The sequence below is a fragment of the Anabrus simplex genome, chromosome 4, assembly GCF_040414725.1.
Source record: "Anabrus simplex isolate iqAnaSimp1 chromosome 4, ASM4041472v1, whole genome shotgun sequence".
Lineage (NCBI taxonomy): Eukaryota > Metazoa > Arthropoda > Insecta > Orthoptera > Tettigoniidae > Anabrus > Anabrus simplex.
The window spans coordinates 267,089,583-267,233,761 of record NC_090268.1 but is presented as its reverse complement, the minus strand read 5'-3'; positions in this window follow the sequence as shown (position 1 = coordinate 267,233,761).

The window sequence follows — 144,179 nt, the reverse complement described above, 5'->3', positions numbered from 1 at the left end:
ACGCTTTAGCATCAGACGAGATTTTGTAACTTACAGGATATAATAAAGCGGAACTGAAGCAGTTGTGACGTTATCATACAAAATCATCGCGAAGAGAACAGTATTCAAGGAGCTACTTTGATTTTCCTACGTCCAGTAAAACTTTGTAGGGTATTTAAAATAATAATAAGAAGAAGAAGAATAAGAAGAAGAAGAATTGGCTCGTGCTGTAGGACACGATTGACTCTTACCAATGTTCCCAGGTTCTGTTTCCAGCCAGTCCAGAGATTTTAATGCTGTGCTGTCGAATGGAGTTCACTGAAACTCGTGGAAACATCTAAGGAACTGTGTGATACAAGGGGCAACGGATCCAGTCGCTAAAGTCAAGTACCATGCATGAGAATGTCGTCAAGTTTACCACGTAACACTCCAAATACCTATATGTAACATTTTAAAAAATTCCAGTCTGTGAAACACAGAAAAAAATCAAATAAATTACAAAACAATAAACATACCTGCAAACAATATACACTATTATACAAAGAATGACATGTTTCGTTCTAAAAGAACATCCTCAGATTGTATCAAATCACTTAAATCATGCTTATATATTTACAGTATTGTTTACGTTGCGCAAACTTGTCAATGACAGAGATTTAGGTGATAATATGAACAACAAATATTAACAATAATGATCTTATAAGCATTCAACATCACCGTATTAATATCATGAAAAGCTTTTACTAAGTCGACACTGGAAGGTATGGCTTTCTCCTTTAAAAATAGAATCCAAATATCTACAGGATATCTGGTTGGCCAACAGTCGGTTTTACAGATCAAGGTCCTTAATGGGCAGTTGCACCACAGATAGAGATTATTATTATTATTATTATTATTATTATTATTATTATTATTATTATTATTATTATTATTATTATTATTATTATTATTATTATTATTATTGTTGTACTGGAGGTACACCCGCTCCGTGTATTTAAAATAAGCGCCTTTTTGAAGGCCATTTGCAACTTCTAATTTAAACTATGTGGTAGAAGAAGTTTGAACGTTTTTCGACAGGGATCTCTGCTGTCAATCTAGGTTTTCCCTCTTATGAGAGGATGGACAGTTGAGAAATTTAGTAGTCATTAGTTGGTAAATCTGAATTGTTAGTAAATTGTTTTTGGTGTTCGAAAGTTATCAACACTTCTATCTCTTCCCGCCAATTTAATATTGTAGCCAACAGGGAATTTTGTACAGTTATTTAATTCACCAATGAGAAAATGTTGATATTTAATTGATAGTACAATGCAAATTCGGGGTATGTCAGGGCTTCGACTCAGAGAAATCTGGAAGCTTCCTCTCCGCTATAAAAGCTGAGTCATTTCGGGCTATGCTGTCTTTGGATCGCTCCAGTCAAGAGGTTTAGATTGTGTTCGTAGCGGAGGCAGGGAGAGGGCTGCCTCGTCCAACTTCGGGAGGTCCAACGGCTCAAGGTAATGGCAGACTCCATGTAATCATATAATAGTCTTTGAAAGATAGTTCGAGAGGAATGTTTCAAATTCTTTCGTAATGTAACTTCTATTTTTCAATGCAAATTCTCAAACAAGTCTAAAGAACTTCTTGTAATTTATGGAATAAAGAGTGGGAGTCCGCCTCTGTGGTGTAGTGGTTAGCGTGATTAGCTGCCACCCCCGGAGGCCCGGGTTCGATTCCCGGCTCTCCCACGAAATTTGAAAAGTGGTATGAGGGCTGGAACGGGGTCCACTCAGCCTCGGGAGGTCAACTGAGTAGAGGTGGGTTCGATTCCCACCTCAGCCATCCTTGAAGTGGTTTTCCGTGGTTTCCCAATTCTCCTCCAGGCGAATGCCGGGATGGTACCTAACTTAAGGCCACGGCCGCTTCCTTCCCTCTTCCTTGTCTATCCCTTCCAGTCTTCCCATCCATCCACAAGGCCCCTGTTCAGCATAGCAGATGAGGCCGCCTGGGCGAAGTACTGGTCATTCTCCCCAGTTGTATCCCCCGACCAAGAGTCTGAAGCTCCAGGACACTGCCCTTGAGGCGGTAGAGGTGGGATCCCTCGCTAAGTCCGAGGGAAAAACCGAACCTGGAGGGTAAACAGATGATGATGATGATGAAAGAGTGGGAACCCTCGTGTAACCCCATTGAGGTGAGTATGATTTTGTAATCTTTAAAATCTATCTCGTAACTTAAAGAAATTTCCTTTCATCTAATCACCTTCATGGTATGGACTTAGCCTCTGTAACGTCGGGCCATAAGCCCATAATGGGCCTTTCATGTGAATTTCGAGGAGTGCCAGAGTTCGCCTCCTAACATTTTGATTTTCGGCCAGTAACTTTAACCTTTTGCTTTTTTAACTAAGGGCAGGTAGAATGGGTACCTACTGCCCCTGTTAAATTTCACAATTTTGTATTCTATTTCCCTATGTAATTTCGACTGTTGAGCAAATAAGACAGTGTCTACTGTTGGTTTTTGTTAAATGTAGGTTGTGCTTTTAATATTTAATAGGCTTGGAACTTGCAAATGTTGGAGAGTAATTGTGTGGAGCAAAGACGCTCTTTTTCTACTATTGTAACTTCTGGAACGTAGTCTCCTAGAGGAGTTATTGAATGGAGCAGTGGTTGCTCTTGTTACATTTGCAAATTTGGAGCTTTAAGCTCAGTCTGTAAAATTGTTATCATTTGATTATCCTAGACTGTTATACTATTGTTGCTCAAGCTCTCGAGCTAAACTTTTGTACCTGATTTTTGGTCATTGTCTAACCATGTTCAAAATTTGAAAAGAAACAAAAATCTAAGAAAGAAATATAATCGCAAATTTTAAAGTTTTAAATTACTATTTAATCTTTTCTCTATCCACTCATTCATGTCCGCACTTTCTTACACCTCTGCGTTACACAGAATCCCCAGAATTTATTATTATTATTATTATTATTATTATTATTATTATTATTATTACGATATAGTTATCGAGGAGATTCAATACAATACTTATTTCATAATAGGAAATGTCCCTCTTTAATAGTAATACATGGTTATTATAAGCAAAAATAATACATCAGAATGTACTAGTTTATAATAATTCACTGATCCTATGAGACGCCAATAATTCAGACAGAGCAATATGAAATAGAAGCAGAAGAAATCACTTATGAAATGAAATAGTTTATTACAGCCACGCCAACGGCCGTAGCCGTGTTGAAACACCGGATCCCGTCAGATCTCCGAAGTTAAGCAACATTGGGCGTGGTCAGGAGTTGGATGGGTTGCCACGCGCTTTTGGTTGGGGGTAAGGGAATGGAGGAGCGGAAAGGAACTGGCCACCCTAACGCAAGTAAACTCCGGCTCAGGAACACCTCTGCGGAGGTTCGGACCTGCCTTTGGGCAGAATAATCCTTACCTTATTACAGCCACTGATCATTCAGTTCATACATACTTCTTGGAAAAATATATATTTTCTCGATATACAGTAGTATATATTAAATAAGCAGTAAAGTTAATTCGTGTTGTCGTTCCAGGTGGGTCAGCCCTTTCCGAGGAATGAATTGTAATTATTCAGTTCCTAGGTTTACATTTTTTTTTTTTTTTTTACGCTCTGTTTGGTGCAGTCTTCCATTCATTGTTAAAATAGGTGGCCTACTTACCTAACAGGATGTTGTCTATATTTCGTTGAAATCTGACCCACACTGCATTGATTATTTTGGTTTCAATCAATCAATCAATCAATCAATCAATCAATCAATCAATCAATCAATCAATCAATCAATCAATCAATCAATCAATCAATCAGACATCATTGATATGAATTTATGATTCTTGCCCAGGTGGTAGATTCCCTATCAGTTGTTTACCTAGTCCTTTTTATAATGATATCAAAGAAATTGGAAATTTATCGAACATTTCCCTGTTAAATCATTCCAGTTCTTATAACTTAATATTTGCCCCAGTTGTTCTTCTTGAAATCCAAATTTATCTTCATAGTATGAGCTTTCCTACCTTTGTACCAACGGCGGTAGCCGTGTTGAAACACCGGATACCGTGAGATCTCCGAAGTTAAGCAACATTGGGCGTGGTCGAGAAGTGGATGGGTTGCCACGCGCTGTTGGTGGGGGGTAAGGGAATGGAGGAGCGGAAAGGAACTGGCCACTCTACCGCACGTAAACTCCGGCTCAGGCACACCTCTGCGGAGGTTCGGACCCACTTTCGGGCAGAACACACCCTTACCTTACCTTCCTACCTTTGCGAGCTCCAGTCAAGCTTATTCCTCTACAAATGCCGTTCCACGCCAACTCTCCACTGACAGCTTCGAAAGTACAGGTAGGTCATCTCCTTACCCCCAAGCCCACTCAGCCCAATGCTTGCAAAATTTTCGTAACATTATTCCTACACAGGATATAGAAAGACTTCCCTTCTTCTGGATTCCAGAGATTTACGCTTAATGTCTCCACTATTCTAGTCGCACTACTTCTAGAATTGCAATAATTCTTAAAATATTTCAGCCTTTCTGTTACTATCTCCAGTTCCTTGATAAGTCACGTTTGATACCCGCCCCCCCCCTTCCCCGCGCACACACACATTTCCCCTTTATGTTTCAGGATAGCCTTTGCTTGCTACAAATAACTATATCCTTTCGCGCTGATATTTCATCCTTTCAATACCTGTATAGTGTATAACAACATAGAAATATTTATGCCATTTTGTATTTATAATGCTATATGAATTTACATAAACTTGTATGCTTACAATTTTTGCACGAATTCACTTCAACAAATATTTTCCATCATATTTTGTGTTGTAATGGAAAATGAAAACCTACAACCTGTTTTTTAGTCAATGACCGGGTCAGGGATGTAATGGATGATGCAGATATAGGCTATTACTACGATGGGGTCGTCACTCCTAAAGTGATTTATTAATGAGTGATACATGATATGAAATGAGAATGGAGAGTGTTGCTGGAATGAAAGATAACAGGGAAAACCGGAGTACCCGGAGAAAAACCTGTCCCGCCTCCGCTTTGTCCAGCCCAAATCTCACATGGAGTGATCGGGATTTGAACCACGTTATCCAGCGGTGAGAAGCCGACGCGCTGCCGTCTGAGCCACGGAGGCGCCCTTTGTGTTGGTAATATTTTCTTTAATTGCAGAACAACTTAAATTAGGATGCAGTTTTGTACTCAAATTAATATAATTTAAATATAATTTTATTAACTCAAATCTCAAAATTTAATATAGGTTCTTCGTTGTCAGAGGCCACCTGTTTGGATCCAGAGGTACCCTGCCGAAGAGCACGGCCACTATCCTTCAAAACTTAAAAATTCCTTTTTACGAGATAGAGAAAACCTTATTCTCTGTAAATTATATAGTTGCATTTATAACTGAAATCGTAATATCTTTACGAAGAATTTTCCAGAAAAAGTATTATAATTACTCTCTGTGTTATCTATTCCGGACCTTCATGGTCATCCTCACTGGAAGACGGACGATTTACCTTTTAATAAATCTTACTGCTAGCAAAGCTAAGCAAAGTCACCTTCGTATAGGCCATCAAGGCCTTTGGAGGAGTGGAAGGTAAAGGCTTCCACCATTGTTAACTTCGGCACGTGATGGGCTAGAGTGGTTAGCTCTACGCCCGCCCGCCTTTGTCCCCAGGAATTAACCTGGCACTCATTTTTGGTGTAGGCTGAGTGAACTCAGGACCATATGCACCTTCGGAAGTGGAAATCTCGTTTCTTAAATTTTACGATTTCCTGACAGGGATTCGAGCCCACGTCCTTCCAGGCGAACCGATTACGTCTGTACCGCCTCAGCCAGGCAGCCCCTAAATCTTACTGCTACTATACAAAATCCCATCAGTTGATATTAAAATCGCAGAACTCAATCGGGTAGGAGAAGGTGATGTGAATTATTATTTTATGAAATGCTTTAATCATTCGGTAATGCTACAGGTGACTCTGAAGAGTCTTGCTTTCTTACGTCGCTCTCTGACCGTGTAAATGTGTTGTAGTATGCAAAGATATTAGCTTGCTGTGGAACTGTTGTAAGGAAAATAGTAATAATAATAATAATAATAATAATAATAATAATAATAATAATAATAATAATAATAAAGGAAATTAACATGATTATGTTCGTGTTAAACTGGGCGAAGTCATGACCGAAGCATGGAAATGATTCTACATATAAACTGGTTGAGAGGTTATATTAACGGTACTAAGCCTCCGTGGCTCAGGAGGTAGCACGCCAGGCTCTCACAGCTGGAATCCGTGGTTCAAATCCCGGTCAATCCATGTGAAATTTGTGCTGGGCAAAGCGGAGGCGCGACAGGTTTTCTCCGGGTATTCAAGTTTTTCCTGTCGTCATTGATTCCAGCAACACTATCCAATATCATTTCATTTCATCTGTCATTCATTAATCATTGCTCCAGAGGAGTGCGACAGGCTTCGGCAGCCGGCACAATTCCTGTGCTCGCCGCTAGATGGAGGATTCATTTATTCGATTCCTGGCACGGTCGAATGATTGGAAACAGGCTGTGGATTTTCGTTTCCATTAACGATACTAGTATAGGCATCCAAGAAGAAGAAGACCACCATAATCTGTGGTCAAACACCGTCAAATTAGTCCACGTAAATATTTCTGAAACCATTCTCATTAACTGAGTTTGGCATGAAAGTTTTCTCAAATCGAAATAGACAGATGATAATAACATGCCGTTTTTCTGTACCGTTCCTGGGATTGTGCGTGTGATCTGTGTCACATATGTAAGCTTGTCCAAGTTTTACGGTTGTTCGTCAGCCAGGGCTCGAGAGTTCTTAGTGCTACTTGTACTCTCTTTCGGGAGCATGCTAGCTGAGGGTGTTGTACTGTGATAGCAGTGTCAATCGCGTAGAGGTGCGTATAGCGAGTTCCGCTATCGGCATGTCATTCGTAAATAGAATGAACAGGATTGGGCCTATTAGTGACGCCTGGGCTACGCCAGCCCTCATCGGTCGCGTGCTTGACAGTGTGTTGTGGACATCTACTTGGAACTCTCGGCCTTCCAGGTATGATTTAATTAATCTTATGTACCCTGGGTGGAATTCGAGGTCTATTAGTTTCGCTAATAGGCCTTCGTGCCAGACTTTATCGAATGCCTTCTGGATATCGAGGAATACGGTGCCTGTGTCTCTCCGCTTGTTTAGTCCGATGGTCGCTTGTTCTAGGACCCGGGTAAGCAGTTGCGGGCCGGAGTGGCTGTTCCTAAAACCGAATTGCTCGTGTCGAATGATTCCTCTTTCCTTGATATGTGCTATTAGCCTTTTCAGCAGTATTTTCTCGAATACTTTGCTGAGGGCGTCCAGGAGGCTGATGGGCCTATAATTATTAGGGTTAGACTTGTCCTTGCCTGGTTTTCCAAATACAAGGATTATCGCCTTTTTCCACTGTTCCGGATAGTACGAAATTGAAACATTGCATTGTATATTGTAGTGAGTAATGTGAGGGCTTTCGGTGTTAGCTTTTTTAGTATTATGTTCGGAAAATTCAAATGTGCGGCGTATAGGTGCACCAACCGGTACAATTATTATTATTAGTATTATTATTATTATTATTATTATTATTATTATTATTATTATTATTATTATTATTATTATTATTATTATTAATGGACTGGTTTAACTGTTGATGACGTGTTTGATTTGTTTACATCCGAAATAGTAGTGCTATCTGGCGGAGATAAGTGGCTGCAGAAGAGGTAGAACGTGGGTAGAACTCACATCAACAATCGGACAAGGGAAAGTAAAGGCTTGTGTGCCTCTCCTAGGCTGATTAGTCAGCTCACAGCCTTCCGTTCAGAGGGTCCCAGGTTCGATTTCCGGCTGAATCAATTATCTCGGGAACTGAGTGTTTGTATTTGTTGCAGAACATACCCTTTCGTTTACACACAATACACTGAACTACCAACCACCACATAAATATATAACATTGGATATACCCTTGAGATCAGGAAGGATATTCGGCTGCAAAACAGAGTCAAGTCTACATGTGCGACACAATTTCACAACCGAGACCCTGCCAGAGTGAGGAAATAAGTAGCAGGAGAAGAACAAGAAGATTAGTAGTTGCTCATTCTACTAGAAAATGAATGTATGGGAAACATTCATAAATTTTGTGATAGGAATCTTCTTTGAAAAATCGATTGCTGTGGAAATATTAGCGATAAAGTAATAAGAGTCCTTTCTAAACCCTGCTCTGTATCATTATAGTAATTGATGACGATCATTGTTGTTTAAAGGGGCCTAACATCGAGGTCATCGGCCCTCGTTACAATAAAACTAAAAGCTTTCATGCCATTCACTCAAGGAGATTTGGTGAGATACTACTATTCTTTTTTTTTTTGTAAGGAAGCAGCCGTCGCCTTAATTAAGGTACAGCCCCAGCATCTACCTGGTATGAAATTGGGAAACCACGGAAAACCATCTTCAGGGCTGCCAACAGTGGGGTTCGAATCCACTATCTCCCGAATGCCAACTCACAGCTGCGCGGTCCTAACCGCACGGGCAACTCGCTCGGTGAGATGCTTCTACAAGAAGACAACAGATAGATTAAAAAAAGGAATCCGAAATGGCCATTTTACACCTCGTGCGAGAAAGAATCAATCATAGAAAATTCGAAAAGCTGAAAAACAATTTTATATACTATTTAGAAATTATTATTTTCAGAATGAAGGTCTAGCTGCAATATTTGTGTATGAGTTTATTCAGAGGGGCGGAACTACAGATGACTTGTTCAAGTAACCTATCATAGTTTTCCTGAACAGGAATTCGAAGCAAGGCCATTTACAACAGCCTAGTCTCTAAGACTTGTTTGTGGGTAAAAGATTCAACATATGCCATCGTAAATATTCTCATTATACTGTACAAGTAGAATTCTCGGAATTGCTGGGGAAATTTCTCTCGCATTCACTTCGTTACTTCTCCCACTGTGCAGCCTCTGTCATGACCAGTAAGCATTAATTTTATAAAACCGATGCTGTTAAAAGCGTAAAGACTAATTAATGATCAAGAATTCCGAACACAGTTGCTGGAAGGTCACGTGTGCTTTCTACATCACTACAGATGTATTCATTCTCCCTATGCTAATTGGCTTCACTGATTAAAACTCTATCGTGACGTTTGTTAGTGCGAAGCCAATCAGCTGATCACATATGGCTCTCACGTATAAGGAGACCTGCTTTAATAGCAGCTGAAGGTTTCTTCTCTTTAGACTCGTTCCAATTCTAAAGAGCGCATTAGAAGAAATAAGTTGAATAGATGATCTTCCAGGCAGAACGTCTGCTGCCAGTGGGAATGAATTGAAAACACGTTGGTAGTAAACACGCGTGCAATCTTGCTTCAGTTGCCAAACACTTGAAGTTCGTCCTCATGTTCTCTACCTTAGTGTTGACCAACCTTGTCAATATTCCTAAAGCAACCCTGACCCGCATTCCAAAGGATTCGGGTTCAATTTCTTATATAGTGTATTTAAAATAATCCCGTCCTCGTCATTTACATCACATTTTCATCATCACAACCACCATCATTGTCATCATAAATATCATAACCATTACGCTTAATTACCATAGACGATGTTGTCCTTGCGAAATATCAGGGCAAATTGTTCCCTCTATTGATGAGCGGTAGGGAAGCGGCCTCTAAATCCCAAGATCGCGGCTTCAAATTCGGTAGAGGTAGTCGGATTTTCCAAAGCTGAAACAGTCGACTCGGCACTTCGAGTTGTACGATGTCAGCATGTAAAGGATCTCTGGTGACACATTCGGTGTTTAACCTATAATACTAATTAAAACATAGCTATAAATCGCCTAACAAGGCCAGTGGTTTCCCTGCCATGTGGCAGAGTAAAACGGAACGTCGAAATTGACATGTATGCAGCCTAAATGGCGTCAAATAAAATGTATGCATATGGTAGCAGAGGCCATAGGATTATTTTAATATCGGCATCAATATCTATTGCAGCTTAATTATTGTTTTTGCTTGGCCAACTTTTACTCTTTACTTCCTTCACAACATTTGATGTAGTCGCTCATCAAAGCAGACCATCAACATTATTAATCTTAGTTAAGGCAATTATATGAAGATAATCCTTTCAACCATTGCGATTTCAACAGGTTTGTCTTTCGTTTGATCAGTGTATTGAAAATATTGAAGGCTGCCGTGTGACATTGTGGTAATTTACCTTTCGATGTTAAATGCAAGTTAGGTAGTGTTGAAGCAGCTCCTGAAGTGATTTTTTAAAATTATAAACCATATGTACTCGAAACCGACTGTGTAATTTCTTAAGGCACTCACATTCAAAGCTCAAAGTTACAAGATTGATTTCCGGAAAAGTTGGCTGACATATAAGAATATCCGTATCTGATTACTGTGTTCACTGATTTCTAAGAAAACCTTTCAAGTTAAAATTCCGACACTGTCGTTTATTAAATTCTCTATCAGTTTAAGGAGTGCCAAAAATATATCAGTAAAACATTTTTAGATCCTACATGAAATAGAAAAGGGGTAAGATTCCCTATAACCCTGTGATTCCTATATTATACTGTACTAATTTAACCAGCCAAAAATAATGTTAAAATGACGAAAAATCTTCGGTATTAATAATTGTACATGAGTGCTTTGCTTCAGAAAAAGCGCGGTTTATTGATTGATTGATTGATCGATCGATCGATCGATCGATTGATTGATTGATTGATTGATTGATTGATTGATTGATTGATTGATTGATTGATTGATTGATTGATTGATTGATTGATTGATTGATTGATTGATTGATTGATTGATTGATTGATTGATTGATTGATTGATTGATTGATTGATTGATTGATTGATTGATTGATTGATTGATTGATTGATTGATTGATTGATTGATTGATTGATTGATTGATTGATTTTGTGACAAAAAAGCCAGATGTCCGTCCGTTGCACCAGGTTATTAGACCACTTATATTAAGTATATACCCATATCTGTATGAACATGTTTAAACATTTGATAACGAATATGGTATGATAAAATAACGAACCAGTAAATGATCACAGTAACATTATACTCAAACTACATAAATCAGTCAAATATTACGGATAACTTTTACGACATTCAAGTAAATATAAGCGAGCGAATTGGTTACAAAGACTGTCTGAGGCGGTCAACGTGAAACATACTGTTTAATTAATGTAACTATTCATGTTTATAATTAGGTACCTAAACTAAAAGTGTAACCAACACATACAAATTATTCAGTATACTGATTAAATGTAAATTCAACATGAGTGATTGAGTTACATTAGGAAAACTTATGTTATAAGGAAATGCTCTGCGAAAGGAACACGCAAACTAATTACAGAAGAAAACCCCACTCCCCACCCAGCGGCATTGTAAGCAATATTTCATATCATATAGCCCAAACTTTTCAGCATTTTTTTTTTTCAATTCATGATATGCGAAAACTATGGAGTTGGACAATTTAATACTTAACGCAAGGAAGATAGTATTTTGCACTCGGATATTTCTGTTTTGGTACGAGAATTAGTACGGTAATTGAAGGAAGTTTTCAGGTGGATGGGTTGTGAAGAACTCGATACATTAGATGGTTTATGACGTAAGAAGGTGTACTTTAGCAAGAAGTGGATGCACAGTGGGTGCATCTGAACCCTTAACCCACAAAAAACGTGTTGTTCTGAATTCTCCTAAAATAAGAAAGGGAAGCACAGTGTAAGACAGATTATTAAATTCCTTCCACATTCCAGATATCTAAAATTACTGGTGTTGAAAGACAGCAGTAGTCGATCAATTGACGTCGAACTGGATTTATTTATTTATTTATTTATTTATTTATTTACAATACAGTATAACGTATAAATAATCCAGTTCCTTGGTTGAATGTACAGCGTATTGGTCTTCAGTCCAGAGGACAGTGGATTCGATTACTGGTTGGGCCGATTTTTTTTTTTTTTGCTAGGGGCTTTTACGTCGCGCCGACACAGATAGGTCTTATGGCGACGATGGGATAGGAAAGGCCTAGGAGTTGGAAGGAAGCGGCCGTGGCCTTAATTAAGGTACAGCCCCAGCATTTGCCTGGTGTGAAAATGGGAAACCACGGAAAACCATTTTCAGGGCTGCCGATAGTGGGATTCGAACCTACTATCTCCCGGATGCAAGCTCACAGCCGCGCGCCTCTACGCGCACGGCCAACTCGCCCGATGGGCCGATTTTAACTACGTATGGTTAATTCTTTTGGTTCGATGACTGGATGTTTATGCTCGTTGTAATTCATTTCTCTTCATATAAACACAACACACCACACTACTGATCACGACATGAATACGCAATAGTGAATACATCCCTCCACTAGGGTTGGCGTGTGTAATGGCATCCGTCCATGAAACTGGGGGAAAAAAACATTCAAGTTCCGACCACAATAAAAAGAAGGAATAAGGCTATGAAAAGAAGACGTAAATAATGTATAATTACCATACATAAGCTTCAAGTGACATAAGTAAAACTTTAATGAGGTACAGACTTGTTTTAAATGATTATCATCTTCGGATAATGATGAATGAGAGGAGCCTTACGCATTAAGTGCATGTAACTCGACATTCCCGCACTGGTTGTGAGTCCCTTCGATTAGTGAATCTTTCGATTTTTTTCTGAAAACGATTGTGAACCGAAAGCAGATAAAAGATTGAACTTAGTGGAAACTCGATTAAGAAGAAGAATTATGAGTTGGATATAGCGGTGTGAAGGTCTTAAATGCGTCCTTGTACTATTTTATCAGCATTACAATGCGAAGTAGATCATAATTAGGAGCTTAATATGGTGCATTTAACAAAATCCGACGTGATTCCCATAACTGGAATACAATTATCGTTTACTGCCATTGTTGAGAACTCCACTTGTGATCTTACAGTACGAAGAATATGTCAGAGGAAGCAATACCAGTGACACGATTATTAATCTTTAGCAGTCATTATATGTAACAAGAAACGTCTTATTTATAAGTCGAGGACAAAAGGCTGTCCTTTGGCAATGAACTTCTGCGAAGCGGCAATTTTCTCGGATGACTTCGCGCGCTCAGTAAAACCGGTCGGTAAGTCTCCAACGTATACAGTACCATCGGCCAGCGGCCGCGACTAACCTGCTCTTATAACTACCAGTTGTGGGATATGGGGGAACGAGCACTGAAGCGTTGTTTTCCGGAATGTCTGTTCAGGTAATCCTATAGTTAGGGGAAAGAATTAATCAGATTTTCTTCAAGACACGTGTATTCCGCCAGGAGTGTCTGTTCAAAATATGATATTTCCACCTTAAGAAAGTTGTGGAAAAGCGCAAGAAACGTAAAGTTGAAAACACATGGAACATGAACCGAGCACGTCTTTACCGCTCCAGCCAGGCTGGCCCTAACAAAATGTCATACATTTACGGAATTTAGATTTGGCGTTCAAAATCCTCCGTGGCTCAGGCGGCAGCGCGCTGGCCTTTCACCGCTGGATACCGTAGTTCAAATCCCGGTCACTCCATGTGAGATTTGTGCTGCACAAATCGGAGGTGGGACATGTTTTACTCCGGGTACTCCGGTTCTCCCTGTCATCTTTCATTCCAGCAACACTCTCCACTATCATTTCATTTAATCTGTCAGTCATTAATCATTGCCCCAGAGGAGTGCGATAGGCCTCGGCAGCCGGCACAATTCCTATCTTTGCCGCAAGCTGATGGCTTCATTTATCCCATCCCTGACCAGGTCATTGACTGGAAAACAGGGTGTAGATTTTCATTTTCAGATTTGGCTTTCAGAAATATCGTTGCTTAATCCAAGATATTTCAAATCGCTTAGTGCTAACTTCCCATAACTGAACACTCCACCCAACCTCTACCTCACAATAACAATGTTGTTCTTGACGTTGTTCCTTCCGTATGGTGTAAAATGTTAGGGACATCTTGATCATAACCTCCGTTTACCTAATGCCTTTGTGTTAAATAAATTTGATGGGAAGAAACGTAAATAAGAAAAACACATGGAACGTACCCATGATCAGGTGTGTTACATATTTTTAGGAATTACATGTTTGTGGTCTGGATTGCTCTTGGCAGTCGATAATATTCAACTACTTTACTGCGTGCGGACGAAATACAGATTTATTTTTTCCAAGTAGAAATAGCGCCTTTTGAACAGACACTCCCCATTTGTATTTCAGAAACGCCCCAAGCGGTAAACTTGGTCCGGGCTGAGTGGCTCATCCCATTAAGGATGTATAAATGTAACGTTGTCTTGACAGAGTTAAGAATTATATATAATGTAATGTTACACGCCTTTTAAAACAAAATCAATGTGTTTTCATATTTTCCTTTACGGTGATAGCATCCCTAAAACCCCCGGCCCTTTTGCATTTACGAATGCAAGTTTCGTAACGATGATTTTATATTTGAGGTAATTTACCACGCATTTACTTAATAGAAAACTGAGTTAATAAGAAATACTTTTTCTTGCATATTGATAACACAACATTTGCAATTGCTTATATTCGAAAATAACTCATTTTACTATTTTCAGCTGTGAAACTGCCCGCTTACACTAGCATCTTTTCCTGCTGAGATTATGATTTCACTACTTTAAAACGGCCTTCCCCAGAAAAGAGAAAAATTGCGTCTTTCTTCTTGACTCTTACAACATATCAAAAGTTCATTTACATCGGTAACTGACACCTCGGTACATTTTCTTGTTCAAAAAAAGAAACCAGTTCGTCAATATATATTATTTTATTCAAATCAAAACAACCAATATTAAACTTTCAATCAGAACAAGGACGATATCACACAGTCTTTTCCCCATTATTGATAATTATGATGCATGGTAAACAGGCTAAGATATATACAAGTATTACCACGCCTCTGGCCTAGCGATTCAGTGAGGCACACATGACGGATGATGGATGTATCAGCCAGGATCTCACGGCTACAGGAATTCGTTAACATCTTTTTTAAAAGCACGTCGTGTACAAACTGTTCAACATTAATCTCATTGCCGTGCTCTACGTGTTATCTATTTCGATGTGATTTGATGTGGCAATACAGCATATTTCATCGCAACAAGAATATAAAATTAATAATCCCACGAGTGATTAGGTGCGCAAATCACAAACGTGTTCCTGACAAATTCTCCACGTTAAATTGTACACCACTCTACAATGTTTTTAATGTTAATAAAAACTTCCACTGAATTTCATTAACACCGAGCTAATGTATATGTTTCGTTGTTTATTAACTGCTGTATGGTGGTATTTAAGAGGATCATAGACTCGGTAAATCATTTTAGATAGAGAATTATCTATTCATGATGGACAGAGATGTATGAAGTAGCCTACATAATATGGGAAGGAGATGTACATGAATTCAATAGAACTGTGGAGAAAGTCAATAGTTATCTTATTTTTTTTTTAATTTGACAGTAACTTAATAATAATATTAATAGGGTTGGCGATCCACCATCTACCTTCACAGTACTCGGAAACACCAATGTGCCGAAATTCTGTCCCCCAGGAGTAGTTTTAAGCACCTGTAAATTTACTGACACGAGGTTGACATATTTAAGTAGCGGTACCTTCAAATACTACCGGAATTATCCAGGATGAAACCCGCCAACTTTAGGTCAAAAGGCCAGTGCTCCAACGTCCGAGTCACTTACACTGGCAAGAATAATCGTTTACTGAGATAAGTAATAGATACGCTGTAAGAAGCCAATCATGATATACAATTTCTGAAAGGGAGAAAAATCTCGGAAGATGGTGGTGGTGGTGATTGCTTTTTTAATAGAAAGTACGATTTTGCTGCCATCTTCAAATCTCGGAACATATATTCATTAATTATCACACAGTGGTGTTCTTTGTGACATGTTTGCTTCCAGAACGATTCGTCGAATACTTTCTCGGGAACTTGCATCTTTACATTCACTTCCTTACGTCCACCAATAATATGTTCAAATTAACTCCATAAGATCCCTCCACATTAATATTTTGTACATGAGAATTCGCCCAAAACAGCATATTTTATCCAACTTCTTCCCGTCCGCTGACTATACTGTAGGTCCACTAAATTCGCCCACATCAAAATCACAAATTTCCTTGTATTCCAATTCGTTAATGTATAAGAACAATATAGACAACAATATAATTGGTTATAGTGTACATGGAGAGGTGAATATTTCAGCTGAATTTCAAGTGTACGGCTAAATTGTTTAAAACAATACATAATATAAAAGCCACTCGGTGTGATAAAAAAATTAAGACTACGTATATAAGCTCTTAGCTGCGAAACGAAATTGTATTCTGCATCTGAGAAAGACGATCAGTAAAAAATATCCCTTCACTTGTCTAATAAATTCCAACAACCATCTCTTGTAAATGTAATTAATTTATCATGTCCAATTTAAAATGTATAAATGTGGCATTAAAATTAAATTTATGTATTTAAGTCACATATACACATAGGGCTGATCATACGAATTATGGGAAACGAGTTTGCTTATTCCCTGGAGGCCCAGGTTCGATCCTGACAAGGTCAGAGGTTCTTACCTGATTCTGAGGACTAGTTCGAGGTCCACTGGCCTACGCGATAACATTTGGGGAGCTATGTGACGGTGATATAGCGTTCCAGGTCTATAAACCCGAGAGGATTTGTTACGCTGCCCATGCGTCACCTCGCTGCAGGCCATGGATGTAGCGCCATTGGTCAATTTTATTTGTGAAGACGTAGATGTAATTTAGTCCTTTTCAACTCTTTAATACACACTAAGCTTTGAAATATTCAAAACTTTATGTGCAATCTGTTGTGGAAATATTGGCAAATTACACAATTAAAGGGAGGACCAAAGTCGACGAAAATTTTAAGATGGACGGAAAATAGGGGTGGACGAAATATGGGAATGAACAAAAAGAGGTGTTGGGCGAATGTGCAAGGTGGAAGAAATATGAAGTGGACTAACTGTTTGTGGACTAAAGGTCTGGGAATCATATACTTCATTTCCTTTCTAGATGTTAACGTCGCACCAGCTCACACAAGTCGACAGCCCTCAAGATGGTTCTCACACCAGGGAAGTACTGGAACTGTACTTAGGACCGCGGTCGCTCCCTTCCCAACATAGCCTCTTCTTATACCATCGTCGCTATAAGATCTCTCCGAGTTGGTGGGTCGTAAAACAAACTGCATAGTAGAGACCTAACGATTGATATGATAAAATAGTGTATTTATTTGGAGTTGAGACCTGGACACGATCAAAGTGTCTGAGAAGAAATTTGGGGCCTTCGAATTATGCATTAATCGAATATTTCTTAGAACATCATTGGTTGAGCATGAGACTAAACAAAATGGATAAGGAAAACACTATACTATACCAAACTAAGGAAGCTAGAATATATAGAACAGGAAATATTTGACGAATGAAGGAAAATATCAAGTACTGAAACAAGTCATGTAAAGGAAATTCTTGGGGAAGGGAGATCGGGGACGCCGACTCATCTCCTGGTTAAGGAATATCAGAGACTGGAGCCAGATGTCTTCAAAAGAGCTGTTGCAAAACGTCACCAAGTGGTCTGAAATCTCTATGATACAGGCTAACACGAAGGAGAAGAAGAATGAAATGCAGGGAAGTTATGAACACAAATATATTATAATTTTTCTGGGATGTAGTAGTCTATTATCTAAATCATGTCCGCTTTTCTTCATTCGAGCTTTCATTGTAATATGTATATATCTTCCTCGTAACTTTATAAAAAATATATCACAGTGCTCAAGAGCTTTAAATAATAGGATAATAAGGACACAAAATGTAAAAATAACATGAGTGAAATTTTGCCGAAATGTTGTGATAAATAATTTTACATCCATATGATTACTCACCTCTAAAATGGCCTTGTTGGGGATTCGAGATGAACAGATAAAGGCACTACTTTCCGAGAAATGAAATGGCGTATGGCTTTTAGTGCCGGGAGTGTCCGAGGACATGTTCGGCTCGCCAGGTGTAGGTCTTTCGATTTGATACCCTTAGGCGACCTGCGCATCATGATGAGGATGAATTAATGATGAAAACGACACATACACCCAGTCCCCGTGCCAGAAAAATTAAACAATGATGGTTAAAATTCCCGACCCTGCCGGGAAACAAACCCGGGACCCCTGTGACCAAAGGCCAGCACGCTAACCATTTAGCCATGGAGCCGGATTACTTTCCGGGAGTGATATATCTTTGGATATCCTCCTGTTATATATGATCTGAGCGGTAGCGATTTGTAAATAATGTAGTTAAATAAAAAAATAGTGGGCAACGTAAGGTATACGGTAACTTAGTCACAACATACCTCATGTATAATAATAATAATAATAATAATAATAATAATAATAATAATAATAATAATAAGTATAAAAGATAAAATATTGTGATAATAGTAATAATAATAATTTCGTGTGGCTATTTGTAGACGAGTGCAGCCCTTGTAAGGCAGACCCTACGTGGGCGCCATCTGCCATGTGTAAGTAACTGCGTGTTATTGTGGTGGAGGATAGTGTTATATGTGGTGTGTGAATTGCAGGGATGTTGGGGACAGCACAAACACCCAGCCCCCGGGCCATTGGAATTAACCAATGAAGGTTAAAATCCCCGACCCGGCCGGGAATCGAACCCGAGACCCTCTGAACCGAACGTCAGTACGCTGACCATTCAGCCAACGAGTCGGACAAATATTGTGATGTATGATATACAGTAATTCTAGCAGATTGTAATAGGCATATGGAAAGGAAATGTAAGCATGTGGTTACGAATCTAGGCGTTACGTATTTGTCATTCGCTGCGACTTCTGACGTTCCACTTCGGTTCATTAAAATACTATATTATACTTGTTCTTAGACTAACAGAGAACAAATAATTATCGGGTATGTATTTCAAGTTCTTTCTTTTTGAAATGGAAGTGAATGAAATACATTGATTATTGTTTCCTAAATGTTTGTAAATACACTCATACCCCTCTGAATAATTGTATAATGTTTGAGATGAGTTATTATTATTATTATTATTATTATTATTATTATTATTATTATTATTATTATTATTCACACGAGTTTAACGGCGCTGTCTAGCCGAGTTCATAACGACAGGCTTTATTCAACCCGATGGTTGTGGTTTCTTTTCCTTGCCAGAAAGTCGAAAGATCGAAATTCAAACTGTTTAGAAACAAGACTTCCACGAATGGAGAAGCAATTAGCCAAGGGGTTCACCGAGTCCAAAACAGAAATGAGTAGCCTACCTGGTCAATTTCTGGAAGTAAAGAAGCTCGGACACGGAGCAATTAATTCCATTCCCACTAACTGTCTAGATTACGGATAGCGAGTTGTTCTACCTCCCAGTCCTCTAGGGGCCGTCAAAGCCTGTATGGGTATGGTCTTACTTTTATTATATGTATTATTTATTATATCAGTTTTTAAAACAATTACCATCAAACGTCACGGTGTTTATTAATTTAACAACACCTGAAATGTTATAAAAGTAAAACAAACAAACAAACAAACAAACAAACAAACAAACAAACAAACAAACAAACACACAAACAAACAAATAAATAAATAAATAAATAAATAAATAAATAAATAAATAAACAAATCACAAACTCAAAAGTGAAGTTCATGGGTGAGATATCGGAGCCCTCCGAAGTAAAGAACAGCGTAAGACATTGCTGTTCAACTGCATCCTGTACAAGGTTATCAAATGATGGGAAAAGTACTTGCAGAATAAAGCATTAATTACCAAGTACGACTACGTTACAAGTAATAAAATTCACTATTAACTGCCTAACATCCGCTGACAATCTCATGCTGTTACCAGACGGCATCGAACCGTCTATCATGCAAGTTAACATCTTGTAAAGGAGAGCAGAGAATACAGACTTGCTGTCATCGCTTGAAAAGACGAAATTCATGACCAGCACTAAGAAAGTAAATAAAGATAGAATAAATAAAGTTGCTAAATTCACGTACCTTTGTGAGATAATACAACCCAACCGATAGAGTGAAGATGCAAATCATGAGAGAGTAAGGAAAACAGAACCTGCAATCCACCTTACGAAGTACACATATAACGAGAAAGTGATCTCAATTAAAACTAACCTAAGACACTATTATACAGTGCATTTACGCTTCAGAATTCCTAGGATTAACAACCAGAAAATACATTGAAGAAATCGAGAAGAAAGGCAGAAAAATCCTCAGAAAATTCATCGGACTCAGAAAATGCCCTGACACCGATTAAGCAGCAACACGGAACTGTGCAATACGTGAGGCAGGATATCAGACGTCAAACGAAAATGGATGGTAAAATTCTTCGGAAACATTTCAATAATGAGCGACGAAAGGCTCCCTAAAAGTATTTTCAGTTATTTTAACAAGTCCGCTAGAAAAGGCAACTGGTATGAAAAAATGATTTATGAACACCAAAAAGGATCTGCAAGAAATGAAAATCATGGAAAATAAAGATATCCATGACAGAAACAAAATCGAGGTACAGATTTTAAGGGGTTCCTAAATCCGGAAACAGCGACCACGAAGAAACAACATTCGAGGAATGATAAGAAAGAAGCTGCAAGTATGATAATGAAGATATAATGGCGCCAAAGAAAACTGAAATTATAACATTCACTATTTATTCTCTCTTGGCTGATTACTGACTGGCGTCTCAACGGCAACGCTTTTTGCACACTATATTATGAAGTTATCTTCCTTAGAATAGCATAGCTTATGGAATCATACTGAAGAAATTTTTATTATAATTACGCTATAGAACGGCATTTCTTCTTCCGATTAACCCCTCTTTTTACTCGAATTGCACTCAATTTGGCTGTTAACCTAGAGATAAAGAACCCATTTACAGAGATATGATCAGATATGTGAATCCCTCTCATCGCCTTGATCTTATAGATTACCAGTTCGGAGCAAATATATCTCGAGCGGTTGGATCAAACGGCTTATATCTCTCGGTTGCATGGCGGTTCATCTGCTAAGTAAAGGCAGTTAGAAATTATTATTTATAATAGCCCAGTCTGTCGGTGTTATAAATATCATATAATATTTCCTAGGTAATACCAAGTCTTATCTGGAGTGGAATCGCAGTGGAAGCACAGTGTTTAAATAACTCCCGGTTCATACTTAGCTAATTTCAGAGGGGGAACATGTAATTTACTGTGTGAGGTAAAGATACGATTCCAGTGAGTGAGAATATCTCGTTCATGTTAGTGATTGTGGCGCTCTTTTACTTTGAGGAACAACGATCCTCAATGACCATGTACTTTTGATTTCGAACACATTGCCCAACCACTATAGAATTTAAGAAATCATATCTCCATGTTTGTTCAGGTGCAAAGAGTGACTTGTCATTTCAACCTAAACGCTGAACGTCAGGGTGTAAGCCTTCGAATGTATCAACGAAATTGAAGTTTTGAACATTTTAAATGGAAATAATGGAAACAACTAGATGGTAGATGGAACCCATAGATGGTAACTAGGTCTCTGATTTTAGACTAAATATGTATTTTTTATGATGGTAAACTTCAGTGTGTTCACTATCTTCAAGTGTAAAAAATTAAGACGTTTTGTAGAAGTCACATGATGCCTAAAATGCATTAGTTTTCTCTTTGAGACCTATTTTAAGCTTTTAGAGCCTAACAATATTGTTAATATGTATTTTTCTTCCAGTAATGAAGTGGTAACTTTTGATCAGACTCCTTGGCTGAATGTTCTGCTGTACGTAGCCGCGCCCGGTTCATTCGTTCATTCCTCTAGATCGATGGCTGGCTGTTTGTAATTCGCATCTTCATTAACACACAACGCATCATACTGTCAACTACCACAGAAACACGGAATAGGATATATATCCTTCTACATAAGGCTGACGATAGAAAGGGTATCCGAATGTAAATCAGGGCTTAATCCACATTGACGCCGACCTTAGACCACTTTAGAAGACCGATAAGAAGACGAAAGGCAATAATGAAGTATCAAGGATGTTTTCCTAAGATCTTGTAATAGATCGATTGTAGGAAGATCTGAAACGTAAAATTTAGAGAAAAATTGTGGTTATTATGACTGAGAGGCCAAGTATAAAAATGGTATTATCTACACATATATGTGAAAAATGGATTTAAAATTCTTTTCTTGCTTAGTATGGCAGTTTTTGATCTTACTGTTGCCATATTTAAATCAAACATCACATTTACGACAAAACTATTTTTCTTCCTACGTTTATAATTTTCCCTTCAGTTACTTGGAGTTGTAAATTAATTGATGAGATAATTATAGTGTAACGTTGACAATGATATATCAACAACTACAGGCAAATATGATAAAATGCGAGAAATTACACTCCCCAAGAAAGAGATTTGGTCGCGTCTTTAGATGTACCTAACCACTTTGTGCGAATGCATAGTGGAATGGAGATTTGACAGCAATAAGATGCCCTGTTTATATAACAGAGGGTTCCACAGTCATCTGAATGTTTGAGAGGTGTCAGCGTCAATTGAATGATACGAGAGCCTCAATTCAAGGATTGTGGATATTTTGTGTTCACATTAAAATGGTTTACTCCATTTTTAAATAAAAAATATTGAAAATATCGTGAGTAGAATGTTAATCAGTTATAATAATAATAATAATAATAATAATAATAATAATAATAATAATAATAATAATAATAATAATAATAATAATAATAATAATAATAATAATAATAATAATAATAATAATTTTTACGTCTCTTCAGCTGTTGTAGGTTTCAAAAGTCAATAAAAGGAACCATTCTGATAGAGCCCTAATGGGCCTTGGTCTACCAAGCGACGGCTACTCTGACCGAATACCTGCATATTACGTGGTCCTGTCAGATAGCTCCTCAATAGTTCTCACATAGACTGGGTGTACTTCTAACCAACTTTCAGATCGAGGTAAAAATCTTTCACGTGGCCGGGAGCTGAATCTGGGGCGTTTGGATAAGAGGCAGTTTCTGTAACCCTAGAGCATGCAGCTGGCTTTCAGAGACAATAAAGAACCTAAATTTCTTCCTGAAGGTAATTCTTTTCTTTCTTTTCTAAAAATCTGTTTACCCTCAAGAGTTGGTTTTTCTCTCGGTCACGGCGAGGGATCCCACTTCTACCGCCTCAAGGGAAGTGTCCTGGAGAGTGAGATCTTCGCGTCGGGGTATACAAATGTGCGGGAGAATCAGTACTTCGCTCAGGCAGCCTCACCTGCTATGCTGAAGCGGCCTTGTGGGGGGATGGTAATATCGGAAGTGATAGACAAGGAAGAGGAAAGGAAGCGGCCGTGGCCTTAGGTGAGGTACCATTCTGGCAGTTAACTCGAAAAGAAGTGAGAAACCACGGAAAACCACTTCGAGAATGGCTGAGGAGGGAATCGAACTTCCCTCTAATCAGTTGACTTCCCGAGGCTGAGTGGACCCTGTTCCAGCTCTCGTACCACTTTTCTAATTTCCTGGCACAGCCGGGAATCGAACTCGGGCCTCCGGGAGTGGCAGTTAATCATACTAACCACTACACCAGAGAGGCGGCAAGGGGTTCTTTACGTGGTAATTATACTGTTTTGACAGGTGTCTTCTTTTTATTTTACATGAAAGGATGTTTATACCCATACGCAGATAATTATCATTCTGTTAATTTACTCCTTAAAATAATAATCACTACTTCCTTATGCTGACGGCTTTTCTGGTATTCAATTCAACAATATGTTTTATGATCAGCCGTTCTATTTAATTAATTACAGATCAACCACTAAATGTACATTTTGCTATAATATTTTGCGGTTCGTCATTCCCAATCATTATTTCCTACAGCGAAGAGGTACAGCATGTCAAACGTTCTGGCGCATGTTATCATCGTGACGATACCCTCAACCGTACTTCTTGACTTTGTGACCAGTTCCGCTGTCTCTTTTATCAGACAGCTCTTAGTTTGTCTAACGAAGCTGAGTGGATCGCTTTCTAGACTTCAGTCCGCAATTAGAATCCTTGGACTAGCTGGGAATCGTTCCGGGGCCTCCAGGCAGATACGTTAGAATAGAATACACAAGAACTTCGTTTATCCGGCCCTCATTAATCCGCATCTCCGGTTTATCCGGATCGAAAGTAATAAACATTTATTTTTACTTGCAAAGTATTTCTTTTACGGCGTCGACTCTTCTTGAATATCTTTTACGCCAAGGATAGTTAAGGACAGGAATTGGAAGTAATTCGGCCACTGTCTATCAAAGGTACCGTTCCGCCTTTACCCTGGAATTGAGAATGGGAAACCGTGGAAAACCATTCCCAGGACGGCTGAGGTGGGATTCGAACCCACGCTCTTCTGAATGCAACGCACTATTAATTCAGTGATGGTGATTTCGAAAACAAAACCGGTGCTCCATCAGAAGAAACAATGACGCACGGAGAGGCGACAATACAGCTGGACAAACTGATGGCCTCTTTACAATCCTTGACTGAAACCACACCGGCAGAACTGTTGTTAGTAAAACGTCTTCGTGGTCGTGCTGCGCGCAAACGCTATACAAATGTAAAACAGAAAAACTCACAGATTATTTTTATTGCATAAAACAAAGTCATAAATGTACAAAAGGTGTTCTGATATTTTTGTACAATTTAAAAAAGGTATTACTGTGCAACTTATATTAATAGATTATATAACATATACTGTATTTATTTTTTCAGTTTTTCCGGATTATCCGGATTTTCGATAATACGGTTCAGTTCCGGTCCCAATTAATCCGGATAAACGAGGTTTTTGTGTGCTCCCATCTCCTAGTTCGGGATCGCCTGGAACTGGGGAGAAAGTAATCATTTATTTCAATTCATGCTATTCTGAGACATGCATAATCTTCTTATTAGATTTAAATGTATCTTCTACTACTACCTTAAATATTACACTTATACCAAATTACCATTTCCACCTCATTTCTAAATTGAAGTTTAAAAAATGGAAACTATTTATTTATTTTTGTCCTAGGCATTGATGATGATGATGATGATGCTTGTTGTTTAAAGGGGCCTAACATCGAAGGTCATCGGCCCCTAATGGAACGAGATAAACGATATGAGAGATGATGTTAAAATTTTAAAAACATATCCACTGACTAGAGTTTTAAAAGAAATGGTGATGGAGAAATATGAGGGTGACATTAAAACAATCTGTGGATCTAATACGCAATGCCTTATTTTCTAATAAAATAAGAGAATATACAGGAAAACTAAAGAATAAGGCATTGCCTGGTAGTACATAATTTACGTGAGACGTTAAAATAACACATTAAAATACGCAACACAAACTAAAATGAGGTCAATGGGATAAAAGCGCAAGTGACACAAAATACACTAGGACAAAGGACAGCATCACACACGATAAAACAGTCCACTATCCCTCATAAAGCGGACGACGAGGTCTGCGGACTGCTCGTCATCACGCAAGATAAGGGAGATAGTACTCGGAAGGTTAAGACTACGGCCTAGATCGACCAGAACCACACACTCCGTAAGGAGGTGCACCACAGGAAGATGGTCGCCGTAGGTACACACCGGAGGGGGTTCTCCTTTCAAAAGATGCGAGTGAGTCAAGATACCGTGGTCGATCCGAAGACGACATAATACCACGGCTTCCCTCCGGGAAGCCCGAAGGGAAGTCCTCCATACCTTCGTTGTTCCTTGTATCGCTCTCAGCTTATTGGGAAGTGGAATGGCCTGCCACTCCATCCCCCAATGGGACATAACAAGATGTCGCAGCTGGGAGCGAATATCACTTGCTGGAACCTTGAAAGGCAACGGGGGCAGTGTAACTGCCTCCTTGGCAGCCTGATCTACTAACTCGTTTCCCTCTATGCCCATGTGGCTTGGGAGCCACAGAAACGTGATTCTGGTGCCAGCATCCCAACACCCGGCCAGCAGGTCCTGGATCCGCTGCACCAGAGGGTGCCGAGGGAAACAGGTATCAATAGACTGGAGTGAACTCAAGGAGTCAGTACACAGAAGAAAGTGGCGGCGCTCATTGTACAGTGCGTACCGCAGAGCCTCACAGATAGCATAGAGCTCTGCTGTGTACACACTACAGGTTGCCGGAAGAGCAAAAAGGAACCTATCATTGTCAACAACGAACGCACAGCCCACCTTCGTATCTGTCCTTGAACCATCCGTGTAGACGACGACTGAACCTGGATAGCGGCCCACAACTGACAGGAAGAGCCTCCGATAAATCGAAGGGTCCGTGTTTTCCTTTGGGCCAGTGTGCAGATCTAGGATTATTTCAGGTCGTCGTACAACCCACGGAGGTACCCCACTCGGTTGTCTGACAAGGCAAGGAACCGAAGGTACGTCAAACAATTCGGAACTGCTATCCAACCGGCCGCGCCGCTCGAGGACGAGCAGCGTACAGCAAACGGTTGCCATTGTTGAACACGCAAGGATAGCTTGGATGAAGTGGCATCTGTCGCAAATTTGCAGCATACGTAAGTAGAAGTTGCTGGCGCCTCGGGTGTAAAGGCGGCACACCAGACTCAGCGAGCAGGCTAGCGATGGGGCTTGTACGAAAAGCTCCCGTCGCCAACCTAACCCCGCTGTGGTGGATACTGTTCAGCTTCGCAAGAACGCTTGGTCTTGCGGAGCCATATGCTGCACTGCCGTAGTCTAACCGGGATAAAATGTGTGCCCGATAGAATCGCAGGAGCACCATGCTCTCAGCCCCCCAAGAAGTGCTGCTAAGAAACTTAAGGATATTAAGCCTCCTAGTGCATTGCACTTTCAACTGCCGCACGTGTGGTTCCCACGATAATTTACTGTCAAAAAGGAGCCCAAGAAATCGGTAAGTGTCAACAACGGGAAGAACGACATTTCCTAAATAAAGCTCCGGATGGGGGTGAAGAGTACGTTGACGACAAAAGTGGACAACAGAGGTCTCTGTGGCAGAAAACCGAAAGCCATGTTCGAAGGTCCACTGCTCCACCCTCCTAATAGCTTGTTGTAATTGTCGCTCTGCGACTGCCATATTACGCGAGCTATAGTGCAGAGCAAAATCATCCACATATAGCGACGGTATAACTGCTGGACCAGCAGCGGCAACAATACCGTTGATGGCAATCGCGAACAGAGTGACACTAAAGACCGATCCCTGTGGTACTCCATTTTCTTGAACATGGTATTGCGAATATGTCCTCCCTACTCGGACACGGAATAAACGGAGGGACAAGAAATTCGCAATAAACGCCGGCAAGTTACCTCGAAATCTCCATTGATGCAGGACTGAAAGGATAACATATCGCCATGTGGTGTTATAGGCTTTCTCTAAGTCAAAGAAAACAGCTACCAAGTGCTGTTTGCGGAGAAACGCATCCTGGATAGAACTCTCCAGGGGTACCAAGTGGTCAGTGGTGGATCGAGCGGCTCGAAATCCACATTGGTACTCGGACAAGAGTCCTTGTTTCTCCAGACACCACACGAGTCGGCGATTTACCATCCTCTCAAACAGCTTACACAGGCAGTTTGTAAGGCAAATCGGTCTGTAACTTCCTGCATACTTAGGATCTTTATCAGGCTTGAGGACAGGAATGACTATGCCCTCTCGCCACTGAGACGGAAAAGAACCCTCTCTCCAGATTCGGTTGAGCACACGAAGGAGATATAGTAGACTATCATCACCAAGGTGTTTCAACATCTGGTTATGGATGTTGTCCGGTCCAGGAGACGTGTCCTTGCAAAGCTCTAAGGCGCTGCGGAGTTCCCACTCCGTAAAGGGCACGTTGTAGGCCTCTGAAGCTTGAGAGGCAAAACTAAGGTGATGACGTTCCGCCTCCCGCTTCAGAGCGAGGAAATCAGGATGGTAATTCCCGGAGCCAGATACATCCGCGAAATGACTAGCGAGATGGTCAGCAATCAGGTGGGATTCAGTGACGATATTGCCTGCAATGGAAATTCCCGGTACAGAAGATGATCCTTGGTTACCCGAAATCCGTCGAAGCTTAGTCCACACTTGGGAGGATGGAGTATGTGACGTCATGGACGACACATATCTCTCCCATGAAGCCTTCTTACTTTGTCGAATAAGAACTCGCGCCTTAGCGCGGAGTTTCTTAAATGTTACCAAGTTGGCCACAGTAGGCCGTCTACGGTAACGCTTATGAGCGCGACGGCGTTCTTTGATGGCTGCTGCTATTGCATCGTTCCACCGGGGAACGAGTGTTCGGCGAGGAGTCCCCGAGAAAAACGGAATGGACTCCTCAGCAGCAGCAAGAATAACTTGGGTGACGTAAGTTATTTCCTCGCCGACAGTTCGCCTGATATCATCGTTAAAGACAGCTAGGGATGTGTACTTTGGCCAATCAGCATGTTTAAGAATCCATCGAGGGGGAGCCTCGACGGATTTATGTTTCAACAAAGTAAGGATGATGGGAAAATGGTCACTGTCACAGAGATCATTGTGTGCATTCCACCGAAACAGTGGAACCAACGTTCGGATGCATAGACTTACGTCTATGCGAGGATATGTGCCGTAGCGTACACTAAAGTGAGTTGGTTCCCCTGTGTTCAAAATACATAAATCCGGATCTGTTAGTAGTGCTTCCAGCTCTCTTCCTCTGGGGCAAGGCGCCTCAGAGCCCCATATGGGGTGATGGGCATTAAAATCTCCCAATAAGAGGAAGGGTGGTGGAAGCTGATCTATAAGATCAGCGACATCATTTATGTTCAGATGCTGGCCGGGTGGAAGATAAACATTACACACTGTTGCTATGACAGGCAGCGGAACGCGAACAGCGACAGCCTCAAGTGGGGTTCTTAATGGAACCTCTTCGCTGTAGGTGTCAGAACGGACAAAAATGCCAACACCACCGGAAGCCCGGTGAGCATAATACCGTTCTGTCGAGTATAGTCTGAATTTTCTCAAGACCGTATGATGATCAGTTCTGAAGTTGGTCTCCTGAATACAGACTATACTCGCTGCGTACTCACTAATGAGCTGACGTAACTCAGCAAGATGCCTGTCATAACCGTTACAATTCCACTGTAACAGTGCCATAGTGTGGACTATAAAAGGAGTGTTAGGTTATGATGATGATGATGCTTGTTGTTTTAAGGGGCCTAACATCAAAGGTCATCGGCCCCTAATGGTACGAAATGAAAGAACAAAAATTGCAAAGGCATCCACTGACCAAAATAAAAATAAAATATGGCATGAAGAATACATGGATGGACAGAAACTCAACAAAACACAAAACAAACAAACAAAAACCAGTGGATCGGACTCAATACAGATCGAAAATAACATTATTACCGACCACGGAACCACTTGTAAAGCACAACGATGCCTGGTGTCTAAAGGGGGTGCAAAATCCACGTCTAAGGCCCCACAGAATGGTACATGTCGCGAGTAAAATAGAATCATGGTATGTGTCATGTTGGGGTATTAATCAGAAGTAGCGAAGACTCACGGTGTTCCACAAAAGATGGTACTACTCACAAGTATTGCAATACGTACAAGTAACGCAGACCTATGGTGTGTCTCACACAATGGCCCAACTCAGAGTCAACGCAAACCGAGAAGGTTCCCCACCTAGGTGTACTAAACACGGGCGCCGGTATTCCCGTGGTGTTCCTCACATAGTGGGTACTAATCACAGGCAACGCAGACCCACGGTGCTGCTCATATAGTGGTACACTCACAGGCTACGCCCAGACCCGCGGTGTTGCACACATGGGTACGACGCACGGGTACTGGAATCCACCAGGCCAGGCTTTTACTGCTACTAATCACAAACCTATTTCGTACCGAATTTAGTGGTACTACTCGCAAGTACAGGCAACCTATGCTGTTCCCCGCGTGATGGTACGATTCAAAATTAGTTTCATGGTTCTAATTTAGTCAGCCCTTGGTCGCCCCTTTTAGTCGCCTCTTAAGACAGGCAGGGGATACCGCGGGTGTATTCTACATGTGCGTCTCCCACCCCCAGGGGGTAGTGTGTTTGGTCCGCGAGAGGTATTTTATTTCCCTCAAGTCCGCCGGCAAGCCGGTTAGGACCCCCCTATCCGCCACCTGGGACGCGCCACGTGGGAGTATCACCTCTCCCCCTGCTACGCCTGCGTAGCAGGTTCGTGGAGTGTTAGGTTATGAGCGAAAAAATGCTCGTTAGAATAAACACTATCTTCTAAGTCTACATCCGTAGATGTAGAGGACAGCGCGACATCCATCCCGTCATCAAAAGATAGCAGGGGTGCCGCCCAGAATTTCGACACTTTTCGGGCGCGATGGGGTCCCCTACGAGGAGAGCGCGCAGGTTCGGGAGCAGGAGTGCCTCCTGGCGCAGACTCATACCCCCCAGATGGGGGCATGACTTCTCCTTCGCAGGGGAAGTCCGAGAGCGCTCAGACCGGGCGCTCTTCTTCCCCTTCTTTTTTCAGGTTTAGACGGGCTGGGAGATGGTTTCCCAGCCCTGGTCGACGATGCCGCCTCCGCCGGCTGGGGCATGACTTTCGTCGACCTCCTAGGGGGGGGGGGAGACTTAGTCTTCCCCCTTGCTGTGCCGGCTGGCAACTGCCAGCCTGCACAGACTTCTGGTTGGTCGAAGGTGGGGTGGTGCGCTTCCTGGTAGGAAAGACCATCCAGGGTCTTGATCTCCTGGATCTTCTTCTCACTCAGGTATGTCGGACAATTCCGATCCCGAGGAGAATGAAAACCGGAGCAGTTAGTGCACTTGTATGGAGTTGTGCACTCCTCCGCGCCGTGAGCTACTCGTCCACATGTACCACATACAGCCTGATTCGAACAGCGAGATACCATATGTCCGAATCGCTGGCATTGATAGCATCGTATAGGAGGCGGGATGTACGGCCTCACATCGCAACGATAAGTTGTTACCTTGACTTTCTCTGGTAACACGGACAACTTGAAAGAAACAATGAAGGCACCAGTGGCAACGTCTTCACCGTTGACCTTGCGCGTAATGCGCCGGACGTGTGTCACGCCACGGTTCTTCATGTCTTCCATCAACTCGTCGTCAGTGTTCAAAATAAGGTCACGGTGAAAGATAACTCCGCGAACCAGGTTCAAGGACTTATGCTCCTCCAGTTTGACGGGGATTTCGCCAAAGTGCTCGCACTTGAGCAACTGATCAGCTTGCAGTGCTGTACGAGTCTTTAGAAGCAAACTACCGTTGCGCATTTTCTTAAGTTCCTCCAGTTCGCCATAGACGCCTTCGATGTGCCTGCTAAACAGGATCGACTTCACCAGCTTAAAATCGTGCCCATCGGTTCTGGTAGCGACCAGAAACCTAGGGAAGCTGGATCCCATTCCTTCACGCTGCGCATGTTCCCAGGGAGTTGAACCTCTCAGGGAAGCAAAACTTAAAGACTTAGGTGGGGGACCACCTTGAGAGAGCCGACTTCGTTTGGAAGCCATGCCCGATAGCTTCCTCCCCGAATGCCACCCACTCCGATCAGGGGTCTCTGTAGCCGAACCAAGCTGCCAAGGCAATAACCACCTGGTCATAGCAGGTACTGCCCGGGGTCCGATGTTGGACGATGCCTAATACGGGATGACTGAGGCAATGAGCACTAAGACTCCCTACCTCCAGTCACCCGCAATAGCATGTACTCCATAGCGTGTACAGAGCACTAAATATAGAGGAAAAAATAAAAAATAATTAATAATAATATGTCCTTCTGGCATTCGGCTGTGCGGGGACCTGCGTTGTCAGGCGGATACTAATGCCCGGGTACATGGCGCTCCCACCACGCAATGGTCCTGGGTGGACAGTTGCGGGCTTTTGGGCGTAATCGCACACATAAGAGGCCCATCTCCGGGCAGCACGCACATCAAAATTTAGAAATGGTCTACATCTGACCCTCGGAAAAAAAAATAAAAAATTAAGAGGGGACGATGGCCACATGACCCTTTAAGTCGCCTTCTACGACAGGCAGGGATTACCTGTGAATGTACTCGACCTCTCCCATCCACAGGAGGTCCAACACGTTATACCAAACCGGAATCCATGTCCACGCCTAGGTCCCCCCTTTTAGTCGACTCATACGACAGGCAGGGGGTACCGCGGGTGTATTCTACATGTGCGTCCCCCACCCGCAGGGGGTAGTGTGTTTGGTCCGCGAGAGGTATTTTATTTCCCTCAAGTCCGCCGGCAAGCCGGTTAGGACCCCCCTATCCGCCACCTGGGACGCGCCACGTGGGAGTATCACCTCTCCCCCTGCTACGACAGCGTAGTAGGTTCGTGGTGTCCTAGGCATTAAGAGTGTTTTATTATCTAGGACAACATGTATGTTACCTTTACTATTAATTAGCGTGGATATTTCTTTGTTATAGTTCCGCACAAATTTCTCCTCAGCTTACGGTAGACACCGTGAATACTTGATCTTCAGCTAAGGAATTCCGGCAGCTGAGTAAGGCACATTGCAAGCTAAACAGATTCACACGCAATTTAACACATTAACAGTGACAATAACACTACAACCATGATGCTAAACGTTGACTTTGTTCTAGGTTTCTTTTCGTATATTTAGTTAGTGGTAATCACTTTTCATTTCATTTCCTTCTGCCACGTACTTCTTAAAATACAAACAAAAAACTTTTCTATTCGTCCTGGTGTGATCCATTCTTTGTTTAAGAATTTAGCTATTTTATAGAATACCTTCTCTCTTTCTACTTTCAATTTATATTCACCACCAAAATATTGCATCAGTTTCCCTACATACTCTCAATAGATGAGAAATCTTCCATTATTTCTCCATAGAGTAAAGACTGATTTTCATTATATTTTTCTCTCAGACCCTTATTTTTATACATCCCCATTAGCCACCACATCACACCTCTTAGTTCTCTATTTGGGAGAAATTCTTTCTTTATTGACATATTTTGAAAAATTTCACAAAATTCTGATAATGTTCTCATAGTCTCACATTCTGGCCTAATTATCTGTTTCTCCATGTCCTTTACTCTGATCGTTACTTTTTTGATGAATCTCTTCTCTTTACTGTGCATCTCTTTATCCCAGTATTCTCCCATTCATATTCTGTGTAGTATACTTTCGTCAGCCAATAATCATCTTCTATGTGTTTTATCTGGTGTTGGTATGATAGGTTCAATATTTTCCTCCCATCTCCCCTTCTTAATCTTAACGAATATTTTATTACTTTCCTAGTTATATCTGCTTGGATGCTGATACCATCGCATAGTTTCTACCTCCACTATTGTCTATACATTCTGGTAGACCCATTATTATTTTACAGGATGTATTACTTATTACATCTAATTCTTTTTTGTCTACTTCGATACCCGACAATTCTCCTCCATCTTCCTCTCTAAAGACCTTGTAGTTGATAAAGTGGCCAATCCTTTCATTTCTCTTTAATTTATTTTCTCATTTATAAGCCATTACTTTTGTTTCCTTGATATTTGTTTTCAAGTTCCATGTTCTGCAATATTCAGCAGTTTTCTTAAGACTGTTTAGCATATCGACTGTTTTAGTGAGAGCAGAAGGATGTCGTTTGCGGAAACTAGACCAGGAATCTATTTGTTATTTAAGCAGGGGATTGTCCTATCCTCCTTCCTCTAGCAGTCCATTACATCACCAATAAAAAGTAAAAACAATATTGGTGATAATTTACTTCCCTACTTAAGTCCGATATTCGAATGTATCCTGCCTACCATGAGATCGTCCTTTACTTTAATATAGCATATCACTTCTACATATAGTTCTTCTATGGCTTTAGTCATTTTGTTTGACACCCCTATCGTAGCCAGCTTCACAATGACAGCCAGCCTGCTAACCGAATAAAAACTTTTTGAAGGTCTATTGCTGCAATATATAATCTTCCTCCTTTCCTCTTTAAATATGTATCTATTATTGTTTTAATTATATATATATACAGTATTATCTGTGGTTCTCATTCCTTTCGGAAATCCTGACTGGTACACTGAGAGTACAGAATAATCTTCCGCCGATTTCATGATTCTTTTTTCCAAAATGCTGGTGTAAATCTTACTGAGTGTATCCAAAAAGGTGAAACCCCTATATTTATTCGTGTTTGATCTTTCCCCCTTTCTTTTATATATAGGACATTTTATTCTTTCTTACCAACAACTTGGAATTTTTCTGCCATCAAATACTTTCTAGCACTTGGCTATTATTCCCTAGTTCTTTCCAGAATTCATACGTAAGTCCACTAACAGCACCGGATTTTCCTCCCTTCCCTTTTTTAAATGTAATGCCTCATCTCTGGTTATTATATCATATAGTACAGGCAGAGTGAACCCCACATGTCTCAGTATACTAGTCTCAGTTTTATTCCTTTCCCATGTGTCTTTACCCCTAGAAAACCCTTGAAATGCACTAACCTCTCCTCATCGCTTATGCTTACTTCATTACTGCTTTTATATTTTTTATATACGGTACTAATTCTTTTTCATACTTTTAGTTTCATTTTCTTTACAATATTTATATTTACCTCTTTGGACTGCCAGTTCCTTTTGTTTTCGCTCACTAAATCTTTGTACTCCTTTCTTTTTTTACAATAATCTGATCGTAAATCCTCAGATCCCTCATTTCTGTACATTTTTTTATGCCTTCGTCACTTCATTTTTCTTTTCGTTACACTCGTCATTATACCAAAAGTTTTGCTTATTTTCCCTTCTCCTTCTTGCAATCATTTTTTACAAGCTACTTCTGTTGATCTTTCATCCATTCTTATTGTTTCAGCTATGTCATTATCCTCTTTCATATTCTCAATACCTAGCTTCAAAATTTCAAAAGTTTTTCCCCTATAATAGTCCCTAAATTCATTTCTATGGTCCTCACTCCCCCTGTACCTTACTAATTTTGTCTGCACATGGTTAAGATGATGTTTTTCTTCCGGTTTACCTTGTGTCTCTCAGTAATCGAATAGCAACTGGTAAATGATGAGATGCTCTCCAATTTTTTACCCGAATGCCCACAGCATAATTTAGATCCTTCCGAGATGCCAACACTACCTCCTAACTCGACTATGTACGTTAAATTTCCAGTAATTTCTATCCATTTTTGTTACACACTTTGTCTTTACTTATCCTTCTTCCGATTAATAAAGTTTCTCTATCGTATAATGTACTCTTTTCACCCACCCTTGCGATGAAATCATCCATTATAATTATTCTCACTTCTTCATTTTTTCATTTAATCTGGTTTACTACTGCAATATGATCTTCAAAGAAGTTTCTTTCCTCAAACGGGGATCCCGGTGGATGGTTGTAGCCAAAACCTATGAAAACTTCTCTCCCACTCTCATTCCTTTCCTTCATTTTTACCCAAATCATTTCCTCACATCCTGGTTCTCACAGCTCTCTCTCTACCTTACCGCATATTTAATCTTATAGGATCATTGATATCGCTCCCTGGTAATGCCCTTTCAGGCTCATTTTATGTGTCGTTCTACTCCAGACCTTAAAACCCGCTATTTGTACATTGTCTCTAGGCAGATACCTTACATCTACACTACTGAGATGGCCAATTATTTAGCCAAAGACTCTCATTTCATTAATTTTTCCGTAAGGTTCTCCAGCGTTTGGCCATTCCTTTCAGATAAACTATTGAACTTAATCCCTGCCGGCGTCTTCTAAAATATCGACTCAGATTCCTCAATAGCGAACGATCCTTTCTATCCTGTTAATAATATTGACACGGCCAGTGCTATTAGCTCCCGATGTGCCTTTTTTCTTCCCGCTACCCTTCCCACTATAATTACACTTCCTGCACCTGGTGTGCACCATGAATCAGACTTCTACTCTCTTCTTCCTTTTGGAGCTAAGCTTTACCTGGCGCTAATTTTATTTCCAGATCGTTCCTTGTTGAATTTGTTTAGAAGCCACCTGGTATCTGAGTACAGGTTCATTTGTCAGGATTACGTCTTCTCTGGTCCAGACCCGTCACTCACAGCGTGTTGAAGGTCTAGCCACGCCTCGCTGACAAGTAAAAAGACGGTTTGGGGCTTTCATCATCACCTCTGCTTGATCTGCCATGTACTCAAATTATTTATCAGTTTAGTCCCATTTAATCTGACTCAGTTTAAATCCATTGTTTATATATAATTTGGTTATCAGAAAATTATTTAATGCCATGTTAAGTGCATGTGATTTTTTTGGTAATATCTGAAGCCATCTCGTTTCAGGTTCGATTCAGTTAGTTTATTACTGCTATATTCTTCAGTCTGCCGAAACTAACTTTGAATAAATAAATTTATAAACTACGTGAAGCACAAAAACATATGGCAACAGTATTACACCTGAAAAAGGAACAACTTAATTAAAATAGATGAAATGTTTTGTTCTTCAAAGGACATCATCAGATTCTATCAAATCTCTCTCAAATATTTAGAAGTAAATATTTATCTCTATTTCTGTTTAAATACTTGATATCTGGAACTTATCTTAATGGTCATTTTTCTCTACTCCAGCGTAAAGTTTTAATTCCGCGTCAGACTTATAAATAATTATCTGGTGTACCCGTGCTTCGCTAAGGAATTCTACATTGTATACAGAATTCAAAACGAAGTCCTGCACATGATGTGAATAAGATTTCATTAAAATGCGTAATAGCATAGATATAAATTTTGGACGCCTTCCCATAAACTAACATTTCATTCATCGCAAATGAAGTTATTTACAGTCTAGAACGCAGTGCTTTATTCTCCGACTTCACATTCCAATTTTCTTTAAATTTTGTTCACCCATTTTTTCGTAGTCGGCAATGGTGTGGACTTAGCAACAAAAATCGAAATTCATGAATATCTCTGTTATCATAGCTGGTACAGTAAAAATGCTTAACACATAAATGATCGGAAATTTAATTCTATATAACTTGACTTATATAGTATTTATCAATAGGACCACTAATAATATACACTTTTGAAAATTACATTTAAGGCCCTCCCCTAAACTACCACTTCGCTCGCCATGAATAAAATTATTTATATTCTAGACTGTAGTGCCTTATTCCCCGACTTTACATACCGATTTTCATTAACTTCCATCCATCCATCCGTCCGTCCGTCCGTCCGTCCGTCCGTCCGTCCATCGTTTCAGAGCACGAAAGTACAGTGTGACTTTCAAACAGAACAATCTCCGCCATCTGTTTGTATCAAAAGGAACAATCTCCAGAAGTACCAATCAGCTCTTTCTGCTCACGCCATGTAAGTGCTGCTATATTGGTTCAATTGAGTTATAAATTGAGACTGCCTTGCTTATGCATGCCTATTTTTCGGTTTTAGAGTTATACTGGAGGTACTTTCGGTGTTTTGAAAGTATATGAACTTGCACAAATATATTATATTACCAAAACAATCCGTAGGTTTCTTCAGTGTGTTCTGTGATGGACATGCTACCGGAAAACGTGACACCTGTGTCACCCATAAAAGCGAGTAAATAGACTCACGATCATAGGAAATGGAAATCAATTGTTCCAAAAAAGTGGCAATAACATTCCGTCAGTAAATATTTCCTTACAGGTAGAAATTCAATAAATGGACTTATGTACTCTTGTATAGTCAATATCCATATGAACTGATCATAACTTCAGGGCACTTTATTATAACAGCTATCCTTAGTTTACAGACTTCTTTTCCATTTTTTTACTGACTATTTGAGGGTAATGTTAATTTTTAAATTTTATATTACCCTATATTGAATGTATTGGTAATAAGATTGTTTGCAAATCTAAACTGATGTGTTTCGTGCTGATGGTCTTCCGTTTTTCAGTCTAGGTAATATTATTCATCACTTTTGTAACTCTTAAATAAATGTACAGTACATTATAGTGACATTCTTGACCTTACAGGCTAGTGTAAAGAAAAATAGTGTAAGTATCACAATTCTGTAAGTTATTAGCAAAAAGAGCAATCTCCTTACATGTTGGTATCAAAAAGAGCAATATCCACGAAAATCTGAAAGTTAGTATCAAAAGGGACAATCTCCGAAATACAATTTAAAATACCTAATTAACCATTAATGATATGGTAGGTTTTCTTTGATTACTCGCCCACAGCCTGTCTGTTGTGTACATAAGACAAAAATCACCCAGATAGAGTGAATAGAAATGCATTAGATAAAAAATCACTCCCACTGTAAAGTACAGGAAGGTAGAGATTGCTCCTTTTGATACCAATAGCCTCAGATATGCTACCCGTCTGTCAGGGCTATAGACCAATGCTTTTAACTCTACAGGCCATCCAGCTGTTTAGCAAAAATCTTGGATAGTCTAAGGCCCTTAAATCGACAGGATATCTGACAAATACCTTGATTCGACAGCAAACACCTTGGTAGGTGGAAGGTACTTAAATCTACTGGTAATCTGGCTTTACAGCAGACACTTTGGACCTCTAAATCTGTAAGGCATCTAGCTGGACATCAAACACTTTGGGAGGCCTAAATGTCCTAAATCTGTAACCCATCAGGCTGTACAATAGACCGTTCGGCAGGTCCGAAGCGTTTAATCTGCAAGCCATCTGCCTGAATGGCAGATTTCTTGGCAGGCCCAGGGCCTTTAATGTAGTGAGTGGATAATGTCGTCCTCCGTACCTTGAGGTCTTATTATAATGATGCCCTGACTAGACTTTATACTGAACCCTGAAATTCTTTCATTTGCTACCATATCATTCTTCAATTAAGGTAATGCGATTAAGAAATTTCTTCATAATAACAACAGCTTGCCAACTTCCTTTTGTAGTATACATTAAGGTGTGGATCTCTTCTCTGCTCTACATTCATCGCTCATGAGTAACTGTCTGATTCACCAGTTGGTCCAGTTATTAGCATCTTAACGCGACTTGACAGCATAATGAATCGTCTAAGACTAAAAAAGAAAGACTGAAAGGGTAATTACACGCAGCCAACATAAAGTTCATTCTTGAACATTCATTTATCAATCAGATTAATTTCATTTCAAACGACCAAAGCGATGAAAATCAGAACTCCGTGATCTTAATCTATGCTCAGTGACGGAGTAATTACATAATATTTTTACCATCATAATATGTTTTACGAAGCAACTTGAGAGTAGTGTTAAATAATTATGTTTGTGTAAGCGAGCTATGGACTCATATATTTTATTCCTAACGAAAAGTTCGTATTATACTAGGTACAGTAATATTCTTGCCAAAAACATTGTTCAGGATCGATTTATCCATCAGAAGTTTCAAAATGGGATACCTTTTCTGTCACAGCGAATGGCATGCAGATATTATAACAATGTTATCAGTTCACTCATTTACTCACACATTAATTCTCGGTTGAATAACAAACAAATACGTATGTATTACAGCAATAATGTGCCCTTTACAGTCCTCACTTAATGCCCTCTAGAACTGGTGTCGTACTTGGAAACTTATCCCCAAACCACAAAAATGCAGCCACATGACCATAACACTACGTAAATCTCCTCTACCGACATCATATTACCTGCTCGACAATCCCATCACCGTAGTTACGCAACAGCGTGACCTAGGTGTAATATTCGATACAAAATTACAATTTAAGGCCCACATAGAAACATATACAACCGAGGCTATGACATTACTAGGCATTCTCTATTGCTTCACAGACATTTCTGACCCCATTGCTCTTCGTCATTTCTTCCCCACGATCATTCAACCTCTCTTAAACTACTGCTCTCCTATTTGGACAACAGCCTCCCCCTCCAATACTAAGCAGTTAGACAGAGAAGTGTCCTTCTTTGCTGCAATTATAAGGAACAGAAACCCCAAGCTCAGAAATCTGTCTACGCAGCAGGTATTGATGGCAATTAATATGTCACCGCTGCTCATCAGGCGACAGGTAGCTGACCTGAGTTTCCATCACGGGATCTTAAATGGGCATTACCGCTCGGAACATGTTGTCTCACTCTTCTCTCTCCGTGTTCCTTCCCGCTCCACCAGAACCAAAGACCTTCTCCACATTCCCCACACTCAGCACTCAATACTTCAACGAACTTTCCTAATCCGCCTCCCAACACTCTTTAACAATATTAATAGCAGACAAGAGCTTGATATAGCATCAAATAAAAGTGTATTCGAGAGGTGTGTAAATAGTCTCTTAAATATAAGTTTGTTGATGTGAAGGGATTATACCGCCATCTTGACCCACGACGACTTGGCTATGAACATGGACATTCTCATGGTTTTCGATTCGGACAGTTGTTATTAGTAGGCTGTGTACATGATCTTGTTATATTTTGTTATGTTTGTTATATTTTATTATGAAAGTTTACGTTTGTTAAATAGTCTGTTGACAGTGCAAGTGAAATTTGCTCAGTGTAGCTGTATCTTGTGCTTCGTGAATAAATAAATAAATAAATAAATAAATAAATAAATAAATAAATAAATAAATAAATAAATAAATAAATAAATAAATAAATAGTAGCTTTTATAAAGTTGCCGATTTTCCTGAAATTTTTTATTATAAACATATATTTCCAATTTATTCCGTTAGATATTGTGTGGAAGCTGGCGTAATTCCGAGGTCCTCCCTACGAACCGTGTGGCTCTCGACATCACCGCTACTGGCATATATTGAAAGAATGGGCAGTTCCAAGCAGTGGCGTGACAGCGGACTGGGTTTTTTTTTTTTTTTGCTATTGGCTTTACGTCGCACCGACACAGATATGTCTTATGGCGACGATGGAACAGGAAAGAGCTAGGACTGGGAAGGAAGCTGCCGTGGCCTTAATTAAGGTACAGCCCCAGCATTTGCCTGGTATGAAAATGGGAAACCACGGAAAACCATCTTCAGGGCTGCCGACAGTGGGGTTCGAACCTACTATCTCCCGAATACTGGATACTGGCCACACTTAAGCGACTGCAGCTATCGAGCTCGGTCGCGGACTGTTAAGACGGCAGCATGAAGTTACTACAGGTATAGCTTGAAGTTTTCTTGTTATGATATTATGATTGTTCGAAGTTATCTTCGATACATAAAACTATAAAATCTATTTGTTTCCCTGATTATAGAGTTGTAGAATTTGATGTTGCAAATTTACGTCCCTTGTATTCCTCTATGTCGCTTTGTATCTTCTGATTCCAGCATGCTGTAGTTCTAGTGGTTTCAAAGAACTGCACTATCTGATTGGTTCCACGCCTCCTGTAATTATTCTGATAGAACCAAAATTTTCATTCACAAATACAAGAAAATCGTCTTCATTTCTTCTGTTCTTGCATCCCATTTGTATTCCTTGCATTTTGAAAGGAAGGAGGAGGGATAAAGTTCATCTCTCTGTCTGACACTTTCTTTAATCCCAACACATTCCGATGATATCTCTGTAAGCTTGACCTTGGATATCCTCTATTTCTCTCACTTCGTCCTGGCTTATGACAAGCATAACAAGGCTACCCAATAATGGGCCAGGTTGGCGGATATTGTACCATTCATTAATATTCATATCTTCTTCTTCTACTTCTTCTTTACATCTTAAATATCAATTTACATCTATCATATGACGGCAGGATCACTTTAAGTAGAATGTGCTGTGTTTCTTTAAGTGTGTCATTTCTCGAACCCCCACTCCTTACAGACATGAGTAATCTCACGAATACACCACAAGACCCTTAAGTAATAAGGGCCAATCGTGTGTCATGATCAACAGTAGTAGAATGTTTCTCTGACCTAGAGTCAACTAAATATTTACTATTATATGTACATACCTACTCAGGATCATCAACTTTTCGCACGCTGCTCTTAGTTTACTACTATGCATGACCGTTATCTTCTTTTTAGGTATATCCTAACTCACTACTGAAGGTCATTTTAATAAGCTAACTAAACCTTTCAGACCGGAAATGTTCCATCACGATCGCTTCTCATTACAAAGATTGTATCACTCACATTCTTCTATAGCTCGTTCAATATGCTACAAACACTGGGCAACAGCGTTCCCAAGCGCATTACAATAATTACTTCCTAATTTAGAAGAGAAAAATAAAAGGGCAAATATTTTAGAACAAGGAGACCGTGCAATTGTACATCAAGACCACCCAAACGTTACCATTCCGTTTTCGTGAGATCTCTTTTGATTCACCTTCTAAACATTTTTTAAAGTGTTTATAATTTCAGTTAATCACCTCTCATTATTCGCTACAATAAGTCTGTAACTGTTATTTAAAGCAGCCACAATTATACGTTACACGTCTTTTGTTATTATGCGATCGTTAAAATGTTTTAAACATATAGAGCACACAAAAAAAGAAATGGAACAAGAACATCGCTAGCTAGTTTAAAGTGTATCACGAGCAATGGACTCACATAATCCTTCCCTCCTCCACTTCCTCCCTTTTATTCGCAGCAATTTTACTGTTTCCTTTCTCTTCTAGAGGTACGCAAATCGTTCTTTGATTGCTCTCAAGGTGGGAGGAAGGAAGGCACGATACAAAGTTAACTTAATTACAAGCAAACGTGAGTAAAAACTGAATAGACCGTATTCATGACGTAATGACTCGGTTTCAACACTGAAACATTCTCTGTATAGCGCCAAAGGACATTTGATAAATGGAAAGTCTGTTAACAAAAATGTAAACCAAGACAAGCAAAGAATCTGCTCTATTGATATCTACAGAAAATTGGCACTGGGTTTAAATAATCGATCCTTATTTAGGTTTGTGTATTGCTCAGATTTTAAAAAATATTTTTTTGTATCGCCGGGCCCATGGTGTAAGTGTAGCGTGCCTGAGTCTTATCCGGAGGCCCCGGGTTTCGATTCCCAGCCAGGTCTGGTATTTTTACCTGAATCTGAGGGCTGGTTCGAAATCCACTCAGCGTACGTAATTAATATTGAGGAGCTATCTGACGGTGAGATAGCGGCCCCGTCTAGAAAGCCAAGAATAACGGCCGAGAGGACTCGCCGTGCTGACCACACAACACCGCGTAATCTGCAAGACTTCGAGCTGAGCAGCGGTCGCTTGGTAGGCCGAGGCCCTTCAAGCTGTAGTTTCATGGGGTTTGGTTTGGTTTAGTTTGGTTTGGTATTTTTGTATCGGTCGTGTCCATAACAACGAGGAAATTCACTTTTTAATTTTCCGTAATGTCTGTCTGTCTGTCTGTCTGTCTGTCTGTCTGTCTGTCTGTCTGTCTGTCTGTCTGTCTGTCTGTCTGTCTGTCTGTCTGTCTGTCTGTCTGTCTGTCTGTCTGTCTGTCTGTCTGTCTGTCTGTCTGTCTGTCTGTCTGTCTGTCTGTCTGTCTGTCTGTCTGTCTGTCTGTCTGTCTGTACACACATCACAAGAAAATGGTTGAAGATAATTTAATGAAGATTAGTTTGTAAAATCGGGGAATGAGGCACTAAAATCTAGACTATAAATAATTTCATTCACACTGAGGAAAATGTTATGACTGCTGCATTCCGAGTAGAACAGCGTGCCTGAATATTGGCGGGAAGTAGCTGAAGAGTTATATAACTTTCTTTGTTTTAGCATGCCGTTCCTCTGGTTCATAAATTTTCTGATAAACTATTGCCATATAACACACCGATTCATCATAATATTCCAGCAATTCGATCCCTAATCTGAGGCGCTGGTAGGAATGAGTATAGTGCGCAAACTTAACGGAATACGGCAGAGGAGTGTTCACGGCTGTCTGCGGTCTGCTCATTTCGCAGTGAAGTATGGGCATGGCAGGTAGTAAATGATAAAATACAAAATACAAAGAACGATTTGCGTACCTCTAGAAGAAAAAAGTGAACAATAAAATAGCTGCAATCCTGGTAGGGGAAGGAGGATATGTGAGTCCATTGCCCATGTTACACCTTATACATGGGCGCCCGCAGGATCTTTTCCAGGGGGGGGGCACATTAACAATTTTCTTGAATATAAAAACCAATATAACGTCAGCAACATTAAATTGTTTACAGAAACTTCCAGTTATAACATATGCTAGATGACTGTCAGTAATTTCAGTTTATTAAATAATCTGGTATGATATTAAACAATTGAACATCAACATCTTTAGAATTCCAGGGGGGGGGGCAAGTGCCCCCCCTTGCCCCCCCTTGCGGGCGCCCATGACCTTATACGATGTTCTTGTTTCATTTTCTTGGTATTCTTTATTTTCAAAACATTTCATCGATCGCATAACAACAATACGTATATTTGCTCTCCTACACAAATTAAATGGCGTATGGCTTTTAGTGCCAGGAGTGTCCGAGGACATGTTCGGTTCGCCAAGTGCAGGTCTTTTGATTTGACTCTCATAGGCGACTTGCGCGTCGTGATGAGGATTAGATGATGATGAATACAACACATACACCCAGCTCCTGTGTCAGCGCAATTAACCAATGATGCAAAAAAAATTCCGAACCTGACTGGAATCGAACCCGGGACCCCTGTGACCAAAGGTCAGCACGCTCACCATTTAGCCATGGAGCCGTACTCTCCTACACAGCGGAGAGGTAACATGATATGCCATTCAATTAGTTCAGCAGTAGTTTTCGTTGTGTAATAAATTACCAACAGTCTCAAAAAAAAAAAAAAAAAAAAAAACTTTAAGGTATAATAATAATAATAATAATAATAATAATAATAATAATAATAATAATAATAATAACAATAATAATAATAATAATAATAATAATAACAATAATAATAATAATAATAGAATGAGCTGGAATCTACTCGGGTAAGGAATAAGGGTACTATATGTAGGCTACACCATACGGCCACCTTCATTGTTTACTGAGTTCGCGGTAAGAAAGAAATGTGGTTTCCTAATTTGAGGTTTGAAGGAGAGACTGACGGAAAGGTTCAGCCGTTCACACACAAACACACACACACACACACACACACACACAAGGGCAGTTTTGAGTAGAGGGGTAGCAGCTATCCTTCAACAACTGGAAATTTTAAGTCAAAAAATCACATAACATCAGATGGGGCATCCAAACTTAAACTCTTGGTCAAAACTGAAAATGGTCCAAGCTGCATCCCTGGAACGTAGATTTAACTGGGAATTTATTTGAGATTATTACACACATACTCATTAAAGATGATGTTGTGTAATATATCTTCTTTCTCTTCTAGTTGCTTTACGTCGCACCGACACAGATAGGTCTTATGGCGACGATGGGACAGGGAAGGGCTAGGAGTGGGGAGGGAAGCGGCCGTGGCCTTAATTAAGGTACAGCCCCAGTATTTGCCTGGTGTGAAAATGGGAAACCACGGAAAACCATTTTCAGGGCTGCCGACAGTGGGGTTCGAACCTACTATCTCCCGAATACTGGATACCGGCCGCACTTAAGCGACTGCAGCTATCTAGCTCGGTTATCTTCTTTTTAATGATGTGTAAATGTAGTCTGTTTATTTGTGGAGTTCTCCCAAGGCCAAAGGTTGTTCGAATTTCCAGTAGTTCCCTCATCACAAGTGTGACTTGAGTTACGGGTATCTACCTTACCCCTACATCTTTTACATTTACAAAGCTCGCTTTTATTGTTAATGAAGGCATGCATGCGTGTAGTCTGTGTGTTTATACAAATGGAACAAACGTAAACATTAATTTTTCTTAACCATTATTCATATATATATATATAGATGTATATTATGAAGTTTGAACAGAAATTATACAAAAATGAAAAGCGAAATATTACAGTGTACAGTATTTCAAAGTCAAACATATGTTACCTTAATAAATGCCCTTAATGAACGGAAATGAGAATTAAGTTTCATAATTTTTTTTTCACTGAGACAGTATTATTAGGGCCTACGTGTGTTGATTGTGTTATGAGCACCTACGGTACCTCTGAGCTTTTCAAATTTCCACAGCTAGTTCACGAGGGAAAAAAAAGAACAACAATGGAAGCTAAAATTTTGCGAAGTATCATTAGTCGTTCAGGTGTTAATACAGGCACTGAGCCCATAATTCTACATTGCTGAAAGCACCGCCGCACGGCTATGTAGGGCCAACTGCGAGAGGCAGAAGAAAACGCACATCCATCTTGAATTGCAAGCTAGCTTCAGGGCCGTGGCTTGTCAACTCACAGCAGGAGGCGATTTCCAAAACATCGAACGAGGTCGGAACATTGCGAAAAATATATGCTAATATTATAAAGAGAACATTTGTGAGTTTCTTTGTATACGGAGGTTAATCACAGGACACACTAAACAGGTTTCAATCATTCTCTCACCGTTATAAACTGTAAGTCATAGAATATAATGATAGCTTTTTTGAGAAAAAGACAGTTTCTTAAGAACGGAGAGCAAACATGTGCGGTGCGGCTGGGACTCGTAACAGTGGATCCACTGCTTTAGGTATTAGTTCAGTTAAAAATGAATCCCATCAAGTCCACTAGGAATTCAATTTTCCACAAAATATTTCATAAGGTTCATTTTCACTCATTCTAGCAGCCTTCCAGGAAAGAATAAATATTTTTATGATTTTGTGCGTGCTTTATCTGATAAAGGTCTAATAACGGATAAACTGCAAGTTGTATTTAAAATGAAGCACATATTGCATGCAAGATTTAGAATTAAATTTCCTAACCAAAGGCCCTTATCCATTTTCTTCGTAACTCCAGCATTTTACTAGGTAATTGCTAATTTTCATGTTAAAGTGTAATTTCTAGAATGTGACCCGGAGGCTCACTCGCCGAGTGTGGTACAAATAGGTGGGTTTAGGTGGTGCAAGTTCAGCAGTCGTTCATTTGTTTTTCACTCTGAGAGGGAATGATGCTGAATAATGAAAGAAGATGTGGAGAAAAAGCAAAAAAAGCGAAGTAAAGTCATCTCCGTACAGGCCATGAAGGCCCCGGGAGGGGTGGAAGATGAAGCAAACCACTATTCGTAACCTGAGCACTTGATGAGGTAGAGGTTAGCTCTACGCCAGGCAGCTTTTGACCCCAGGAATTAACCTGGTACTCACTTTTGGTGTAGGCTGAGTGAACCTCAGGGCCAAGTGCACCTCCGAAATTGGAAATCTCATTTACGACTTCCTAACAAGCCAAATGAATTATTTGTCTGGGACTCCTAAAAGAGAAACCTTCTTACTCCATACATCTCTAGCTTCGATGGAGCCACCCATGCAAACTTTAATTTTGGCTGGGGTTTAATGCCGAATGCTCTTCGTGATGCAGCGTGAATTTTGAGGTGAAAACAGCAACTCAGAATCGGCCGGGAATCGAGCCTCGGCCGTCCGAACGTAAAGCCTGCAGCTAAGGCAATGTGCTCACCACAGCCTCCATCCTTAAAAGAGAATACGCTGCCTAATCGGTTAGAAGGACAAGTAATGTCAACTGGCAATGAGAACTCACAGGCTTATTGATGTAGAGGCTAAGGAAGGAGATGAATCATGACACAGAAGTTTATGAGAGGTAAGTTATTATTAGACCGCTCACTATTCATATCCGATTTCTAATTCTGACTGCAATGCTGGCTGAAGCAGGAGTACTTCTAGTATTTATATATCCATCCTTACTATGTGAAAATCATCCTTAAAACTATCGTAGAAAAGGCAAAAGGATGAGCTTACATTCTTCATGTTTTTTTTTTTTTTTTTGTATGATACTCAACTGTATGGCTTACAGTAAAATTTACTAGAATAAAAAGTTCTCGCATCGTACTACTGTAAAGCTTAGCTACTTGAATAGCGTAAAATACACAACTCTGACCTGAATAGCTCTTTTCATATGGTGATGATGGTATTTGGTGGTATGGGACACTCACCAGGATTACTCAATTGAAGAATCTTTCCAATAGAAAGGAACACGATTTGTTCTGGGTAATTCCCGACAAAAAGCAGTGTCACAAAAATGTAGCAAACTTCAGGCTGGGAAGACTTGCGAGTAAAGAGACGAGCTGCCCAACTAAATGGTACACTGAAGGGAGAAGAATGTGTACTTGTGGTGGTCATGTGACCGTAGTACACATCCTTAAGGAGTGCGCGGTCCTGGGCGATCTGCGTAATAGTCTAAAACGTCCGAGTACCATCTCCCCATTCTACGAGATGACGAACAGTCAGTAGACCTTGCCATCCTTTTTATGAGGGATAGTGGCCTGTTTTATCGTGTTTAAAAGTCAGTTATAACTTTTATGTTATTGTTAACTGTTTTTTATTCGGTTAGTTCTGTTTTAGTCTGCCTTTGTGTATTTTAATGTGTTTTTGAAAGTTTTAATTTGAATTACATATATTACTTCACTTCAGAGACAATATCTCATTCAACTGTATTACGTTTTAAATCTATTTTAAATCATTTACTAGGAAAATAAAGCATACGAATTAGATCCAGTGATTATTGTAAATACATAATAATTTTCATCATCACCATTTTTAAATCCTAGTCAGTGGATAATTTTAAATTTGAATTATTATTACATTTCGTTTCATCTCGTACCATTAGAAGCCGATGACCTAGATGTTAGGCCCCTTTAAACAACAAGCATCATCTCTAAGCGTTACGTATCTAGTTGTGGAGAGATGGTATGGAATGAGATCATTAGAAGAGTTAGCCTTAATGGAATTTTAAAAGTAGGTAAGATCATAATATGAAGATAAAGTTGTAATTCAATAAGACAACCTGGGGCAAATATTTATTTATACTATGAGATGTTTGATAAAATTTCTTCTTTCTTAATCCGTTTACCCTCCAGGGTTGATTTTTCCCTAGGACTCAGCGAGGGATTCCACCTCTACCACCTCAAGGGCAGTGTCCTGGAGCGTAAGACTTTGGGTTGGAGTACAAATGGGAAGAAGCACTACTACAAGGCGTCCTCGACTGTTATGCTGAAAACAGGGACTTGTGGGGGATGGGAAGGTTGAAAGGGGTAGAAAAGGAAGAGGTAAGGAAGTGGCCGTGGCCGTAAGTTATGTATTATCCCGGCATTTGCCTGTAGGGGAAGTGGGAAACCACGGAAAATCATTTCAAGGATGGCTGAAGTAGGAATCGAAACCCCTCTACCCAGTTGACCTCCCGGGCCTAAGTGGACCCAGTTCCAGTCCTCGTACCACGTTTCAAATTTCGTGGCAGTGCCGGGAATCGAAGCCGGACCTCTGGGTTTGGCATTTAATCATATTAACCACTACAACACAGGGGCGGACTGATAAATTTCTTAGTTCATTGAAATTATTTAAGAAACGACTAGACAAACAACTGATACGATATCTGTTACCTGGGTGACAGCCCTGAATGTAGGTCAATGGTGATTGATTGATTGATTGATTGATTGATTGATTGATTGATTGATTGATTGATTGATTGATTGATTGATTGATTGATTGATTGATTGATTGATTGATTGATTGATTGATTGATTGATTGTATAAGTTAATAGTCTTCAAAGTATTGGTGTCTTGATATTTGATGAAATGTAGGCTCAGAAAAGTGGCCTTAAATTATATTATCGAAGAATTTTGCACCTTTACAGGTCGATGGCTATGCTCAGGTTTCAGCACGGTGTTAAATATATTTCTAGCAGTAATTCTCTCGTTTCCTGGAAGATATGGATGTATGTTAAATCGGGCCAGTACGTGTTGGAAGCTGGGTCTCTATCACCTCTACCTGACATAGCTCACGGCTCCGTCCACACACGTTTGTAGGGAAAGTCTGCTCTCTTATTAAAATTGCATGATTCTCTTTAAAATGTGCTATGTTGATGTATTCCGTAACAGGTACAAGCAGAAATTGATTTAATTAAAATGAAAGTAAATTGGACATGCAATCATATAAACAAACATACACGAATGTTTGAATGGTGTTACTCATTGCAAAGTGTTAACGAATTTTAAATATATACACGCCATAAAAACGAAGATTCTGACTAAGACAACCTTTCACTACGGAATAAATATATATTCCTTCATGATTTTATTTATAAATTAGCTGATGTACCCGTGCTTCGCTACGGAATTCTACATTGTATACAGAATTCTAGGTTAGGTAGTGTACCCGTTGTGAGCAAGACTGTATTTGATTACATAGCTCTTAACGTTAACCTAGAAACGTAACGGGGAAGTCACCAAACGTCTTTTCTCATATGAAGACTGGGTTACAATCAGGTTGGGGAGTTTTCATTATAATGGCAGACACTCACTCTCCACCTGCCTTTTTACATCCTCATAAAGACTGCCTTAGTGGTTTTCCTAACTGAAATGAACATACGTCATTACAATGACGTCAGTAGGAATGGCGCGATTAAAAGCAATGCTTTCATATGAAATACTCGATCAAATGAAAAACTACACATCATTTCGCTTTTAACGAACAGTACTACACTGCCGATCTAATAGTCTAAAGTTCCAGAGCTGGAATGACCAAGCCTCAGACACCCGTGATCCGTGAACTCTCTTCGTTTATTTCCGGCAGTGGGGGGAAGAATAGTGGAGAGTTCCAGGGAAAAAACTATGCCCTTTTACGAATATATTTCCTAGGAGTACCTGATGAGTCGGAAAAATCTCAATTCACTACGCTGGCGGCGGGAAAATCTATCTGACTTGGAAGCAAATTTTTCCTCCAAGCCAGAGGAGAAACCCCCTCTTCATTACTAATTTGGAATAAAATCAGTGTAGAATTTAATAAAAGTGAAGAGAAAGAAGCTTCCTTTAATAAACGACTCCTTTCATGGTTGAATTTTGAGTTATTAGTGAATTGTGGTGTTATAATCTGGAATAGACCTAAGTTGTAATTCTAGACCAGGTCATACTACTACTACTACTAAGTGAGCCTCTGCCTTATGTGTGCATACTGTTCATTCAGAAACCGTGCGTCAGAGTAGGGATCGAATAGCTGGAATACTATGATGATATTACATGTTATAAATCTCATTGTAAACCGTATTGAATATAGATTATAATAGTCGTAAATAAAAAAAATTAGATAAACCACCTTTCCAATACTTATCAGTACTTACTTGATAAGTATTATATACTATGATGACCCAGTGTGTTATGTTCCATCAGTATCAGAAAATGTATGAACCAGAGGAAGGGCATGCTATAGAAGAAAGTTCTCTAACTCCCCAGCTATTTCCCGCCAATATTCAGTCAGGCCATTATACTTGGTACACAGCAGTAATCCCATCTAGCGGAGTTGAGTGTCAGCATAAGAGACATATAACACCATAACAAACAATGGTCAATGTAATGTTACTGTTGATCAATGTTAGGCGCTTTCATTATTGTAGGCCTTCACATGTAGTTTTCTTCCGACTCTGAAATACCACTCTGATCATAGTCGGTACGGTAAAACTGAATAAAACATAAATGATCGCAAATTGTATTCTCTATAACTTTTGTTATGTAGTACTTTTCGATGGGACAAATAACACAGGTATTTAAAAAATAAATTTTAGGTACCTTCCCCTGACCTACAATTTCATCCAGGATGAATAAAATAGTTAACAGCTTAGACTGTAGTTTCTTATTCCCCGGCCCTATATACCGATTTTCATTAAATTCTGTTTACTCATTTTCTCGTGGCTCAGCGTTGATATGGACTTAGCAATAACAACACAAATTCATGAATATCTGCTATCATAGCCAGTACGATAAAAATGCATAAGGCATAAATGATCGGAAATGTTATTCTGTATAAATTTAGTTATGTAGTATTGATCGATAGCACCACTAATATTATAAATATTTGAAAATTAAATGTTAGGCCCTCCCGTAAACTACAATTTCACTCAACGCGAATAAAATAATTCATAACCTAGGTCCTAGATTGGAGTAGCTCATCCCTTGACTTTGCATGCCGATTTTCACTGAATTCTCTTCAGCGGTTTTCTCGTGATGCGTGTCCATACATGCATACATTAAGACAGACAGACAGACAGACAGACAGAAAGACATTACGGAAAAATAAAAATGGCATTTCCTTGTTACTGTGTACATGACCGATACAGATATACCATTCTTTTCAAATTCTGAGCAACGTACAGACAATACTCTTATGTTATATGTATACTTCTCTCTTCTTTGCTATTTGCTTTACGTCGCACCGACACAGATAGGTCTTATGGCGACGATGAGATAGGAAAGGCCTAGGAATTGGAAGGAAGCGGCCGTGGCCTTAATTAAGGTACATCCCCCGCATTTGCCTGGTGTGGAATTGGGAAACCACGGAAAACTATCTTCAAGGCTGCCGACAGTGGGGCTCGAACTCACTATCTCCCGAATACTGGATACTGACCGCACTTAAGCGACTGCAGCTATCGAGCTCGGTGTTATATGTATATAGGGCCTAAATATGTTATTTCCAAAATTTTGCTGTAATGGAGTTTGTAATTTATTAATAGTCGTCATTCCGTCGTTGCTGTTCTTGATGTTGTTGTTGTTGTTATTGATTGATTGATTGATTGATTGATTGATTGATTGATTGATTGATTGATTGATTGATTGATTGATTGATTGATTGATTGATTGATTGATTGATTGATTGATTGATTGATTGATTGATTGATTCATTCATTCATTGATTGATTGATTGATTGATTGATTGAAGGCCGAGGTGAGTAGCCCACATGGTAGAGATATGGCCTTCCAAACTCAAGTTGGCTAGTTCGATTCCACCTCAGTCCGGTAGTAATTGAAGGTGCTCAGATACGACAGCCTCGTGTTGGTAGATTTACTTACGCGTAAAAGAACACCTCCGGAACAAAATTTCGCCACCTCGGTGTTTCCAAAATAATCGCAAATTACTTAGTGAGATTTAAAACAAAGTGACTTTCTTCAGCTAACAGGATCACCGGAACAACCTAGGATCATTTTAATATTGGCTCGGATGCCTTCCTAACACCACGTGATTTTTCAGGCGAATTCTAACCCGGACACGACCAGGATTTGAACCCCAGTCATCCGGGCTGGAAGCCAGCAGCTAAATTACTGCGCTAAGCACGTTTTCCGATAAAGTGAACTTGTATCCTTCTCCGGAGCCGGTGCAGCTTATTTTACTCAGACTCCAAATGAAGATGAGCTGCATGTGCCATTTTAATCACATACCAGTCCTCCCGCCATTCTTAAATATCTGGTAGTGCCGGTAATCGAACCTGGAACTCTAACGATGGCAATTAATATTTCTAACCGTTACGCGACCGAGGCGGACAAGCTCCTCGACAATAATAATAATAATAATAATAATAATAATAATAATAATAATAATAATAATAATAATACCGAGCTCGATAGCTGCAGTCGCTCAAGTGCCCCCAGTATCGAGTATTTGGGAGATAGTGGGATCGAACCACACTGTCGGCAGTCCTGAAGATGATTTTCCATGGTTTCTCATTTACACACCAGGCAAATGCTGGGGCTGTACCTTAATTAAGGCCACGGCCGCTTCCTTCCCACTCCTAGCCCTTTCCTGTCTCATCGTCGCCGTAAGACCTATCTGTGTCGATGCGACATAAAGCCAATAGCAAATAATAATAATAATAATAATAATAATAATAATAATAATAATAATAATAATAATAATAATAATAATAATAATAATAATAATAATAATCTCATTATGAAACATGTGAATAAAGAAGTCGAAGGCTGTATGTCCGATTGGTCAAGTAAAGAGCCACCTACAGTTAGACCGTTAGTCACGGAGGACTCGTATGTAATGTGGAGGAAGCGTTGACAGTTTACGTAGGAGACTGATCTACCGCGCCTTTCACTTCTTCCGCATGTCCAAATATTGCCATTTAGCCTTGAATTGTCTTCTTCTCGGAGATATTGGGAAGTATCTTTTAATATATGAGTAGTGCTGTTCAGAATAAGAATGTATAAGGTGATTCACTTACATGTAGGTCAGTACGTTGGGTTGGCCGGTGTGTTGGGCGTTTGAGAATGTCATTTCTACAATTATGGTGTAAACCGCACTGACAGAAAGAAAATCGTTGCAGGTTGTCTGAAACATTCTCATACTCCTCTCTCAAACTGTTAGGCTCTGAAATGCAGCGAATTGAGCTATTCCTCATACCAGTCACTCAAAATATTTTGTTTCTTCCCAATAGTTTCAATCATGCAGATGTTGTGACGTGTCTACTTGTTTGAAGCAAACACTCGCAATCAAGGAAACCAATAATAATAATAATAATAATAATAATAATAATAATAATAATAATAATAATAATAATAATAATACCGGGCGAGTTGGCCGTGCGCGTAGGGGCGCGCGGCTGTGAGCTTGCATCCGGGAGATAGTAGGTTCGAATCCCACTATCGGCAGCCCTAAAGATGGTTTTCCGTGGTTTCCCCATTTTCACACCAGGCAAATGCTGGGGCTGTACCTTAATTAAGGCCACGGCCGCTTCCTTCCAACTCCTAGGCCTTTCCTATCACATCGTCGCCATAAGACCTATCTGTGTCGGTGCGACGTAAAGCCCCTAGCAAATAATAATAATAATAATAATAATAATAATAATAATAATAATAATAATAATAATAATAATAATAAACATGATCACTGTAAATGCATTATTGCCAGTATTACGAAGTGCACACAAACTACTCGGAAATACCCATGACGTAGATGTATCCTATCGGGAAAGCGTTGTTCATATAACTGTGCTGCTTGTCTTTGATTACAACGACATTCACCATAAATTAAGGATCATGTCTGTAAGATCCGTATTCGAATACCTATGCCTCTCCCTTGCATTGACTGTACGTAGACTAAAATTTGTTCCCTACGAACTCAGTTTGACATGAAGGGAAACGTAACAAATTTAAAACAGTAACACGCGTTTCCATCCTATTAGCGTTCACAGCAGAAGAAATGATGTCAGTACACTAAACGAGGATAGCACGTGACCGATAGGAGACATCCAGGTCATGAGAACTTCCACGCAGTTTTTTTTAAATGTTTAATAGAAATTAACGTCATTAGGTTTGTCCTTTTCTGTAATACATTGATTTGCACAATTATAGATTATATTTAAGTCGTGCCACTTCAGATCTGTACTCACATAAGTGCAATTCTCAATCGTCCGACACATTTGGCAACCCAACGTACTGACCTGTATGCAAGTGATTTACCCGGTACAGCAAAGCCTACACTCTAATGTACACAATTAGCAGGAACGTACATGGCCAAACTTTATAAGAAATATTTCGGAAGTCCCGGTTCGAAAGTAACTTGAAAGGACTGAATGCCATAGGAAATATGAAATTGCAATAGGTGAATCAGTTCAATTGCTAAGAATGTGTATTCTACCAAGATGTAGTCTTACTGATGAAGATCTAATAATTATACTGCAATCAGTGGCGTAGCGTCACAGGATGGTGTGGGCAAACTGGATTTAGAAAGGCAAGTTTGGACATTTTACGTAGTTCCATAGACATATTTTATATCGATAAAATAATGTAACTATTTGAAATTTTATTTCTCTTCTTGTCTATAAAAGAATGATGATATTATTATTATTATTATTATTATTATTACTGCTTATAATGTGTTTTCTACTAAGATATAGTCTCATTTGATGGAGATAGAATCATGGTACTGCAATCAGAGGTGTAGCGTCATAGTATGGACAGGGTAAAATGGATTTGTAAAAGCAAGTTTGGACATTTTTACGTAGTTCCATAGATATATATTATATCGCTAATATAATGTAGTTATATGAAATTTTGATTTTATTTCTTGTCTATTAAAGTAAAATAAATTATTAAATAATTTTAATAGGGTAAGCCTATCATAATTTTAGAAACATATACTGATAAATAATGTATTTGATTAGAATGTGGAATGAAATCAATAGAATCCTCCATACTTCCTAATCGATTAAACCTAAAATTCAAGTGATGGAAATGTTACCCAACCCCTTTCTTCAAGTTAACACACTTTTCATGCAAGTAGCCTATGTGAGGCTCGAACCTCTCCAGCTCAGATGCTGAGGTCATGCTCCATTGCTTCAAGAAAAATAAACCTGCCTTCCCTCAGCGAGTAGGTCGAAATTTAGTGGAAACGCTATGCAGTTTACGCTTGTCTGAGACTGAGAACACTCTAGTGTCAACTCCACTGTTCACTTCCCCGGTCTCTGTCTTCCAGGCTGTAAAAGCACAAGTTTCCAAAAAAAAAATGAAATGAAATGGCGTATGGCTCTTAGTGCCGGGAATGTCCGAGGACAAGTTCGGCTCGCCATTTGCAGGTCTTTCGATTTGACTCCCGTAGGTGACCTGCGCGTCGTAATGAGGATGACATGGTGATGAAGACGATACATACACCCAGCCCCCGTGCCAGCGAAATTAACCAATTAAGGTTAAAATTCCCGACCCTACCGGGAATCGAACCCGGGACCCCTGTGACTAAAGGCGAGCACGCTATTTAGCCATGGAGCCGGACACAAGTTTCCAAAAATAAGGCATGATAATAGTAGAGTAGTATTGAACTTCGGTAAGGTGCAACAATCTTCTTCTCTAAACTCATTGCCATTCATACGTGCAGTGAAGCGCATGCTCGCATAGAATAAACAGTTATTAAGGATACAAGTGAAACTTGATAGACATTAGCAGAATTTGGTGTAGATGTTAATTTTATTACATGTCATAGGAAAGAAGTATTAATGTAAATTCTTGGTACGCAAGCAACAAATAACCTTATCGAGAATGGAGTGTCGGTAGTAAATGTTGGAAATCGTTAATGTCAGTTTGAATAATGCGTATAAGTAAACAGAGAGCGTACCGAGCGCGTGCAAAGAGACACATAACAAGACTATGTAATAAATATTGTTCAGGTGAATGAGCTGCAGCTCTGCGAACATTCTGGAATACAGAATCGCTTTAGGAGTGCCACAGATTATTCAAGAAGACGGTTCGAAGACGCGTCCATATGAAACAAGAAATTCGAGAAAATGGGAGAATGCACATCATTAGTATGGAAGACTCTGTTCGCTGTATTTCAAAGAAAGCCATTCAGGACGTGACCGATCACCGGTTTGTATCAAATGCCGTAGAGCAATGTTCATCAGATTAGTCTGTGTCCTAACGAGTTATACTCCGTACATGTCGTATTTACATCTCGGAATTTCATGTCTCTACAGCTAGGAATACTGTATGATTGCGTATGCTTTACATCTTTGTATACCCAAGTGAAGATTGTCTTCTTGTTTCTAGTACATTATCAGTACCACGTTCATCTCAGATAAATAATATATGTTCTGTTCGTACCTGGCGCACTACATAGTTACGGAGAATATAGCGAAGCCATCTGCGATAGCTCCTGAAGTCCCTTGGAGGAGTGGAAGGAAGAGGATTCCCGCTTAGTGCCGAGGTTAATACATACGTACACTTTTTTCCTCTATGCCCGGCGGCCTTTTCCCCGAGGAATTTGTAGCTGAGTGAACACCGGGGCCATGTGCCACTCTAGAAGAGGAAATCTCATTCCTTAATTGTTTCGAATTCCTGGCGGGAAATGGAACTGACGTCATTCCGGGCGAACCGAACACGCCTTTACCGCCTAAGCCAGGCAGCCCCTGATTACAAACTACCGGGTGGTTCACCAGCCCCTTGCGATTTAGTTTTCTGCGTCCCGCCGCTTTAATTACAATTCTGAAATACTTCGGTTCATTCCCTAAACCGGGGTCATATAACGAGATGTGTGTTTACGGACTAGAAGACAGTAGGAATCGCGAGTGCTACTATTAATTCATTATGAGTACCTTGAATGAACCCCACCTAGCAAGTTAGCCGTGCGATTAGGGGCACACCGCTGTGATTTTACATTCGGGAGATAGCGGGTTCGAACCCCACTGTCGGCAGCCCTAAAGGTGGGTTTCCATGGTTTCCTATTTTCACATCGAACAAATGCTGGGGCTGTGCCTTAATTAAGGCCACCGCCGCTTCCTTCCCACTCCTAGCCCTTTCCTGCCCCATCGTCGCTATGAGACATATCTGCGCCGGTCAGACGTGAAACAACAAGCAAAAATAAATAAATAAATAAATAAATAAATAAATAAATAAATAAATAAATAAATAAATAAATAAATAAATAAATGGAATGTACCCGTAAAACGAGCACAGATAGGAAGAACACATCTCCTGGGTTTGTTGCCTTATTGTTTCGTTTTCTAAACCGTTGGACTGGATTATCACTGGATTATCACTCCATGGTATTCTTAATTGTCTCAATCGTTTCTTCTTATGTCTACATCATTCATGAAATGGTAACAATAAATCCTATGTTGTAATCTCTGGGTAGTGTCGTAATCCCATCAGATTCCAGACTCCTTACTGTACCGCAGTCGTGGATCGTGTGTAGTACCATCCCGGCATTCACCCAGATCTATACTGAGATACTACGGAAATCTATTTTTGGGATTGTCGAGAGTGGAATGTTTACTAACTTCACTTCTCAAAAGCGATTCTTAAATCGTAATCCACTTCCTTTCCGTCTTTCAAACTACTTATAAATAAGAGGTAGAACTTGGAAACGTTCGTGGTCCACCGTCCTGGAAGCACTTATGCAATCAATTAGACACGACAGTGGAATAACCTCTGTTATAAAGATTTTTCATTACGTTTATCCCTCTTCTACAGTAGAGTACAATCTGTTGATGATAAGTAAACCCTACCATCTATCGCCATCTCCTGCATGCAGTGTGCACTTTAACGGCCGCCTCTTCTTTGATGCTATCCATACCGAAGGGAGAAGCACGTGGATATCCAATAAACGCTAAATCACTGCCCCTCCTATGAATGTCAGTCATAATATCCACCAGCAAGAACAATAAGCAACAGCGTGTCGCTTCTTTTTTTTTCTTTGTCAAGACCATTTAATAGGTACAGTCTGTATTTGTGCTGAGCAATGGTCGAGGCAGATGCTCCTGATAACGGTCGATTGATTATCTCCTGGGCTGCTGCATATTCATTGCACAGGCCAAGACACAAACGAACTACATGATGCTGAGATGAGGTCTTAGTGTTTCACTAATCACCACTAATGTGCTATAAGGGCAGCTTCTCATGTCACAGCAGTTCTATAAATCTATAGTTCTGCTGATTATATCCTTGCTAAGAATCATATCGCCTAGCAAAATACTGAAAAGATACAACATTACAAGTTACCATAGACAAGTCCGATGCGCATCGTTACCAGTTACCATAGAAAATTCCGATGCACACCATCGACAGTGTCTGTAAATTTATCAGTTGGAAGATAGCTTTATCTGTAATGATAATATCTAAACAAAAATAGGGCCTAGGTCAATATAGTCGATGCACTGGAACGTCACCCGAATCCTATCCCTGCGATGTGAATGATTTGCAATTTTGTTAGAATGACGTCGAAGATGATGAATATTACACCTACAGAACACCCATAACTAACCATGTTCCTATAGAAAAGAAAGATCAGGTACAATAACAATCTTGATACAAGAATTGGAAAAACCTAAGAATAGGTAATTTAACCGATTTGGGCTTCAAGCCCCTAATTTCCAACTTTACAATATCGTCATTTAGCGTTTACATAGACCAGGAGAAATCTCCCAAAACAAGTGCACCTTGCTCCAAATGTTACAAATACGGCCTTCCTAAGGCACCCTCAATATTACAGGAATCTCAGAAAAGAGCTTACCTGCTCTCCAACATTAACCAAGGAGACTGCGCTCCCAATTCCTTACAAAAATCTTACAAATTTCTGGCCTCTCTAGGCCCAACTTGCAACTTTACACTTTAGAACACAGGGGTAACTAATACCGAAACTACTTGGCCTTCGTGGAAAAGAAAAACAGGTTAAAATTACTGGCCCGAACACAAAATTAATCGAGGCGTACACTTCGCTCCTAAAAAATTACATATAAAACCCTAATTGGGCTCTCGGCCCGATGACGCGGAGAATAATCCCAAGCTACTGAGGAGACTAGAATGAAGGTTAATTAAACGCTTTACAGAAAAGAGAATCAGTTACAAAATCGTGGTCAGCTCAAACTAAGTTGAAGAGGAACTCGTGAGGATAACACACTCTCTATCCCCGATTTACAGTTTAAGGCTTTATGAAATTTTACACTAGCCGACCGAAAATTTACATTTTAGAGAACAGGAGGTTACATAGTTAGAAATTTGAACCTTCCCCTCGTGTGAGCCTGCAGAGGTAGCTACAGAGAGATATGACTGGTGGCCATTACCTTGGCTGTTGAACTGTCTAACGAAGAATGAGGCGCCCCGCCTCCTGTCTTAACGCACACACTCTCAGAAATTCGACGATCAAAAGACAAAGTAGCCAGAAAAGCCTCAGCTTATATATCCGAGGGGACGGTTCAAGAGGGTTCTGGACTAAATCCGGACACACCCTCTCATTTTTATTGGGTAAACCAAAAACCTATAAGAAGCCAGTGATTGGCTGAAAAATATTTACAGAAAATTAGTGATTGGCCAGATTCAAAAACTGGCGGAATGAGAAAGAAGTGTTGGAAAATCTTGAAATAACGAAATAAATGAAAGTTAATTTAGATGAGAAAACATAACACAAAACTTCTTTAAATCATTAATTATTTTACCTTGCACCGGAGTGCATTACCTCAGTTTTTGTAACGACATCTATGGATAAAATTTCATACGTCTTGACGTAAACCACAACAAAACCAATAAATACATACAGTTTAGGCAACTTCTCAATAACTCAATTACTCCATAATTCAATGGTGACATCTTCTGGTTAATGTCTCAACTTCACTCCGTAGGTGTTTCAAGATTTGTATGAGATAGTGTTCTTTAAGGCGCTTCTTTTAAATGCGCGGGGTTGAGTTGTACCTCCCGGTACAACAACAACAACAACAACAACAACAACAACAACAACAATAATAATAATAATAATAATAATAATAGTGGGGATGATGATAATGATGATGATGATCATCATCATCATGAGTTTGGTTTTAAGGGGAAAAATATCGAGGTCAGCGGCCCCAGCTTATTCCTGTTGTTTTGAACTTCTGGGGGTCGGTGTAACTAGCCTGGCTCAGTTTGGCTTTTGGTCGGGGTTTAAGGCCAGCAGTCATTCCCGATACCACGTTCATTTTCAGGTATATATTCTACGCCAGTTTCGATCACAATTCGAACCTTGGCCGTATGGGTAACAAACTAGCAGTTACGTCACTACATCCCGTCCCGTCCTCATAAAGGTAAGTGATGAACTGAAAAGGAAGCGACTTCCACCTAGCAAAATGGCATTAACGGTGTTGTAGAGCAAATTATTTGCTGTCCTGTGTGTGAACATACAAAAATATTTATTAAATGTAGTGCTTTTTAAAATAATAATAATAATAATAATAATAATAATAATAATAATAATAATAATAATAATAATAATAATAATAATAATAATAATAATGTTATAAGCTTTATGTTCCGATAACTACTTGTACGGTTTTTGAAGACACCGAGGTGCCAGAATTTAGTCCCTCAGGAGTTATTTTACGTGCCAGTAAATCTACCGACACGAGGCTGACGTATTTGAGCAACCTCAAATACCAACGGACTGAGCCAGGATCGAACCTGCCAAGTTGGGGTCAGAAGGCCGGAGCCTCAACCGGTTGAGCCACTCAGCCCAGTAATTATTAAAATTCACCAATTGTGTAACGTTCATAAGTACATAATTACAATGTTATCAAGGGCGACCCACTGTTGGTGGGGGACGTAGGTGAAGAATACAAACTCGGTATCCCCTGCCTGTCGTAAGATGCGACTAAAGGGGCCCCAGGAGCTCTCAGCTTGGTAGCGTGGGTTGGAGACCACGGGGCCCATAGCTGAGTCCTTGCATTGCTTCCACGCTTGTGCCAGGTTCCTCACTTTCATCTATCCTGTCCGACCACCCTTGATCAACTCTTGATCTTTTCCAACCCCGACGGTATTAGAGCATTCGAGGTCTACGGTGTCTTTCATTATTACGCCCTTCATGGTCTTGTTTTTCTTTGCCTGGTACTTCATTTTTCCTCTCTCTCTAACCCCTGTGGGTGGGGGACACAGATGTAGACTACACCCACAGTATCCCCTACTTGTCGTAACAGACGGGTAAAAGGGGCAACCAAGGGATGATGAATTTAGAACCATGGCATTAATTGTGATTCTTACCATTACGTGCTGAAAACTATGGGTCGACGTTACTTGCGACTAGGACCACCTTGCGAGGTTCTACGTTATATAGCAGCAGTAGCATTCTGTGCGGAACATTATGTGTCCGAGTGTTGCTTGTGAAAGAGATCACCATGTGTATTCCATTGGTCCGTTCCACTGTGTTCAGTGTGGTATGCGTTACCTGTGCGTGGTACCACTTTATGTACAACGCCATGGGTCTACGTTGCCCGCGGTTAGTACTACTGTGTGAGAAACATCACGGGTTAGGGCTCACATCCGTGATTAGTACCACTATTTGAGGAAAACCATTGGTCAGCGTTGCCAGAGAGTAGTATTATTATGTGAGGAACACCACGGGATTGTGTTGCCTGTGGGCGTTTACCGTAATGTGTGATGCACCTTGGGTCTGCAGTCCCTATGATTAGTACCACTATGTGAGCGACCCTATGCGTATACGTGACGTGTGATTAGTTCCACCAAGTGAGGAACACCACGGGAATACCGGCGCCCGTGATTAGTACACCTAGGTGAGGAGCACCATGGGTTTGCGTTGCTTGTGATCTGTATCACCATACGAGAAACACTATGAGTCTACGTTACCTGTGATTAGCACCACTATAGGAGTAACACCATGGTTCTATTTTACTAGTAATTAGTACCATTGTGAGGTACCGGTGACCTGGATTTTAGACCCCTTTAGATAAAAAAGCATCATACCAGTAATTAAGACATTGTAAATTGGATCCACTGATTGTTTTTCTCTCACGATCATTTTCTTATCATCATTCGTTTTAGATTCCATTCAGTGGATACATTTCGAAGTTTCATTTTCATTTCGTTACACCTCGTACCATTAGGGGTCGATGACCTAGCTGTTAGGCCACTTTAAACAACAAACATCATCAACAACCAGAAAAGCCATGGTTCTACTTTATTCTACTTCACTAACGATAAGTACCATTATGAGGGGCCGTTGACCTGGAATTTGGACCCCTTTGGATAACAAGAATCATCGATTCAGAATAATTGTGCCTTGTAAGCAGTTCCTCGGACAGTAATACTAATTTTTAAATATATTTTCTGGGAAAGTGAGGCATTGCAGGTCGGATACACTTATTGTTTTATGTTTGTAATCGTTTTTCATCGTCATCTGTTTTGAATTCTAGCCAGTGGATCGATTTTGGAATTATTCTTAACTTTCATTATTGTGAATTGGCTCCGCTGATTGATGATGTGATGATGCTTGTTGTTTTAAGGGGCCTAACATCAAAGGTCATCGGCCCCTAATGGTACGAAATGAAAGAACAAAAATTGCAAACGCATCCACTGACCAAAATAAAAATAAAATATGGCATGAAGAATGAATGGATGGACAGGAACTCACCAAAACACAAAACAAACAAAAACCAGTGGATCGGACTCAATACAGATCGAAAGTAACATTATTACCGACCAAGGAACCACTTATAAAGCACAATGATGCTTGGTGTCTAAAGGGGGTGCAAAATCCACGTCTAAGGCCCCACAGAATGGTACATGTCGCGAGTAAAATAGAACCATGGTATGTGTCATGTTGGGGTATTAATCAGAAGTAGCGAAGACTCACGGTGTTCCACAAAAGATGGTACTACTCACAAGTATTGCAATACGTACAAGTAACGCAGACCTATGGTGCGTCTCACACAATGGCCCAACTCAGAGTCAACGCAAACCGAGCAGGTTCCCCACCTAGGTGTACTAAACACGGGCGCCGGTATTCCCGTGGTGTTCCTCACATAGTGGGTACTAATCACAGGCAACGCAGACCCACGGTGCTGCTCATATACGGGCACAACTCACAGGCTACGCCCAGACCCGCGGTGTTGCACACATGGTTACGACGCACGGGTACTGGAATCCACCAGGCCAGGCTTTTACTGCTACTAATCACAAACCTATTTCGTACCGAATCTATTGGTACTACTCGCAAGTACAGGCAACCTATGGTGTTCCCCACGTGATGGTACGATTCAAAATTAGTTTCATGGTTCTAATTCAGTCAGCCCTTGGTCGCCCCTTTTAGTCGCCTCTTACGACAGGCAGGGGATACCGCGGGTGTATTCTACATGTGCGTCCCCCACCCGCAGGGGGTAGTGTGTTTGGTCCGCGAGAGGTATTTTATTTCCCTCAAGTCCGCCGACAAGCCGGTTAGGACCCCCCTATCCGCCACCTGGGACGCGCCACGTGGGAGTATCACCTCTCCCCCTGCTACGCCTGCGTAGCAGGTTCGTGGGCTCCGCTGATTATTCTAATTCATATTTATCTTTTCATTCTTCATAATCACGTTTTAAATTCTACTCAGTGGATGAAATTTGGATTTTCCCTCATTTCGTACCATTAGGGGCCGATGGCCTAGATTATCAACGGAAACAGGAACTGCCCGATTTTCAGAACTCAGGAAGCTAAGTTCACATTCTGCCATGATTTGCCTTTAATAGACACTTCAGATTATCTCATAGTATTGTAATAGATCAGCTGGAACATCTTGAATATAGGTCCTCTCGTATGATAAAATACTGTATATGAGGGGTTAATAAGTTGACCTAGAATTTATTTCAAATCAAATCAAAATCTTTATTTGCAAATGAGGTGTCTACATCGGTGGCAAATGGTACACTAAAATACATTATTGTCAAGCACTAAATTTTAAATTAACAAGAGAAGAATTTTTTTTCTAGGATACAATAATATACAATTTATGCTAACAATTTTTTTCTATTAAACAAACAGATCATCCTTAATAAATTTATATTGTTTACAAAATTCTACTTATAATATATCCTATACTTACAAACATAGTCAACTCATATACAGTATGTGGAATTACTTCAAATAATACTATGCAACTGGTATAAGATTAAAATTTACATTGCATTTATTTACTTTTCTTTACCCATTTTACCTAAGTAGCATAACGACCTGCTGCGTCTTAACCACAGCCCCCTTTTGCCACGACTTTTCAGAGTTCCTGAAGGGCCTTCACAGCTACCGTACCGGTCCCAGGGCCCTCGAAGTCCCCACTGTACTTCACCCCTACAGGCAGTCCCCTACTTTGGCTGTCCAAACTCCATGGACCAGGGGATGGAACTAAATTTTTTTAAGACACATTTTTTATTTACAATAGCTTCCACTGGTCGAATGCCCTCTAACATTTCATTTATTTTTCCTGTTGCTGTTTATTCTCTTCTTGAATACCTGTACAGATTTTGGAAAAGGATCAAACACTACCCCTGGTAAACTGTTCCACTCCTTCACGGCCTTCCCAATGAATGAAAATTTACCCCAGTCGCTTCTGCTAAAATTCCTTCTAATTTTATACTTGTGGTCAGTTCTGCCAATATAATTATTTTCCAACTGAAGCCTCTCACGGATTTCTCCCCATGCTTCTTCTCTTGTATAGGCTCTATGTAATCCTATAATCCTATTTTCGAATACACACTTTTCACTCAGAACGCTTTTAAATGCAATGTCATTTCAGTGCTTGAGATTTCCCGGTGCGACTACAACAATTGTCTTAATAGGAGACAGTTGCATGAGAGGGTGCATCAGATCATCTTATTGGCAATCCTTGCGATGAGAAGCATTAGCGGACATAAATATAGAGGTTATATTAACGGAACTCAGATTAGTATGACTGCATTTTCTAACGAAGAAACAGTATTGGCTAGGTGTACATCTGCTGTTCGATAATGACTAGGCTAATATCAACAGTGTGTAAAAATATTTAATAAGGATCAATGCCTCTAAAATTAAATGTATAGCTATAGAACAACCACACAAGAATCTTCACCTCAAGTTTAATAAAAGAAGTACCGGTATTAACTAAGAATAAACATTTGCTTACATACATTGGAATTGGGTAGATCGAAGATGATCAATTGAGATCAGGATTTGGGTAGCTGAAAACAAAAGGTACTTCGTGACAAATGTACATAGTTCTAGTTTTTCAGGCAAACAGCTCAATCGTGAAAACATCCTAGGAATGTGGGCTACGAATGTTAGGTAAATAAAATATGAGAATATTATTCTCTATTTATTCCTAAAAATTACTATACTTTGCTTAATCAGCGTTATCCGGTAGATTAGATTACCCGTTTGCGTTTTTCTGTCACTACGAGCGGTAATGTGAGTCAATGAATTGTTTCACTTAAGCACCACTACGAACGTTAATGCGAGTCAATGCACAGTTCATAATCATAGGCCATACCTGTCCATCTCTATCTTTATCTGGTTCGCTTTTCTGACGAACTTCTTGCCTTGTGTTACATATGTGTACTCATTGAAATGGCTATCATGACCGACCTTGACTTCTAATTGTGCACGCAAACTCAGCCCAAGGAGATCACAAATGTCGCCTTTGTCGTCCTGTGCTTTTATGATGTTATGTTCCCGATCTTGTCTGTCTGGCTTTTCCATGGCTCTTCCTCTAAGGTTTTATCTTGGTGAAGGGTAATAGAGAGCGATATGATGTTTCTTGACGCTTGTTTTTACAGGCCTTATTTCAAACGTTTTAAGAAGTGAACACTATTAGCCTCGGAGGTTTCCAACGTGCTTTATTGCACTTATATGAATGGCCTGATTAAGGTAGTTTAACTACTACTTTTTTGATTTTCCGATAGTGTTTAGAGTACTAGCTGAAAGTCAGCCACTGAATATTTCTTCTAAATTCACCTTTTTATCATCATTTCACAACTTAAATACACGTTCCAGATCCTCACTTTCTATTCCAGTGCACCGCACAAATAAAATTAATAGATTGTTTGTAATGACCGCCGCCAGATTATGGAATTCCCTGCCAGCTCAGGTCAGAGAAATTAGCTCTTTACAAAGATTTAAGGTCACCTATCGAGACTACCTGCTGAGGACAGCTAACTGAATGGCTGAAGTATGAATGTGTGCGCGCCTGAGGATTAGTCGTTATTAAGAGTTTTTACTATTAATTAGTTTTATTATTAACTTAATGTATTTAAATTTGCTCTCAATTGTATTGATTTTTTGTTTGGTTTTCACTATTTTAAATATCTCAGTATTTCATTTATGATTTTGATTAGTATGTGGTTAAGTGGAAGAGAGGGCCTCGAGCCCTAATTTCGCCACTGAAAAAAGGCATTAATAAATAATGAATTACTTATTTATTTCTCTCTCTTTGCGTTTAGGCCATCTGTGGACCACGGTGCTTCTGTTCTAGCTGTGTTTTTGTCTTCGTCTGCCCCTTTTAGCATACTGGATTGTGTTGTTTATTTATTTATTTATTTATTTATTTATTTATTTATTTATTTATTTATTTATTTATTTATTTCTCCCTTTTATTTGGGGTTGGCCTCGTGGGCCATGTTTGTTTTATTACACCACGTGGAATTGTGGTTGGCTACTATTTCTTTATTCTCCGTAGCTATTTGTTTATTTTATGGCCTGTCTTTATTCGTTCTGTTGTTTCCCATGGTTCTGTTGTTGACCATGTAACATTATTTATATTAGCTATGTTTTGCTTTGTGTCACAATTCGGTACATTGATCTGTGTCTTACTATCATTGAGTGTCTGTATTGCGTGAATGAGCTCTGTTGCACCGTGGAAGTGTTTTACGTCGACTTTATTGTACGATTCATGTTGTGGAGGTCTCTCTCTTATTACTCACGTACCAATTTGCTCTCCGATGTCCCTGCGATGTGGTTGTGTATCGGAAAAAGCCAGCACTTGGGAAGCTGGTGCTGGGTTTGCGTTTGTGTTGTATATGAGAGACGTATTGATGATTTGAATTGGGCCTCTGATTTTGTGTGAGTTTAGCTTCGCGTATCCGCGTGAGAAGTTATTTATGAACCGTAATTCTACATTTTTGCGTTTTCTTTCTGATCGCTATTCTCTGTTATACGTTCCCTGTTCCTCGGACTCTTTTAACCTATCGCGTGAGTGTTCGAATGTGAGATATGTAGGGCGCATATCATATTGCCTAGTTGTGTCGTTTGTTTGCTCTTATCTTTGCATTTTCCTGGCCACTTACATTTTTGTTTTGTGTGTTTCCTTAGCAACTCTTTGTTTATCCCTGATCCTGGGCGCCATGCTAGCGCGTGACTCTCCCTTTCTTTTGATCTTTGGTCGGGCCATATTTTATCTTTCCGTCTTTAGTTGAAGTTCGTCGGAAACAATTGTGGTGAGTTATATTTTATTTTATGGCCGTGTGTCGCGATCTATAAATACTCGTCCTGTTGATATGATATGGTGTGCGTAATGCAACAAGTCTATTCTGTTCCTAAGGTTACAATTTCTTTCCCTATGTTCTCAATACTTTTATTTACGTAGGGTGAACCTGTTGGTTGAATCATATTATGGGAAGGCTCGTCGCTATGATGGCAGTGAAAATATCTATATGTAATGATTTCTCGAAGCCTGTTTTCTTTCATAATATTATTCGTTTCTGATTTTCGTGTGACCATTGGTATTATTTTGTTCTAATGTGTATTTAATAAACTCTATGTTTCCTACTCGACGTTATTTATGAAGGAGTAGGAGGGGCAGCCTTTTAAATATTAACCTTTCGATTTAATAGTTCATGACTTTTGTTTCTGGTCATTTTCGACCCAGTCCTCGCAAACTGTGATAGGTAAGTATTTATCGCCCCATTATCTCTGGTTGATTGGCGCTTCCACTGATTTTTTTCCGTTTTTATTCTTCGATATCTTTCTCCCTGTGTATATGTTGCGTTGTCCGGTTATTTATTTATCGGTGCTCATCGTGCCCAACCCTGCCGTGGGCATGCGAGAAGAATAACATAGGCTAGTCTAAAACAAGCACATCTAAATAACAGAGGGGTGCAGCCTTTATAACTACATTCGTTGTGGACATTTTTCAAAAATAAAAAAAACGCCTGAGGATACTGAACCAAGGAACATGTCACAGAAAGAATTATGTAAATAAATTAATTTGGCTAGGATTTGAATGAAAAAGAAACGAGTAAACAAACAAGCGACTTCAGAATGTTTTTCCGGAAATGCATTTAGGCTGAAAATGTTTTTTTGTAATTTGACAGAGCTGTCTAAGACTCATAATTTGAAACCATTCTGGGCCCTTTAGACCTTCAACTTTCGGTACAATTGAGTAAATTGTTTAATTTTACGTTGTTAGTAGTATGGGGAGCCCTATTTTACTAAGAAAGGTTTTGAGCATTAAAACGAGATTTGCGACTTTCCTTACTACTCAGGATACTTACTCTCTAAGGCAGGGCCTCTCAGGATGCATGCGCCTGGGGCATGCACTGTGCACGGTGTAGAAGACGTTTTCGCTTGGTTGACCAGAGTGCAGACCCCCACTCCTCGATTTGGAGCAATAGCGCTGTCTCTCTCTTTCCCCACACCTGTCTCGCTCGCTCCCCCTGTCTCCCTCTTCCTCACTTGCTCCGTAGCGCTCCAAATCCCAGCCGAGTTGAGCCGAGGTTAGCCGAGTAGCCCAGAGACGAAGCGTTGGTCCGAGCCGAGCCGAGCGGGACCGATGCACAGTGCATAGAGCTCTTGCGCCTCGATTTGCACGCGTGAGATTTTGGGCGTTTGACAGGTCCTGGTGTCAGGTATATAAAAAGGCTTGATGCCTTTGAACTGTGGTATTACAGAGTAATGTTCAAGGTTTTCTGGACGGCAGGTTTATAGATTCCGAATTTTTGCAAAACATGAAGTAATGGAGATCACTGCTAAGGATAAATGAAAAGTAGGTCTCTCCTGATGTTCTCATACACTCTGCCACCTTGCATTAATGAATTTGACAGTGAATGGCTATATTACTAAGAAGACAGTTCAAGAAAGGCCAAGGGAAACTCTTATAAAGTAGATCTTAGAGGATACGGGCACAAGAAGCTAGTTAGCCCTCAAGAGATAAGGGTGTGTACAAAAATTTCGTAATAGCAGACTAGTTTTAGAACTGTTGAAGTTCAGCAAATATTTTATATCGGAATAACAAAACCACGCTAGAAAACCACAAGTTATTGGCTTTTATTATCAAAAGCATGAACGAAAAACCGCACAGATATCTCGCCCGTGTCCCAATTTTTCTATTCTATTACAGGCTGACAAACCCACTCGACCTTCGATAAGTTAGTGGGACGTTAATAAAAAATATACTCCAGCAAATGGGTTGGCTTCAGAAAGGGCAAACGGTTACAAAATCCAAATGTTTTACTGGCCCTAATTAACTGGGAGCACTCGGTTCAAGAAATCCGGAAATATGTTCGAGCTAATACTATTTACGAAGCAAGCGCTGTACAAAAGAATATTTAATGTAAAAATTAAAATATATACCATATTTTTTAATAAAATAAAAGAAAAAACAAGCACAACCTTCAGTATTAAAAGGTATTATATATTTTAGTTGTGGAAATATGAATATATATACGAATAATTCATTTTCAGGGTACAGTTCAGTGTCAGAAGAAGATCGAGTGATTCTTATATCAAGACTAATGATTATTTAATTGAAGTTAATAATAATAATAATAATAATAATAATAATAATAATAATAATAATAATAATAATAATAATAATAAGGAATATATAATTATGCTTAAAGCAGTATGATATTTTGTGATTTTTGGAACGGTGATTTGTGTATAATAATTTGACTTTAACAAACGCAATAGTACTCAAACAATTGGTCTTCTAACTAAGGACCTCAGTGACTTCCCCGCTTCAAAATGCTGCAATGTTTGCGGCGGAGGCTTGGGATAAGGTTGAAATGAATAGTACTAGATTTCGAAACCTCCCCAAACTATAGATATTTGGACTCTTTATACTCCTCCTACGTGGTATGCAATACTTTTAGAACCCTGTCATTGAAATAATGCAATGTGTTTTGATATGGGCGTTGCATTCTTGATGTATTTAAAGGGACATTGCGTTGTGACACATTTACTTGATTACTGGTGGAGTGCAATGTACAAGCTCGAACAATATACAGTGGAACCTCGGATTGCGAGTAACTTGGTCTACGAGTGGTTTGCAAGACGAGCAAATGTTTTAAATAAATTGTGACTTGATAAGCGAGTGAGGTTTCGCAATACGAGAGTCACGATTACGTACGTTTCCACCTCCCCTGTGCCTTTGTTTTCCCCTCCCCCTGCCACTCTTTTTCCTGGGAAAGTGTGTGTAATCATTTCCCGCGCTGGACTTCAGTTGGCGTGCCTCACTCGCATAGTCAACACCGTACGAGAGTACATGTTTTCTTTCTGTCATCTGTGATATAACTGTTCTGCAACGATGGGCCCGGTGAACGAAAAGGAGGCTAAAAATGAATTCGGTCGGAAGAAGGAGTGGATGAATCTGTTCAATGACAATGCAATGTCATATTTTCGTGAAATCCTCAAAAAGAGGCAAAGGCGACAGTCATTGGACAGGTTCCTCGTTAAAGTTGCACGAAAAGAAATCACTTACAATGAGCCAACCGATAGCAGTGATTCCGTTAGTGAAATTCGTGCTACACAGTAACTCTTCTCATGCCATCTCTCGTCTCCCTCACACCAAAAATGATTCTATTGTAAGGCGAAGTGCAGTTTAATTGGTTTACGTTATATTTTGTTTTAGAAATGTTATGCGAATAAATGTTTTTGTGTTGTGGACGAATCATCCGAGTTTCAATAGTTTCTTAAGGGAAAATTTGCTTTGATATACGAGCGATTTGGATTTCGAGCATGTTGCCGGAACGAATTATGCTCGCAATCCAAGGTTCTACTGTATACTTCTAATCAGTGGCGACTGCTTGACATTACACAGAATCTAGATAACAGAGAATATTGTTGTAACTACATAAATACAAAGGCGCTTCGAAAAGTAATTTAACAAGAGTTCGCAAGGAGAAACTTCACAGTTAGCTTTAAGGATACACAGTAGTAGGGCACTTATACGCATTACTATTCAACATAATCACCATTCTTGTCCAAGCACAGTACAGCAAGGCACTGATTCCGGCATCGAAGAAATCTCTGTCCAGTCATTGAAGGCATGTCTTGACGGCACGCTAAACGGTCATATCATTGTTGAGTCGCTTATCAGCAATGTGTTTCTCAACGGTCCGAAGATATGGAAATCGTTTTGCAGTAGGTCGGGGTTTTGGGGAGGATGATCCAATTGGTTTATTACCTCACCAGGGGAGCGACGAGGCCAGTCATTGTGACACACTGGAGCATTTTCGGTTAGCAATTCGCAGAAAATGACCTGGATTTCTCTCAACAAGCGTCGTGTTGCTGCACTTCAACGCCAGACAACACGCAGCTAACAACACACTTGAATTGTTTGGGCTCCTCCGGTAGGAGGTACTCAACCATCCTCTCTAAACCGTCCTTCCTACAGCCTCGACCTGCACCCAGTGATTTCCATCCCTTTCAGCCGTTGAAGAAACACCTGGGTGGTAAGTGATTCAACGACGATGCGCCATTTAGCATACATTCACGATGTAGCTTCGGGGACTGGATGAAAATTTCGTCCATGTCGGCATCAGTGACTTGGTGTACCGTTGCAACAAGAGTACTGACAAGAATGGTGACTGTGTTGAATATTAATGCCCTTTTGTGTATTCTTATATCTGCCTGTGAAATAAATTTCATCCGTGCGAGGTCTTATTATCATATTATTTGAAGCTACCTTGTACAGGGAGATCAGATATGCTTTACACCGGCACGCGCGGTGGTTTTCCTGTGGGCTAGCTCCCAGCTCGTTCACCGTGAGCGGGAATGGGATGGCGCCATCACAGGTTTTGTGTGAGCGCGACACCCTACTATCTGACCTTGTACAGATGTCTGATATCGCAGTCGTATTATAGTTGTTTCAAGTGTGCATCTGCTTTGTTTTTATGACTCATTAGGATGCTTGCGTTTTCAACGTTACCGCACTATTCATATTCAGCTGGTGAAGTTCCAAGTTCCAAGACAGTTTCAAGAAAGATTCTCGGGTGCAAAAGTTAAAACTGGGAGAGTTGGCCGTGCAGCTGTGAGCTTGCATTTGGGAAATAGTGGGTTCAAGCCCCACTATCGGCAGCAATAAAGGTGATTTTCCGTGGTTTCTCATTTCCACACTAGGCAAATGCTGGGGCAAAGCCTTAATTAAGTCGACGACCGCTTCCTTCCCACTCTTAGACCTTTCCTATCCCATCGTCACTATAAGACATATCTGTGTCGGTGCGACGTAAAAGAAATTCACCGGGCGAGTTGGCCGTGCGCGTAGAGGCGTGCGGCTGTGAGCTTGCATCCGGGAGATAGTAGGTTCGAATCCCACTATCGGCAGCCCTGAAGATGGTTTTCCGTGGTTTCCCATTTTCACACCAGGCAAATGCTGGGGCTGTACCTTAATTAAGGCCACGGCCGCTTCCTTCCAACTCCTAGGCCTTTCCTATCCCATCGTCGCCGTAAGACCTATCTGTGTCGGTGCGACGTAAAGCCCCTAGCAAAAAAAAAAAAAGAAATTCAAAATAAAAAAGACGCCCCAAGTCATAAAACAGTACAACACTTTTATAAAAAATTTCCGGAAACTGGAAATATGCAACCTAGGGTTCTCACAGAAGAAAAATTAGATAGCATCTTTTGGATAATTATTCAAAAAGTATGTTCTTCGTCTCGCTTAAGTGGGAATGTATTCAGAATTGTATGTGCAAAAGACTATTAAATCATTACACATCAAACCGTATAAAATAACTGTGGCACATGCTCTTCATCCAGGTGACCGTGTACGTCCAACCGTTAGAAGTTTTTTCTTTTCTTTTCTATTTTGCTTTACGTCGCATCGACACAGATAGGTCTTATGGTGACGATGGGACGGGACACAGTCCCACCATTTGCCTGGTGTGAAAATGGGCAAACCATCTTCAGGCCAACTCGCCCGGTCGTTAGAAGTTTATTTCTTCCCAGGTGTTTACCAGATGACTCCAGGACAGTATTCTACTTATGACAATAATGGTGCCCGAAATCTTCCTGACAGAATTCTTTTTTCATGAAATTTCACTCTCCTATTTAAATTAGCTGACATCATCCAAATATTAGTCAATACTTTGCTGTATCTGACAAGCAACAGGTTTTATTAGTATTGCTTTTCGTGTTGGTTATTCAAATGTTTAAGATATTTTTTTTTTTTACAATTGACTTAACGTTGCACCGACACAGATAGGCCTTATGGCAACGAAGGGATAGGAAAGGCCTAGGAGTGAGAAGGAAGCAGCCGGGGCCTCAATTAAGATACAGCCGCAACATTTGCCTGGTGTGAAAATGGGAAACCGAGGAAAACCATCTTGAGGGCTGCCAACAGTGGGGCTAACAGCTGCGCGCCCCAAACCGCACGGCCAACTCGCCCGATTTTTATGATATTCATTTTAATGTATCAGGAAGCTGTAATGTAGATATCTACGATGAAAATGATTTCGCGCTTGTTCCTGGTGTGATAATAAACTGTGCATGGTACATTGACATCGGCATTACGATGAAGTGCCGTCATTACATTTCGATTTACAAGTAACTTATATTGTACTAATTAATATTACTGTTATTAATATTATTATTATCATCATTCTTATTAATTTATTGAAATTAGATGCACTTTCCTATAGGAGTAGAGCCGATATATGTTTATGCCAAGTTTCTGCATTACATTTTACCAAAAGTTACTTTCAGGTTGCTTAACTGTAAAAAGCAAAGCAAAGTCATCTCCGTACAGGCCATGAAGGCCCTTGGAGGGGTGGAAGGTAAAGGCTTCCACTATCCGTAACCTCGGCACTTGATAGGGTAGAGTGGTTAGGTCTACGCCCGGCCGCCTTCGCTAACAGGAATTAACATGGTACTCATTTTTGGTGTAGGCTGAGTGAACCCCAGGGCCATGTGCACCTCTGGAAGTGGAAATCTCGCTTCTTAAATTTTACGACTTCCTGCCGGGGATTCGAACCCATGTCCTTTCGGGTGAACCGAGTGCTTAACTGTAGGGAGGAGTTTAATAACTCAAGGTATGAAGAGTTCCGAAACAAAACTGCTTCACATATGTTACTTTTACCTCAATGCACACGTTATTACTTCAGTTTCATAAAAAAGGGGGCGTAGGAAAATTGCTGGGTTTCCTTGTAAGTATAGTATCCTATAGCTCTTCTTACAAGTGTATTAGCAATATCAAATGTTGTATTACGCTATAAAATTTCCCCCGACACACTACATTCGCTTGAATTATTACATAGCGGGTCACCACTGAGGAAAACTCGGAATTTCGATTGACAAAAACTGGAAGAAAAGAAAGTAAGAACTGTCAAACCCCTGCTGTTGTTATCATATTTCCTTTTCCTTTCCAACACTATCTACCATGTATTTATATTGAAGTAAGGTCTAGTAAATGTCTGACTTAATGATGTCGGCCATGGAGGCGAGTTAAGATCTGCAGGTGTGTGTGATACAGATCAGTCTAATTAGCGGCCACTTGTACCCTTCGCTCCTTTCCAGGTTTCTCCATCCGATCCGTTACCATTGTAATGATCAATTTCCTGACTGTCGAACAGAACTAATTCTCTGGGTGAAGGTGTATTGTACAAGCTAGCCGACTGCTTGTTTCTTGGGAATTGTATCAAGGTTAATGTGCTTCGTAGCGGCTAACTTGGTTCTAGTGCAATTTACATAATATTGAGATGTGTTTTTCATCATTAGTTCAATTCCTTAAACAGCCGCTGTGGCAATTATAGTGTTAAAAAGTCAAGGCAATTCGGAGAGCATGTTTTCACGCAGTCAATTTAGCAATATATAGCATAGAATTATTATTATAAAACTTATTGTGTGATGCTGAAATGCGAGTCACGATTCCTTGGCAAGTCAACTTCACCACAAAATAGGAGCTGTAGAATGCTTGCTCTCAAAGGAATGCTTTATAATTATTAATCCACTCACACTTTGAGGGTGAAGTATGTCTTATCAATGATTCATTTATACGTAATTTAAAAATTACGAATATCGCTACTTTATTTCTTCGTCGACCTTATTTAGAATGGTGGAGGGCTTGATTATTTAATTTGAGCAGCTCGTTAGATTTATTGGTGTGCTCTGTGCATACAAGTTTACTCGACACTTCATTCTGAATGCGTGAACAACTCTAATATATGCTGGTCGGATTTATACATACGTTACTACCTGTCATGTTTTTGAACTTCAACCAGTTGCGCTGCAAGAAGCATTCTTGGATAGTTGCATTGAGTGAAAGACGGGAAAAGTTTAGATTAATAGGTATATGAATTATTGGATGGTTGTTTGATTGTTCTCGTCATAATTATACTTTTTTATCTTTGTCAGTAGGTAAAATTAAAATTTTATTCAATCAGTTAAATATGCTTCGGGTTTGATGACCTAAATGTTAGGTCACTTAAAATAACAATCGTCGTCGTCATCGTCATCATCATCATCATCATCATCATCAACAACAACAACATTATCTTAGTTGTTTGCTTGTTTGTTTATTTCGTTATTAATATTTTGTTATTTTACTGGGCTGAGTGGTTCAGACGGTAGAGCACTGGTCTTCTGCGCTCAAATCGGTAGACTGGATCACAGTTTTGTCTGGTGGCATTAGAAGATGTTCAAATACACCAACCTCGTTCCGGTAGATTTATTGACACACAAAAAATGCCTGATGGGCAAATGTTAGGACGTCTGATTCTCCTAAAACCTTTTTTTTTTTTTGCTAGGTGCTTTACGTCGCACAGACACAGATAGGTCTTATGGCGACGATGGGACAAGGAAGGGCTAGGAGTTCGAAGGAAGCGACCGTGGCCTTAATTAAGGTACAGCCCCAGCATTTTCCTGGTGTGAAAATGGGAAACCATGGAAAACCATTTTCAGGGCTGCCGACAGTGGGGTTCGAACCTACTATCTCCCGAATACTGGATACTGACCGCACTTAAACGACTGCAGCTATCGAGCTCGGTCTCCTAAAACCGGGTGAAGTAGATATGTATTTTTCTTTCTTTTCCCGAAACAGACGGGTTGCAGCTTTAGAAGACATGGTTCCGAGAACGTGATGCTGTACGAACGTACGCCGACAGATAACAAAATGCACACTAATATTTAAGTTTGTTGGTCCTTCTTTAGGAGATCAGGATGAGAACTTCACCTCTTAGCTGTGCTACTGACTGAATGTATAAAGGAGTGAATGTCGCCGGAAACATTCCACTGCAACAACAATGGTTTGTATGATAAATGTGTTTGCGATATTATCGTTAATAACGTTTTGGCACGTCCAATGTTAGTAATACACTGATACTTCCTACCTATCCCTAAAATGCTTATGACTAATTCTTTGTGTGTTAACGGCAACCTGTGTTCATCAATATGTTCAATATTCCAGTGGTATTCACTACGTAGGGTCGTTTCAAGAGGTACGCAAATTTATCGTAGCGTCTGTGTTCGGTGAGCAGTTCAGAAAGGAGTTGAGCCTGTTCATTTTCAATAAAACAGTTCCCCAGCTATTACTGACCGCCCAGTTTTGGGCTTCCTCGGTAAACTTTACTCAGGAGTTACGAGGTTTCCTCTGCCCAGCGACGATATATACATTGTTAGAGTACAATATTGTTATTATTGGAGAGCAGGGTGGTGTAGCGGGTTAGCTGCTTGGCTGTCATCCCGGGGAACGTGGTTTGATTCCTGGTGTCAGCAACGACATGCGACCTTCCGGCCACAACTCGTTCATGGCTCAGTGCGTGCAGGATAAGGTGCGGAAGATGACAATGATTATTATGTTTATAATAATAATAATAATAATAATAATAATAATAATAATAATAATAATAATAATAATAGCAATAATAATACTTGCATCCAGCAAAAATCTGTTGTTATTTCTGGTAATATTGCAATTTACTCCTGCTTCGGGGGGTACGAAGGTGTTGCTTTGCCAACCACTACTCTTTTACCTTCATCTCCTTCACACAATATACATAACATTTGTTTGAGCGCCAGTTGCTTTTAAAATAAAAACAACAAAATATGGTAGAGCATACCTCTTAGATCAAATATCTCAAGGCGTGAGGTGGTAAACTCACATATCTGGCAATATACATGGATATGGATCAGGATAATATTAAATTACTGTTGCATTTCCACAATTGAGGATTGTACATGGAACTGGAATCACTTATTATAATTAAAATAAAACTGAGTTTATGACTATAATTTACGTCACGATGAACAAGCATTGACGTCTTTTAATTTAACAAAAAATATATATCTAGTGAGATTTGCGGTAATATGAAAAAGAAAATTTAATCTAAACAAAAAAAGCTATTGACATGAACTTGAAGTGAGATGTGATATCGCCGCTGATTACGTTCTTCTTCATGTTATGAATGCATAACATGTCTGATGCTTTAATTACCTGATGTCTGCATACACCGCTGTTGAACTTGAAATTCTTGGGAAAACCTATGAGCTGAAGTCGGGAGCCGTCTGCTGTTATCTTCTTATATAACAAGGAGTTGGCCTACATGCCATGTACGCGTGTAGGGAGCTCCAATGTAATTACGTCCACTCAATATATTATAAGAAATTGGAAAATATTATTGAAACATCTTGTGAAGTGCATCCTCACAAGAAGATGATGTTTCTTTATCAGCATAGTACTCGTCTCTGCTCGGATACAACCACCACTTGTAGACCTCCTCGATTATTACTTCTTCAAACACAACTCTTAGTTCTGACCATAACTCTAAGACCACTTCTTCCATTTGATACATCTGACTGATACATATGATCTGATACCTCTCACCACCGTCGCATCGACTTTCATAACCCCGCGATGACTACTCATCTCCCTACTCTCTGTTCATCCCTTCCACCTCAACATACAGTAGCTGGCGAATACTGACACTTGATCGCAATCACGTGTCCACGCACTGATGTCATCAGTCATGTGTCGTATAAGCGTATCCAAGCGGATTACAGTGACTATGCGGCATGAGTCACCGGAAAACCTACTTGCACATAACATTCTCAGTTAAACATAACCTCGATTGCAAAATACTCTGCCAACACATCTGCCTAGAGTTACAAGCCACAGAATGACTATATCAAACCAACAAATCTCACTTACTAATATACAGCATAATTACAAACATATTCACTTAACCTATGATTAAATACAATAATATGCGTGATACCTAATTATTACAGTCTAAATGATGAGAAACAGAATATAAAATCTAATGAATCGGGTTATTAATAATAATAATAATAATAATAATAATAATAATAATAATAATAATAATAAATACTGAATGGAATCTGTAACCCTGTTGTACGGTTACAAAGGTAAAACGATTGTATTTTAGGCGTACACTAAAAGAAAAAAGTTTGAAAACAACTGCAGTATTCTTCTTGATATTTATGAACAATGCGTGAGACGTGAGAGTACACATTTTGAACTCATGCTTCTTCTTCTTCTTCTTCTTCTTCTTCTTCTTCTTCTTCTTCTTCTTCTTCTTCTTCTTCTTCCCCTATCGCTTTTCCCACATCTGTGGGGTCGCGGGTACGAACTGCGTAGCACATGTGGATTTTGCCCTGTTTTACGGCCGGATGCTCTTCCTGACGCCAACCCTATATGGAGAGATGTAATCACTATTGCGTATTTCTGTGGTGGTTGGTAGTGTAGTGTGTTGTCTGAATATGAGTAGGAAAGTGTTGGAACAAACACAAACACTCAGTCCCCGAGCCAGAAGAATTAATCAAACACGATTAAAATCCCCGATTCGGCCAGGAATCGAACCCGGGACCCTCTGAACCGAAGGCCAGTACGCTGACCATTCAGCCAACGAGTCGGACTGAACTCATACTTAACCGGCGGATTCAAAATAATACATTTTGACGTCGTCACCTTAAATTTTCTAATGACGAATATTCATGCTCAGATTATGTTTGTAATTTCAAGAAAGTTGGTCTTGCCGCATACTATATTGTGAGTTACGACCTTCAAACCACAGTGGTTAGCATGTAAAGAATGTTTTTAGTTTTATTATACGTTGCACGAACACAGATAGGTCTTGTGGCGAGAATGGGATAGAAAAAGGCAACAAATGGGAAGGAAGCTACTGCTAGGGGCTTTACGTCACTCCGACACAGATAGGTTTTATGGCGACGATGGGATGGGAAGCGCCTAGGAGTTGGAAGGAAGCGGCCGTGGCCTTAATTAAGGTACAGCCCCAGCATTTGCCTGGTGTGAAAATGGGAAACCACGGAAAACCATCTTCAGGGCTGCCGATAGTGAGATTCGAACCTACTATCTCCCGGATGCAAGCTCATAGCCGCGCGCCTCTACGCGCACGGCCAACTCGCCCGGTTGGGAAGGAAGCGACCGTGAACTTAATTAAGGTACAACCTGAGTATTTGCCTGGTGTAAAAGCGATAAATTACGGAAAACCGTTTTCAAAGCTGCCGACGGTGGGGTTCAAACCCATTGTCTCTCGAATGCAAGTCTCTAACCACGCCAGCACGTGCATTAATGAAAAGAGATCACACTTGGTGATATCCGCACCTCTTCGGGTACTTTCTAAAGACAACTTGTGATACTGCTCTCGACTAGATATGTATTACAATCCTTCAATCACATGTGAGATACTTTCATTTTTGTGAAGGTGAAATGTCACTGTTTAAGTCGAGGAGAGTGGAAGTGGGAAAGGGCTGTAGATGATGATACGATATGTAACGGGGATTACAAGTTACGTGTCACACATAGCATTAATATTAACTGAGGATTGTCACTTTTCGATTCAATGCCTAGTTAGTTTGTAAGACTGACTTAAATGCACACTGTCATCACATTTTTCACTACGACTCCTTTCAAGCTGAAGTGTCAAAGCGTCTTTGAATTAAGCTGTAGCAATAATTAGAAAGGACTTTCTCGTTCCGTTGCTTTGACGGTCTGATGTACGTAAGGAATCTAGTCTAAGTGCTCATCTATAACTGTCATTCTCAACAGATAATTCTCGTAAATGGCGTCGCTTCCGTTACCCGCTCGATTTCTTTATTTTTTAGTTGTTTAATTTTTCGAACTCTTTATGAGCCTAAGAACTATCGGAAAATCTATGTTATTGTGAAGAAATTATGGGCCAATGTATTTATTTTTAATCTAGAAGTGAGGTAGGTGCCTCGAAACTTGTAAAAAGAATGTTTAAACGAAGCATAGAAAAAAGACGGATAGAATATGCTTATCATTATCATTACCATGATCAGCACGCTAGATAACATTTAGCATTTTCTTTTTCTTTTTTTAAGAAAAAGCATTTTCTAGCATTATTTATCTTAACGTGGGTTGCGAAGACTTGGGACTAACGAGACGAGCTGCTCGACTAACTGGAATGTTCCGAGTTATAGCGATGAGATGATGTGGAATAACATTAGCAGACGTGTAAACCTCAATGGAGTTGTAGAAGATGAAGATGAAGTTGGAACACAATGAGACAAATTAGGACAAATATTTGTTTATAGGAAGAGGAATCAGCGATGGGAGTAGTTTACCAAAGGAAGTGTTCGATAAATGTTCATCTTCTTTGAAGTCATATAGGAAAAAGATAAAACAATTCATAGGAACCTGCCTCCTGGGAGACAGCCCTACATGTAGATCAGTGGTGATTGATTGATTGATTGATTGATTGATTGATTGATTGATTGATTGATTGATTGATTGATTGATTGATTGATTGATTGATTGATTGATTGATTGATTGATTGATTGATTGATTGATTGAGAAATCACGCTCGGTACACTTGTTTAATTGCCTCAAAGCTACAAGAAACAATATTACAGAATGTATTTCACCCGCCCCCCACCCATGTGGGTCTCCAGCGATATATCTACAGGGTCGTCAACTGGGTTTTAAATCAAGTGGCATCAAATAAAAGTAAAGGGTAGGAGAAGAGGGTGTTGTATCACTAAAAACGAATGAGAACATTGTTTAAAATTGGAAAATAAAAGGCTTTATTATACTCCTGAAGATAATAGAACCTGATGCAAAATAACCATGTTGAATGCACATGAATAATTACAGGTTTCGCAGCTAACATGTTGAGAATTGCTTAAATCTGTTGAGGACGAGAGTACGTACAAATGTTATATAATGTCTTTATCGTCATCTCGCATATACTGAATAATAAATAAATAAATTCACTCAAACTATTCCCACTGACACTGGCGTGCTATTACACAACTTACACATAAGTCTGAGTGAATCCTAACCTAGATCTAACCTGCGAAATAACGTACATCATCATATACAAACAAATAGTATAATCAAAAATGCCACGAGTCAAAAATAAATCCATGACTCTGGACAGATAACATGAATTGGCCGTTGGGTCGAAACCAACGTCATTCCAGAACACAATCAACAAATAAAACACAGATCACAACCAATACACACACAAACAAGTACACTGAATACATCTGGTTGCCGTGGGAAAATCCACCCGCTTTTGGCGAATGCCAGAGAGATCTGAACTCATTTCCTGCGACGATTGAAAATGGGACTGAAATCCCTAACTACACATAAGAAGAAGAAGAAGAAGAAGAAAAGAAGAAGAAGAAGAATAACAAGGATGTATTTTTCAAACGGTTTACTGCCGTCTCTCGGCAATTAACTTCAGATGAGATGGATGGGTGGTTTATATTCCCTAATGACACAATTCTAAAAATCGCCGTGTTACTCAATAAATGGGACAAATATTACGTCCCCGCCGTATGGACTGACGCGGAGCAACAACCACCGTCCCTCCCAGGGAGCAGCCACATAATTCACAGTTTATTGGGTAGTCTCTCCACTCCTTCCTTAACAAGTCGTCTCCTTAAATCTCAAATAGCACTTTCTAGACTTCATTCACATAAAAATTAATTCGCTCACTCATTTCAATGTGGCAACACATAATTCATCAATCACTTCATCTCATTAATAAGGCCCTGAATATCTGGACCCACCACATGGATTTTATATTTTCCACCGGGTGTCTCGGCTTCAATACCTTCTGTCAACATGGACTAACTCATTTTTCAGCTGACGAGATGGTTCTTTCTCGTCAGCTCTCACATAACACGGCAACTGGGTAACCGAAAAAGGAACAAAAGGGGCCTAAAATCTAGGTCATAATGAAACATGGTACCACTCCTACGTGATAAACCAAATCCATCTTTACAACCAATTCTTAACAAATACGGAATCAAATATTACTACATAAATAAATATAAATGTGTGGTCACCGCTAAAATCTAAAGAAACATAGGCCTAGCTATTATTCAGCGGAGGACGTCCGTGCGGATCTCTGAAGACTCACTACAGCACTCCTTCCATACGTGATGACTAATCTAAATTAAATATATCTCGCATGCAAGATAATACAACTGGTGAGTACCAATCAACTTCATTGAACTTTCCAATGGAAACTACTGGCACTGACTATTTGACACAACGACAAACTACGAATAACCGATCCGAGAAAATTCCCGAAAACAAAATAAAAGAATAAAATTCCCCCAATAAAACATCTTCCCCTATTTACAAAAATCTAATTCACTCAGACTTGAACGTAACTGAATACTGTGCCTATAATTTAGCACATTTACGTTTTAAACCAAGAGATCCCATCAATTATTATTTACAAATTAATTAACTTTAAATGGAAATTCCGTTATTATATGAGTCATGCCGATAAGAGAGATGTACTTAGCCTCATTTTCTATGACACGTCGGGTAACTCCGGGGAATCCATTGGTCAGGTTACTCCTTCATTGCCTCCAGGTAGAACGCTATGATAATCCGATACGAACTGGAACTCCTAGGTCGAAACTCCGTAATCCTTGGCACTGGAATCTCCTTTGGTAACTACGCCACACAACACACACAATTAAGCCTGTTACGCACGTCTACTTCGAACACGCACTTTCCGGCCCGATTTTTGATCCAATGTCCCGGGATCAGAAATACTAATAGGGGGTTATTAATTAACCACGCGCATTTAGTATATAGTTTAGTTTTGTAATTTATCTCTGCTCACTATATTAATTATTATTCGTGTTGCAATAGCCCCTTCATTGTTTCCGATAATGAAGGTAATAATAATAATAATAATAATAATAATAGTTCCAGTTCGTGCTCTAAATGCCGGTCAAATAACCCGAACGCACACTCTATTATTTCACCAGTATGAGTTTTTCTCGCACACCATTTGTTTGAACTTATTTCAACTATTCTTTACATTAAACGTTCACACACAAAGGAATTTGTAGTCCGGAACTGACACACGTCTGTCCCTCACGAGATAAAAGCGAAGAATGATCTAGGGTGACGCTTCTCGCACCTTATATCAACTAGGAAGATTCCCTCTCTCAAAATTTCCATACACCCTATTCACGGGGTATTAGAGGTACAATAAAGCGATAATCAGGCGACCAGTGATCTTACAAGTTGGTTAAGACTCGCCCGGACGAAATCTCATCGCGCAATCCGAAGTAATAAATGAATATCTGTCTTCGTTTTCAACCCACTCAAGGGACTTCCCCCTGTGAAGTGGACGTCGGGAAATTAAAAACATGACCTCTGTAACTTTGCACTGTTATATAACCCTATATTCCTTCTTTTGCAGACCATCACCGCCATAAAGGACGTCACAACCCTAATAAAATTCACCGATGACGAACATCTCTTTTGGATCATTTTACAATGCAATAATATTAAAATCGTTAATTTTTCTTGATATCAAAAACGAAGTTGGCCATGTTTTTTTAAAGATGGTCTCGAGATTACGATGGTGAAAAGTTGACCACTCCCCCTCACAAACGACTTGTGGTCGGGATAACCCCTCCCTTCTTTTCATCCTGGGTTTCCCTGGCTCAGTTTGTGGAAACACGCCCTAGCTTCACGCTTGACGCTCCACGTTTCGACTTCCCGCGTACTTGCTTCCAAACAAATAAACGCGCGTTCTCATTATCCCTAGTATATGATTCATGCCCCTGTCGGGTACAGTATATTTTTCCCTAAAATATGGGTAATATAGCATAAACTACTCCAAACGTTTGAGGGAAAATATGTTTTTGAGAGTACATATTATTATTATTATTATTATTATTATTATTATTATTATTATTATTATTATTATTATTATTATTATTATTCATACATTATCATTATATACTGTTACGCCTTTCAGCGTTCAGTCTGCAAGCCTCTGAGAATTTACTAAACGTCGCCACAATCCTCGATTTGCAACTAGTGTTGTGGCCACATTTAGTTCTATACCTCTTATCTTTAAATCGTTAGAAACCGAGTCTAACCATCGTCGTCTTGGTGTCCCTTTACTTCTCTTACCCTCCATAGCAGAGTCCATTATTCTCCTAGGTAACCTATCCTCCCCCATTCGCCTCCCATAACCCCACCACCGAAGCCGGTTTATGCGTACAGCTTCATCCATCGAGTTCATTCCTCCTCATTCCGAGTACCCTCCTGCCATTGTTCCCGCCTGTTTGTACCAGCAATCATTCTTGCTACTTTCATGTCTGTTACTTCTAACTTATGAATAAGATATCCTGACTCCACCCAGCTTTCGCTCCCGTAAAGCAAAGTTATTATTATTATTATTATTATTATTATTATTATTATTATTATTATTATTATTATTATTATTATTATTATTATTATTATTATTATTATTATTATTCTCTGACTTACTTGGGGTTCGCACTCCGTGGGGATCTGGCCCTGTTTCATAGCCATATCCCTTCCTGACACCAACCCTTTGTGGAGCGACTATGACAGCACATATTTATAGGATTAAAACATTTTAAACACTTGTATATCTTCACTGCGTTGTTAACATTCACAAAAACAATAATGACTCATAAGGTTGTATCTTCTGTGAAAATTGTACCTGAAGCTGTGGCAAGTATTTTAGTTTTCAAATGGGATTTATTGCTATTTTCATCAGTGGTGATGAACAACGGGAGACAGAATGTTGACACTTTGCATGTAGTTTGTCTGTGTTAATGTTAAAAGGTGAGCAAAATTTGATAGCCTTGGAAAAAATCATTTCTTAGATATGGAACTACAAATTATGCCTTTAAAAATGCAGGTTCCATGTCCAGGTACTCTTAAAGCATTCTGTCATCATATTTAAAAATATTGTAACAACGTGAAATATAACAAATAAATGAAACAGTGTCATAACGAATCAGCACTGTTCGAGGTAGCACTAAAGGAGAAACCAATAAATTTAGAAACAAAGTACTAAAAGGGGACTTTGACGGTCAAGAGTTACCTCCTGCAGTTCTATGTCCGTTAATTTATATTCTACCGGCCATCCGGCGTTACCACTACAGTCACCTACCACTCAGAATAATGTTTATTTAAATTTTATGATCATGAGTCGTTAAATTATAAGACTATCTCGAGTGCGGATTGGCTCTGTCAAGTCTCAGGTATCCTTGTGGCAATTACAGACACACTCACAATAGCTGGCAAGTGGTCTCTGAGCATGTCGCTAATTGGATGATGATCATTGAGCTTCATAGACACATACGTCAAAGCTCCTTCTTTTAGCACGGCCACTGGAACAATTTACTGTCATATGTCGTAGAAGCACGTACTACGATACATTTTTTACGGAAGCTGGTGGATGTAATTCCCTTTAATAGACCAGAAAACTACTGAGATATCTTGTACGCCATCCGTCTGCGAGGAGTGACATTTGTGATGATGATTAGGCTTGTTGTTTAAAGGGGCCTAACATCGAGGTCATCGGCCCCTAATGGTACGAAATGAAAGAACAAAAATTTCAAATTAATCCACTGACCAAAATAAAATAAAAAATGTCATGAAGAATGAATGGATGGACATGGACACCACAAAAAAACAAAAAAAGAGGAAACAAACAAACAAAATACAGTGGATCAGACTCAAACAAAGATCATACATAATTGAATACTGACCAAGGGACCACTCATAAAGCACGATGATGCTTGATGTCTAAAGCGGTGCAAAATCCATGTCTAAGGCCCCACAGAATGGTACATGTCGCGAGTAAAGTAGAACCATGGTATTGGCATGTTGGGGTACTAATCAAAAGTAGCGAAACTCACGGTGTTCCACACAAGACGGTACTACTCATAAGTAATGTACTTCGTACAGGTAACGCAGACCTATGGTGTTTCGCACACAATGGCGCCACTCATAGCCAACGCAAACCAATGAGTTTCCTCACCTAGGTGTACTAGGCACGGATGCCGGTCCCACGGGCTCCGTGGTGTTCCTCACATAGTGGATACTAATCAAAGGCAACGCACACCCACGGTGTCGCTCATATAGTGGTACAACTCGCAAGTACAGGCAACCCATGGTGTTCCCAGCGTAATGGCACGAATCAAAAGCAGTTTCATGGTTCCAATTTAATCATCCCTTGGTCGCCCCTTTTAGTCGCCTCTTACGACAGGCAGGGGATACCGTGGGTGTATTCTTCATCTGCGTCCCCCACCCACAGGGGGTAGTGTGTTTGGTCCGCGAGAGGTATTTTATTTCCCTCAAGTCCGCCGGCAAGCCGGTGAGAACCCCCCTATCCGCCATCTGGGTCGCGCCACGTGGGAGTATCACCTCTCCCCTGCTACGCCAGGTTCGTGAGGAGTGACATTTAACTGAAACTCTTTGGTAGGATAAATTCTTAGGTTCACCAGGCCACCTGTTGTCTACAGCCTATCTGAGCTAGTTTATAGTATAATCAGGCCTCTTCCTTCGATGTATAAAACTGTACTTTACTTACCTGCTCTAATAGGTAATTCTGCTCTTTACGATGTCACTTAGAACTCGACTATTCGCCTCGATGAATGAATGCGCTAGGTACATATTAACAGAGGAGTACGAAGTCTAAGTAAAGTGGTGTTATTCGCATTCATAGTGCCCAAGGCTGAATTTAACTACTGCAACGCTCCTGGGCCCAAAAAATTTTGCGTTCCCTTTCTTAAACTTCATAAGAAAAACTGCAATTTTATATAATTAATAAATGAATACATTAGAATGCGGCCTAGGTGAAACATCTACATTAATGCCATAAAAGAAGAAGGAAAAGAATAATAATTCCAACTGAGAGAGCAGATGGCTGTCAACTGTGCACAATTCACTATCCCATCTTTTAAACATTAAGTCGTAATCACGATGAGAATGGAAATTCTCAAGTTCCGTTAACCATTGATTTCTGTGCTTTCAAACATTGAAACCAGTTGTTGCAAATTGGGATTTACCTCCAAGAAGTCTACAAGGAGGACAAGAACAGATCGTTACCTGCAGGAACAAACCAGATATTCACGTTTCATAATGTATCCGTTTAAAAGTTTTTTTCAAACAACACTTTTTTCAGAAATCGCAAATTGTCAGGATACATCCGCACATAATTAAAAAATTGTCCTGATTCTATTTCACTCAACATTTAGCATAGCAGTATCTAGTAACACTATTCATAACCCAAAAATAAGAGTAATCGTTTGGTTTAAAATACCTCCTCTTGGTACTCGATTGTCTTCACACGAATTTCACTTGCAATTCCAAGAGCAGACCAATGGAAATGCAACTAAAACTGGGCGTGCACTCATCCAAGTTTTCTGTGCCGGTACCATCATTTTTATTTTCGTCGACTGCGTGAGAGAAAGTTGTTTGAGTTATAGCTCGGATCCTGTGGAAAAACAAGTCTAGTTCTGGTGTTTGAGAGAATAATTCGCTTTTACCCCTCTTCTTCTCTTCTGCTAATCTGCGATGACTTGCTCCAATCGACCGTCTATGTTGTATACGTAACACGGAAAACCTTTAATAAAACTCTCATTAAACGAATAAAAATGGCTTTTACTTTCACGAACTTCTCCGGAATTCTTGGTATTATGGGAAATTAGCGGCCTTCTCGGTTCACTCAACACCAATATTTTCTGGCCCACGTTATGATTTGTAAAAACGTAGATGGGATGTCAGCGGAGAGAGATATTGTGAAATTATTACTCAGACACTTTCCCAACAAAATTAGCGAAGCTAGCTGTATGTAGCAGATAGAGTCTGTTCAAGGAATGGAAAGATTGCTAGCAAGTTTTGATGCGTTAGGAAATAGTAGTGGTACACGAGAGTACATAAACTATCAAACACCACCCAGAAGACAAGAACACAATCACCGTGGTCAATTTCAACCGAGACAACAAAATATAAGTAATCAGTCACACGAGCAAAATAGGAATGTTCAGAGGGAACGTAATGTTGAGGAAGGTACAAGCCGAAATCAGGATACAAGGAGACAGAGTAATTTAAAGTAATAGTAGACGGTAATGAGAGATCAGATTATCAGTCTTCAGTACATGTTGCGAGAAATTGTGTAATGACTCACATGAATTATGATCTCGACGTCAGAGATGAGTTATTACGGGAGGTGGAAGTGGATCAAGTCGAAGTAGCTAGTAAAAGCGATAACCCCGTTGTTACGATCGAAGTATGGAGGGCGCATTATCAGGCTTTATTAGATCCAGGCAGTCAAAGGTCATGTGTAAGTTCGAAGTGGTATGAGGACAGAAAAAAGGAGAACATTGAGATTGAAGAAATTCCTGTGAAATCCACATATATCGTCACTGCTGTAGGTAAACGATCCAAGCAAATATGTAAGCGAGTTATCATACCTATTTGTATTAACGCGAAGTCAGATATGTCCTGTTATTCCGAACCTTATATTTGATGTTATCTTGGGATCTGATTGGCTAAGTTTTTACTCATCTCGGTTAGATTACAATGAGGTGATGGTATAGTTAAGGTGGGATAATGAGTATATTAAAGTCAGGTGGGATGGCGAAGTTCAGACGGAAGTGGAGGTTTGTAACATGTGGTGTGTCAATGAGGTTTCAAAAGATGAAGAAGAAAGAGCAAATTTTAAATTATGTGAAGTGTGGTTAGAGGAGAATCAAGATGATGGCTTGAGAGAAGAGGTAGATACTAGCAATTTGGAAGAAGGTCAGAGGGACAAATTGTTGTATGTGTTGAGAAAACACAAGGAAGTATTTTCATTGAAACCTGGCAAAATGTGTATGACCACCCATTTACAGCGCTGAATCAAAATATATTCGCTGGACCGAAATATCCGATACCACATAAATATGCTAAAGCAGTAGACAATCAAATAGAAGCCATGTTAGGGGATGGTATTATTAAGTTTCGAGTAATCAGTGTGTAGAGAAAATACTGAATGCAAAAAGGCCCAGGAATATAAAAGAATTGAGATCATACATTGGAGTATAACGTTTTTTAGAAGATTTGTAGTAAGATTTTCCTACTTATTAGAGCCGTTTAGAGATTTGCTGAAAGCTGGCAATAAATGGAAGTGGGCAGAATACCATGAGAATTTGAATAAAGCGGCTGAGAAGCGTAGCAAACAGCAGAAACGTCAGGTGTTAGACGAATTTCAGGTAGGAGATTCTGTTCTGTTACGAGTTCCCATGCTTTCGTCCAGTGAAGAGAAGGTGACGAAGAAATTAATTTTTTTGTATCAGGGTCCATTCAAGATTCATTGTCGGGTTGGTCCTTGTGCATACAGATTGAAAGATGGTGATCGTGTCATGTTGGGCACTTATAACATTCGCTCTCTAAGACGATACATTTAGGAGAACTAAGCGTAATGTCTCTCAGGTGTTGTTTTGATAACACCAAAAGTACGTGAGTTAGAAAACGTGAATTCATGTATAGGTTGTGAATCTAGGCCTGACACTATTGTAGAAGCCATGAATAACGTGGGAATTTTTTGAAACTGCAGAAGGAAATTAATGCAATAAGTTTCTAAGCAGAATTTTTTTTTTTGCAATGAAAAGAAGAAATTGCATGCTGCCATCTAAGAGAGGTAAGCAACGTGTGATGACGTGTGTGTGTGATGTATATAATTTCAATAACCTGGAACTGCAGAACACTTTGATGGTGAAGTGCAAAGATAGTGTTATTTACCTGTTGTTATGTTGTAAATATTATGAGTGTTGCTGACAAACTTTCGGAAGAAAATCGGCAGGAATTATTACAAGTTTTATATGGCATCATTGGAACAGACACTCTACAGTGAGATACAAGATTTGATTATGTATGTTTTTTTAAGTGTTTATTAGATATAACGATGTATGTATCAGCCGTATTGGTGTAGTGTGTTATTTTCATATATGTTATATTTGTAAATAACAGGAGGGCTTCTCCAGCCATACTAACTTATTGTACAGTCCTATTACATGATATCACTCGATATCAACATTATCCGTCATCGAAAATTATTCATTAACACATATTAATTTAACTTCAATCAATTGTAAATAAGGCTTTTGGAGTCATATTGTACATTTTAGAACGCCATTTATTATTTAAATTATAAGATAGGAATTCATTACGTACTGTAAATATGGTCAATATGCTGTGTCTGAGTTTGTGTCATTTCATCTCATATTGTGTACTCGGAAAAGTTATTCTTGAAGCGGGGAAGTTATGATGAGTCATTGGGTTTAACTCATGAGTACTGTACTATACAGCGACCAACGTGCAAGGCTAGCAAGCTAGGAGACTACATCATCGCCACGCCTACTGGTTACGGGTGAAGAATTAAGAGAGGGAAGAGATGATATGAGATCTACGAATCAGATGCTTCGTTGTATAGAGACTGGGTACGGAGCAGTTACCAAGCGTGGGGAGAGCTCCTGTATGTTATCATGCGTGGAGCATTCCTCAACACACAAGTACTTGATTATTTTGGAACAGTGAGTGGTCGCTTCGAGACACAATTATTTTCTGGACAGTGTGTTGTCGCTTCAAGACACAGTACGTAGCTGCTGTGATGTTGTCCGGATCAGGGTGAGACGATACAAGCATACGGCTTGTGATGTATTCTATAATTATTCTGGACGAAGAACTACGTTAGTTCAAGTCCACGGTACTTGGTACAAGTCTGTATTGTATCAGTAGAATAGCTAAGTTGGATTGAGTTTTCTGATAACATGGAAAAATTCGTAACTATAAATTTTCTCCTCCTACGATCAACGGTGATCAATTTTCACGAGCATAGGGCCAATTTTTAATTTAAAGACTAGGCAATTAGGGAGTGCTAGTCCAGATAGCAAAAACCATATCGCAGAAGGAAGGAAGGATGTTCATGGAGCCAGTCTGCAACGAGAAAAGGGGAACGAGTAACCACGGACTACAGATAACCTCAACGGAAACTACAATTGGTGAGCCACAATTAGACAATGCAAACAACAGTAAATTACAGTAACGTTACATTTTTAATTCCCTCCAAGCTAAAAGGTACTTTTCCGACTCATCTCATTTTTTGTTTAATAAGTTAATTTGACCAGATATCGCGTTAATTTTCTTTCTGAAAGTGATACTTAATGGTTAATTTTTTAATAAGCTACCCCTGTGATTTAAGTCTCTATGCTAGTAAATATAAATTTTACTGTACAGTTTTGTTTAAAACTGTAAAGCTAGCGCCCAAACATTACATAGAGGAATGGGAAACCACGGAGTGATAATTTATTCTATTTGCGTGGCAATTTGCGGGCAAGCCACATATAGTTTATATTTATATTCATGTGTCCCCAGCTATTAACTTTCGTCTCCTCAAGTGTGAAGGTTAGGAGAGTGAACAGTTACACAGTGCATGAGACCCACACCAGGATTTCTTGATACGAGGATCTAAAGGAAAGCAGCACAATTTGTTCTTGGTGATTTCCATCAAAAGAATAGTTTTACGAAAATGTTGAAAACATGGGGTTAGGAAGACCTGGGAGTAAGGCGACGAGCTACTCGACTAAGAGGTATGTTCCGAGCTGTCAGTGGAGAGATGGCGTGGGATAATATTAGTAGACGAATACGCTTGACTGGATCTTTTAAAAGTAGGCTGCTAGTTGCTTTACGTCGCACCCACACAGATAGGTCTTATGGCGACGATGGGACAGGAAAGGCTAGGAGTGGGAAGGAAGCGGCCGTGGCCTTAATTAAGGTACAGCCCCAGCATTTGCCTGGCGTGAAAATGGGAAACCACGGAATACCATTTTCAGGGCTGCCGACAGTGGGGTTCGAACCTACTATCTCCCGAATACTGGATACTGGCCGCACTTAAGCGACTGCAGCTATCGAGCTCGGTTTTTAAAAGTAGGAACGATTATAATATGAACATAAAGTTGGAATTCGAAAGGATAAATTGGGCCAAATATTCATTTATAGGACGAGGAGTAAGCGACTGGAATAATTTATCGAGAGAAATGTTCGATAAATTTCTAAGATCTGGTAAACAATTGATTGATTGATTGATTGATTGATTGATTGATTGATTGATTGATTGATTGATTGATTGATTGATTGATTGATTGATTGATAAGGTAACTCAGTCAGTTTCGTATTGTCGATGCCAAGAATGATACCGAGACAGGTTAATGGAAGTAATACATTCGTTCTAGCTCGTACCAGAAGTCACAGTGCATTGTAAATACTGAGCCTCACCAGCAGCGGCAAATGAACTTACATTTTCGCATAATATTTTTATCACCGAACGAATGGTTGCGCTGTTAGGGTCACGTAGCTGTCAGCTTGAATTCGGGAGATAGTGGGTTCGAACCCCTCTGTCGGCATCTCTGAAGAGGTTTTCAGTGGTTTCCCATTTTCACATCAGGCAAATGCTGGTGCTGTACTTTCCCACTCGTAGACTTTTCGTACCTCATCGTCGCCATAAGTCCTATCTGTGTCGGTGCGATGTAGTCTGAAACAAATTGTAGTCTCCGACAGTGATTCGACAACCGTACGTTACAAGTAAGGACTCGTTGATGGTCACAAACCTTCTGTGAAGGGAAGATACCAGAAGAAGAAACAAGATGACGTTCTTTATTTCCAACGTGATTGTAGTGTAGTTACAAACATTCATTTTGCTCAGATGTGTGGTATAGTTGGTTAAGTACTCTCCTCTTGTACCCAGAGATCATGGTTTGAATTCCGTTGGGTTCACTGTGTATTTAATAATGCCCTCGTGTGGAAAGTATGTGTTAATGCATTTTTCACCACGTTAAAAAGCGCAGTTCATTACAAATTTTCAGTACTCCTGCAACCTTTAAGACTATCAACAGTTAAAGGGGCTAAAAGCACATAGAATCTTTATTTATTTCTCAACTAAAGAAATCAACTGCTGAAATTAAGAGCCAGGGACCTCTCTGGTAAGATATAGTGTTCACACTACTCTATGATATTCTAGTATGACCTAGGGAAAATTCGATAACATCGAAGCGACTGCGGTATGGGCAATGCTAGTAGCACCCTATCATATGCAGCTAGTCTCTCTGATGAATAGCGTGAATGTTTCACTTGCATAGTAAGTCGGTGGACACATTTCAGTAGACTCGGCGGACTATTACATCTTATCATCTTTTGGACCAGTGAACAAAACAAAAGGAAATTGTCTCACTTATTTACCTAGCAGGCCTGAACATATTTAGTGACGGATGGTACTTAATGTTGTGAAAGGTTCAGTCAATGTGCTTGGTTGTGCTTCCCTCACCCAGTGAGGAAAGCAATCACAAACTACGTCACTCCTCATAATGCCTCGATGGAACTGATGAAGATTCGAACAACCTTCACGTTGAAAATTTAACATAGATACAAACTGTGTTCTCACAGTATTCGAATAAGAGAGCGAAATTAATTGTTTGGTTGGTGTTATTACTTGATGTGAGGCAGTGGTATCCAAACTTTTTGTTTGGCGTAGCCCCGGAATCAAATTGTTTTTTTTGTTTTTTTTTTGCTAGGGGCTTTACGTCGCACCGACACAGATAGGTCTTATGGCGACGATGGGATAGGAAAGGCCTAGGAGTTGGAAGGAAGCGGCCGTGGCCTTAATTAAGGTACAGCCCCAGCATTTGCCTGGTGTGAAAATGGGAAACCACGGAAAACCATCTTCAGGGCTGCCGATAGTGGGATTCGAACCTACTATCTCCCGGATGCAAGCTCACAGCCGCGCGCCTCTACGCACACGGCCAACTCGCCCGGTAATTGTTTTGTTTACGTACGCCCGAAGTACGAGTATATTGCTATTATACCACAAATAAAAAATGCTTTTGTTGTATGCCAAATAATAATAATAATAATAATAATAATAATAATAATAATAATAATAATAATAATAATAATAATAACTCATTTTCCGCAGTTTATCGCTCTTGCTCAGGGTCTCTACACGCATTGGGGCATGAAAGAGTTGTGGACGGTGATTTATTGCAAGGTCGCACGCCTTTCCTGACACCATGCAATGCCAGGAATCAAACCACGGTCGCCGAAAAGACAGGTAAGCTGCTAAGACGCTGCTCCACCCAGTTCCCCAATAATAACAGTAGTGTATTGTGTATGTATCGTCGCTGGACAAAGGAAACCTCGTAACTCCTTCAGAGTAATATGTACAGAATAAGTCGAAAACTGAGCGGTCAGCAATGGCCGGAGAACAGTTCCTGGCGTTTTCATTACTTACTTATAGCCCAATTGGAGTCTTCTGTTCCCTTTTCGGGCAGTGCGGCAAGCTTTCAGAAGACAGATGGAGAAACGTGGTATTCTCTTGAGTGGATTGATAAAATATTTTTTTTAAACAGCAAAGCAGCCTAAGTAAGCATTTTTACATATCTAGTCAATGGGAGCTACGCTACAAACGGACGCATACCTTCGAATGAATGGTGGTAGACAAAAACACTAAATCAAAACAAGATTTTATTGAAAATGTGTAGGAATAACTAGAAGTGCGCACAGAAAACAGCTAAATACAAGCTGCGATAAAAGCGTACCCTTTGAGAAGACCCTGCATACCTCTAGAGCAGGGCCTCTCAAACGCCCAAAATCTCACGCGTGCAAACTGAGGCTCAGATTTCTTGTGCTCAATGCATCGGTCCCACTCCGCTCGGCTCGGACCAACGCTTCGTCTCTGGGCTACTCGGCTGAACTCGGCTCAATTCGGCTCGGATTTGGAGCGCCACGGAGCAAGTGAGAAAGAGGGAGACAGGCAGGGTGAGCGAAACAGGCGTGGGGAAAGAGAGAGACAAAGCTATTTCTCTAAATTGAGGAAAGGGGGGTCTGCACTCTGGTCAACCAAGCGAAGTCGTCTTTTGCACCGTGCACGGTGCATGCACCCTGAGAGGTCCTGCCCTAGAGGTACGTGTACCACACTTTGAATACCACTGATGTAAAGTATTCGGGAATACTTTACCACCGGTCCCGTGTACTAGTGTCTGTATGTTGAGTCTGAAGGCAGGATGGATCCCCAACAATTCCACCACTCGACCGTTGGCTTTCATATAAAGCCCAGTCATCACAGAAGAGGAGTATACCAGAAATTAGGACTGAGATAGGTCCTCGTTGCCTTTAAAATCGGAGAATGCGCTATTACAAGTTAGTAATTCAGTTACCCAAAAATATCAGTTACTTAAACAGTTAGTATTACTGACAGCATTTCTTCTGCCTATTAGCAGTATATCAAACAAATAAAACCGTGGCACAACTTCAGGAACTCTGAAAAGCGGTGGCAAAAGGGGATCTGGTTAAGACGCAGCAGGTCGTTTTGCTACTTAGGTTGAAAAATGGGTAAATAAATAATTAAATAAATAAATGCAATGTAAATTGTAATCTTATACCAGATGTATAGTGTTATTTTAAGTAATTCCACATACTGTATATGAGTTGACTATGTTTGTATGTACAGGTACAGGAGATATTATAAGTAGAATTTTGTAAACAATATAAATTTATTAAGAATGAGCTGTGTGTTTAATAAGAAAAAATTGTTAGCGTAAATTGTATAATATTGTATTGTAGGAAAATGTTTCCTTCTGTTGTAAATTTAAAATTTATTGCTTGACAATAACGTATTTTAGTGTACCATTTGCACCGAGGTAGACACCTTATTTGCAAATAAACAGATTTGATTTGATTTGATTTGATTTGATTTGATTTGATTTGATTTGATTTGATTTGATTTGATTTGATTTGATTTGATTTGATTTGATTTGATTTGATTTGATTTGATTTGATTTGATTTGATTTGATTTGATTTGATTTGATTTGATTTGATTTGATTTGATTTGATTTGATTTGATTTGATTTGATTTGATTTGATTTGATTTGATTTGATTTGATTTGATTTGATTTGATTTGATTTGATTTGATTTGATTTGATTTGATTTGATTTGATTTGATTTGATTTGATTTGATTTGATTTGATTTGATTTGATTTGATTTGATTTGATTTGATTTGATTTGATTTGATTTGATTTGATTTGATTTGATTTGATTTGATTTGATTTGATTTGATTTGATTTGATTTGATTTGATTTGATTTGATTTGATTTGATTTGATTTGATTTGATTTGATTTGATTTGATTTGATTTGATTTGATTTGATTTGATTTGATTTGATTTGATTTGATTTGATTTGATTTGATTTGATTTGATTTGATTTGATTTGATTTGATTTGATTTGATTTGATTTGATTTGATTTGATTTGATTTGATTTGATTTGATTTGATTTGATTTGATTTGATTTGATTTGATTTGATTTGATTTGATTTGATTTGATTTGATTTGATTTGATTTGATTTGATTTGATTTGATTTGATTTGATTTGATTTGATTTGATTTGATTTGATTTGATTTGATTTGCCCATTAGGGTCTTAGCCTCCCAAGACGATTGTCTGCAGATACGGATTTCTACGTGGCCAGCGTGACGACATCTTCAGTCGTATTGCTTGGCTTTCTTGAACGTGCTTGCTGCCTCTCTTTTCAGGCAGCTCCTCAGTTGATATCACAAGGTTGAGTGAAAACTGTTCCATCCCTCTGTCCAGAATTAAAATACAGTACCTTTATTGGCCAGGGATTCAATCCGCGACCTCCAAGTAAGAAGCATGGAAGCTATCTCTGTTCCACTGGGTTAGCTATTTAAAATACCAATTTACTACTAGTCAGTTAACAAATTCTATACTTCCCTTAGTGTCACTAGCAGATATATAATTAGAGTTCTGCTCCATGGATAAATGGTTAGCGTGCTGGCCTTTGGTCACAGGGGTCCCGGGTTCGATTCCAGGCAGGGTCGGGAATTTTAACCATAATTGGTTAATTTCGCTGGCACGGGGGCTGGGTGTATGTGTCGTCTTCATCATCATTTCATTCTCATCACGACGCGCAGGTCGCCTACGGGAGTCAAGTCAAAAGACCTGCACCTGGCAAGCCGAACTTGTCCTCGGACACTCCCGGCACTAAAAGCCATTCGCCAGTTCATTTCATATAATTAGAATAATATTACTAGACTACTGGACACGCCAACACATTAAACTGGTACAAAAATCAATACATATATTAGAGAATGTGATGAATGGTTGTAAGATGAAACTATTTTCTATGTTCACTTCGATAAGTTACTGTTGAGTGCAGCCAAGGGCTGGGAACCGCTCTTGGAATCCAGGGCAACTCTCATCTCGTAGATCGTGGAAGTTCTCAACCCTAAGGTTATGGGCCAGCTGGGGTATAATTAAGACAGTTTACGGTATCCTTTTGAGAACAGGTGCCGGTAGATCTTGTGTTGAAGGGGATAAATTCGAGGAACATTATTCCTCGTAGATGTCCAACACGGTTCGTGAAGCAGCTTTGTCATGTTGTTAATGGACGATAACCATGTTATTATTCATCCCGTTCTTTCAAGAATGATTAATTTTCATAAATATATCGTACACTAAAATATGATGGTGATTTTTTCACTGAAAAAAGAGATATTTGGCCGTTGGGAGAGTAATTGCATCGTGAAGGGCATTTCTGGCTTAATAAACATCTCTATGTTCAACATTCTTCTAGTCGGTAAATGTTTGTCCGTGGAATAATTGATTCGTATAATGTGTAAAGGCTATTCCTTTATTGTTCCTCTTTTCTTTAGTGGTTTCAACGCCTGTTACGGTCGAAGTAATTGTATACCTGTGTATCGTTCCTTTTTATATCTCGTCCTATTCTCCTTCTTGTTCTTTTTTATTTGGTTCAAAAAGCATCAATCAATTTAGCACGCTTGAGTGGATTCCGTCACGGCTGTATAGAAATACTTGGTTGGCTCGCGATGATGGGGCAATCAGGGGACTTTGTCTGCTCACTGTCAAACACTCACACTCGTTCATTGTTAGGTTATTCATACAGCCACTTGGTGTGGTACCAAAATAATGCTTTGTGGTGTGCCTCAAAAACCGCAAGCAAAATAAATAAATGGATGAAAAGAATTGACGTTCATATTGATCGGATAAGTGAATGTAATTTTGTGGGAGAGAATTCTTGTAGACACTGTGGTATAGTAAGGTACTGTACAGGGTTTATCCAACTGTGGAATATATAAGAACCTTGGTATGAGAGCACACATAAGAAGATGTATCATACAAGCAGAGAGATAGTATGTTAGGCATCTCACCGCAGCGACCGAGTTTCCAATCCTGACCTGCCCAATGCATTTGGGATTTTTGAAACGAACGTCATGATTCCGTGGTTACGATTACGATTTTAACAGTCAAGTGGAACGACAAACTCGCTTCTTTTATACAATTCAATACAGTGATATCTTCCCTATTTCCTTGTACAGCCACTTTGTGTGGTACCAATAATAACAGATATCTTACCAATCTGTAGCAGATAATGATGAATTTGTAGATACTCATAATACATTCTTCCCCTATAACACCCCATTCCCTATACCGTTTATTATTTTCCTCACCCCGTCTATCAATTAATCTTTTTAAATGTTATTTTGATTGCTTATGCGCTGTGTCTAAGAGAAGAGGTAAGAGATGAAATTGTAATTTCAAACATTATTTACGGTATATACCCACAATTTCCTCTCTTCACATCATTCTTACTCCATTTTATAACAAAGTAACTGAGAAAAGTGACGGGTTAAAATCTCAGGCGGGATCCAAGAAGAGGTATTTAGTGGTGTCTTTACCCAGCTCAGGTGAAGGTTAGGATGATGATAAATTTGGTGATCTAGTGGATCACTGTAGAAATGTGATGTATTGATCTCGTTACTACTTCGTGTTGTTATCACTACATGTGGTTTGGCACTGTATTTTTTGAAAAGACGTCTGTAAGCTAATGTGGTAGGATAGAAGATCAAGTGGTCTCAGAACGTTCTAGACGTTTGGGCTTTCGTATTAGTGGAAATGATACGCATTAGAGATGACTTGATGTCATACCCAATACCACCCGAATATTTTACGTTGGTGCAATATTTTTGCGTGAATGTATATTCTGAAGACTCTGCCCTCAAAGACATTTGCCTAATGAGGCCGCCCAAAGCACCATTGAAGACAGGAAATCGTGTGATTGTCTCAACGGTAGCCTTCGTATTAAGTGACGAGATCGCAAAAAGCAAACAAACCCCATGGCGCAACAACCTTGAAGGGCAGCGACCGCTGCTCAGCCCAAAGGCCTGCAGATTATGAGGTGTCATGTGGTCAGCACGACGAATCCTCTCGGCCGTTCAAGACTGGAAATCTTGTGATTTTCTCAACGGTAGCCTTCGGATTAAGTATCGAGATCGTAAAAACCTAACAAACCCCATTACTCTTACTATTAATACAAACTATTACTACATTCTGTGTTTCTTTTCTTAATCCGTTTACCGATGATGATGATGATGATGCTTGTTGTTTAAAGGGGCCTAACATCGAGGTCATCGGCCCCTAATGGTACAAAATGAAACGACAAAGTAAAAGTTCAAAATGATCCACTGACCAAAATAAAAAATGTCATCAAGAATGAATGAATGAATGAATGAATGAATGAATGAATGAATGAATGAACATGAATTTAAAACAATCTGTGGATCCGATCAAAAAAATATCATAGTTAATAGTATTACTGACCAAGGGACCACTTCCAAAGCAAATCGAGGATGCTTGGTGTCTAAATGGGTCCAAAATACAAGTCAAAGGCCCCTCAGAATGATAGTTATCGCTAGTAATGTAGAACCATGGTATCTTTCCTGTTGCGGTACTAATCAATGGTAGCAGAGACTTGCGGTATTCCACACATTATTGTACTACTCAAAGCTTACGAAATTCGACATTAATACAGACCTATGTTTTTCTCACTCTGCGGCGCCATTCACAGGCAACGCAAACCTATGTTGTTCATCACAGAGTACTAACCACAGGGACCTCTCCCTATCCCGCGGTGTTCCTCATATAGTGGGTACTAATCACAGGTAAGGCAGGTCCATGGTAGCTATCATCCCATGGTCCCGCTCATATGGTGGTACTAATCACAGGTACTGCAAAAGCCGACCGCGCGGTGCTCCTGTGTGCTCCTCGTACTAATCACAAACCTATTTCGTACCTAATGTAGTGGTACTACGCACAAGTAAAAGCGACCCTTGGTGTTTTCCGCGTGGTGGTACTAATCACATGTAGTTGCACGGTTCGAATACAATCATCCCTTGGTCGCCCCTTTTAGTCGGCTCTCTCGACAGGCAGGGGATACCGTGGGTGTAGTATTCGTCTGCCTCCCCCACCCACAGGGGGTGTGTGTTTGGTCCGCGAGAGGTATTTTATTTCCCTCAAGTCCGCCGGCAAGCCGGTTAGGACCCCCCTATCCGCCACCTGGGACGCGCCACGTGGGAGTATCATCTCTCCCCCTGCTACGCCTGCGTAGCAGGTTCGTGGAATCCGTTTACCCTCCAGGGTTGGTTTTTCCCTCGAACTTAGCGAGGGATCTCAACTCTACCGTCCCAGGGCAGTGTCCTGGAGCGTGAGACGTTGAGGCGAGGGATACAACTGAGGAGGAGGATCAGTACCTCACGCAGGCAGCCTCACCTGCTAGGCTGAACAGGGGCCTGGGAGATTGCAAGGGATACACAACAAAAAGGGAAGGAAGCGGTCGTGACTTTAAGTTAGGTACGATCCCGGCATTCGCTTGGAGAGGAATTGGGAAACCACGGAAAATCACTTCGAGGATATCTGAGATGGTAATCGAACCACCCCACTCTACTCAGTTGACCTCCCGAATCTGAGTTGGACCCCTTTCCAGCCCTCGTACCACTTTTCAAATTTCGTGGCAAAGCCAGCAATCAAACCTGGGCCTCCAGGGGTGGCAGCTAATCACACCAACCACTTCACCCCAGATGTGGGTACTACTACTACTACTACTACTACTACTACTACTACTACTACTACGAATACAGATTAAATCTGCATTTCAACAAGAACAGCTAAGCGGTACATATGGGCTACGCGAGAGAAAAGAATTATAATAACAAAAAGTGAAGCATAAATTATAATTGAAACTATTTATATTGCAGCTCTCATTAAAGCAACCGGACGCGTTTTCCACCAAAACTGGTAACTTGTTCGTTGTTGCCATAAGACTAGCCCTACACTCTGGCTGCCGTTCAGTTGCATATACGATCGAAGCTTCACGTCAATCTTCTAAATATAGCATGTAGAATGTAGCAAATTTAAGTCAGTGCCAATGGTACATTAAGGCTTATATGTCGTTCCTAAATATGTTACAAATTTATTTTACTACATGTTATAGCGTGGGTGCTACTGAATTCAAACAGAAACAGTGCTGTTGTTGTTTGAGTCATCAGTCCATTGACTGGTTTAATGCAGCCCTCCATGCCACCCTATCATGTGCTAACCTTTTCATTTCTACGTAACTACTGCATCATACATCTGCTCTAATCGGCTTTTCATCTTCAAACCTTGGTCTACCCCTACTGTTCTTACCACCTACACTTCCTTCAAAAACCAACTGCACAAGTCCTGGGTGTCTTAAGATGTGTCCTATCATTATATCTCTTCTTCTTGTCAAATTTAAAAAAATCGATCTCCTCTCACCAATTTCATTCAGTATCTCTTCATTTGTGATTCGATCAATCCATCTCACCTTCAGCATACTTCTGTAACACCATATTTCAAAAGCTTCTATTCTCTTTCTTTCTGAGCTAGTTATCGTCCACGTTTCACTTCCATACAATGCCACGCTCCACACGAAAGTCTTCAAAAACATCTTTCTAATTCCTATATCAATGTTTGAAGTGAGCAAATTTCTTTTCTTAAGAAAGCTCTTCCTTGCTTGTTCTAGTGTGCATTTTATGTCCTCCTTACTTCTGCCATCGTTGGTTATTTTACTACCCAAGTAACAATATTCATCTACTTCCTTTAAGACTTAATTTCCTAATCTAATATTTCCCGCATCACCTGTTTCGTTTGACTGCACTCCATTACTTTTGTTTTGGACATATTTATTTTCATCTTATACTCCTTAACCGAACTTCGTCCATACCATTCAGCAACTTCTCGAGGTCTTCTGCAGTCTCAGATAAAATAACAATATCATCGGCAAATCTCAAGGTTTTGATTTCCTCTCCTTGGATTGTGATTCCCTTTCCAAATTCCTCTTTGATTTCCTTTACTGCCTGTTTTATGTAAATATTGAAGAGGAGGGGGGACAAACTGCAGCCTTGCCTCACTCCTTTTCAAAGCTCTCGATTCTTATCACTGCAGACTGATTTTTATACAGATTGTAGATATTACTTCGTTCACGGTATCTGATCTCAATCACCTTCAGAATCGTAAATAGCTTGGTCCAATCAATATTATCGAATGCCTTTTCTAGATCTACGAATGCCATGTACGTGGGCTTGTCCTTCTTAATTCGATCCTTTAAGATCAGACTTAAAGTCAGGATTGCTTTACGTGTTCCTACATTTCTTCTGAAGCCAAAATGATCTTCTCCCAACTCAGCTTCTACTTGTTTTTCCATTCTCCTGTAAATAATACGTGTTAAAATTTTGCAGCCATGAGATACTAAATTAATGGTGCGGTAGTTTACATACCTGTCAGCACCGGCTTTCTTGGGAATAGGTATAACAACATACTGCCGAAAATCAGATGGGACTTCTCCTGTCTCATACATCTTACACACTAAATGGAATAACCTTACCATGCTGCTTTCTCCTAAGGCAGTCAGTAATTCAGAAGGAATGTCATCAATTCCAGGTGCCTTGTTCCTATTTAGGTCTCTCACTGCTCTGTCAATCTCTGAGCTCAAAATTGGGTCTCCCATTTCATCAGCATCGACAGCCTCTTCTTCTTCCAGGACCAAATTATCTACATCTTTACCTTGATACAACTGTTGGATATGTTCTTGCCATCTTTCTGCTTTGTCTTCTTTCCCTAGAAGTGGCTTTCCATCTGAGCTCTTAATATTCATACACCTAGATTTCCTTTCTCCAAAGGTTTCCTTGATTTTCCTATATGCAGCATCTACCTTTCCCAGGACCATACAACCTTCGCCATCCTTGCACTTCTCCTTCAGCCAGTCTTCCTTACCTGCCTTTCTACCCACTTGATTCTTTAATCGCCTGTATTCTTTTCTATCCTCTTCATTACTAGCATTCTTGTGCTTTCGTCGTTCATCAATCAGGTCTAGTATCTCCTGAGTTATCCACTGATTCTTAGTTGATCTTTTCTTCCTTCCTAACATCTCTTCATCAGCCCTACTGACTTCATTTTTCATGACTATCCACTCTTCCTCTATTGTGCTTCCTTCAGCCTTTTCACTTAGCCCTTGTGCCACATATTCCTTGAAACAATCCTTCACACTCTTTTCTTTCTACTTGTCTAGATCCCATCTTTTTGCACTTTTTCCTTTCTTCAATTTCTTCAGCTTCAGATGGCATTTCATGACCAACAAGTTGTGGTCAGAGTCCACGTCTGCTCCTGGGAAAGTTTTGCAATCCAACACCTGGTTTCTGAATCTCTACTTAATCATAATTAAGTATATTTCACACCTTCCAATCAGTGCAGAATTCAACCAGCCGAGTTTCTCTTTTGTTCCTTTGTCCCAATCCGAATTTTCCTACTGTATTACCTTCTCCTCCTTGGCCTACCACTGCATTCCAGTCTCCCATCACAATTAGATTCTCGTCACCTTTTACATATTGTATTACATCTTCTATCTCTTCATATATTCTTTAGATTTCCTCATCATCCGCTGAACTAGTAGGCATATAGATCTGCACTATTGTGGTGGGCATTGGTTTGGTGTCTATCTTGACGACAATATTTCTTTCACTATGCTGGTCGTAGTAGCTTACCCGCTGCCCTTTTTTCTCATTCATTATTAAACCAAATCCTGCATTTGATGATGATGATGATGATGATGATGCTTGTTGTTTAAAGGGGCCTAACATCGAGGTCATCGACCCCTAATGGTACGAAATGGAAGAACAAAAATATCAAATTCATCCACTGACCAAACAAAATAATAATGTCATGAAGAATGAATAGATGGACATGAACCCAACAAAAAAAAAGAAAAGAAAAAGGAAACAAACAAACAAAATACAGTGGATCAGACTCAAACAAAGATCATACACAATTGATTACTGAACAAGGGACCACTCATAAAGCACGATGATGCTTGGTGTCTAAAGGGGTGCAAAATTCATGTCTAAGGCCCCACAGAATGGTACATGTCGCGAGTAAAGTAGACCCATGGTATTGGCATGTTGGGGTACTAATCAAAGTAGCGAAACTCACGATGTTCCACACAAGACGGTACTACTCACAAGTATTGCACTTCGTACAGGTAACGCAGACCTATGGTGTTTCTCACACAATGGCGCCACTCATAGCCAACGCAAACCAATGAGTTTCCTCACCTAGGTGTACTAGGCACGGATTCCGGTCCCACGGGCTCGGTGGTGTTCCTCACATAGTGGATACTAATCAAAGGCAACGCAGACCCACGGTGTCGCTCATATAGTGGTACAACTCACAGGCTACGCCCAGACCCGCGGTGTTGCTCACATGGGTACGACGCACGGGTACTGGAAACCCCCAGGCCAAGCTCATGACTACTACTAAACACAAACCCATTTCGTACCGAACATAGTGATACAAATCGCAAGTACAGGCAACCCTTCGTGTTCCCCGCGTGATGGTACAAATCAAATGTAGGTTCATGGTTCTAATTCAATCATCCCTTGGTCGCCCCTTTTAGTCGCCTCTCACGACAGGCAGGGGGATACCGTGGGTGTATTATTCGTCAGCCTCCCCCACCCACAGGGGATGTGTGTTTGGTCCGCGAGAGGTATTTTATTTCCCTCAAGTCCGCCGGCAAGCCGGTTAGGACCCCCCTATCCGCCACCTGGGACGCGCCACGTGGGAGTATCACCTCTCCCCCTGCTACGCCAACGTAGCAGTTTCGTGGAATCCTGAATTTCCCATGTTTAATTTTGTGTTGATAATTCGGTAGTCGCCTGATCAAAAATCCTGTTCTTCCTGCCAACGTACTTCACTTATACCAACTACATCTAACTTTAGCCTATCCATCTCCCTTTTCAGATTCTCCAACCTACCACAACGATTCAAACTTCTAACATTCCACGCTCCGACTCGCAGAATGTCAGTATCCATCTTCCTGATGATCGCCCGCTTTTGTGTAGTCCCCACGCGGAGATCCGAACGGGAGACTATTTTACCTCCGGAATATTTTACCCGTGAGGAAGCCATCATCAGTACATCATTCATACAGGAGAGCTGCATGTCCTCGGGAGTTACTTACGGCTGTAGTTTCCCGTTGCTTTCAGCCGTGTAGCAGTATCAACACAGCTAAGCCATGTTGAGTATTATTACAAGGCCATATCAGTGAATCATCTAGACTACCGTCCTTGCAACTTCCGAAAGGCTGCTAGTCGCTTTTCGAGGAACCATTCGTTGTTCAGGTCTCTCAACAGATACCCATCCGATATGGTTGCACCTGCGGCTCGGCTATCTGCGTCATTGAGACACGCAAGCCTCACCACCGCGGCAAGGTTACATGGTTCATAGAGGAGGACACAGAAACAGTATGAGCTATAAATGTGGTAGATATAAATCTAATAATTCGGATGTTTTGGCCGAGAATTGGCGCATTTAGAAACACTCATGGACACACATTCCTACACAAATAGGGCCTCATAAGCCATTATTGCATATCACTGCATCCGTTTGTGAATACAAAAAGCAAAGCTTAAGGCACATTAACTTGATGGATACGCGGCAAATACGCAGGGAAAAATCCTTCAATTCATAATCTGGACAAACCAGTTAAAATATATAGCCAACGGTTCTCTTGAGATCTCTGAAGTTAAGCAGCATTGAACATGGTCAGTACTTGATGGTAGACGACATGTAATAAGCCGGAGGAAGAGCGATAGAAAGGAAATGGCCACCCTACCGCAAGTAAACTTCAACTTAGAATATCTAAGTAAACAATGTCCAGGTTTGGGTAAGCAAAGGCAACTTTTAGGTCAATTCGTAGCTATGTGTAAACACTGAACCACGTGAGGATAAGGCACTTTACTTACCTTGAAACTCAATCAATCAATCAATCAATCAATCAATCAATCAATCAATCAATCAATCAATCAATCAATCAATCAATCAATCAATCAATCAATCAATCAATCAATCAATCAATCAATCAATCAATCAATCAAACAAACAAAAATTAAAGATTTAATTAATTAATCAGTTATTTATCATTGAGCTACATTTAGAGCTATCCCCTAGATGACAAATACCCTAACAATTCTTTGTCTGCCGGGCTGCGTGGCTCAGACGGTTGAGGCAATGGCCTTCTGGCTCCAGCTTGGTAGGTTCGATCCTGGCTCAGTCCAGTGCTGTTTGAAGGTGCTCAAATACGTCAGCTCATGCCTATAGATTTACTGGCATGTAAATGAACTCCTGCGTGAATAAATTCCGGCAGCTCGTCGTCGACGAAAACCGTAAAAGTAGTTAGTGGAACGTAAAAACAAAAACAAAATTATTATTATTAGTTGTTTGTTTAGTCTTTTCTTATATGGTTTCATACAACTTGCACATTTATTGAACACTAGCAAATGTACCCGTGCTTCGCTACGGTATTCTACATTGTATTCGAATATCGAAGTAAATACTGTACATACAGTAAATAAGATTGTTTTAAAATGGCATGTCTCTTAGCGTTATCCGAGAAACAGCTAGGGGGTTCCCAATACGGTGTTTCCAATGTAAAGTGCTTGTTGCGGATTTTGATGACAACGGCAGGCTCACTTGCCTACTGCCATTCACAATCGAATGTGGAAGTTTTCATTATAATTGCAGGCCCCATTGCCTACTGCGCGGTCACAATCGATTTGGAAGTTTTCGTTAAAATGACAGGTCCCCTTTCCTACTTCCAGACAGATTACAGTTTTCATTAGAATGTTTGGCAACTTCCCTACTACCAGTCGAATTTGAGTTGTGCAGTTATAATTATAATGACAGGCCCCTTTTCCTACAGCCAGCCAGCTTACTACCAGTCACACCAAGTTGGTGAGTTTCCGTCAAAATAGCAGGCCACTATGCCTAATACCAGTCACATTTTAGATGGATACATTTGTTTATAAGGGCGGGTACCCTTGCCTACAGCCAAACACAATCGGGTAGGGGACTTTTAAACAACAATGCATGCTCCCTTGCCTTCTGCAAGTCAAATCGAGAAGTGAATTATTCACTACAATGGTAGGCCTTCCTTACTAATGTCAGTTACAAAGGTGTTGGAGAAGGACTCCATTACTACTGCCAGTCAAAGTCAGTGTGGGGAGTACTGATTACAATAGCAGACACACCCTTTCTCGATCGCTACAACACGACATCAGTGAATATATATAGGTCGACATACGAAAGTATATGCATGTTTACAATATTACAGACCTTCATTTACAGATTAACTGCTCCTAAACGATACGTCATATCGTCAAAGGATTGTACCATAAGACGTCAGATTTAGCGGCCTAAATGGCTGGTCCTATGACATCTCATCTATGCTTGTGTCAGATCGAGTTAGAAACGTTGAATAAGGTAAAATACGTATTTGTAAGATTATCTCACATTTCATTACTTTTCGTATAATTATGTGACAGCTACATACATAGCATTTGGCTCACATATTGCTACTGGGTGGACCAATCTTCGTGTAGAGTTTGATGATTCTATCTTTCCTATAAGTGATTGAAAGTATGAATTATGCATGTGAAAAGTCCAAATTTACTTAACATCGAGAAATAGACAAAAATCAAACGTAAAAAGGATATAGATACAACAAAAAGTCATAAGACCAAGGTTGTAGATCGTTCCAAATTGAACGGAGATTTTGCCTTCCCTTATGTGATAGGACTTCGCGAAGATCTGCACCATCATTAAAATTGCCTCCGTATTTCGATATTCTTCAGAGAAAAAAGTGAAAAATTTAAAGCTCTTGGAAATGTTCTGTCCGTTACAGGCTAAAACGTATAATTTTGCCAAATTTCTGTTTTCTTGTTCGTCTGGCAGATTATGCCGCAATGTGGATTTTGGGCGAGGAGGGTTAAAATTAGGACTTTCAGGAAACTAAACCAAAAAATTATGCAGATGGTTGTTATTATTACCCCTTAAACGCGTAGTTGTGCGAACATTTCGCCAAAATAGTCATTGTACAGGCACACAGTCGTTAGGATTTTACTTATATAGATAAATAAGGAATCTGCTCCACGTACAACACCTTTTGGTCTATGTCTGCTGGACTTACCCTGCAAAACCGACCATTCATGATATCTCCCTTATTAATCTTTCTGTCGAGAAAATACACATGAAAAAAAATTTTAGAAATGGATTTCCAACAAATTTGGTCGATTTTCAGTCAGGTTGGTCATGTACTGTATATATTGTGGAAGAGTAAATTCACCATTTCGGTTCTCTATAAACCGCCAGTCCATTCCAGGAAAAGGAAATGTTATTGACCTTTAAAATCTACCTTTGGAAAGGTGAATGCTAAATATAAAGTTTGGTTCAAATATCTTCAATAGTTTTCAAGTTGTAAGAAATACGCTCAACACGCGCCCGTTCTTAAGTGAAGTCCGGTTAATGATATCTCCCTTATAAATCCTCTTATCGAAATGATGCACATGAGAAAAAGGTTTAAAAATTAATTTCCATTAAGGCAGGTAGATTTCTATTAAGTTTGGTTGTGTACATTTTGTGGAAGTGCAAAATCACGGTTTCGGTTTCGTATAAACCCCCCAGTCATTTCATGGATTTAGAAACAGTATTTGCCCTGAAACCTACCCAAGGACAGGTGAATTCTAAATATGAATTTTGGTGGAAATATATCCAGTAGTTTCCAAGTTATAGACAAACAGACAAACAGAAAAACAGACACCAAAGCTAAAAGAATGCAGATGGTCATTATTACACCTGAAACGGATAAATGTACAGAAATGTCGCCAAAATAGTCAATGTACAGACACACACTAGAAGTGCAGACCTTTATTTCGAGAGTTACTGCTTTGAAACTCTGCGGCATATCTGCAAATGGACCTCACCATCAGACGCCTCTTTCAGTGTTCTACATGGTTGGTCCCATGACATCTTGTCGTATCTCCTATATTTATGGGTTAGATTGAGTTAGAATCATTGGGTGTGAAATTTTGTACAGTTTTCGCATACTACTTTATATTTGTGATACTCATGTGACAGATAGAATCATAAAATTTGGCTATCACATTGCCACTGGTCATGCCAATGTGCGTGCCGAATGTCATGATTCTATCTTTCCTATAAGTGTGCCAAATTAATGTTAACATATATGTGTGAAAGTACAAAATTAACATGAAATCGAGAAATACAGCTCTATTTAACGTATAAGGAATAGAAATACGATAAAAAGTCATAGGACCAAAGTTGTAGATCTCTCCAAAATGAAACGCGATTGTGCTTTCTGATTTGTGATAAGACTTACACATTAGCCACCAACTATCCTGAAATGAAGGTGTGCACCGTCGTTAAAATTGCATCCATATTTCGATATTTTCCGGGGCCGAAAGTTATACATTTGCAAAACTTAGAATATTTCCTCAAAGGAAAGAGTGTCAAGCTTTCGGGATTAGTACTCGCATACATAGGCCTACGGTGTAAATTAAGGAAGAAAATAATTCAGTAAAGAAAGTTGAAATTAATAGAAAATGGATTAAAACTGAGGCCAGCCGGATGACGACAAATATGTAAATACCAAGTGAATGTATTGGAAAATCAAATGACCCTCAATAAAATATGCTGGTGTGAGTTATGGATATAAGAAAGAGAGTAGTATAATTGGACAGTTCTGCCGCACCTCCGCCGCCGCACGCCTCCGCCCGCCTCCTCCTCCGCCGCCGCCTCCGCCTCCGCCGCCGCCGCCCGCGGGAAATTTGAATTTTGGTGGGAAATTTGAATTTTGGCGCGAGATTTGAATTTGTAAACAAAGCCACGTGCTTTTTGACAGCTGTCATCGACAACAACGCATCGCTAACCTCACTGCTGCCATCTTGACGGGCCTAAACCTCACTAGTGCCAACTTAACCTAACTAGCGTGAGGTAAACAAAGCCACGTGTTTTTTGACAGCCACGTGCTTTTTGACAGACAACAACGCATCGCTAACCTCAGTACTGCCATCTTGACGGGCCTAAACCTCAGTAGTGCCAACTTAACCTAACTAGCGCGAGGTAAACAAAGCCACGTGCTTTTTGACAGCCACGTGCTTTTTGACAGATTTGTAAACAAAGCCACGTGCTTTTTGACAGACAACAACGCATCGCTAACCTCAGTACTGCCATCTTGACGGGCCTAAACCTTAGTGGTACCAACTTAACCTAACTAGCATGAGATAAACAAAGCCACGTGCTTTTTGACAGCCACGTGCTTTTTTGACAGCTGTCATCCGCCATCTTTAAACTACAGAGCACCGTGCTGCCCTCTTTCGTCACCTGTCATCGGCAGTGCTGCCATCTTGACGGGCCTAAACCTTAGTGCTACCAACTTAACCTCACTAGCTCGAGATAAACAAATCCACGTGCTTTTTGACAGCCACGTGCTTTTTTGATAGCTGTCATCCGCCATCTTTGAGCACAGTGCTGCCCTCTTTAGCTACTTACCTTTGAAATGTGGTGGCGGATAATTTGAAAAATGCTTTTCGACAAGCAGCCATCTTTAATCCAGAGAGAACAGTGCTGCCCTCTATGTGGTGGCGGCAAATTGAAAAATTCCACGTGCTCTTGTTTGAAAACAAACTCACGTGCTTTTTTGACAGCTGTCATCTGCCATCTTTAATCTATAGAGCACAGTGCTGCCCTCTTTAGTTTGAAATGTGGTGGTGGTAAATTCCACGTGCTCTTGTTTGGAAACAAAGCCACGTGCAGCTGTCATCCGCCATCTTTAATCAACAGAGCACTGTGCTACTATCATGCGGGCAATTTCATCACCTGTCATCCGCCATCTTTAATCCACAGAACACCGTGCTGCCCTCTTTATGGCTACTACCTTAAGCACGTAGTAGCGGACAATTTGAAAAGTTCTGTTAGCCATCATCCGCCATCTTTAATCAAGAGAGCACCGTGCTGCCATCTTTAGCTAGATACCTTTGAAATGTGGTGGCGGCAAATTGAAAAATTCCACGTGCTCTTGTTTGGAAACAAACTCACGTGCTTTTTCGACAGCTACCATCCGCCATCTTTAATCAACAGAGCATAGTGCTGCCCTCTTTAGTTTGAAATGTGATGGCGGCAAATTCCACGTGCTCTTGTTTGGTAAACATAGCCATGTGCTTTTTTGACAGCTGTCATCCGCCATCTTTAATACAGAGAGCACCGTGCTGCCCTCTTTATCGTAGTAGATGTAAATTCGTCACCTGTCATCCGCGGTGCTGCCATCTTTAGCTAGATACCTTTGAAAAGTGGTGGCGGATAATTTAAAAAGAAAAATTCTACAGCAGCCCTCTCTCGACGCTAATTGCATAAGATGGTGGCTATACATGACTCCTTAAGGGTGCTTACGCAAGATGGCTGCTATACACAGGTTCTTATGAGACGCCCTTGGGATGCTTGCGCAAGATGGCAGTTATACATGGCTCCTTATGAGATACCCTAGGGATGCTTGTGCAAGATAGCGGCTGATCTTATGGGATGGCTTAAGCGTCCTTGCACAAGATGGCTTGAGACGCCCTAAGGATGCTTGCGCAAGATGGCGGACACAAGATGGCAGCTATACATAACTCCTTATGAGACGCTTTAAGGGTGCTTGCGCAAGATAGTTGCTACTCTTAGCTTAGAGGCTAACGTGTCGTGATAGTTCGATTCATTAAATTTAGGGCTTAAATGCAAAATGTTAAATATATCGAAAACGGTGCACCGTAGAGCAAAACGGACAAACTTTTTCTACCTAATACCTAGGTTCGCAGTATGAGGAACAAGAAAATCATAGTCTAATGATGGGATCAACGGTTCGGTTCCTACTTAGGCCCTTTGGCATTTGCTCTGTTTTAGCTTGTATTGAAGCGAGTCTTCGTAACATGATCAGGTCTAGCTATGGTAGAGAGTATAACGTACCGTGCAGGTTCGATTCATTAAATTTGGAGGCTTAAATGCAAAATGTTAAATATCTCGAAAACGATGCATCGTAGAGCAAAACGGACAAAATTTTTCCGCCTAATACGTAGGTTCGTAGTATCAGGAACAAGAAAAAACATAGTCTAATGATGAGATCAACGGTTCGATTCCTACTTAAGTCCTTTGGCATTCGCAGCTATCTATTTCTACAAGATGGTGGCTGCTCTTATGAGAAACAAGATGCCTTGAGACGTCCTAGGGATGCTTACGCAAGATGGCAGACACAAAATGGTGACTATACATAGCTCCTTATGAGACGGCCTAGGGGTGCTCGCACAAGATGGCGGCTACTCTTATGAAGAAAGCTAGCTTAGAGGCTACTGCGCAAGATAACAGCTGCTGTTATGCATGTGGTGGAGGGCAATTTGAAATTCTATGTGCTTAATCAACAGAGCACCCTGCTGCCCTCTTAAGCTGAAATGTGGTGGTGGATAATTTGAAAAATTCTTTTGACAGCTATCATCTTTAAAAACAATGGCGACTATACATAGGCTGTTAAGGTCTTATCATTCTCCTCCTCCTCCTCCTCCTCCTCCTCCCCGTCCTCCTTCTCTACCTCCTCCTCCGCCTCTTATGTCAAGGCATAGCTTTATATCGAACAAGTTTAAACCTGCATCGCGAAGGCAAGCGTGTGCAGCGATAACATTATTGTGCATGTTTAGACTTTCGAAACATAAGAAGAGTAGAATCAAACGCTGTACTCGATACGACATGTGATCAGAACATTGATTGATGCGTTCAGAAAAACAAAATAAGTGATCAAGACTAGAATCGAACAATGTACTCAATACATCATGTGTTTAGAATATGTCAGGGGATACGCTTGTTCTAAGAAGATCAGATTGAAACATAACAAGACTAGAATAGAACACTGTAATCGATGTTGTTAACTTCAACATGTGATCAGAACATTGATTGATGTGTTCAGAACACAAAATAAGTGATCATGACTAGAATCGAACACTGTACTCAATACAACATGTGATCAGAACATTGATCGATGTGTTCAGAACACGAAATAAGTGATCAAGACTAGAATCGAACACTGTACTCAATACAACATGTGTTTAGAACATGTTAGGGGGTACCCTTGTTCTAAGAAGATCAGAATGAAACATAACAAGACTAGAATCGAACACTGTAATCGATGTTGTTAACCTCAACATATGATCAGAACATTGTTTGATGTGTTCAGAGCAAAAGTACAATTTTGATGATTTGCTTAGTGTAAAATCAAAAACTATGGAAACACACTGTGCACATATCGCGTAGCTAACTCGCTCAGTAAGCAATATTGCAAAACTACAACTTCAATGATTTGCATAGTGTAAAAATCAAAAACACATTGTACCCATACTGCGCAGCTAACTCGCTCGGTAAACGATATAGCCAAAGTATAACTTCAAATTATTTACCTTCCATCATTCGTCTTGTGTGTAAAAATCAGTCGAACAAGTTATCGCATAAACATGGCTGAAAAAAAATCGTGATAGGGTATGGAACCCAGGGGTTACATCTTATCAGAAGGGCAAAAAGGATGAAAGGACTCTTCCTCCTCCTTACCGCACATTCCTTGAAGGGCTAATTGGCTGAAGGGCTAAAGGGCTAAAGGGCTAATGGGCTAAAGGGCTAATGGGCTAAAGGGCTAAAGGAGCAACAACCTCGTCGATCGCTATCAGCAAGAACGCTTGTACTTTGTTATGTGTAGAAAATTAATCTTTATTTGTAAATGGTTTCATGTTCAGAACAAGGAATGGAAAATCCCCGAGGTGCGATGAGTTACGTTTTTCGAACTAGTGTTTGGAACACTGAACTTTTCAAGATGATAGCAGAGAGTTTAGCAATGTTCTGTTGTTGGATTTTAAATTCCGCGCTACAACATGCATAAGGTGGTAGCCTTGAGGTTTACCGCCGTAAAGATGGCAAGAGTGAGGTTAACAATGTTCTGTTGTTGGATTTTAAATTCCGCGCTACAACATGCATAAGGTGGCAGCCTTGAGGTTTACCGCCGTAAAGATGGCAAGAGTGAGGTTAACAATGTTCTGCTGTTGGATTTTAAATTCCGCGCTATAACATGCATAAGGTGGCAGCCTTGAGGTTTACCGCCGTAAAGATGGCAGCAGTGAGGTTAGCGACGCTTTATTGTCCTTCAAAGTGAGGTTAGGGTTCGTCAAGAAGACAGCTGTCAAAAAAGCACGTGGCTATGTTTACCAAACAAGAGCACGTGGTCGTGACGTCACGGTCACGTAATCAATCCTTAGCTCGACGTCGTTAAGAGCAGTATTAGGGTTAGCTATGCTTAAAAGTCTTGGGAACAGAGCAGCAGTATGAATTGCTATGTTTCAAAGCGTGTACACATGACCTATCGATTTTACATGCATCGACCATCGAACTAAACTTCATCCGCTAGATCGTGCTGCTATCTTAGCATAACCTATACCCATAAAATTAAAGTACAATGAATAGCCATGTTCAAAGCGTGTACACATCACCTATCGATTTTGCACACATCGACTCTCGTACTAAACTTCTTCCGCTAGATTGTGCTGCTATCTTAGCATAACCTATACGGGTGACCTTAAGGTACAAAGAATAGCCATGTTTCAAAGCGTGTACACATTACCTATCGACTTTGCATGCAACAAATATCGTACTAAACTTCTTCCGCTAGGTTGTGCTGCTATCTTAGCATAACTTATACACATGAACTTAAAGTACAAAGAATAGCCATGTTTCAAAGCGTGTACACATTACTTATTGATTTTGCATGCATCAAATATCGTACTAAATTTCTTCCGCTAGATTGTGCTGCTATCTTAGCATAACCTATACCCATGAACTTATATATAATGAATAGTCATGTTTCAAAGCGTGTACACATCAACTATCGAATTTGCATGTATCGACTCTCGTACTAAACTTCTGCAGGTAGATTGTGCTGCTATCTCAGCATAACTAAGACGCATGAACTTAAAGAACAAAGAAGAGCTATGTCTCAAAACGTGTACACATTACCTATCGATTTTTCAAGCATCGACTCTCGTACTAAACTTCTTCCGCTAGATTGTGCTGCTATCTTAGCGTAACCTATACGCATGACCTTAAGGTACAAAGAATAGCCATGTTTCAAAGCGTGTACACATTACCTATCGACTTTGCATGCAACAAATATCGTACTAAACTTCTTCCGCTAGGTTGTGCTGGTATCTTAGCATAACTTATACACATTAACTTAAAGTACGAAGAATAGCCATGTTTCAAAGCGTGTACACATTACTTATTGATTTTGCATTCATCGAATCTCGTACTAAATTTCTTCCGCTAGATTGTGCTGCTATCTTAGCATAACCTATACCCATGAACTTAAAGTACAATGAATAGTCATGTTTTAAAGCGTGTACGCATCAACTATCGATTTTGCATGTATCGACTCTCGTGCAAAACTTCTTCAGGTAGATTGTGCTGCTATCTTAGCATAACTAAGACGCATGAACTTAAAGTACAAAGAATAGCCTTGTTTCAAAGCGTGTACACATTACCTAATGATTTTGCAAGCATCGACTCTCGTACTAAACTTCTTCCACTAGATTGTGCTAAAATCGTGTAAGTGTGCTGCTATCTTAGCATAATCTATCGATTTTACATGCATCGACTATCGCAAGCATAACTAAGACGCATGAACTTAAAGTACAAAGAATAGCCTTGTTTCAAAGCGTGTACAGATCACCCTGAACTTCTTCCGCCAGATTGTGCTGCTATCTTAGCATAACCTATACGTATGACTTTAAGGTACAAAGAATAGCCATGTTTCAAAGCGTGTACACATTACCTATCGACTTTGCATGTATCGACTCTCGTACAAAACTTCTTCCGCTAGGTTGTGCTGCTATCTTAGCATAACTCATACACATGAACTTAAAGTACAAAGAATAGCCTTGTTTCAAAGCGTTTACACATTACCTAATGATTTTGCACGAAACGACTATCATACTAAACTTTTTCCACTAGATTGTGCTAAAATCATGTAAGTGTGCTGCTATCTTAGCATAACCTATCGATTTTACATGCATCGACTATCGTACTAGACTTCTTCCGCTAGAGCATGTAGCAATCGCTTTTGTGTATCCCAAACCCCTGTGCACGAACTTAAAGCATAAAGATGAGCTATGTTCTAAAGCGTGTACACATCACCTATCGATAATGTATGTATCGAATATCGTACTAAACTTCTCCTGCTAGAGCGTACGAGTATCGCTTGTGCGTGCACGAACTTAAAGCATAAAGAATAGCAATGTATAAAAATCTTGTAAACAAAGCAGCAGCATTACGTATAGTCAAGATTAAATGCGTGCACACATCATGTATCCATGATACACAGTACTAAACTTATTCCATTAGAATGTACAAAGTTCGCATGTGTTTGTACTGCTATCTTAGCATAGCCTATGTGCATGAACTTAAAGCATAAAGAATAGTTATGTGTACAAAATCTTGTGAACATAGCAGAGTGTTAACTACGTAGGTGTAGACATTGAACTTTACATGCTGAGGCAACATCCTACGTGACCGTGACGTCACGACCACGTGCTCTTGTTTGGTAAACATAGCCACGTGCTTTTTTGACAGCTGTCTTCTTGACGAACCCTAACCTCACTTTGAAGGACAATAAAGCGTCGCTAACCTCACTGCTGCCATCTTTACGGCGGTAAACCTCAAGGCTGCCACCTTATGCATGTTATAGCGCGGAATTTAAAATCCAACAGCAGAACATTGTTAACCTCACTCTTGCCATCTTTACGGCGGTAAACCTCAAGGCTGCCACCTTATGCATGTTGTAGCGCGGAATTTAAAATCCAACAACAGAACATTGTTAACCTCACTCTTGCCATCTTTACGGCGGTAAACCTCAAGGCTACCACCTTATGCATGTTGTAGCGCGGAATTTAAAATCCAACAACAGAACATTGCTAAACTCTCTGCTATCATCTTGAAAAGTTCAGTGTTCCAAACACTAGTTCGAAAAACGTAACTCATCGCACCTCGGGGATTTTCCATTCCTTGTTCTGAACATGAAACCATTTACAAATAAAGATTAATTTTCTACACATAACAAAGTACAAGCGTTCTTGCTGATAGCGATCGACGAGGTTGTTGCTCCTTTAGCCCTTTAGCCCATTAGCCCTTTAGCCCATTAGCCCTTTAGCCCATTAGCCCTTTAGCCCTTTAGCCCTTCAGCCAATAAGCCCTTCAAGGAATGTGCGGTAAGGAGGAGGAAGAGTCCTTTCATCCTTTTTGCCCTTCTGATAAGATGTAACCCCTGGGTTCCATACCCTATCACGATTTTTTTTCAGCCATGTTTATGCGATAACTTGTTCGACTGATTTTTACACACAAGACGAATGATGGAAGGTAAATAATTTGAAGTTATACTTTGGCTATATCGTTTACCGAGCGAGTTAGCTGCGCAGTATGGGTACAATGTGTTTTTGATTTTTACACTATGCAAATCATTGAAGTTGTAGTTTTGCAATATTGCTTACTGAGCGAGTTAGCTACGCGATATGTGCACAGTGTGTTTCCATAGTTTTTGATTTTACACTAAGCAAATCATCAAAATTGTACTTTTGCTCTGAACACATCAAACAATGTTCTGATCATATGTTGAGGTTAACAACATCGATTACAGTGTTCGATTCTAGTCTTGTTATGTTTCATTCTGATCTTCTTAGAACAAGGGTACCCCCTAACATGTTCTAAACACATGTTGTATTGAGTACAGTGTTCGATTCTAGTCTTGATCACTTATTTCGTGTTCTGAACACATCGATCAATGTTCTGATCACATGTTGTATTGAGTACAGTGTTCGATTCTAGTCATGATCACTTATTTTGTGTTCTGAACACATCAATCAATGTTCTGATCACATGTTGAAGTTAACAACATCGATTACAGTGTTCTATTCTAGTCTTGTTATGTTTCAATCTGATCTTCTTAGAACAAGCGTATCCCCTGACATATTCTAAACACATGATGTATTGAGTACATTGTTCGATTCTAGTCTTGATCACTTATTTTGTTTTTCTGAACGCATCAATCAATGTTCTGATCACATGTCGTATCGAGTACAGCGTTTGATTCTACTCTTCTTATGTTTCGAAAGTCTAAACATGCACAATAATGTTATCGCTGCACACGCTTGCCTTCGCGATGCAGGTTTAAACTTGTTCGATATAAAGCTATGCCTTGACATAAGAGGCGGAGGAGGAGGTAGAGAAGGAGGACGGGGAGGAGGAGGAGGAGGAGGAGGAGGAGAATGATAAGACCTTAACAGCCTATGTATAGTCGCCATTGTTTTTAAAGATGATAGCTGTCAAAAGAATTTTTCAAATTATCCACCACCACATTTCAGCTTAAGAGGGCAGCAGGGTGCTCTGTTGATTAAGCACATAGAATTTCAAATTTCCCTCCACCACATGCATAACAGCAGCTGTTATCTTGCGCAGTAGCCTCTAAGCTAGCTTTCTTCATAAGAGTAGCCGCCATCTTGTGCGAGCACCCCTAGGCCGTCTCATAAGGAGCTATGTATAGTCACCATTTTGTGTCTGCCATCTTGCGTAAGCATCCCTAGGACGTCTCAAGGCATCTTGTTTCTCATAAGAGCAGCCACCATCTTGTAGAAATAGATAGCTGCGAATGCCAAAGGACTTAAGTAGGAATCGAACCGTTGATCTCATCATTAGACTATGTTTTTTCTTGTTCCTGATACTACGAACCTACGTATTAGGCGGAAAAATTTTGTCCGTTTTGCTCTACGATGCATCGTTTTCGAGATATTTAACATTTTGCATTTAAGCCTCCAAATTTAATGAATCGAACCTGCACGGTACGTTATACTCTCTACCATAGCTAGACCTGATCATGTTACGAAGACTCGCTTCAATACAAGCTAAAACAGAGCAAATGCCAAAGGGCCTAAGTAGGAACCGAACCGTTGATCCCATCATTAGACTATGATTTTCTTGTTCCTCATACTGCGAACCTAGGTATTAGGCAGAAAAATTTTGTCCGTTTTGCTCTACGGTGCACCGTTTTCGATATATTTAACATTTTGCATTTAAGCCCTAAATTTAATGAATCGAACTATCACGACACGTTAGCCTCTAAGCTAAGAGTAGCAACTATCTTGCGCAAGCACCCTTAAAGCGTCTCATAAGGAGTTATGTATAGCTGCCATCTTGTGTCCGCCATCTTGCGCAAGCATCCTTAGGGCGTCTCAAGCCATCTTGTGCAAGGACCCTTAAGCCATCCCATAAGATCAGCCGCTATCTTGCGCAAGCATCCCTAGGGTATCTCATAAGGAGCCATGTATAACTGCCATCTTGCGCAAGCATCCCAAGGGCGTCTCATAAGAACCTGTGTATAGCAGCCATCTTGCGTAAGCACCCTTAAGGAGTCATGTATAGCCACCATCTTATGCAATTAGCGTCGAGAGAGGGCTGCTGTAGAATTTTTCTTTTTAAATTATCCGCCACCACTTTTCAAAGGTATCTAGCTAAAGATGGCAGCACCGCGGATGACAGGTGACGAATTTACATCTACTACGATAAAGAGGGCAGCACGGTGCTCTCTGTATTAAAGATGGCGGATGACAGCTGTCAAAAAAGCACATGGCTATGTTTACCAAACAAGAGCACGTGGAATTTGCCGCCATCACATTTCAAACCAAAGAGGGCAGCACTATGCTCTGTTGATTAAAGATGGCGGATGGTAGCTGTCGAAAAAGCACGTGAGTTTGTTTCCAAACAAGAGCACGTGGAATTTTTCAATTTGCCGCCACCACATTTCAAAGGTATCTAGCTAAAGATGGCAGCACGGTGCTCTCTTGATTAAAGATGGCGGATGATAGCTAACAGAACTTTTCAAATTGTCCGCTACTACGTGCTTAAGGTAGTAGCCATAAAGAGGGCAGCACGGTGTTCTGTGGATTAAAGATGGCGGATGACAGGTGATGAAATTGCCCGCATGATAGTAGCACAGTGCTCTGTTGATTAAAGATGGCGGATGACAGCTGCACGTGGCTTTGTTTCCAAACAAGAGCACGTGGAATTTACCACCACCACATTTCAAACTAAAGAGGGCAGCACTGTGCTCTATAGATTAAAGATGGCAGATGACAGCTGTCAAAAAAGCACGTGAGTTTGTTTTCAAACAAGAGCACGTGGAATTTTTCAATTTGCCGCCACCACATAGAGGGCAGCACTGTTCTCTCTGGATTAAAGATGGCTGCTTGTCGAAAAGCATTTTTCAAATTATCCGCCACCACATTTCAAAGGTAAGTAGCTAAAGAGGGCAGCACTGTGCTCAAAGATGGCGGATGACAGCTATCAAAAAAGCACGTGGCTGTCAAAAAGCACGTGGATTTGTTTATCTCGAGCTAGTGAGGTTAAGTTGGTAGCACTAAGGTTTAGGCCCGTCAAGATGGCAGCACTGCCGATGACAGGTGACGAAAGAGGGCAGCACGGTGCTCTGTAGTTTAAAGATGGCGGATGACAGCTGTCAAAAAAGCACGTGGCTGTCAAAAAGCACGTGGCTTTGTTTATCTCATGCTAGTTAGGTTAAGTTGGTACCACTAAGGTTTAGGCCCGTCAAGATGGCAGTACTGAGGTTAGCGATGCGTTGTTGTCTGTCAAAAAGCACGTGGCTTTGTTTACAAATCTGTCAAAAAGCACGTGGCTGTCAAAAAGCACGTGGCTTTGTTTACCTCGCGCTAGTTAGGTTAAGTTGGCACTATTGAGGTTTAGGCCCGTCAAGATGGCAGTACTGAGGTTAGCGATGCGTTGTTGTCTGTCAAAAAGCACGTGGCTGTCAAAAAACACGTGGCTTTGTTTACCTCACGCTAGTTAGGTTAAGTTGGCACTAGTGAGGTTTAGGCCCGTCAAGATGGCAGCAGTGAGGTTAGCGATGCGTTGTTGTCGATGACAGCTGTCAAAAAGCACGTGGCTTTGTTTACAAATTCAAATCTCGCGCCAAAATTCAAATTTCCCGCCAAAATTCAAATTTCCCGCGGGCGGCGGCGGCGGAGGAGGAGGCGGCGGGAGGAGGTGGAGGAGGCATCTGGGAGCCTGAGGTGGAGGTGGCGCCCGAACTTTCCAATTATACTACTAAAGAGGTAACAGAGGAGAAATTTAGGCGCAGGCATTCTTAGGTCAACAGATAAGATGACTAATGGTGTTATTACTTAAGCTATTCGAGGACGGCTATAAACTCCAACGATATTCCGCCAATATCCCGCAGAATGGCCGATTGACGCCCTCTCTTGCCTTCTACCGAAGGAACAACCATGAATTTAAAGGTAAGATGAGGAAAATGGCAATACGCTACTTCCCTGCTGGCAAGCAGTCAGAGACGTTGCCATGGCAACCTGTACGTTCGTTGTCGGTCTGTCGGTCACACACGCGGACCATGATACCCGCAGAAAATAGTAAATTTCTCCGTCATTTAATATTAAGGTAAATTATGAACATAACGAAAGTTGTTTATAATGAAGAGACGTTTCACATGCGGTCCACGGAGTTTACAGGAAATCAATAGTATAAGAGGAAATGGAGGAAAACCGTTCTGGTTTTCCTATAACTCCCCGTCTAATCAAAGATTTTAAAATGAAATGCATATAGAAGCCTTCCTCCGGGTGAGTATACTCCAAATATGAAGTTTGGTTGAAATCTATCCAGCCGATTTGCCGTGTTGGTGGAACAAACAAACAAACAGACACGAAAAGTAAAAACCACCGATTCGGTCTTGAGTTGACCTAAAACGGATAAATAACTGAAAAATTGGCAAAACAAACGAAATTACAGACAGCGGCCCCCCTACAACTTTATTTATAAGATTTCCCTTCGTAAACTAATTCAATCCCTAATTGTCCTTCGTAAGAATTAATATTAGCCCCATTTTATCCTCTTGAATTCCAGCTTTGTCTTCATACTATGACCTTTTCTCTCTTTAAAAGCTTCATTCAAGCTTATTCGTATTTACTAAAGGCATTCCTCACCTTCTATCAATTGACAGCTCGTGAACATACTCCTTAGTCCAGCAGCTCGGCTTCTAAATCCCAAGACTTCCAAGTCCAACGTTTGCAAGATTTTCGTAACACTACTCTTTAGTTAGAAATCACCCACTACTTATCATGCTGCTTTCCTTTGGGATTTTTTCAGTTCTCGAATTAAGTACCCAATACTAATGAGTGTCCCATACATTGAAGCCATACCCTAAGTGGGTTCTTACCAGTAACTTGTATATTCTCTCCTTTATATACTTACTACAAACCCTAAATACACTCTAGTGAGTGGACGTTAGGCACAGAAATCGCTAAACAGACAGGTAATAAGGCACTCATTTTTTAATCGACAATAAAATTGACACTGTAAAAGTGATTTAATTATTATTTTATAACAAGAATTACGGAAAGTTCGTGGCAAAACAGCTGAATCATGCGCGCACTAAATATGAAACAGAAACAGAAACATTTATTATTTATTAACTAAAGTCCGACTCGTTGGCTGAACGGTCAGCGTACTGGCCTTCGGTTCAGAGGGTCCCGGGTTCGATTCCCGGCCGGGTCGGGGATTTTAACCTTAATTGGTTAATTCCAATGGCACGGGGGCTGGGTGTATGTGTTGTCTTCATCGTAATTTCATCCTCATCACGACGCGCAGGTCGCCTACAGGAGTCAAATAGAAAGACCTGCACCTGGCAAGCCGAACCCGTCCTGGGATATCCCGGCACTAAAAGCCATACGACATTTCATTTAACTAAATATGATTTAGTTACACACTTTCCCGTTTTTTATAATTAAATACATATTCTGGTGTATTTGTTATGTTCCGCTCCTTAGATGTCTCCCGGCCACGTTTTTGAACCCGGGAAATAGAGAATAGAGAATTCTAGCAATTTCGTCAGAACACCCTCGTCTCTGTATTATAATTCAAGGTAAAAAATCCCGGTCATTAAGGACAACAGATAGCTGGAGCTGTCAGCCACATTAAGCCTCCTTTACCCCTCCACTGGTCCTTACCCTAACAGGAAATGTTACTTGAAATTACAGTGGTCTGACAAGCATGTAAGATATACAGTAGACTGGCTGTGTGGAGTTCTCGTTTCAACGAATAAGATGCGTCCCAACAGTGTGAAGAGAGTTTCTTTGAACCGTTTTGTGCGGCAGCTTGGAAACATTTTTAAAATTGACGGAACTCTATTACTTTGCAACGTTTGTAAGAAACCCGTAGCTGCAGACATGCGACATATTGCGACAGCAAAATGCGTGATATTTGCTTTGTTGAAGAAGCTGAAACTACAAACATGTAGCCTAAAGTGGTTAACTTTCGATATTTAATCTTGATTACTCACATATTTCGGAATAAATCTAAGTTTGTTTCATGAAGATCGGACTGTTAGTTTTTCAAACATAAATTAGTTTGTGCCATAGTGCACAAGGGATGCCACGGCCCTTTTATACATGCCGAAACCAAAACACATATATCTCTGTAAAGCAGTGGCATAGAAGCATATTGCTCTTAAAGATAATAATTAACTACGTGTGTTGGCAGTATTGTATGCGCAGTTTGCTTGTTTATTCTCTGGATAGAGAGTTTGAGCAGAAATGAATGTCAGTTCTCAGCTTGTTCGGTATTTGTGTGCACGTGTTGAATTCTGTGAAAAATATAGATCTTACACTGCCTAGGATAAAGAAGTTTACACCCAAATCTACATTTAGAGGTAATCAGTGCACTTCTAACAAATGTGTAGTGAGTCTAAAGGAACTATTATTGAAAATAAGTAGCAGTAGTGCAAAAGTGAACTCAACTTCCAAGACAAACCAAGTGCTTCCAAGAACACACACTGATCTGGAGGAGGAAACCAGTAAAAATGAAGACAACAGTGAATGTGAAAATGTGGAAAATGAAAAAATAATGCAAGGTTGAAATATTATTGTTTGTTCGAACATATTGTTTACATTTTTGAACCAACATGCAGTCTGTCGAGGTTGTAGTGAAGACATGAAACTCTTTGAAAATGTCGACAAGATAGCTGGTCTAGTAAGTGAACTTGTGATTGTGATTATTGTGGATTCAGTGCCAAAACCAAAACTTCTGAAGTTACCAAAACGAAAGACAATGTAAGAATGGTGTATGCTCTAAGATTAATTGGGATAGGCAGTGCTGCAGGAAAAATATTCTGTGGTTTACTAAATCTACCCCTACCCGCAGTAATATTTTCCAAATACAACCAAGTTATTAGGAGTACTGTTTATGAAACTAGTGATGTATGCATGCAGTTAGCGTCAATAGAAGCTGTAAGGAAAGGAAAAATGAAGATAATCTTCACATGGACGGAACTTGGCAGAAGCGTGGACACACATTTCTTAATAGTGTTGTCTCTGTTAAATTAGTTGATACAGGAAAGGTGATAAATGTGGATAGCATGGCTAAGTTCAGTAAAGTCTGCCGTACAAATTCAGGTGGAAAACATCAATGAAAGGAAAACTATGAAAGTAGAAGTGGAGACATGGAAACATTTTGGTGCTATAAATATTTTCAGAAGATCAAAAGATAGTAGAGGTGCAGTGTATGTAAACTATCCTGGTGATGGAGACATTAAAGAATACAACAAAGTGGTAAAGGACCAACCATATGGCCCAGCTATTACTAGTGAGAAGTTGGAATGTGTGAGTCATATCCAAATGAGAATGGGTACTAGACTGCGACGCTTATCAAGGGACGTGAATGACAGACCTCTGAGTGATGGTAAGAAATTACATAGTAAAAATATACAGTCCGGTGCTGAAATAGACCTTTTACAGAATTATTGTGGCTCCGCTGTTCGCAATAATCTAACCAATGTCGACGAAATGTGGAAAGAACTTTCGGCAACTTTCTTCCATAATTTGTCCACAAATGAAATAGCACAGCACTACAGTATTTATCTTCTGAAACATGGTGCAGGTTCCAAAATAATTGAAAAGGAAAGAAGGACCTATGACCACAAACATTCCTTACCACGTCCAGTAATGGAGGCTGTAAAGCCTACTTACAAAGAACTAAGCAAACCGTATCTCCATAAAAATATGCTTGAATAGTGACACACAGAATCCAAAAGAATGCTTCAATTCTGTAATATGAACAAGGTTACCAAAAATGTGTATATGGGATTGGAAACAATGAAAATGTGTGTGTATGATGCAGTTTTGTGTTTCAATGGCGAGAGTATCTGGCAAGAAAAAAGTGTTAAAGTTTTTAGGTAGTGAACCGCGTGTCAACACACAATCAGCCTTCAATGATATAGACCACCGTTGAGTGATGGAGGCTGAAAAACGAATCAACGTTACTTGGCAGGATACCAGAAAGCATCAAATGGTTATGATTACGACGACGATGATGATGATGATGATGATGATGATGATGATGTGTGTTGTTTAAAGGAGTCTAACAGCTAGGTTATCGGCCCCTAATGATACGAGGTGCAACAAAATGAAACGATGATTAAAACTTCAAAATATATCCACTGACTAGAATCTAAAACGAAAGGTGACGAAAAAAATTATCAATGATTCCAAAACAATCATTGGATATTCAAAATGCCTTGTTATCTGGGATGATGCTTGTTGTCCAAAGGGGTCCAAATTCCAGGTAACCAGCCTCTAATAATAGTTCTAATCAATGGTAAAGCAGAGCCATAATATTTCTTCTATAGTAGTACTAATCACAGGTAACGAATAATTATGATGTTCCTCGCATGGTGGTACTAACTACAGGTAATGTAGACCCAGGGAATGTCAAACATAACAGCACTATTCACAGGTCACACTAACCCATGATGTTCTCCACATAAGGGTACTACTCACAAACAACGTAGACCCATGATGTTCCTCATACAACGGCACTAATCACAGGCCCCGTATACTCATGGTGGTACTAATCATAGGCAGTGTAGACCCAGGGTGTATCACACATTATAGCACAACCCCTTAGCAGCACAGACCCGTGGCGTTCTTCATATAATGGTACTACTCCCTTAGAGATCCTCCCCTGATAATACTAATCACAAACCCAGCTGGTGGCAGTAGCGGTACAATTTCCTCTGGTAGTAGAGATTATTGCTCTGAAAGGGAGCACAACCAGGCACATGTAGTAGTACAAATTACAGGTAAAGTCGACCCATGGTGTTCACTTCCGTAATGGTACAAATCACAAATGGGCTCATGGTTCCAAAAGTATTATCCCTCGGTCGCCTTTTTTATTCGCCTCTTATAATAGGCAGGGGATACCGTCGGTGTATTCTTTCCGAAGTTGAGAGCCCCTGGAGCCCCTTTTAGTGGCCTTTCACGATAGGCAGGGGATACCGTGTGTGTATTCATCGCCTGTGTCCCCCGCCTACAGGGGGGGGGGGGAATGCATCAGAGAAAAACGAAAAGGAAGAAGACAGAAGCCAATGAAGGAGATGATCCAGATTATGGGGCAGGATAGTTCTAAATACGAAAGCAATACAGTTTTTTCATGTGTGTAACTTTTAAATTGAAATTAACACAAACATGTTTTTTTCGATTTTAGGTGCGTATTTCTAGAAACGTAAAAGAGCTACGATCATGAAACTTACAAAACTTACTTTTCATACTGAAATTTTGAAAGTGATACAAATTTAGGTCAATATGTAGTGTAGAAGTTTAAATACTTGTGTGAAGAGCATTGAAAATTTTCATATTTTAGGAGGAAATGCATCGCCTACTTATTTATTTTATTACTCAGACCTCATTCCTAGATCCGGAACTTTTTGTTTAATGTTAATGGTTATTTTGTCTACAAAGTGTGCCAAAACATGTCCACTTTCTTCATTGGATTAAATGGGTCATTAATTACCTACAAGGACCCCTTAAGGAAGGAAGGAAGGAAGGAAGGAAGGAAGGAAGGAAGGAAGGAAGGAAGGAAGGAAGGAAGGAATGAAGGATGTACTGCCGCGCCTTTCAAGCAGCTGTCTGTGAATAATCGGGGCCATAAATCTAGCAGAATAACGTGCCACTGCAAAATAAGTTTCAGATCACTGAACAATACAAAGCAGAAAGTTTACAATACACGGTGAAAGTATGATACATTCCGAACTTTTCAACGATTTGAGTAGAATTTCGAAAATCCGGCAGGCCTAAATTGGCTTTCATAGAAAATAGATCTCAGAGAATTAGAGTAGGTAAAGCTTTATCTGACCCTGTAATAATTAAGAGGGGAATTCCTCAAGGCAGTATTATCGGACCTTTATGTTTTCTTATATATATAAATGATATGAGTAAAGGAGTGGAATCGGAGGTAAGGCTTTTTGCGGATGATGTTATTCTCTATAGAGTGATAAATAAGTTACAAGATTGTGAGCAACTGTAACGTGACCTCGAAAATGTTGTGAGATGGACAGCAGGCAATGGTATGTTGATAAACGGGGTTAAAAGTCAGGTTGTGAGTTTTACAAATAGGAAAAGTCCTCTCAGTTTTAATTACTGCGTTGATGGGGTGAAAGTTCTTTTTGGGGATCATTGTAAGTATCTAGGTGTTAATATAAGGGAAGATCTTCATTGGGGTAATCACATAAATGGGATTGTAAATAAAGGGTACAGATCTCTGCACATGGTTATGAGGGTGTTTAGGGGTTGTAGTAAGGATGTAAAGGCTTTTTTTTTTTTGCTAGGGGCTTTACGTCGCACCGACACAGATAGGTCTTATGGCGACGATGGGATAGGAAAGGCGTAGGAGTTGGAAGGAAGCGGCCGTGGCCTTAATTAAGGTACAGCCCCAGCATTTGCCTGGTGTGAAAATGGGAAACCACGGAAAACCATTTTCAGGATGTAAAGGAGAGGGCATATAAGTCTCTGGTAAGACCCCAACTAGAGTATGGTTCCAGTGTATGGGACCCTCACCAGGATTACCTGATTCAAGAACTGGAAAAAATCCAAAGAAAAGCAGCTCGATTTGTTCTGGGCGATTTCCGACAAAAGAGTAGCGTTACAAAAATGTTGCAATGTTTGGGTTGGGAAGAATTGAGAGAAAGAAGAAGAGCTGCTCGTCTAAGTGGTATGTTCCGGGCTGTCAGCGGAGAGATGGCGTGGAATGACATTAGTAGACGAATAAGTTTGAATGGCGTTTATAAAAGTAGGAAAGATCACAATATGAAGATAAAGTTGGAATTCAAGAGGACAAACTGGGGCAAATATTCATTTATAGGAAGGGGAGTTAGGGATTGGAATAACTTACCAAGAGAGATGTTCAATAAATTTCCAATTTCTTTGAAATCATTTAGGAAAAGGCTAGGAAAACAACAAATAGGGAATCTGCCACCTGGGCGACTGCCCTAAATGCAGATCAGTATTGATTGATTTGATGATATACACAGAAATAGACAAAATAGGCCAGGGTATATTATTTCCTATAAGCAACCCTAGTATCTATCTATGAACGTATTTCCTTTTTGTAATAATAATTATAAAAATAATTGCACCGGAGGTACACCTACTGCGTACATTTAAACTGACCGCCTTTTAGAAGGCAATCTGTAATGTGAACCTTGAACTGTGTATCAGAAGAAGTTTCGAACTTTATCTTCAGATGTCTTTACTACTGATTTCTGTGTCCCCTCTGGTGAGAGAATGGACAATTAATTTTCAAAAGAATGTTTCTGTTTAGGGGTTTTCTAAACTGAAGTGTTTGTAGATTGTTTTTGAGTTATAAGGTTACTAGCCTATCTCTTCCTTCTTAATGAAATCATTAGCCAATTAGAAATTTTGGTTATTTATTTAATTAGCCAGTCAAAATTTAGGGTGTGTACAGGCCTTCGGTCTAGAGAGTTCTGGAACCTTCTCTTCTACTATAAAAGCTGGGAGATTTTGGGACATATTGTCTTTTCTATCGCTCGAGGTTTAGAGTAGTGGAGGCAGAGGGAGAGCCGTGCCCGTCGTCGGAAGGCCCACCAGCTCAAGGTATTGGCAGGTATCTTTTAATCATGTGATAATGTCAGAAAGCTGACTTCAGGGGAAGCTTTCAAAATTCATTCTTAATGTAAAATTCTGAAGTTTAACATCATCTTCTAAATGTAAAGCTTTAAGAAAGTCTGAGGACTGTATTCTAATTTAGGGACTAAAGAGTGTTCACCCTCTTTTAATTCCCAATCAACTTGGTTGGGATGACTATGATTTTGAAAAACTTTAAACTTTGTCTCTTCTTTTGGAACTTAATGTTTTTCTCCACGTAGTAACCCTGTGTAGTATAGGCATAGCCTCTATGACTCAGGGCCATAAGCTCACATAGGTTATTGTGTTTTAAGGTGTATTTCCAAACGACTGCAAGTGTTCTTCTAGCATTTTGTTTACGGCCGATATCTTGAATCTTTTCTCTTTGATCACTAAGGCCATGTAGAATGGGCACTTACTGCCTCTGTTAAATTTTAACTATTCATAGTCAAGGGTACATCAGACTGTCGAGCGGGTAACACAGTAAACTCTTTTGAAATGATCTAAAGTAAAATTTGGATTAGAATTGTGCCTTGGAGAGGCTAGATTGAAATAACTTTCGGAGCGTAGTCTCCTAGAGTATTGATTGAAGGGTGTTCGTTTGAACACTGTAACATTGGAGCTACAAGCTCTTTCTACAAGTGATTCTGTACCTGAACTTTGATCTTTCTTGTTATTTGAGCCGAGGGTTTCTGATTTGCTGTTGTTGTTTAACAAAGTTTAAAATAAAATTTAAAAAAAGGAAAAACAAAATTTTCAATTTTAGTGTTTTAAATTATGCTTCGATATTTTCTCTGTCCACCCATTTACGTCCGCACCTTCTTACACCTCTGCAACCTAACAAAATACGGTAATAACAACAAAAACAAATAATAATAATAATACATTTTGGGCATTTTGCCTAACATACGCTCTTAGAACCATACGATGAGTTATGTAATATTTATTTACAACAACGTTAAGATAATTACCCCAATGATATCACCCCATTAATACAGTACTGTAATTGCAACTGAGAGGACTTTTCCGCTTGGTGAAATTTACAACCTGACATTTCATTCCGTTTACCATCATGCCATTATCTGCTGTCCATCTCAAAACATTGGCGAGGTCTTCTTGCAGTCGCTCACAATCGTCTAACTGATTCATTATACATTGTAACATCATCAGAATAAACCCTTATCTCTGATGCCAGTTCTTTAAAACACAAAAGTGTAAAACATAAAAGCCCAATCATATTGCCCCGAGAAACGTCCCTCTTAATAATTACACAATCGGATAATGCTTCACATACACTAATTCTCTGAGTTCTATTTTCTAGAAATGTAGCCACACTTTCAGTCATTCTTTTGTCTTGTCTGATAGCCCTCATTTTTGCCAGTAGTCTATCATGATTTACCCTATCAAAAGCCTCGGATAGGTGAATAACGATATAGTGAATGTAAATTTCCAATTTGTTGTTAGAGTAGTTAATTATCTATTAAGATCGATTGTTCAGTCATTTGTATTTTAAAAGCTAATCAAACAGGTTCCTTAATTCATAAAAGTCCTGTTCCGAAAGAAATCTCAGAAACAGTGAGAGATAAGTCTGATATTACATAACTAACAGGTAGTTACGAAGTACTGTTTATCTTTAGAAACCAATTAAAATGCCATTATTGTTAACAGCCAATGGAGTGGACTGGTTCCTCATTAGTGTCCTTGTTAACTGACACCGCTTAGACCATGGTTTATTTTAGATTTAATTAGGTCCAGCTGGCGTGATAATTATACTATCAGGTTCCGTTCAGAGAAGTGATATTGCTTACTTTAGAACCTAGTTACACTTTCGTTCCACCGTGAGAATGAGAACAAAAACCTTCTTTGTACATTACATTCCTGAGTAAAAACCCCTATTGCCTACACCCGATATTCAGCATTACATTTTTGGATAAATTTGAAATCCGTGGCATGGCCTTGATCTATATAAGCAAAATTGTATATCTGTCTTTAAAATTCCGGATTATAATATGCTTTTTTCTCAAAGAAAGTGTATAATGACCAACTACCCTTTCGCTTTTCGTCCACTTGTTCACATATTTGGCTGCCGTAAGTGTAAGATGGACTTACCGGGAGCTGCTACGTGTTTCAGCTATATTTCGACAACTGTTAAATTTTCTAAAAAAAATCAGGTCAGGTAACGTAATTTTTACAAAACGATATTTTAATTATATTTGTTGAATTTATTTCCTAGTAGGACGAGCCATTACTGATATATCAACGAAAAGCCGTTTCTGCCTTTTCCTTGCAATAATAATAATAGTAATAATAATAATAATAATAATAATACGAACCTACTACGGAGTCGTAGCAGGCGTAGCGGTGATACTCCGATGTGGCGCGTCCCAGGTGGTGGATAGGGGGCTCCTCACCGGCTTGCCGGCGGACTTGAGCGAAATAAAATAGCTCTCGCGGACCAAACACACAACATCAAGAAAACCACTAATGTCTGTTCTGGAATCCAGCGACTAGTGGTCTGCGTCTGTTCATCTAGTTGGTGGAGCAGTGAAATATGGCTTGATCTCAACAATCAAGTCTTTTTTTTTGTTTGTTTGCTAGGGGCTTTACGTCGCACAGACACAGATAGGTCTTGTGGCGACGATGGGATAGGAAAGGCTTAGGAGTTGGAAGGAAGCGGCCGTGGCCTTAATTAATGCACAGCCCCAGCATTTGCCTGGTGTGAAAATGGGAAACCACGGAAAACCATTTTCAGGGCTGCCGATAGTGGGATTCGAACCTACTATCTCCCGGATGCAAGCTCACAGCCGCGCGCCCCTACGCGCACGGCCAACTCGCCCGGTAAATATTCAAGTCTGTAATTGCCGTGATCTTTATTAAAGATCACCACAACCAACTTCAACTTTAAGTAATCATGACGGAACAAAAGGACAGAAATCTGCTACCCCAGGCCCAAGTCAACGCACTGGACTTTCCTTGTCATCGGATTCTTGGGGACCAGGAACATCATGAGGATACGAATCTGAGCTTCTTGAAATCTCTTCGCAAACACTACATTGGCACCCTCAATGCAAACACCCCCTTCAAACTTGGAAAACTAAAGCAACTCACAGACATGCTAGAAAAATTTCACATCAAAATACTCGCCATTCAAGAGACACGGTTCATAGATGAAAACCATTTCGATACAAAAAATTACAGGATTTACAATGATAAACCTGCTGTCAGAAGAGGCATATAACTATTGTTTGGTACAGGATTTGCAGTACACTAATCAATTGTGGATAACATCCTAGACTTCAATTCCATATCAGAACCTATCTTCACACTCTCCCTCAAATCAGGTAATAAAGCATACACTATTATCAATGCACATGCACCTACAAATGACCACAACGGAAAGAAGCCACAAGAAATTGATGACTTCTGGGAAGACATGGAAGAATTAACCAACAACGTACCAGAAAGTCATGAGAAAATTTTAACGGAAGATATCAATGCGCAATTAAGTAAGGAGAGAAAATACAGACAAATAACAGGCATGTGCTCAGCACACATTCGCACAAACAAAAAACGGGGAACACCACATAAAATATTGTCAAAATTTCAACCTCAAAATTATGCCAACGCAATGTCAAAAGCCAAGACGAAAACTCACAACATGGAAAGCACCCTACACTGTGTGGGGTGAATTACAGATTGATCATGTGGCCATTTCCAAGAAAAATACGCGGGAAATTTTAAATGTCAGAACGCGTAAAGGATCCATTGAGTCTGATTATTATTTACTACAAGTTGAGATTAGGCCAATCCCAAGACAGAAAAAGATAGCGCAATAAAAAGTACCCAAACCTGATCCAGAATACTTGAAGGTAAACAGGGATAAAATCGTTGAAGAAATTCATAGGCATTCAACAGACACTTAGACAGATCTTGTGAAGACAGTTCAGAAGGCAATGCGCTGGGGACAACCTCCTAGAAAACGAAAACATAGATGGTGGAACGTAATTTGTGATCAATCCATTGAGAGGAGAAAACAAGCATGGGAGATGTTCAGCAGTAACAGAACATCAGAAACATGGAAGTAATTTCACTCAGTTCAGAAACAATCATTGAAATAAATCAGAAGAGAAAAACGAGCATACTACAATAACAGACTAAACGAAACTGAGGAAGATTTCAAGAGAAATAACACAAGAAAATTTTACAGAACTTTCAAAGAAAAATATTAAGTGCTATCAAACTCCTAGCCTCTGCTTCCGTAAAACAGATGGATCCCTGGAAACAAACACGAAAGAAAACTGTAAAATCCTCAAATATTACTTTGATAAACTTCTTAATTGCAAGAAACTCGTAGAAAAACTAACATTCCAAAAAACTACATCCAACCCCGATTCTAATCCGCCCGAAATAGAAGGGATATAGGAAATCATAAAGCAAATGAAAAATAACAGAGCAGCAGGAGAGGATGGTGTTGTCGCCGAGATATGGAATCTACAAGATGAAAACATCACCAAAAAACCCATAAGATTATCATAGAAATTTGGGTCGCAAAGATAGTGCCAGAGGAATGGAAATGTGCATTAATCCATCCTGTACATAAAACGGGTGTTAAGTCAGATCCAAATAATTGCAGAGGTACTTCGCTAGCATCAGGTATGTACAAAATTTTCTCTAAGGTGTTATTAAACAGACTAAAGCCACAAGCAGATCCGCAGATAGGGGAATACCAGGCAGGCATCAGAAAAGCGAGATCATGCATCGAACAGATCTGGAACTTGAGAACACGTTTGAAAGTCAGACAAACAAGAAACACTTTTAAAAAGCTTTAAAAAAGCGTACGACTCCATAGAGAGACAGACGCTCTTTGACATACTGGAAGAATATGTCATTGACCGAAAAACCAGAGCACTTATATAACATACGCTTACAGACACCACCTCCAAGATCAAGCTCATGGGAGAAATTTCGGAACCCTCCAGATACACACAGGTGTCCGACAAGGAGACGAGCTCTCACCAGTCCTGTTCAACATGGTATTAGACAAAATTATTCAGCAGTGGGTGGAACGAGTTAAAGGACTACAGCTGGTAAGAACGCGTGAATCGAAAACAATAACAAAATGTCTGGCATTTGCAGGTAACATAGCCATACTCTGCAATAATACAAAGGGGGCAATGGAAGCACTGGAAGGCTTGCATGAAATAGCTGCCAAAACAGGTCTACAAATATCTTACGAGAAGACCCAATATATGGAACGACAGAACAACAATATGCACACCATTCGTACTGTGTAGGTATCCGTAAAAATAGTAGAAAATTTTAAATATTTAGGAGAATACATACAAATAGCAGGATCAAACAAGGCGTCTAACATACTGTAGAACGAACGGAAAAACTCCAGAAAGCATACAAACTCACATGGTCACATTCTAATAAAGAAAGTATATCAAGACAGGATAAAATGAGACACTACAAAACAGTCGTATTACCAGAAGCACTGGACGCGTCAGAAACGACCACAACTGGAGTATCAGGCAGCATAGAGACAGAAAAAATAGAACGTAGTAAACAGTTAAAGCAAGAAAACAAATTGGTATCATGAAATAGAGAAAGACTTAAGGCAGGTGTGGATCAACAGGCAAATGATAGGATAGAGAAAATAATTCAAAAACAAAATTAGGAATACAAAATTTATAGTAGATGAGAAGCAGAAGAAGAAGACAGTACCATTGTAGACAGAACAAGGGAAACAGGAACACAGTCAAAGGATGACGAGATTTTGGGAAGAGAAGAGGAAGAAGGGAAAGAAGTGAAAATTGTCATCATGAGCTATTCTAGTTCAAACACTGTCCATAAGGGCAAAAAATGATATGAATGAATGAATGAATGAATGAATGAATGAATAATAATTGATAGGGCATCTATCACACCGATGCATTGTATTAATTATCGCGTCTATTTTGTATTAAGTTATTCTTATGTTAAACTAGAATTTTTACCCGTTCAAAGCACGGGAATTCACAATGGATTACATGTTACTTTGATGCTCTATCACACGTTTAATGCGACATGTTACAATGATATTTTCGTACGAAATCACGTGGCAATAACGTGAAATATGACGAAGCTGAACAAAGTCGAGAGAGAATGATGACGATTTCCGAACTTCTTGTACGGTACAGTTCCTGGTCCAAAGTTTTGCGAATTTTTCCATGGTTCTCAGGTTGCATATTGTATCTCTGACCACTTTCGTGAAGCTCTGACTTGATGATACCTCCCTTAATATCTGTCCTATCGAAAAGAGTAAAATTTCTCTTTAGATTTTATCGTTGCCCGCCTTGATGTAACATGCACAACATGTCCCACGGGACTTGGGCTAAAAATTCAATTTTTCGAAACCATCTGCGTTATTATCCGTCGTACGATAAATAAGTACACGGCACAAAGGAACGGAAATTACATATTCTTAAACGTCTTTTGATAGACCTAATGTTACCGAAAATATTTGAGAAAAATCTTCCTATAAATACCAACTCCATGTCATTACCATGACACCATACGCACATAACAACACCAATTCTGAGTGAGTAGAATCCAAATATGTAGTTTGGTTGAAATAAGTCCAGTAGTTTTCCACTTTTAGAAAATTACAGATAGATAGATAACCAGACAGACAGACAGACAGACAGACAGACAGACAGACAGAAGACAGACAGACAGACAGACAGACAGACAGACAGACAGACAGACAGACAGACAGACAGACAGACAGACAGACACCCCTGTAATGGATCTTTCAAATAACTGTACGTCTGCGAGGTTGTCCGTCCTTGCCTGCAGAGCATGAAGCCCGTAAAAAATAGTATTTTTTGCCGTTATTTGAAGAGTAAGCGAAATTATTTAAAATGAAGGGGCTTTTCACATATAGTCTACAAATTTTACATATAAACAATAGTGTAGTCCGTCCCCTCCGTGTAGGGGGCAACGCGTCCGCCTGTCATCCGGCGGTCCTGGTTCGAATTCCCGGCCGGGTCAGGGGTTTTTAATTGTAAATTATTAATATCCCTGGCCTGGAGACTGGGTGTTTGTGGCATCCCTAACGTTCCTTTCCTCATATTCAACACTTTACACTTCCGCCATTTATAACATACACGCAGGTTCCTCACATATGGTGCAGGTAGGGGCAAAAGATTTGTCTAGGTCGACGCCCCGAACAAATAGCATTTTTTTTAAAGCAATAGCGTAAGAGAAAATTGAAAAAACTTCTGGTCTTCCTATAAACTCCCTGTCTATTCAATGATGTTTTGAATTATATGCATAGCCTGCTCCTGGATGAGTAGACTCTAGGTATGAAGTTTGGCCGAGGTATAACTAATAGTGTAAGAGAAAATTCAAGAAAACTCTTCTGTTATTCCTGTAAACCTCCAGTCTATGTAGTGATTTTTAAATGATATGCATATTGAAACATACTCCTGGATGAGTAGACTCTAAATATGAAGTTTGGTCGAGATACAACCAATAGTGTAAGAGAAACTGGAAAATTACCTCTTCTGGTCTTCTATGAACCCCCAGTCTGTTCGGTGAATTTAAAATGATATGCATACCTATACCTGAGCTTGGATGAACAGACTCTAAATATAATGTTTGGTTGAGATATAATCAATAGTGTAAGAGAAAACGGAAAAATCTCTTCCGGTCTTCGTATAAACCCCCAGTCTGTTCAGTGATTTGTAAATAATATTCATATCAAAACCTATGTTTGGACAAGTAGACCTAAATTTGAAGTTTTGTCTAAATATATTCAATAGTGTAAGAGAAAATTGAAAAAGAAACTCTTGTGTAGTCTTCCTATAAACCCCAAGTCTATTCTGTGATTTTAAATGATATGCATATAGAAACTTTATCCTGAATAAGTAGACTCGCTAAGTTTGAAGTTTCGTGATGGTGGAACAAACAAACAGACAAACAGACACGAAAGCCAAAAAACTACTGATATGATATTGAATTGACCTGAAACAGATAAATATATCAAAATTTTGTGAAATAAATGACATTACAGACAACGGACACCCTAGAATTTTATTTATAAGATTTATAAGATAAGGTTTCTACTGTGCGTGGTAAAATTAAAGCTAACTACTACCTGAAAAGTTAAATAAATGTCAGTGACAACAATGAAAAATTAATATATGCCAACTGTTGATGAAGAGACGAGTCTATTGATTTGAAGCCTATATAAGAATGTGTTTGGTGCAGTCAATAATCAAAAGTCCGTCGTTGAATTGTCTACTATTTATCCTTTGTATTCCGTTGAACAATGTTCATGGTCTGTCTAGAGTACAGTATCTATTGTCTGCTGTTTGACAACTGGTAAGGGTTGTCGAACTGTTCCAGACTACAGCCCTACTTAAAGACATAGATGACTCTTGTGGATGATACCTGTGTTTTTGAAAAGTGAACAGTATTGTTATACTTGCGCTATAATCAGTGAGGGGCTAAAGAAAGTAATAATCGGGTAATCTGTCGGTGGAACAGTCACTGAAAATTGTGTATTTTGTTCAAAGTATTGAAGTGTATTGATGGTGTTAATGTGCGCCGTTGTTTACACAATTTCTACAAATGGTAATGGAACGTAATGCTTGAATTTTCATGCATTTATTTCATCTTTAGATTTGTGTTGATATGTTAATGTGTTGGAGAAAAACTGCCCTGTCTTTCGTATGCTTATTTGGAAGGGTTATATATTGTTAAGAATAAAACACGGACTATTTTACTGGAGTAATTTATTCTAGGACGACCCATTCAGTGTGCACAATTATACTTGTGAATGAATGACAAAATTTCACTAATTAGTGTCCATTTACAGAAGTTTCTTGTTCTCGCTGCGGGTCTCCGGCTGGTTGGAATTTATCTGGAACGGACGATCCTTCCGTAATTTTGATTGAATGTCTCGCCTCTCACTTGGCTACGAACACACCAATCACTTCACACAACAGCTCCATGTAGACAGGTTCGAACGTACAGTACGTCTGTTGACTTTCACAAGCACGATTGCCATACACTTTCCTCGACTTCAGACAAGACCGATAACTCGCACATTCAACACACGTGACTGCTCCACACACTGAACTACTCATACATAGCACTCGACAAGACAACAACAAAACACAGTCGGGACCAACAACTCAACTACAACCAACAACTTGTTCGCGGCAAGCTTGCTTCTATGTACCTGGTGATGAAGTACTAGTATCCTGGCCAGAATACGAACGTTTCACTTTCATCTTCCAGAAAAATCCACGAAGAAACCAGACGAAAATCACAACGGAAGCGGAGGCCATCACATCATGCTCTACTTAAATTCGAATGCTCCATTTGGTGAACTCTGCCACCGAAATTAAGGATAGCCCAGATGATTATAATTATTTCAAGTGAGTTCAAGAATCAGTAAATCAGTAAATCAGAATCAGTAAGTGACCGAAGTGGTACCACTAGTCTCAACATCACCATCACCATCATCGTCACATGGCCTCCGTCAGCCCTTCCAAGGAACACCTGTGCGGGGTGGGGGCTTAGAGACGGCTGGCAATCGCATGAGCCCTTAACAGTATATTACTGTTTCTAGTGTTTGATGACGCTGATATCCGTGGATTAGGTCTTGGTAAAATATAGCTAGGCTATTCCAAGTCATTATGGAAGTTTTATTTGAGGTAGATATACTTGGTGCATTTCCCAGCCGTTTAATCGTTTTCAGGGCATTAAGTGAGGTTCGCAGCTGATGTATCAGAATACGGCTTACGTACCTGCTCTGGAAAACAAGAACAAAATTATCATGCTCTACTTAAATTCGAATGATCCATTTGGTGAACTCTGCCACCGAAATTAAGGATAGCCCAGATGATTATCGTTATTTCAAGTGAGTTCAAGAATCAGTAAATCAGCAAGTCAGAATCAGTAAGTGACCGAAGTGGTACCACTAATCTCAACATCACCATCATCATCATCATCATCATCAGCAGCAGCAGCAGCAGCAGCAGCATCAACAACAACAACAACATCACCGCATCTGTGATGTTGCCAAAGTGATTGTGGCGCGGCTGAGTGGCTCAGACGGTTGAGGCACTGGCCTTCTGGCCCCAACTTGGCAGGTTCGATCCTGGCTCAGTTCGGTGGTATTTGAAGGTGCTCAAATTCGTCAGCCTCGTGTCGGTAGATTTACTGGCACGTAAAAACCTCCCGCGGGACTAAATTCCGGCACTTCGGCGTCTCAGAAAACCGTAAAAGAGTAGTTAGTGGGACGTAAAGCCAATAACATTATTATTAAAGTGATTTTGAATTTTTCCCTGGATAAATCCTCACAATTTAAACCAGAATAGTACCTTATTTCAAGTTCCGGGCAGGTTCGGAAATTCTAAGGCTGATATCAGACACGTTTCGTTACATTCAAATACGACTATGCTGTGCTAATTAACAACAACATTACGCTGTCTGACTATTGTTTACAGAAATCTGTCTGTCTCTTCTGCAGCCACTCCTCTCTACTAGATGGCATTACTCTCAGTGATACTGTTTATCTTTTAAGGAGAAGTAAAAATGTGGAAACACCGAAAGGGTCTGTGTTGACGTCGCTCGCAAATGTTGATGTAGAATAAATACCATGTGGCATGTATTGTAGAAATAAATTATCTAGTCAGCGTACTTTTGACGACGAGCTTTATCCTGTTCCAAAACACCCCCCTTGTGTACTACGAATGTATGGCAGCACCATCATTTCTGTTACCAATCTGACGTTCAAATCCTCTGTCAAGGTTCTTGGGAAATCGGCACTCTCCACTTCAATGCCACACAGCAACAACACTCAAATCTGGATGCCCGTCAAATCCACACTACAGCGCCACATGACCGCTCCTATATCCTATTTGCTCATGTCCGATCTCGTGCGAGTGTCTGGACTACGCTGTCACTATTTTATTTACATCGCTCGCACATCCCTACACATACGAACAGATTCAGGCAGAAGAATGAGCCAAATAAACACCGAGTGCCAACCGCGATAAACTGGAGAGAAGTCAGGGAAAAATAAGTTAGGTTATTCTTGTCAGGATGGAGGGTGAAAGTTAAGGAGAAAAACGACATTGCACAAAACCCACTTTTCCTTCAGCGGCTACTTCAGGGATTCAAGAAATATAGTCCACCATCTCGTTCTTGACTCCGCTTTCATTGAAGGCTCGTGCCTCTGGAAAAAGAACTTATGAAAAAAGAAGCCTTGAAATGCTGCTTACTCACGTGATGGATGCTTTGACCACTTCATGGCTAGTTCATGCCGCGTTATGGCGGATTAAAGACTTGATTCCGATTCACTCGCAACGCAGTCTTCCTTGACGTGCCAAAGATAATTTAAGGGGGAGGGGAGCTAAATATTTCACTTTGTTTAAATGCTGTAAAATTCAAAATTGTATAGCTCAGCAATTACAAATGCTAGTCAAGCAACATTTTCCTTGCATTTTCTCCTCCACAAATATTATCAAATTTGTACAGTTTTAAAATGCAGTTAAATTGGGTATGCCTGCAATTCAGTCAACAAACTGTACATCTGTAGGATATTCATTCATAATTCTTTTGCCGGGCTGAGAGGCATAGACAGTGGGAGCGTTCGCCTCCTGAGGTCCAGTCGGCGAATTCGATCTTGAATCAATCCGCGATATCTGAAGATGATCCAATACGCCAGAGTTGTGACGGGAGACTTTCAAGTACGTAAAAACTCCCACGCGACAAAATTCTGGCGACTCTACTTTTCCAAAAATCCGTAATAATAATTAAAGGGACGTGAAATCACAACATTATTGATGTGTAGTCATTACCTTCATTATCAATTTGCTCTAATTTATGTACTACTAATAGTTTTTCAAAAGTTTAAAGAAGTATATTTTTCATATAAATAAAATACATTGCCAAGAAAAACTTGAATTTTGATGAAAACCACGTTTAAATATGAACATTATGGAACATTATGGAACATTATGTGATCGAGTGGAGTGTATAAAGTGGCATACATGGAAGGTTAAAAACATAGCTTTTGAAGTATTAATGATCTATTTCCAGCAAATTAAGGAAAAATTTAATGGAGAAATGTAATTTTAATGTTGTAAGCATTCCTCAGCAGACAAATTAGGGGACCTCATACTACCAAAAACGTAAAATTAATCAATTTCCTCAATTGTACCGGAAATTGAAGGGCAAAAAGGCCCATAAAGGTTTCAAATTGTGAGTCTTGGATAGATCTATCAAACTAAAAAACAAATTTCGGAAATCACTTCCGGCCAAATGCAGTTTCGGAAAAACACCTTAAAAACCCCTTTTTATTTACTCGTTTTTTAAAATCAAATCCTATCCCAATTAACTTATTCACATAATAATTTCTCCAATGCGTTCCTTGGTTCAATACCCTCAGGTTTTCTGATTTTTTGAAAAATGTCTACATCGAATGTAGTTATAAAGGCTTAAGCGAAATTCTGCACTGACTCACTTAAGCGCTCGTAGTGGTAGAAAAAGGTAAACTGCTAGTCTAATCGCCCGGATAACAATGATTAAGGAAAGGAGTGTAACTTTAGGAATAAATATAAAATATATTCTCATACTGAATTATATTTTATTCACCTAAAATTCGTAGCCCATATCCTTAGGAAGTTTTCCACACTGAGTTGCTTGCCTGAAGGAATACAACTGTGGATTTTTGAGTCCAGATGCTTGGCTGAATGGTCAGCGTACTGGTTTTCAGTTTAGATGGACCCGGATCCAATTCTGGTTTTGTTGATTCGTCTAGCATGAGGGCTGCATGTTTGTCATAATACATCCACAGAAACGAACGATAATGAATGCATTCCATCACATATTGTTGGCGTTACGGAGGTCATCCGTCCATAAAAATAGGCTAAATCCATACAAAGAGCCGAACCCACGTCGTCGGTGGAACAACGATTCAACAATTCGATGCTATAAAGGCTGCTATCCCAGTGATGTTGGCGAATTAAATGTATCAATTATAAAAATGCTACAATTATTAATTTACGGATCAAACTGGTGTTTGGTGTTATACCACGAACTGACTTGAATTCACAAGGAAGTTCAACCTACCTTGAAACGTTGGTAACATAAACGATGTGCTACGAGATGATCGCATGTAAGAAATTAGCTGCTTGATTCCACTGGAAGACTTGGGTGGCCGCTCTGAAGTGCAATGACTGCTCGTAATCCAGAGCTCAAAACACGAGTCCCCGATGTTTTGAACTAGGTCTAAATAGCGATATGGAAATATCGAATGTATCATTTGCAGTCTGTGATGAACAGGCTGTTATCGTAACGCCAATTTTACATGCACACAGGCCTGCGCAATGAAACGATGCCATATTAGAACAAGACCATTGTGGCACCGTATCAATTACCATGATGATGATGCTTTTCGTTTAAAGAGACATAACAGCTAGGTCATCAGCCCCT